This window comes from Syngnathus floridae, chromosome 17 (assembly GCF_059516105.1).
Source record: "Syngnathus floridae isolate MCC-2025c chromosome 17, RoL_Sflo_1.0, whole genome shotgun sequence".
NCBI lineage: Eukaryota > Metazoa > Chordata > Actinopteri > Syngnathiformes > Syngnathidae > Syngnathus > Syngnathus floridae.
In genome coordinates, this window is record NC_142429.1 from 1,794 (window position 1) to 126,473 (window position 124,680).

Below are 124,680 nucleotides of genomic sequence, written 5' to 3' on the forward strand. Positions count from 1 at the left end.
TTGCGCTACGTTTGATGCGCGCCATCCAGCGAGGCACCCATTGCGCTTGCTTATTAGTTGAGCGGCGCGGCGAGTCGGTTGCCTGGTAGATGTCTTTTATTGGGAGCCAAAGCCACGATTCCGTTCAAACCGATGCAAAAGGAATGGATACGTTCTGGCCCGCGTGTTGTGCGTCTTTCACATCCCGCACTTCATGCTTGCAGCTAAAGCGACTGAGAGAAACAGAAAGCCAGTTTCTGCCACTCCTGTACAAAAACAAACGCCTGAGCAGGAAGAATGAAGAACTCTCGCTGGTGCTGTGTCGCCTTGAAAACAAAGTGCGCTTTGTCACCCAGGAGAACGAGGAGATGGCAAGCTTGGTAAGTCGACGCGGACAACGGCGGCGTGCCAACAGAGTCCACTGCATTTGTGTTCCACAGAGAAGGCCTAGTTCGCTCAATGACCTGGACCGCGGTTGCGGCCAGCAGGACGGTGAAATGGAGTTCCTTCAAGTTGTGGAGCAGCGGCACATCATCGACGACTTGTCCAAGGTCTTCAGGCAGGCGACTCGGTGCACGTACGGCAGCGCCGCGCTCGCTCGCTGTCGCCAGGAAACCTTTTCCGTCCAAAGCTTGGCCGGCGGCCGCCATCCAAAAAATTGGCCCCTTAAATTCCGACCTTTCAAGCAGGAGCATTGTGCGCACGCGTTTGAACACGCTTTAGACTTGTTTTGCCGTTTTCAGCAGCTCAAAGCTCCCGTTTTGTCAGCGCCTTTGCCACTCGCTGTGCGCTGAAAACGACGGACTTGCCCGGCTGCTCAGCCCGTCAACCATGAGCCGCGAGCGCGACGTCATTGTCCGTAGGCAGCTAGTGGCAAAATGCACCCTGTTAGAGTTGCGCTCGCTCCAACTTATTTTGCAAGAACCACACGGGAGACAAGTAAGTTCTTTTGGACACCTGCAGGTGGAGAGTCCATCCGTTGTACGAATGAAGTCTGACTCTCGGCTCCTGCACGAGCATTTTAATTAAGAGAAACAGGGTGGGTGTAAGAGTGGATTGAATAGAGGAAGCCCTTGACCTCTAGTCAAAACATAGCAAGGGGTGTTTTACGACTTTGTGTAGGAAGGGATAAGCGATAGGGATAAATAAGGGATAAATAATATTATTTATTACAGGTCGCAGTCAAAGTCAAAGCAACACAATGATACGATAAAGATAATCTGGAAAACCCTGACACACCCTGTAGTTGTCACTTTTGGAAAAGACGAGCGTCCCTCCAATCATCGCCTGGTGACGTGTTTTTCAGGCTCTGGAGACAGGAGCTCATGTCAGAAATGTCATTGTGAGTCGCGTTTGTTTCTGCGCCGGAGCCGTTCGTTCCCTTTGCATCCAAAGAATCTCAAAGGCGGATTATTTGTGTCGACAGGAGAGAGATTTGCTGCTACGATACCGACGTCGAGAATCTCTGAGGAGGAACAAAGCGTGAGGTCCTGCAAGGTGAGTCTGTTTGTTTGCGGCTGCTTGGTGTTGCGCAAGATGAAATGGCCTTTTTCTCGCTATCGTTCCTCTCGTCGATTCATCGTGAGGTGTCGCTTCAGTTTGTTCAGAGAGATGTTTGCTTCCGCGCCCGCAGGTCATCGAAACATTTTACGGCTACGACGAAGACGTGTTGGTGGACTCGGACGGATCGTCCTTGTCTTTTCACACCGACAGAACCCCCGACACGGAACCCGAAGAGGTAGCCCGCCATTTCTGCCAGCGTATTGGCACCAAACATTCCTCTTCAGCCTGGAATCGGACTCGTCTTTGCGTCGCGGGTGCTTTGTCGCCGGTCTGACTGATTCTGGTACTAGTGCTGTGTTGCATTGGTGTGTGCATGAAGAGGCGGAGCTTCGCTACCGCCAGCTGACGCAAGAATATCAAGCGCTGCAACGAGCCTACGCTCTGCTAGCCCAGACCAGCGAAAGGGGACTACGACGCCGAGAAGGAGATCAAGGTGGCGCCCCTTCCCGCAACCCCCGGCCGGGTCGCAGCCTCCCCGTTCTCACCCAGCCTCGGGTGTTCTCTGGTCTGAAAGGAGGAGGAGGAGCCTCCCTCCTCCTCCTTTCAGACCAGAGAAAAGCTGATGGTAGAAATGGGTCACTATCAAAGCAGAGTAGCAGATCTGGAGTCAGCGCTGAAGCAACAAGGACAGGTAAGCTCATCAATGAGCACACCTTTTTCTCAGACAAAATAGCTACATTCTTCAGTCACTCATCCGTCTGGCATTACTGGACCAACCCCCCCCCCCCCCCCCCCCCGAACGTGGCTGGGAAAATGCGGAGAAAAGCAAATGTCATTTTCCAGTCAACCAAAGAATTTGTGGATGAAAATGACACAACATTCCAAAGCTGTCCACGCGTTTGTCTCTTCTAGAATGTCAAGTGGGTGGAGGAGAAGCAGCTGCTGCGTCAGAGCAATCAGCAGTTGGCCGAAAAGGTGACGGAAAGAAAGGCGCTGGGCGGAGTCGCTTGGCGTCACACCTGTCGGGAAGCCCCGCAGATGAGGTCTGACTGTCTTTTCAGGTCAGGCGGATGGAGGCGGAAGAAGCGCGTCTGAAAGAGCACATCCAGGATATCCGAGACCAAAACGAACTGCTTGAGTTCCGCATCCTGGAGCTGGAGGTGGGAAGACTCGCACAAGCGTGTTGAGGCCAGAGATGTGACGGACGGACGGACGGACGGACGGACGGATGCATGCCTCTGCCTTTCAGGAGAGGGAGTGGCGCTCCCCCGTCTTGAAGTTTCTGCAAGTCCGTTTCCCAGACGGCCTCAGCCCTTTGCAGATCTACTGCGAGGCCGAGGGCGTGAGCGTACGTAAGGCGTCCCTCGCAACCCTAACCTTAACCCGAGGTCCCAGAACACCTTACATTGCTCCTTGCGCCTTTCCCCCGGACATCGTCATCAGTGATCTGATGAAGAAGCTGGACATCCTGGGCTATAACGCCGTAAGTGTATGTCGAACTCCTTATGTTCGCACTCCACGAGACTCGGCGGCTCAAATGTGACTTTTGGAAGGCTTTGCGCTGAAAGAAGCTTGTTGACGCTGTGCCTTTGGGCTCTTGCAGAATCTCACCAACGAGGAGCAGGTGGTCGTGATTCACGCCAGGACCCTTCTCACCCTAGCCGAGAAGGTAACGCGCACGTCCACGCACGCTCTCGTCTGCTTATGTGACAGCAGCCTTTCCTCAGTGGTTAGAATACATCAAAGTGACCAAGTCAGCACTTCAACAGAAGATGTTGGACATTGAAAGTGAGAAGGTAGACAGACACGCGACATCAGCCAAGGGGAACTCCGGCAATGTGCCCCAACAATTCTGACCTTGAGCTGTGCTAGGATATGTTCTGCAAGCAGAAGGGCTACCTGGATGAAGAGTTGGACTTCAGGAAGTGTTCCATGGACCAGGCTCATAAGGTAAGCCGCCCTCAAATCTCCCGCCGGACCACTGATGGACGAGGATTGCGGCCCAGAGGATCCTGGAGCTGGAGGCCATGTTGTACGAGGCGCTACCGCAGCGGGACTGCCCCGCCACGGACGGCGAAAAAGCCAGCCACGCTGGCGTGAATGACGTGCTGACGGCGGATCAGAGAGAAGAGCTTAGGAGCGCCGTGGACCAATGGAAGCGAGCCCTGATGTGCGAGTTGAGGGAGCGCGACGCTTGCATCCTCCAAGAGAGAATGGATCTGCTGCACAGCGCGCAACAGGTAAGGGCCCAAAGCCAGCCCGGCACTTACTTGCACGCTTACTGGCTTTTGAATGCCACTTTCCATTTGTCCGTCCTAGAGGAACAAAGAGCTGAAAGAATTCATCGAAGCTCAGAAGAGACAAATCAAACAATTGGAGGAGAAGTTTCTGTTTCTCTTTCTATTCTTCTCCTTGGCCTTCATTCTGTGGCCCTAACACCAGCTGGTGAGTGAGCTCCAGCGGCACCGCACTCGACACCTCCGATACACTGCCAGCCGGTCTCAGACGTTGGCAGACGCTCCGATGCCAACGTATACCCCCCGCCACGGTGACAGAGGCACCGCGTCACACCGGCGCTCATCCAATCAGAAGGCAGGAAAAGCAAATTCACATGCAGGGCACTTTTGAACCAGAAGAGAGCGCCACAAAAAACGGTTGTTGCCCCAAACGCGCACTAAAAAGGGTCAGAATAACAAGAGTCCCACTGGCCAGCCGGGGCCACCCGTCCAGCTGTTTCTTCAGGGGGGAAAAAAATTGGAGTCACCGGTGAGTACATTTTGCATTTAGCTCTGCTTTTCTGCTTCTGTCTTCAAGTGTGTGGCATCCTGCGATCAAAGAGTCAGCCAACCCCAAAGCGGTTGACCTCAACGTCCCACCACCATGCCTACCAGAGCAGGTGACGTGATGCTTTGGACATCCTTCCGTCTCAGATGCCCAAAAGTACTCTTTGCCACATCTGCGGCAATACGGTGTCTTTTCAAAGGTGCAAATAAATCCAGCGTGGGCGGAACACGCACGTCTTCGGTTTTTCCCGCTTTGTTTGTGTGACAGCTGTTGTGAAAATTTTATACAAATAAAGTTGTATAGTACAGGTTTGGCCAAGCCGCAACTCCCGAACCGCATGCGGCTCTTTTATGTTCATATCAACATTTGTGTGTGTGTGTGTGTGTGTGTGGGGGGGGGGGGGGGGTTGTGCGTGTTGGCTTCACTTGAGTTCAATTTGGTATTTTGGTCAAAAGCGCATGTGGTGAAATTCCACAAAGTAGGATGGGCAAACACATTTCTTTAAACTATGAGTGTCAATTGGGCTCTCGAAATGGCAGGGAAAAGATGCACAGCAAAACGAAAATACGTAGATGAACACAGGACGTTTTAATCAGAGTGGGAAAGTTTCTATTTTTTGTTGAACGTGATGGCAAACCATTCTGCCTGATATGTCAGACCTCAGCGCATTTCAAAGATTCAAATCTTCAGCGCCATGCACTTCAGCTCACTCCATGCTAACATTGATCAGGCGTCGAACCCGCATCATCATGCTTAAGAGGTGGCCATGCTAACCAGTGCGCCATTATGTCAACGCATAATAACTAAGTCTACTGGTCAAAACAGCGGTTACTATATGACGTCGCTACGTCGTGGTCACGTGACGCAGACAAGACGTCAATGGACGTGGGCAGAGTTAACTTGTTTAAAAGGGAGTAGGCAGAAGAAATATTTAATTTATTTAAATCTATTTTGAGTGCACACCATTATGCCAATGCATAACAACTGTAAATCTACTAAACAAAACAGCGGTTGCTATATGACATCTGCCACGTCGTGGTCACGTGACATACGTGACGTCGATGGGCGTAACTTTCGCCGGAATTCAAATCCGCGGGGAGAGTTAACTTGTTTAAAAGAGAGTGGGCAGAAGAATTATTTAATTTATTTAAATCTATTTGGTGTGTGCGCCATTATGTCAATGCATAACAACTGTAAGTCTACTAAACAAAACAGCGGTTGCTATTTGACGTCTGCCACGTCGTGGTCACGTGACGCGGACGTGACGTCGACGCCTACTTTACATCCCACCGATCACAGGACTCCTCGGCTGCATAACCGTGCCCCCTTCCCAACCAATCGGATTTGCTATACGCGAAAACGACGCCAATGGAAAGAGCTTCCGCCCAAATTTAAATCCGTGGGCGTGGCTCGCAGCAGGAAGTAGGAAAATGGCGGCGATGTTGACAAAGACACAGCGGATGGTAACATACGACTAACAAGAGAAATATTTTTATTTTCTGCTTGCAACTGACCGTCCAGAGCGTACACGGTAAGTAAAATCTCATCGTTTTTAAAAAGAAGTACTTTTGTTGCCCTGAAAAGCGAGTGAGCGTGGCGTTTGTGGGGGACGTCGAATTTCGACGATTCTTTCTGGTCAACGGTTGTAAATGATTGTGTTGATTAAAAAAGAAACTGATGTAACTCTACTTTTAACTGCCGTTTCAGATAGATTAGAATTGCATCACATCCAATTTTGCTAGAGCGTACACGGTAAGTAACACTCGTTGTGTTTAAGGAGATTTACGTTTGTAATAGCAGAAGTGTAGCCGCGTTGCGTTGTACGTGTGAATGTTGGTCCGGGCGAAATGTTAATGTTTAATTTCATTCCTTTAGGTTCCACGGTGTTTGTTGGCTGCAAGTTTTCCACTGCAAGAAGAGGCTCATATCCATTGACCAGGAGCGAGCTACAATGGTGAGTAGCCATAACATTTATGTTAAACACTTCCTATTTCATGTCTAACAGTACTTGATTTAACAAATAACCATAAATAAATACAGTGTGGGCACTGAAGTTAACATATGTGATTATACTGCCTAATCTGTCACCGAGTAGATTGTTGCAAAGTAATATAAGATCCAAAGTTGTAATTCAGAATAGTTTTCAAAAGAAGGCCATTAGAATTATATACAAGTCTGATTACCCCGAACAAGCTATTAATTAAATCACAAATTCTTCAATTCAAAGATTTGGTAGGATTATCAGACAAATAATGTCTAACAGTAATTGATTTAACACATCACGATAAGTAGATTGAGTGTGGGCACTCTCAAGTTAACATATGTGATTATACTGCCTAATCTGTTACAGAGTATGTTGTTGCCAAGTAATGTAGAATAGATCCAAAGTAGTAATCCAGAATCGTTTTGAAGAGGCCATTAGAATGATAAACAAATCTGATTACCTTGAACATAATAACAAGCTAAGTGTTTAATATGTCCTATGAAGTCAAAATTGGGCACCATCATGTGGTGAAATTTGGAATTGCATCACATCCAATTTTGCCTGGGAACAAACAGATTACATAAATCTTAGTTTTGAATAAGCCACTCCTTCTCAAACAAGTAAACTCTGCCCATTTTGCGCAGTAGATGTTCTGTTAATATCTAGTATTTATACAAAGTCATAATTTAAATTGCTTTCAACCTTCATTCCATCGGTTCAACCAACATTACTCGCTCTTCTTACCAACTTGTATTGATTTAACTAAGCGTTTAATACTTCCTATCAGGTCTCAAATCGAGATTTGGCAAAATACAATTTCAGCAAATCCATTTTGCCAGGGAACAAAAATAGATTAAATAAACAAATAAGTCCTCTTCCCATTAAATAAATCAGAAAAGTCTGTCTTGTAACCAGTCCTCTTCAAACAAGTAAAGTCTGCCCATTTTGTGCCGTAGATTTTGTGTCTATGCCTAGTATTTAAACAAAATCATAATTTAAACGACTTCTTTCCTTCATTCACTTGGAAATTTGGAATTGCAGCAAATCGAATTTTGGCAGGGAACAAAATAGATCAATTAAACTAAATAAGTCTTCTTCCCATTAAATAAATTAAAAAAGTCTGTCTTGTAACCAGTCCTTTTCAAACAAGTAAAGTCTGCCCATTTTGTGCCGTCGATTTTGTGTTAATGCCTAGTATTTATACAAAATCATAATTTAAAGGACTTCATTCCTTCATTCACTTTGGAAATTTGGAATTGCAGCACATCAAATTTTGCCTGGGAAGAAAAGTAGATTAAATAAATTTAATAAGTCTTACTACTTCCCATTAAATAAATTAAATACGTCTTACTTGTTCCCACTCCTTTTCAAAACAGTAGTTTAAAACGAGGGCCCTTCACTCAATCTTTAACCTCAACCCCGCACGTTGTGTTGTATCTGTGAATGTTGGTTGTGGCCAAATGATAGTTTTCTTTCATTCGTTTAGGTTCCAAGAAAACTTGATGTAACTCTACTTTTAACTGCCGTTTCAGATAAGCGGGTATTACGTCGCAGTCAAATGCCGCGGATATGACGTAATTGCCCGAACCTCCGCCAAAATTCAAATCTGTTGGCGCGATGGCCGTGAGCCACTGAGCAGCGACGATTATCAACAGAAATATCTTTATTTTCTGCTTGCAACTGGACCGTCTAGAGCGTACACGGTAAGTAACACTCATTGTGTTTAAGGAGATTTACGTTTGTAATAGCAGAAGTGTAGCCGCGTTGCGTTGTACGTGTGAAAATTGGTCGAGGCGAAATGTTAATGTTTAATTTCATTCCTTTAGGTTCCACGGTGTTTGTTGGCTGCAAGTTTTCCACTGCAAGAAGAGGCTCGTATCATTGACCAGGAGCGAGCTACAATGGTGAGTAGCCATAACATTTATGTTAAACACTTCCTATTTCATGTCTAACAGTACTTGATTTAACAAATAACCATAAATAAATACAGTGTGGGCACTGAAGTTAACATATGTGATTATACTGCCTAATCTGTCACGGAGTAGATTGTTGCAAAGTAATATAAGATCCAAAGTTGTAATTCAGAATAGTTTTCAAAAGAAGGCCATTAGAATTATATACAAGTCTGATTACCCTGAACAAGCTATTAATTAAATCACAAATTCTTCAATTCAAAGATTTGGTAGATTATCAGACAAATAATGTCTAACAGTAATTGATTTAACACATCACGATAAGTAGATTGAGTGTGGGCACTCTCAAGTTAACATATGTGATTATACTGCCTAATCTGTTACAGAGTATGTTGTTGCCAAGTAATGTAGAATAGATCCAAAGTAGTAATCCAGAATAGTTTTGAAGAGGCCATTAGAATGATAAACAAATCTGATTACCTTGAACATAATAACAAGCTAAGTGTTTAATATGTCCTATGAAGTCAAAATTGGGCACCATCATGTGGTGAAATTTGGAATTGCATCACATCCAATTTTGCCTGGGAACAAACAGATTACATAAATCTTAGTTTTGAATAAGCCACTCCTTCTCAAACAAGTAAACTCTGCCCATTTTGCGCAGTAGATGTTCTGTTAATATCTAGTATTTATACAAAGTCATAATTTAAATTGCTTTCAACCTTCATTCATCGGTTCAACCAACATTACTCGCTCTTCTTACCAACTTGTATTGATTTAACTAAGCGTTTAATACTTCCTATCAGGTCTCAAATCGAGATTTGGCAAAATACAATTTCAGCAAATCCAATTTTGCCAGGGAACAAAAATAGATTAAATAAACTAAATAAGTCCTCTTCCCATTAAATAAATCAGAAAAGTCTGTCTTGTAACCAGTCCTCTTCAAACAAGTAAAGTCTGCCCATTTTGTGCCGTAGATTTTGTGTCTATGCCTAGTATTTAAACAAAATCATAATTTAAACGACTTCTTTCCTTCATTCACTTTGGAAATTTGGAATTGCAGCAAATCGAATTTTGGCAGGGAACAAAAATAGATCAATTAAACTAAATAAGTCTTCTTCCCATTAAATAAATTAAAAAAGTCTGTCTTGTAACCAGTCCTTTTCAAACAAGTAAAGTCTGCCCATTTTGTGCCGTCGATTTTGTGTTAATGCCTAGTATTTATACAAAATCATAATTTAAAGGACTTCATTCCTTCATTCACTTTGGAAATTTGGAATTGCAGCACATCAAATTTTGCCTGGGAAGAAAAGTAGATTAAATAAATTTAATAAGTCTTACTACTTCCCATTAAATAAATTAAATACGTCTTACTTGTTCCCACTCCTTTTCAAAACAGTAGTTTAAAACGAGGGCCCTTCACTCAATCTTTAACCTCAACCCCGCACGTTGTGTTGTATCTGTGAATGTTGGTTGTGGCCAAATGATAGTTTTCTTTCATTCGTTTAGGTTCCAAGAAAACTTGATGTAACTCTACTTTTAACTGCCGTTTCAGATAAGCGGGTATTACGTCGCAGTCAAATGCCGCGGATATGACGTAATTGCCCGAACCTCCGCCAAAATTCAAATCTGTTGGCGCGATGGCCGTGAGCCACTGAGCAGCGACGATTATCAACAGAAATATCTTTATTTTCTGCTTGCAACTGGACCGTCTAGAGCGTACACGGTAAGTAACACTCATTGTGTTTAAGGAGATTTACGTTTGTAATAGCAGAAGTGTAGCCGCGTTGCGTTGTACGTGTGAAAATTGGTCGAGGCGAAATGTTAATGTTTAATTTCATTCCTTTAGGTTCCACGGTGTTTGTTGGCTGCAAGTTTTCCACTGCAAGAAGAGGCTCGTATCATTGACCAGGAGCGAGCTACAATGGTGAGTAGCCATAACATTTATGTTAAACACTTCCTATTTCATGTCTAACAGTACTTGATTTAACAAATAACCATAAATAAATACAGTGTGGGCACTGAAGTTAACATATGTGATTATACTGCCTAATCTGTCACGGAGTAGATTGTTGCAAAGTAATATAAGATCCAAAGTTGTAATTCAGAATAGTTTTCAAAAGAAGGCCATTAGAATTATATACAAGTCTGATTACCCTGAACAAGCTATTAATTAAATCACAAATTCTTCAATTCAAAGATTTGGTAGATTATCAGACAAATAATGTCTAACAGTAATTGATTTAACACATCACGATAAGTAGATTGAGTGTGGGCACTCTCAAGTTAACATATGTGATTATACTGCCTAATCTGTTACAGAGTATGTTGTTGCCAAGTAATGTAGAATAGATCCAAAGTAGTAATCCAGAATAGTTTTGAAGAGGCCATTAGAATGATAAACAAATCTGATTACCTTGAACATAATAACAAGCTAAGTGTTTAATATGTCCTATGAAGTCAAAATTGGGCACCATCATGTGGTGAAATTTGGAATTGCATCACATCCAATTTTGCCTGGGAACAAACAGATTACATAAATCTTAGTTTTGAATAAGCCACTCCTTCTCAAACAAGTAAACTCTGCCCATTTTGCGCAGTAGATGTTCTGTTAATATCTAGTATTTATACAAAGTCATAATTTAAATTGCTTTCAACCTTCATTCATCGGTTCAACCAACATTACTCGCTCTTATTACCAACTTGTATTGATTTAACTAAGCGTTTAATACTTCCTATCAGGTCTCAAATCGAGATTTGGCAAAATACAATTTCAGCAAATCCAATTTTGCCAGGGAACAAAAATAGATTAAATAACTAAATAAGTCCTCTTCCCATTAAATAAATCAGAAAAGTCTGTCTTGTAACCAGTCCTCTTCAAACAAGTAAAGTCTGCCCATTTTGTGCCGTAGATTTTGTGTCTATGCCTAGTATTTAAACAAAATCATAATTTAAACGACTTCTTTCCTTCATTCACTTTGGAAATTTGGAATTGCAGCAAATCGAATTTTGGCAGGGAACAAAAATAGATCAATTAAACTAAATAAGTCTTCTTCCCATTAAATAAATTAAAAAAGTCTGTCTTGTAACCAGTCCTTTTCAAACAAGTAAAGTCTGCCCATTTTGTGCCGTCGATTTTGTGTTAATGCCTAGTATTTATACAAAATCATAATTTAAAGGACTTCATTCCTTCATTCACTTTGGAAATTTGGAATTGCAGCACATCAAATTTTGCCTGGGAAGAAAAGTAGATTAAATAAATTTAATAAGTCTTACTACTTCCCATTAAATAAATTAAATACGTCTTACTTGTTCCCACTCCTTTTCAAAACAGTAGTTTAAAACGAGGGCCCTTCACTCAATCTTTAACCCCAACCCCGCACGTTGTGTTGTATCTGTGAATGTTGGTTGTGGCCAAATGATAGTTTTCTTTCATTCGTTTAGGTTCCAAGAAAACTTGATGTAACTCTACTTTTAACTGGCGTTTCAGATAAGCGGGTATTACGTCGCAGTCATGTGCCGTGGATATGACGTAATTGCCCGAACCTCCGCCAAAATTCAAATCTGTTGGCGCGATGGCCGTGAGCCACTGAGCAGCGACGATTATCAACAGAAATATCTTTATTTTCTGCTTGCAACTGGACCGTCTAGAGCGTACACGGTAAGTAACACTCATTGTGTTTAAGGAGATTTACGTTTGTAATAGCAGAAGTGTAGCCGCGTTGCGTTGTACGTGTGAAAATTGGTCGAGGCGAAATGTTAATGTTTAATTTCATTCCTTTAGGTTCCACGGTGTTTGTTGGCTGCAAGTTTTCCACTGCAAGAAGAGGCTCGTATCATTGACCAGGAGCGAGCTACAATGGTGAGTAGCCATAACATTTATGTTAAACACTTCCTATTTCATGTCTAACAGTACTTGATTTAACAAATAACCATAAATAAATACAGTGTGGGCACTGAAGTTAACATATGTGATTATACTGCCTAATCTGTCACGGAGTAGATTGTTGCAAAGTAATATAAGATCCAAAGTTGTAATTCAGAATAGTTTTCAAAAGAAGGCCATTAGAATTATATACAAGTCTGATTACCCTTAACATAACAACAAGCTATTAATTAAATCACAAATTCTTCAATTCAAAGATTTGGTAGATTATCAGACAAATAATGTCTAACAGTAATTGATTTAACACATCACGATAAGTAGATTGAGTGTGGGCACTCTCAAGTTAACAGATATGATTATACTGCCTAATCTGTTACAGAGTATGTTGTTGCCAAGTAATGTAGAATAGATCCAAAGTAGTAATCCAGAATAGTTTTGAAGAGGCCATTAGAATAATAAACAAATCTGATTACCTTGAACATAATAACAAGCTAAGTGTTTAATATGTCCTATGAAGTCAAAATTGGGCACCATCATGTGGTGAAATTTGGAATTGCATCACATCCAATTTTGCCTGGGAACAAACAGATTAAATAAATCTTAGTTTTGAATAAGCCACTCCTTCTCAAACAAGTAAACTCTGCCCATTTCGCGCAGTAGATGTTCTGTTAATATCTAGTATTTATACAAAGTCATAATTTAAATTGCTTTCAACCTTCATTCATCGGTTCAACCAACATTACTCGCTCTTATTACCAACTTGTATTGATTTAACTAAGCGTTTAATACTTCCTATCAGGTCTCAAGGCAAGATTTGGCAAAATACAATTTCAGCAAATCCAATTTTGCCAGGGAACAAAAATAGATTAAATAAACTAAATAAGTCTTCTTCCCATTAAATAAATCAGAAAAGTCTGTCTTGTAACCAGTCCTCTTCAAACAAGTAAAGTCTGCCCATTTTGTGCCGTAGATTTTGTGTCTATGCCTAGTATTTAAACAAAATCATAATTTAAACGACTTCTTTCCTTCATTCACTTTGGAAATTTGGAATTGCAGCAAATCGAATTTTGCCAGGGAACAAAAATAGATCAATTAAACTAAATAAGTCTTCTTCCCATTAAATAAATTAAAAAAGTCTGTCTTGTAACCAGTCCTTTTCAAACAAGTAAAGTCTGCCCATTTTGTGCCGTCGATTTTGTGTTAATGCCTAGTATTTATACAAAATCATAATTTAAAGGACTTCATTCCTTCATTCACTTTGGAAATTTGGAATTGCAGCACATCAAATTTTGCCTGGGAAGAAAAGTAGATTAAATAAATTTAATAAGTCTTACTACTTCCCATTAAATAAATTAAATACGTCTTACTTGTTCCCACTCCTTTACAAAAAAGTAGTTTAAAACGAGGTCCCTTCACTCAACCTTTAACCCTATTTATTCACCTTCTAGGCTAAGTGTTAAAGGCTAAGTGTTAAAGGCTAAGTGTTAAAGGCTAAGTGTTAGAGGCTAAGTGTTAGAGGCTAAGTGCCAGAGGCTAGGCGCCAGAGGCGAGTTTTTGTGGGCTGAAGTTTTAGTGGGGTTAGTGTGAATACAATCCAAAAGAATACAACAGAATACAATACAATAGAATATAATACATAGATTAAATTCAATAGCTCTTACTACTTCCCATTAAATAAATTAAATACGTCTTACTTGTTCCCAATCCTTTTCAAAAAAGTAGTTTAAAACGAGGGCCCTTCACTCAACCTTTAACCTCAACCCCGCACGTCACATTGTGTTGTATCTGTGAATGTTGGTTGTGGCCAAATGATAGTTTTCTTTCATTCGTTTAGGTTCCACGGTGTTTGTTGGCTATGTTTTCCACTGTCAGAAGGATGAAAATACAAAGTACAACGCTTGGACGTGGGCGAAGACGTCACCGGTGAGTCCTTCCTTCCTATTTATTTACCTTCTAGATGCTAGAGGCTAAGTGTTAGAGGCTAAGTGTTAGAGGCTAAGTGTTAAACACAATACGAACAACACAACGATACTGCACTGAACAACACGATACCGCACTGAGAAACACGATACCGCACTGAACAACACGATACCGCACTGAACAACACCATGCCGCACTGAACACCATGCCACACTGAACAACACCATCCCGCACTGAACAACACCATGCCGCACTAAACAACACCATGCCGCACTGAACAACACCATGCCTCACTGAACGACACCATGCCGCACTGAAAGACACCATGCCGCACTGAACGACACCATGCCGCACTGAAAGACACCATCCCGCACTGAACACCATGCCGCACTGAACAACACCATCCTGCACTGAACAACACCATCCCGCACTGAACAACACCATGCCGCACTGAACAACATTATGCCGCACTGAACATTATGCCGCACTGAACAACACCATGCCGCACTGAACAACACCATGCCGCACTGAACAACATTATGCCGCACTGAACAACACCATGCCGCACTGAACAACACCATGCCGCACTGAACAACACCATGCCGCACTGAACAACATTATGCCGCACTGAACAACACCATGCCGCACTGAACAACACCATCCTGCACTGAACAACACCATTCCGCATTGAACACCATGCCGCACTGAACAACACCATCCCGCACTGAACAACACCATCCCGCACTGAACAACACCATGCCGCACTGAACAACATTATGCCGCACTGAACAACATTATGCCGCACTGAACAACACCATGCCGCACTGAACAACACCATGCCGCACTGAACAACACCATGCCGCACTGAACAACATTATAACGCACTGAACAACACCATCCCGCACTGAACAACACCATGCCGCACTAAACAACATTATGCCGCACTGAACAACATTATGCCGAAATGAACAACACCATGCCGCACTGAACAACACCATGCCGCACTGAACAACACCATCCTGCACTGAACAACACCATCCCGCACTGAACAACACCATGCCGCACTGAACAACACCATGCCGCACTGAACAACACCATGCCGCAATGAACAACACCATCCCGCACTGAACAACACCATGCCGCACTGAACAACACCATGCCGCAATGAACAACACCATCCCGCACTGAACAACACCATGCCGCACTGAGCAACACCATGCCGCACTGAACAACACCATCCTGCACTGAACAACACCATGCCGCACTGAACAACACCATTCCGCACTGAACAACACCATGCCGCACTGAACAACATTACGCTGCACTGAACAACACCATGCCGCACTGAACAACACCATGCCGCACTGAACAACACCATGCCGCATTGAACAACACCATGCCGCATTGAACAACACCATGCCGCACTGAACAACACCATCCTGCACTGAACAACACCATGCCGCATTGAACAACACCATGCCGCACTGAACAACACCATCCTGCACTGAACAACACCATCCCGCACTGAACAACACCATTCCGCATTGAACAACACCATCCTGCACTGAACAACACCATGCCGCACTGAACAACACCATGCCGCACTGAACAACACCATTCCGCACTGAACAACACCATGCCGCACTGAACAACACCATCCTGCACTGAACAACACCATCCCGCACTGAACAACACCATGCCGCATTGAACAACACCATCCTGCACTGAACAACACCATCCTGCACTGAACAACACCATGCCGCACTGAACAACACCATGCCGCACTGAACAACACCATGCCGCACTGAACAACACCATGCCGCACTGAACAACATTATGCCGCACTGAACAACATTATGTCGCACTGAACAACACCATGCCGCACTGAACAACACCATGCCGCACTGAACAACATTATGCCGCACTGAAAAACACCATGCCGCACTGAACAACACCATCCCGCACTGAACAACACCATGCCGCATTGAACAACACCATGCCGCACTGAACAACACCATGCTGCACTGAACAACATTATGCTGCACTGAACAACACGATCCTGCATTGAACAACACCATGCCGCACTGAACAACACCATCCTGCACTGAACAACACCATCCTGCACTGAACAACACCACCCCGCACTGAACAACACGATCCCGCATTGAACACCATCCCGCACTGAACAACACCATGCCGCACTGAACAACACCATTCCGCACTGAACAACACCATGCCGCACTGAACAACACCATGCCGCACTGAACAACACCATGCCGCACTGAACAACACCATGCCGCACTGAACAACATTATGCCGCACTGAACAACACCATGCCGCACTGAACAACACCATCCCGCACTGAACAACACCATGCCGCATTGAACAACACCATGCCGCACTGAACAACACCATCCTGCACTGAACAACACCATCCCGCACTAAACAACACCATGCCGCACTAAACAACATTATGGCGCACTGGACAACATTATGCCGCACTGAACAACACCATGCCGCACTGAACAACACCATGCCGCACTGAACAACACCATGCCGCACTGAACAACACCATGCCGCACTGAACAACATTATGCCGCACTGAACAACACCATGCCGCACTGAACAACACCATGCCGCACTGAACAACACGATCCCGCATTGAACAACACCATCCTGCACTGAACAACACCATGCCGCACTGAACAACACCATGCCGCACTGAACAACACCATTCCGCACTGAACAACACCATGCCGCACTGAACGACACCATCCTGCACTGAACGACACCATCCCGCACTGAACAACACCATGCCGCATTAAACAACACCATGCCGCACTGAACAACACCATCCTGCACTGAACAACACCATGCCGCACTGAACAACACCATGCCGCACTGAACAACACCATGCCGCACTGAACAACATTATGCCGCACTGAACAACATTATGCCGCACTGAACAACATTATGTCGCACTGAACAACACCATGCCGCACTGAACAACACCATGCTGCACTGAACAACATTATGCCGCACTGAACAACACGATCCCGCATTGAACAACACCATCCCGCAGTGAACAACACCATGCCGCATTGAACAACACCATGCCGCACTGAACAACACCATGCTGCACTGAACAACACCATGCTGCACTGAACAACACGATCCTGCATTGAACAACACCATGCCGCACTGAACAACACCATCCTGCACTGAACAACACCATGCCGCACTGAACAACACCATGCCGCACTGAACAACATTATGCCGCACTGAAAAACACCATGCCGCACTGAACAACACCATCCCGCACTGAACAACACCATGCCGCATTGAACAACACCATGCCGCACTGAACAACACCATGCTGCACTGAACAACATTATGCTGCACTGAACAACACGATCCTGCATTGAACAACACCATGCCGCACTGAACAACACCATCCTGCACTGAACAACACCATCCTGCACTGAACAACACCACCCCGCACTGAACAACACGATCCCGCATTGAACAACACCATCCCGCACTGAACAACACCATGCCGCACTGAACAACACCATTCCGCACTGAACAACACCATGCCGCACTGAACAACACCATGCCGCACTGAACAACATTATGCCGCACTGAACAACACCATGCCGCACTGAACAACACCATGCCGCACTGAACAACACGATCCCGCACTGAACAACACCATGCCGCACTGAACAACACGATCCCGCATTGAACAACACCATCCTGCACTGAACAACACCATGCCGCACTGAACAACACCATGCCGCACTGAACAACACCATTCCGCACTGAACAACACCATGCCGCACTGAACAACACCATCCTGCACTGAACAACACCATCCCGCACTGAACAACACCATGCCGCATTGAACAACACCATGCCGCACTGAACAACACCATCCTGCACTGAACAACACCATGCCGCACTGAACAACACCATGCCGCACTGAACAACACCATGCCGCACTGAACAACATTATGCCGCACTGAACAACATTATGCCGCACTGAACAACATTATGTCGCACTGAACAACACCATGCCGCACTGAACAACACCATGCTGCACTGAACAACATTATGCCGCACTGAACAACACGATCCCGCATTGAACAACACCATGCCGCACTGAACAACACGATCCCGCATTGAACAACACCATCCTGCACTGAACAACACCATGCCGCACTGAACAACACCATGCCGCACTGAACAACACCATTCCGCACTGAACAACACCATGCCGCACTGAACAACACCATCCTGCACTGAACAACACCATCCCGCACTGAACAACACCATGCCGCATTGAACAACACCATGCCGCACTGAACAACACCATCCTGCACTGAACAACACCATGCCGCACTGAACAACACCATGCCGCACTGAACAACACCATGCCGCACTGAACAACATTATGCCGCACTGAACAACATTATGCCGCACTAAACAACATTATGTCGCACTGAACAACACCATGCCGCACTGAACAACACCATGCTGCACTGAACAACATTATGCCGCACTGAACAACACGATCCCGCATTGAACAACACCATCCCGCAGTGAACAACACCATGCCGCATTGAACAACACCATGCCGCACTGAACAACACCATGCTGCACTGAACAACATTATGCTGCACTGAACAACACGATCCTGCATTGAACAACACCATGCCGCACTGAACAACACCATCCTGCACTGAACAACACCTTTCCACACTGAACAACACCATGCCGCACTGAACAACATTATGCCGCACTGAACAACACCATGCCGCACTGAACAACACCATGCCGCACTGAACAACACCATGCCGCACTGAACAACACCATGCCGCAATGAACAACACCATCCCGCACTGAACAACACCATGCCGCATTGAACAACACCATGCCGCACTGAACAACACCATCCCGCACTGAACAACACCACCCCGCACTGAACAACACGATCCCGCATTGAACAACACCATCCCGGACTGAACAACACCATGCCGCACTGAACAACACCATTCCGCACTGAACAACACCATGCCGCACTGAACAACACCATGCCGCACTGAACAACACCATGCCGCACTGAACAACACCATGCCGCACTGAACAACATTATGCCGCACTGAACAACACCATGCCGCACTGAACAACACCATCCCGCACTGAACAACACCATGCCGCATTGAACAACACCGTGCCGCACTGAACAACACCATCCTGCACTGAACAACACCATCCCGCACTGAACAACACCATGCCGCACTGAACAACATTATGGCGCACTGAACAACATTATGCCGCACTGAACAACACCATGCCGCACTGAACAACACCATGCCGCACTGAACAACACCATGCCGCACTGAACAACATTATGCCGCACTGAACAACATTATGCCGCACTGAACAACACCATGCCGCACTGAACAACACCATGCCGCACTGAACAACACCATGCCGCACTGAACAACACGACGTCGCACTGAACAACACGACGCCGCACAGAACAACACGACGCCGCACAGAATAACACAATACCGCACAGAACAACACAATACCGCACAAACAGTTTTCGATAATATTACGTCGCAGTCATGTGACGCGGACATGACGTCAATAGGCGGAACTCACGGCAAAATTATAATCCGTGGGCGTGGCTTGCAACAGGAAGTAGGAAAGCGGCAGTTCTGGCAAACAAGACACAGCTGTTAGTAACACGATGACTAACAAGGCAAATATTTTTGTTTTCAGCTTGCAACTTGACCGTCTAGAGCGTACAAGGTAATTCCAACTGTTTTTTTTTAGCCCTGAAAAGCGAGGGAGTGTGGCGTTTGGGAGGAATGTCGAACTCGGCGTCTGCTTCCAGCCACAGACGCCAAATTTCGACGATTATTTCGACTGGTCAACGGTTGTAAATTATTGCGTTGACTAAAAACTTTATTTAACTCTACTCTTAACTTTGCCGTTTCAGATATGCGGGTATTACACCGCGGAAATGACGTCAATAGGCTGAACTCTCGCCAAAATTCAAATCTGTGGGCGCAATGGCCTTGAGCGAGACACAGGATACAAACACGACGATTATCAACAGAAATATCTTTATTTTCCGCTTGCAAGTGGACCGTCTAGAGCGTACACGGTAAGTACAACTCATTGTGTTTATAAAGATTTACGTTTGTGTAGTTTGCGTTGCGTTGTATCTGTGAATGTTGGTTGAGGCTAAATGTTAATGTTTAATTTCATTCCTTTAGGTTCCACGGTGTTTGTTGGCTGTATGTTTTCCACTGCAAGAAGAGGCTCGTATCATTGACCAGCAGGAGCTACAATGGTGAGTACCCCTTTCGTCTTCCATTTATGTTAAACACTTCCTATTTCATGTCTAACAGTACTCGATTTAACAAATAACCATAAATAAATACAGTGTGGGCAGTCACGTTAACATATGTGATTATCCTGCCTAATATGTTTATCACAAATATGTCACTAATCACTAATATGTTTATTTGTTTATCACAACACCTTTGGACCTTCAGCAATCGATTATTTACCTTCATCTACATAGAGACAGAACGATGGTGTCTTAAACATCTCATTCATTTCACCAAATAACTTCACGCAGGTGGATAACGGCCGTCTCGGTCACGCTATGTTGCGTGATGCAGTTTTGAAGAACCAAATGCATTTATTCAATGAATAAGTCAAGCTAGTTCTATGTTTATGATGTTGTAAGTTACGGTACCGATTGAAGTTGAGTTCGAAGCCAGTGGAAAACAGCGCTGCGTTTGTGCTCTCCAGGTACAAATGTTGTGATCTCTGACTGACGACCGGGCGAGACTCGAGTAAGAGATGTCCAAACGAGCTCCGGCAGGGCGGGCCAAGGCGGAGCGAACGGACGCCCTTCAGGCCGCCAATGACGAGCTGAGAACCAAACTGATGGACGTCCAGTTAGAACTTCAGCAGGAGAAGAACAAGGTGAAAACCTCAACAGACAGACACTGCCTGCCTCCCTGCCTGCCTCCCTGCCTGCCTCCCTGCCTGCCTCCCTCCCTCCCAGTTTTCCCGATGTAGATTAGACATGCGTGTGCCATGACTGTGTCAGCCTACATCAACAAATGCACCGAGGACGTCAGCACCACTAAGAATATCATCACCCGGGGCAACCAACGACCCTGGATGACTGAGGAGGTACGTCAAACGCTACGAGCGCGGAACTCTGCCTTCAAGTCTGGCGACAAGGAGACACTGAGGACAGCGAGAGCCAACTTGAACCGTGCCATCAGGATAGCGAAGCGAGACCGCAGTCGAAAATTTCAGGATCGTTTCCACGACGTCAAAAACATCAGGAGTATGTGGCAAGGCATACGGGCGATTACAGACTACAACTCACCCTCCCCCCCCCCCGGTGGGTGTAGTTGATGCTGACTTTCTAAATGGTCTAAATAACTTCTTTGGGAGGTTCGAGGCACTAAACGGCACTCCAGCAGTTAAAACTGTCCCCCATCAGGAAGAGGAGGTACTCTGCCTTGACTCCGCCGATGTGTTGAAGACCCTGAGGAGAGTCAACCCCTGTAAGGCCCCTGGCCCCGACAACATTCCTGGGCGTGTGTTCAGGGAATGTGCAAGTCATCTGGCTGGGGTCATCACAGACATTTTTAACACCTCGCTGGGCCAAGCCACAGTGCCGGCGTGCTTTAAGACTGCCTCCATCATTCCGGTGCCAAAGAAACCTCAAATCACCTCATTTAATGATTACCGGCCTGTTGCACTGACTCCGGTTATGATGAAGTGCTTCGAAAGGCTGCTTAAAGGTCACATCGTTTCCAGACTCCCCCTATTATTTGACCCGTTCCAGTTTGCCGACCGGCAAAACCGCTCCACTCAGGACGCCATCTCCTCCGTTCTTCACCTGAGCCTGGCTCACCTGGAGGAGAAGAACACCCATGTGCGGAGGCTGTTCCTGGACTTCAGCTCAGCGTTTAACACCATCATCCCACAGCATCTGGTAGGAAAATTGGAACACCTGGGCTTCAACACCCCCCTTCGCAACTGGCTGCTAGACTTCCTCACCAACAGACCTCAGTCAGTCCGGGTCGGACAGAACACCTCTGATGTCATCACCCTCAGCACAGGCTCCCTTCAGGGCTGCGTCCTGAGCCCCCTGCTGTGCACCCTGATGACACACGACTGCGTCCTCAGGTTCACCACCAATCACATCGTGAAGTCAGCAGACGACACAACGGTGGTGGGGCTCATCAGAGACAACAACGACCTGGACTACAGAGAGGAGGTGGAGCAGCTGGTGGGCTGGTGCAGAGAAAACAGCCTGATCCTGAATGAGGAGAAGATGAAGGAGATCATCGTCGACTTCAGGAAAAAACAGCCTCACCACGCTCCACTGATCATCAACAGCTCAGCTGTGGAGGTGGTCAGCACCACCAAATTCCTGGGGGTCCACATCACAGAAGACCTCACCTGGACTATGAACACTACGGCACTGGTCAAGAGGGCACAGAAGCGCTTGTACTTCCTGCGGAGGATGAGGAGAGCCCACCTGCCCCCACCCATCATGAGGACGTTCTACAGGAGCACCATAGAGAGCATTCTGACAAGCTGTCTCTCTGTGTGGTGTGGAGGCTGCACCGCCTCCGATTGGAAGAACGTGAGGAGAGTGGTGAGGACAGCAGAGAGGATCATAGGGGCTCCTCTTCCCTCCATTCAGGACATTTCATCTCAGCGCTGCATGTCCCGTGCCCGTAACATCATCAATGACCCATCACACCCCCACCATGGACTGTTCTCCCTGCTGCCCTCTGGGAAGAGGTTTGCAGCATCCGCTGCAGGTCCACCAGGTTCTGCAACAGCTTTTTCCCTGCTGTCATCAGACTGTTGAACACTAGAACTGTTGAGCTCTAAACTGAACTCTGCATCACACATTCACAGAACTGTACTTTATGACACTACGGACCTCTATCTTGCACTATCTCGCACTACCAACTTTACTGAACTTGTATAAACCCTTTAAATAGAAGTTTAATACATGGTTTAGCATTCCTCTGCACACTCTTGAATACTGTTTTGCCTACTTGCACTATTGCATAATTATCACTGCTGCACTTTATACTTATTTTTAATATATATATATATATATATATATATATATAGTATATATGTATATATATATATTTTCATAGGATATGTTACTTCTATTCAACTGCAATATCACTACTTTGTTGTAAGACGTATGCAACGGAATTTCGTTTTGTATGCACCATGTGCAGACAAGATGACAATAAAGTTTGTCTAAGTCTAAGTCATGTCAGGTCAGCTGTCTGGAGAGAGAGAGAAGTCAGGACCTGCGGGCGGAGCACCACCGTGCCACCGCCGCCATGACGGAACTCAAAAGCAAACTCCATGAGGAGAAGCAGAAAGAGTTAGCCATTACCAGGGAGACATTACTGCGGCAGCATGAAATGGAGCTGATGAGAGTGATCAAAATCAAAGATGGAGAGATCCAGCGACTGAATGCCTTGGTCCTCAGCCTGAGGGACGGCTCCATGGACAAGGTGATCCGCTCTATCCGTGTCTGACTATCCGCACGCCACGTCGGGCTTCGATGCGGCCGCTACCGTATTGTGTAGCTTGTCCCCAGTAAGCGTCGCGGCGCTCCGTTGCGGTCTCAACGGCCCGGTGTGGCGCAATGTCTGCTCAGGTGAGGAGGGGGGGCGCTTTGCTGGCGGAGGTGGAGGAGACGCGGCGGTGTCGGGAGACCGAGCGGTGTCGCCTCCACCAGGAGCGCGGAAGAAGCCCTGGCAGCGGCCCAGCAGGCCTGGCAGTCCCGAGCGGCCGAGCTCCGATCGGCTCATCACCAGCATCGGGAGGAGCTGAGCCGAACCAAGAGAGACTGCGAGAGGGAGATCCGCCGACTGGTAGGACTGATCAGATGCGCGGTGCGTGGCTATGTTCCCAATTTCGTTGTATACCTGCAGTGCAATGACACCTAAGGCATTCTATTCTATTCTATTTCACAAGAAGAAAATGTCCGGTTGCTCGCTTCGCTTTTGTCACAGCAAAGGTGTTCTAGTCGATTCCAGAAAAAAATTGGCCGGTTGCTCTCTTTGTTTTTGTCACAATTCTGGCAAATGAGTTTGCCCGCCTGCCTGAGCGCTCCCCGTTTGTACATCCAGACGGATGAGATCAAGCTGAAAGACAGAGCGGTTAGTGTTTTGGATGAAGCCCTGGGGCCGGCCACGTCCACCGCCTTCAGCTGCAGACTCAGGCTGCCGAGCAGCAGATCGCTGCCCTGAGGGATTCCCAAAGGGCGGGCCTAAACTACCCTGGAAGTGGGGTCAACGCCGCTACTAGCAATCCTCTTCATTGCGTAAGCCACCTCATCACACACTTGCAGTACGCATGACTTAGTTCGTTGCTGGAGGAAGGTAGCACAAAAACAGTTTTGAACTTTGAACGAGTGCTTGTGTGTGTGTGTTGCGGGGCGTTTTCAGTCTCAGGAGGATCGGGACACGCGACGGTTTCATCTGAAAATCGCTGAGCTCAGCGCAGTCATCAGGAAACTGGAGGATCGAAACGCCCTGCTTTCTGAAGAGCGCAATGAACTGGTAATTTATTGACGGCACGCTTGAAGGTTTGCGCTACGTTTGATGCGCGCCATCCAGCGAGGCACCCATTGCGCTTGCTTATTAGTTGAGCGGCGCGGCGAGTCGGTTGCCTGGTAGATGTCTTTTATTGGGAGCCAAAGCCACGATTCCGTTCAAACCGATGCAAAAGGAATGGATACGTTCTGGCCCGCGTGTTGTGCGTCTTTCACATCCCGCACTTCATGCTTGCAGCTAAAGCGACTGAGAGAAACAGAAAGCCAGTTTCTGCCACTCCTGTACAAAAACAAACGCCTGAGCAGGAAGAATGAAGAACTCTCGCTGGTGCTGTGTCGCCTTGAAAACAAAGTGCGCTTTGTCACCCAGGAGAACGAGGAGATGGCAAGCTTGGTAAGTCGACGCGGACAACGGCGGCGTGCCAACAGAGTCCACTGCATTTGTGTTCCACAGAGAAGGCCTAGTTCGCTCAATGACCTGGACCGCGGTTGCGGCCAGCAGGACGGTGAAATGGAGTTCCTTCAAGTTGTGGAGCAGCGGCACATCATCGACGACTTGTCCAAGGTCTTCAGGCAGGCGACTCGGTGCACGTACGGCAGCGCCGCGCTCGCTCGCTGTCGCCAGGAAACCTTTTCCGTCCAAAGCTTGGCCGGCGGCCGCCATCCAAAAAATTGGCCCCTTAAATTCCGACCTTTCAAGCAGGAGCATTGTGCGCACGCGTTTGAACACGCTTTAGACTTGTTTTGCCGTTTTCAGCAGCTCAAAGCTCCCGTTTTGTCAGCGCCTTTGCCACTCGCTGTGCGCTGAAAACGACGGACTTGCCCGGCTGCTCAGCCCGTCAACCATGAGCCGCGAGCGCGACGTCATTGTCCGTAGGCAGCTAGTGGCAAAATGCACCCTGTTAGAGTTGCGCTCGCTCCAACTTATTTTGCAAGAACCACACGGGAGACAAGTAAGTTCTTTTGGACACCTGCAGGTGGAGAGTCCATCCGTTGTACGAATGAAGTCTGACTCTCGGCTCCTGCACGAGCATTTTAATTAAGAGAAACAGGGTGGGTGTAAGAGTGGATTGAATAGAGGAAGCCCTTGACCTCTAGTCAAAACATAGCAAGGGGTGTTTTACGACTTTGTGTAGGAAGGGATAAGCGATAGGGATAAATAAGGGATAAATAATATTATTTATTACAGGTCGCAGTCAAAGTCAAAGCAACACAATGATACGATAAAGATAATCTGGAAAACCCTGACACACCCTGTAGTTGTCACTTTTGGAAAAGACGAGCGTCCCTCCAATCATCGCCGGTGACGTGTTTTTCAGGCTCTGGAGACAGGAGCTCATGTCAGAAATGTCATTGTGAGTCGCGTTTGTTTCTGCGCCGGAGCCGTTCGTTCCCTTTGCATCCAAAGAATCTCAAAGGCGGATTATTTGTGTCGACAGGAGAGAGATTTGCTGCTACGATACCGACGTCGAGAATCTCTGAGGAGGAACAAAGCGTGAGGTCCTGCAAGGTGAGTCTGTTTGTTTGCGGCTGCTTGGTGTTGCGCAAGATGAAATGGCCTTTTTCTCGCTATCGTTCCTCTCGTCGATTCATCGTGAGGTGTCGCTTCAGTTTGTTCAGAGAGATGTTTGCTTCCGCGCCCGCAGGTCATCGAAACATTTTACGGCTACGACGAAGACGTGTTGGTGGACTCGGACGGATCGTCCTTGTCTTTTCACACCGACAGAACCCCCGACACGGAACCCGAAGAGGTAGCCCGCCATTTCTGCCAGCGTATTGGCACCAAACATTCCTCTTCAGCCTGGAATCGGACTCGTCTTTGCGTCGCGGGTGCTTTGTCGCCGGTCTGACTGATTCTGGTACTAGTGCTGTGTTGCATTGGTGTGTGCATGAAGAGGCGGAGCTTCGCTACCGCCAGCTGACGCAAGAATATCAAGCGCTGCAACGAGCCTACGCTCTGCTAGCCCAGACCAGCGAAAGGGGACTACGACGCCGAGAAGGAGATCAAGGTGGCGCCCCTTCCCGCAACCCCCGGCCGGGTCGCAGCCTCCCCGTTCTCACCCAGCCTCGGGTGTTCTCTGGTCTGAAAGGAGGAGGAGGAGCCTCCCTCCTCCTCCTTTCAGACCAGAGAAAAGCTGATGGTAGAAATGGGTCACTATCAAAGCAGAGTAGCAGATCTGGAGTCAGCGCTGAAGCAACAAGGACAGGTAAGCTCATCAATGAGCACACCTTTTTCTCAGACAAAATAGCTACATTCTTCAGTCACTCATCCGTCTGGCATTACTGGACCAACCCCCCCCCCCCCCCCCCCCCGAACGTGGCTGGGAAAATGCGGAGAAAAGCAAATGTCATTTTCCAGTCAACCAAAGAATTTGTGGATGAAAATGACACAACATTCCAAAGCTGTCCACGCGTTTGTCTCTTCTAGAATGTCAAGTGGGTGGAGGAGAAGCAGCTGCTGCGTCAGAGCAATCAGCAGTTGGCCGAAAAGGTGACGGAAAGAAAGGCGCTGGGCGGAGTCGCTTGGCGTCACACCTGTCGGGAAGCCCCGCAGATGAGGTCTGACTGTCTTTTCAGGTCAGGCGGATGGAGGCGGAAGAAGCGCGTCTGAAAGAGCACATCCAGGATATCCGAGACCAAAACGAACTGCTTGAGTTCCGCATCCTGGAGCTGGAGGTGGGAAGACTCGCACAAGCGTGTTGAGGCCAGAGATGTGACGGACGGACGGACGGACGGACGGACGGATGCATGCCTCTGCCTTTCAGGAGAGGGAGTGGCGCTCCCCCGTCTTGAAGTTTCTGCAAGTCCGTTTCCCAGACGGCCTCAGCCCTTTGCAGATCTACTGCGAGGCCGAGGGCGTGAGCGTACGTAAGGCGTCCCTCGCAACCCTAACCTTAACCCGAGGTCCCAGAACACCTTACATTGCTCCTTGCGCCTTTCCCCCGGACATCGTCATCAGTGATCTGATGAAGAAGCTGGACATCCTGGGCTATAACGCCGTAAGTGTATGTCGAACTCCTTATGTTCGCACTCCACGAGACTCGGCGGCTCAAATGTGACTTTTGGAAGGCTTTGCGCTGAAAGAAGCTTGTTGACGCTGTGCCTTTGGGCTCTTGCAGAATCTCACCAACGAGGAGCAGGTGGTCGTGATTCACGCCAGGACCCTTCTCACCCTAGCCGAGAAGGTAACGCGCACGTCCACGCACGCTCTCGCATTCTGCTTATGTGACAGCAGCCTTTCCTCAGTGGTTAGAATACATCAAAGTGACCAAGTCAGCACTTCAACAGAAGATGTTGGACATTGAAAGTGAGAAGGTAGACAGACACGCGACATCAGCCAAGGGGAACTCCGGCAATGTGCCCCAACAATTCTGACCTTGAGCTGTGCTAGGATATGTTCTGCAAGCAGAAGGGCTACCTGGATGAAGAGTTGGACTTCAGGAAGTGTTCCATGGACCAGGCTCATAAGGTAAGCCGCCCTCAAATCTCCCGCCGGACCACTGATGGACGAGGATTGCGGCCCAGAGGATCCTGGAGCTGGAGGCCATGTTGTACGAGGCGCTACCGCAGCGGGACTGCCCCGCCACGGACGGCGAAAAAGCCAGCCACGCTGGCGTGAATGACGTGCTGACGGCGGATCAGAGAGAAGAGCTTAGGAGCGCCGTGGACCAATGGAAGCGAGCCCTGATGTGCGAGTTGAGGGAGCGCGACGCTTGCATCCTCCAAGAGAGAATGGATCTGCTGCACAGCGCGCAACAGGTAAGGGCCCAAAGCCAGCCCGGCACTTACTTGCACGCTTACTGGCTTTTGAATGCCACTTTCCATTTGTCCGTCCTAGAGGAACAAAGAGCTGAAAGAATTCATCGAAGCTCAGAAGAGACAAATCAAACAATTGGAGGAGAAGTTTCTGTTTCTCTTTCTATTCTTCTCCTTGGCCTTCATTCTGTGGCCCTAACACCAGCTGGTGAGTGAGCTCCAGCGGCACCGCACTCGACACCTCCGATACACTGCCAGCCGGTCTCAGACGTTGGCAGACGCTCCGATGCCAACGTATACCCCCCGCCACGGTGACAGAGGCACCGCGTCACACCGGCGCTCATCCAATCAGAAGGCAGGAAAAGCAAATTCACATGCAGGGCACTTTTGAACCAGAAGAGAGCGCCACAAAAAACGGTTGTTGCCCCAAACGCGCACTAAAAAGGGTCAGAATAACAAGAGTCCCACTGGCCAGCCGGGGCCACCCGTCCAGCTGTTTCTTCAGGGGGGAAAAAAATTGGAGTCACCGGTGAGTACATTTTGCATTTAGCTCTGCTTTTCTGCTTCTGTCTTCAAGTGTGTGGCATCCTGCGATCAAAGAGTCAGCCAACCCCAAAGCGGTTGACCTCAACGTCCCACCACCATGCCTACCAGAGCAGGTGACGTGATGCTTTGGACATCCTTCCGTCTCAGATGCCCAAAAGTACTCTTTGCCACATCTGCGGCAATACGGTGTCTTTTCAAAGGTGCAAATAAATCCAGCGTGGGCGGAACACGCACGTCTTCGGTTTTTCCCGCTTTGTTTGTGTGACAGCTGTTGTGAAAATTTTATACAAATAAAGTTGTATAGTACAGGTTTGGCCAAGCCGCAACTCCCGAACCGCATGCGGCTCTTTTATGTTCATATCAACATTTGTGTGTGTGTGTGTGGGGGGGGGGTTGTGCGTGTTGGCTTCACTTGAGTTCAATTTGGTATTTTGGTCAAAAGCGCATGTGGTGAAATTCCACAAAGTAGGATGGGCAAACACATTTCTTTAAACTATGAGTGTCAATTGGGCTCTCGAAATGGCAGGGAAAAGATGCACAGCAAAACGAAAATACGTAGATGAACACAGGACGTTTTAATCAGAGTGGGAAAGTTTCTATTTTTTGTTGAACGTGATGGCAAACCATTCTGCCTGATATGTCAGACCTCAGCGCATTTCAAAGATTCAAATCTTCAGCGCCATGCACTTCAGCTCACTCCATGCTAACATTGATCAGGCGTCGAACCCGCATCATCATGCTTAAGAGGTGGCCATGCTAACCAGTGCGCCATTATGTCAACGCATAATAACTAAGTCTACTGGTCAAAACAGCGGTTACTATATGACGTCGCTACGTCGTGGTCACGTGACGCAGACAAGACGTCAATGGACGTGGGCAGAGTTAACTTGTTTAAAAGGGAGTAGGCAGAAGAAATATTTAATTTATTTAAATCTATTTTGAGTGCACACCATTATGCCAATGCATAACAACTGTAAATCTACTAAACAAAACAGCGGTTGCTATATGACATCTGCCACGTCGTGGTCACGTGACATACGTGACGTCGATGGGCGTAACTTTCGCCGGAATTCAAATCCGCGGGGAGAGTTAACTTGTTTAAAAGAGAGTGGGCAGAAGAATTATTTAATTTATTTAAATCTATTTGGTGTGTGCGCCATTATGTCAATGCATAACAACTGTAAGTCTACTAAACAAAACAGCGGTTGCTATTTGACGTCTGCCACGTCGTGGTCACGTGACGCGGACGTGACGTCGACGCCTACTTTACATCCCACCGATCACAGGACTCCTCGGCTGCATAACCGTGCCCCCTTCCCAACCAATCGGATTTGCTATACGCGAAAACGACGCCAATGGAAAGAGCTTCCGCCCAAATTTAAATCCGTGGGCGTGGCTCGCAGCAGGAAGTAGGAAAATGGCGGCGATGTTGACAAAGACACAGCGGATGGTAACATACGACTAACAAGAGAAATATTTTTATTTTCTGCTTGCAACTGGACCGTCCAGAGCGTACACGGTAAGTACAACTCATCGTTTTTAAAAAGAAGTACTTTTGTTGCCCTGAAAAGCGAGTGAGCGTGGCGTTTGTGGGGGACGTCGAATTTCGACGATTCTTTCTGGTCAACGGTTGTAAATGATTGTGTTGATTAAAAAAGAAAACTTGATGTAACTCTACTTTTAACTGCCGTTTCAGATAGATTTGGAATTGCATCACATCCAATTTTGCCTAGAGCGTACACGGTAAGTAACACTCGTTGTGTTTAAGGAGATTTACGTTTGTAATAGCAGAAGTGTAGCCGCGTTGCGTTGTACGTGTGAATGTTGGTCCGGGCGAAATGTTAATGTTTAATTTCATTCCTTTAGGTTCCACGGTGTTTGTTGGCTGCAAGTTTTCCACTGCAAGAAGAGGCTCATATCATTGACCAGGAGCGAGCTACAATGGTGAGTAGCCATAACATTTATGTTAAACACTTCCTATTTCATGTCTAACAGTACTTGATTTAACAAATAACCATAAATAAATACAGTGTGGGCACTGAAGTTAACATATGTGATTATACTGCCTAATCTGTCACCGAGTAGATTGTTGCAAAGTAATATAAGATCCAAAGTTGTAATTCAGAATAGTTTTCAAAAGAAGGCCATTAGAATTATATACAAGTCTGATTACCCCGAACAAGCTATTAATTAAATCACAAATTCTTCAATTCAAAGATTTGGTAGATTATCAGACAAATAATGTCTAACAGTAATTGATTTAACACATCACGATAAGTAGATTGAGTGTGGGCACTCTCAAGTTAACATATGTGATTATACTGCCTAATCTGTTACAGAGTATGTTGTTGCCAAGTAATGTAGAATAGATCCAAAGTAGTAATCCAGAATAGTTTTGAAGAGGCCATTAGAATGATAAACAAATCTGATTACCTTGAACATAATAACAAGCTAAGTGTTTAATATGTCCTATGAAGTCAAAATTGGGCACCATCATGTGGTGAAATTTGGAATTGCATCACATCCAATTTTGCCTGGGAACAAACAGATTACATAAATCTTAGTTTTGAATAAGCCACTCCTTCTCAAACAAGTAAACTCTGCCCATTTTGCGCAGTAGATGTTCTGTTAATATCTAGTATTTATACAAAGTCATAATTTAAATTGCTTTCAACCTTCATTCATCGGTTCAACCAACATTACTCGCTCTTATTACCAACTTGTATTGATTTAACTAAGCGTTTAATACTTCCTATCAGGTCTCAAATCGAGATTTGGCAAAATACAATTTCAGCAAATCCAATTTTGCCAGGGAACAAAAATAGATTAAATAAACTAAATAAGTCCTCTTCCCATTAAATAAATCAGAAAAGTCTGTCTTGTAACCAGTCCTCTTCAAACAAGTAAAGTCTGCCCATTTTGTGCCGTAGATTTTGTGTCTATGCCTAGTATTTAAACAAAATCATAATTTAAACGACTTCTTTCCTTCATTCACTTTGGAAATTTGGAATTGCAGCAAATCGAATTTTGGCAGGGAACAAAAATAGATCAATTAAACTAAATAAGTCTTCTTCCCATTAAATAAATTAAAAAAGTCTGTCTTGTAACCAGTCCTTTTCAAACAAGTAAAGTCTGCCCATTTTGTGCCGTCGATTTTGTGTTAATGCCTAGTATTTATACAAAATCATAATTTAAAGGACTTCATTCCTTCATTCACTTTGGAAATTTGGAATTGCAGCACATCAAATTTTGCCTGGGAAGAAAAGTAGATTAAATAAATTTAATAAGTCTTACTACTTCCCATTAAATAAATTAAATACGTCTTACTTGTTCCCACTCCTTTTCAAAACAGTAGTTTAAAACGAGGGCCCTTCACTCAATCTTTAACCTCAACCCCGCACGTTGTGTTGTATCTGTGAATGTTGGTTGTGGCCAAATGATAGTTTTCTTTCATTCGTTTAGGTTCCAAGAAAACTTGATGTAACTCTACTTTTAACTGCCGTTTCAGATAAGCGGGTATTACGTCGCAGTCAAATGCCGCGGATATGACGTAATTGCCCGAACCTCCGCCAAAATTCAAATCTGTTGGCGCGATGGCCGTGAGCCACTGAGCAGCGACGATTATCAACAGAAATATCTTTATTTTCTGCTTGCAACTGGACCGTCTAGAGCGTACACGGTAAGTAACACTCATTGTGTTTAAGGAGATTTACGTTTGTAATAGCAGAAGTGTAGCGGCGTTGCGTTGTACGTGTGAAAATTGGTCGAGGCGAAATGTTAATGTTTAATTTCATTCCTTTAGGTTCCACGGTGTTTGTTGGCTGCAAGTTTTCCACTGCAAGAAGAGGCTTGTATCATTGACCAGGAGCGAGCTACAATGGTGAGTAGCCATAACATTTATGTTAAACACTTCCTATTTCATGTCTAACAGTACTTGATTTAACAAATAACCATAAATAAATACAGTGTGGGCACTGAAGTTAACATATGTGATTATACTGCCTAATCTGTCACGGAGTAGATTGTTGCAAAGTAATATAAGATCCAAAGTTGTAATTCAGAATAGTTTTCAAAAGAAGGCCATTAGAATTATATACAAGTCTGATTACCCTGAACAAGCTATTAATTAAATCACAAATTCTTCAATTCAAAGATTTGGTAGATTATCAGACAAATAATGTCTAACAGTAATTGATTTAACACATCACGATAAGTAGATTGAGTGTGGGCACTCTCAAGTTAACATATGTGATTATACTGCCTAATCTGTTACAGAGTTGTTGCCAAGTAATGTAGAATAGATCCAAAGTAGTAATCCAGAATAGTTTTGAAGAGGCCATTAGAATGATAAACAAATCTGATTACCTTGAACATAATAACAAGCTAAGTGTTTAATATGTCCTATGAAGTCAAAATTGGGCACCATCATGTGGTGAAATTTGGAATTGCATCACATCCAATTTTGCCTGGGAACAAACAGATTACATAAATCTTAGTTTTGAATAAGCCACTCCTTCTCAAACAAGTAAACTCTGCCCATTTTGCGCAGTAGATGTTCTGTTAATATCTAGTATTTATACAAAGTCATAATTTAAATTGCTTTCAACCTTCATTCATCGGTTCAACCAACATTACTCGCTCTTATTACCAACTTGTATTGATTTAACTAAGCGTTTAATACTTCCTATCAGGTCTCAAATCGAGATTTGGCAAAATACAATTTCAGCAAATCCAATTTTGCCAGGGAACAAAAATAGATTAAATAAACTAAATAAGTCCTCTTCCCATTAAATAAATCAGAAAAGTCTGTCTTGTAACCAGTCCTCTTCAAACAAGTAAAGTCTGCCCATTTTGTGCCGTAGATTTTGTGTCTATGCCTAGTATTTAAACAAAATCATAATTTAAACGACTTCTTTCCTTCATTCACTTTGGAAATTTGGAATTGCAGCAAATCGAATTTTGGCAGGGAACAAAAATAGATCAATTAAACTAAATAAGTCTTCTTCCCATTAAATAAATTAAAAAAGTCTGTCTTGTAACCAGTCCTTTTCAAACAAGTAAAGTCTGCCCATTTTGTGCCGTCGATTTTGTGTTAATGCCTAGTATTTATACAAAATCATAATTTAAAGGACTTCATTCCTTCATTCACTTTGGAAATTTGGAATTGCAGCACATCAAATTTTGCCTGGGAAGAAAAGTAGATTAAATAAATTTAATAAGTCTTACTACTTCCCATTAAATAAATTAAATACGTCTTACTTGTTCCCACTCCTTTTCAAAACAGTAGTTTAAAACGAGGGCCCTTCACTCAATCTTTAACCCCAACCCCGCACGTTGTGTTGTATCTGTGAATGTTGGTTGTGGCCAAATGATAGTTTTCTTTCATTCGTTTAGGTTCCAAGAAAACTTGATGTAACTCTACTTTTAACTGCCGTTTCAGATAAGCGGGTATTACGTCGCAGTCATGTGCCGTGGATATGACGTAATTGCCTGAACCTCCGCCAAAATTCAAATCTGTTGGCGCGATGGCCGTGAGCCACTGAGCAGCGACGATTATCAACAGAAATATCTTTATTTTCTGCTTGCAACTGGACCGTCTAGAGCGTACACGGTAAGTAACACTCATTGTGTTTAAGGAGATTTACGTTTGTAATAGCAGAAGTGTAGCCGCGTTGCGTTGTACGTGTGAAAATTGGTCGAGGCGAAATGTTAATGTTTAATTTCATTCCTTTAGGTTCCACGGTGTTTGTTGGCTGCAAGTTTTCCACTGCAAGAAGAGGCTCGTATCATTGACCAGGAGCGAGCTACAATGGTGAGTAGCCATAACATTTATGTTAAACACTTCCTATTTCATGTCTAACAGTACTTGATTTAACAAATAACCATAAATAAATACAGTGTGGGCACTGAAGTTAACATATGTGATTATACTGCCTAATCTGTCACGGAGTAGATTGTTGCAAAGTAATATAAGATCCAAAGTTGTAATTCAGAATAGTTTTCAAAAGAAGGCCATTAGAATTATATACAAGTCTGATTACCCTTAACATAACAACAAGCTATTAATTAAATCACAAATTCTTCAATTCAAAGATTTGGTAGATTATCAGACAAATAATGTCTAACAGTAATTGATTTAACACATCACGATAAGTAGATTGAGTGTGGGCACTCTCAAGTTAACAGATATGATTATACTGCCTAATCTGTTACAGAGTATGTTGTTGCCAAGTAATGTAGAATAGATCCAAAGTAGTAATCCAGAATAGTTTTGAAGAGGCCATTAGAATAATAAACAAATCTGATTACCTTGAACATAATAACAAGCTAAGTGTTTAATATGTCCTATGAAGTCAAAATTGGGCACCATCATGTGGTGAAATTTGGAATTGCATCACATCCAATTTTGCCTGGGAACAAACAGATTAAATAAATCTTAGTTTTGAATAAGCCACTCCTTCTCAAACAAGTAAACTCTGCCCATTTCGCGCAGTAGATGTTCTGTTAATATCTAGTATTTATACAAAGTCATAATTTAAATTGCTTTCAACCTTCATTCATCGGTTCAACCAACATTACTCGCTCTTATTACCAACTTGTATTGATTTAACTAAGCGTTTAATACTTCCTATCAGGTCTCAAGGCAAGATTTGGCAAAATACAATTTCAGCAAATCCAATTTTGCCAGGGAACAAAAATAGATTAAATAAACTAAATAAGTCTTCTTCCCATTAAATAAATCAGAAAAGTCTGTCTTGTAACCAGTCCTCTTCAAACAAGTAAAGTCTGCCCATTTTGTGCCGTAGATTTTGTGTCTATGCCTAGTATTTAAACAAAATCATAATTTAAACGACTTCTTTCCTTCATTCACTTTGGAAATTTGGAATTGCAGCAAATCGAATTTTGCCAGGGAACAAAAATAGATCAATTAAACTAAATAAGTCTTCTTCCCATTAAATAAATTAAAAAAGTCTGTCTTGTAACCAGTCCTTTTCAAACAAGTAAAGTCTGCCCATTTTGTGCCGTCGATTTTGTGTTAATGCCTAGTATTTATACAAAATCATAATTTAAAGGACTTCATTCCTTCATTCACTTTGGAAATTTGGAATTGCAGCACATCAAATTTTGCCTGGGAAGAAAAGTAGATTAAATAAATTTAATAAGTCTTACTACTTCCCATTAAATAAATTAAATACGTCTTACTTGTTCCCACTCCTTTACAAAAAAGTAGTTTAAAACGAGGTCCCTTCACTCAACCTTTAACCCTATTTATTCACCTTCTAGGCTAAGTGTTAAAGGCTAAGTGTTAAAGGCTAAGTGTTAAAGGCTAAGTGTTAGAGGCTAAGTGCCAGAGGCTAGGCGCCAGAGGCGAGTTTTTGTGGGCTGAAGTTTTAGTGGGGTTAGTGTGAATACAATCCAAAAGAATACAACAGAATACAATACAATAGAATATAATACATAGATTAAATTCAATAGCTCTTACTACTTCCCATTAAATAAATTAAATACGTCTTACTTGTTCCCAATCCTTTTCAAAAAAGTAGTTTAAAACGAGGGCCCTTCACTCAACCTTTAACCTCAACCCCGCACGTCACATTGTGTTGTATCTGTGAATGTTGGTTGTGGCCAAATGATAGTTTTCTTTCATTCGTTTAGGTTCCACGGTGTTTGTTGGCTATGTTTTCCACTGTCAGAAGGATGAAAATACAAAGTACAACGCTTGGACGTGGGCGAAGACGTCACCGGTGAGTCCTTCCTTCCTATTTATTTACCTTCTAGATGCTAGAGGCTAAGTGTTAGAGGCTAAGTGTTAGAGGCTAAGTGTTAAACACAATACGAACAACACAATGATACTGCACTGAACAACACGATACCGCACTGAGAAACACGATACCGCACTGAACAACACCATGCCGCACTGAACACCATGCCACACTGAACAACACCATCCCGCACTGAACAACACCATGCCGCACTAAACAACACCATGCCGCACTGAACAACACCATGCCTCACTGAACGACACCATGCCGCACTGAAAGACACCATGCCGCACTGAACGACACCATGCCGCACTGAAAGACACCATCCCGCACTGAACACCATGCCGCACTGAACAACACCATCCTGCACTGAACAACACCATCCTGCACTGAACAACACCATTCCGCATTGAACACCATGCCGCACTGAACAACACCATCCCGCACTGAACAACACCATTCCGCACTGAACAACACCATGCCGCACTGAACAACACCATGCCGCACTGAACAACATTATGCCGCACTGAACAACATTATGCCGCACTGAACAACACCATGCCGCACTGAACAACACCATGCCGCACTGAACAACACCATGCCGCACTGAACAACATTATAACGCACTGAACAACACCATGCCGCACTAAACAACATTATGCCGCACTGAACAACATTATGCCGAAATGAACAACACCATGCCGCACTGAACAACACCATGCCGCACTGAACAACACCATCCTGCACTGAACAACACCATCCCGCACTGAACAACACCATGCCGCACTGAACAACACCATGCCGCACTGAACAACACCATGCCGCAATGAACAACACCATCCCGCACTGAACAACATTATGCCGCACTGAACAACATTATGCCGCACTGAACAACACCATGCCGCACTGAACAACACCATGCCGCACTGAACAACACCATGCCGCACTGAACAACACCATCCTGCACTGAACAACACCATCCCGCACTGAACAACACCATGCCGCACTGAACAACATTATGGCGCACTGAACAACATTATGCCGCACTGAACAACACCATGCCGCACTGAACAACACCATGCCGCACTGAACAACACCATGCCGCAATGAACAACACCATCCCGCACTGAACAACACCATGCCGCACTGAGCAACACCATGCCGCACTGAACAACACCATCCTTCACTGAACAACACCATGCCGCACTGAACAACACCATTCCGCACTGAACAACACCATGCCGCACTGAACAACATTACGCTGCACTGAACAACACTATGCCGCACTGAACAACACCATGCCGCACTGAACAACACCATGCCGCATTGAACAACACCATGCCGCATTGAACAACACCATGCCGCACTGAACAACACCATCCTGCACTGAACAACACCATCCTGCACTGAACAACACCATGCCGCATTGAACAACACCATGCCGCACTGAACAACACCATCCTGCACTGAACAACACCATCCCGCACTGAACAACACCATCCCGCATTGAACAACACCATCCTGCACTGAACAACACCATGCCGCACTGAACAACACCATGCCGCACTGAACAACACCATTCCGCACTGAACAACACCATGCCGCACTGAACAACATTATGCCGCACTGAAAAACACCATGCCGCACTGAACAACACCATCCCGCACTGAACAACACCATGCCGCATTGAACAACACCATGCCGCACTGAACAACACCATGCTGCACTGAACAACATTATGCTGCACTGAACAACACGATCCTGCATTGAACAACACCATGCCGCACAGAACAACACCATCCTGCACTGAACAACACCATCCTGCACTGAACAACACCACCCCGCACTGAACAACACGATCCCGCACTGAACAACACCATGCCGCACTGAACAACACCATGCCGCACTGAACAACACCATTCCGCACTGAACAACACCATGCCGCACTGAACAACACCATGCCGCACTGAACAACACCATGCCGCACTGAACAACATTATGCCGCACTGAACAACACCATGCCGCACTGAACAACACCATGCCGCACTGAACAACACCATCCCGCATTGAACAACACCATGCCGCATTGAACAACACCATGCCGCACTGAACAACACCATCCTGCACTGAACAACACCATCCCGCACTAAACAACACCATGCCGCACTGAACAACATTATGGCGCACTGGACAACATTATGCCGCACTGAACAACACCATGCCGCACTGAACAACACCATGCCGCACTGAACAACACCATGCCGCACTGAACAACACCATGCCGCACTGAACAACATTATGCCGCACTGAACAACACCATGCCGCACTGAACAACACCATGCCGCACTGAACAACACGATCCCGCATTGAACAACACCATCCTGCACTGAACAACACCATGCCGCACTGAACAACACCATGCCGCACTGAACAACACCATGCCGCACTGAACACCATGCCGCACTGAACAACACCATGCTGCACTGAACAACATTATGCTGCACTGAACAACACGATCCTGCATTGAACAACACCATGCCGCACTGAACAACACCATCCTGCACTGAACAACACCATGCCGCACTGAACAACACCATGCCGCACTGAACAACACCATGCCGCACTGAACAACATTATGCCGCACTGAACAACATTATGCCGCACTAAACAACATTATGTCGCACTGAACAACACCATGCCGCACTGAACAACACCATGCTGCACTGAACAACATTATGCCGCACTGAACAACACGATCCCGCATTGAACAACACCATCCCGCAGTGAACAACACCATGCCGCATTGAACAACACCATGCCGCACTGAACAACACCATGCTGCACTGAACAACATTATGCTGCACTGAACACGATCCTGCATTGAACAACACCATGCCGCACTGAACAACACCATCCTGCACTGAACAACACCATGCCGCACTGAACAACACCATGCCGCACTGAACAACATTATGCCGCACTGAAAAACACCATGCCGCACTGAACAACACCATCCCGCACTGAACAACACCATGCTGCACTGAACAACATTATGCTGCACTGAACAACACGATCCTGCATTGAACAACATCATGCCGCACTGAACAACACCATCCTGCACTGAACAACACCATCCTGCACTGAACAACACCACCCCTTACTGAACAACACGATCCCGCATTGAACAACACCATCCCGCACTGAACAACACCATGCCGCACTGAACAACACCATTCCGCACTGAACAACACCATGCCGCACTGAACAACACCATGCCGCACTGAACAACACCATTCCGCACTGAACAACACCATGCCGCACTGAACAACATTATGCCGCACTGAACAACACCATGCCGCACTGAACAACACCATCCCGCACTGAACAACACCATGCCGCATTGAACAACACCATGCCGCACTGAACAACACCATCCTGCACTGAACAACACCATCCCGCACTAAACAACACCATGCCGCACTGAACAACATTATGGCGCACTGGACAACATTATGCCGCACTGAACAACACCATGCCGCACTGAACAACACCATGCCGCACTGAACAACACCATGCCGCACTGAACAACACCATGCCGCACTGAACAACATTATGCCGCACTGAACAACACCATGCCGCACTGAACAACACCATGCCGCACTGAACAACACGATCCCGCATTGAACAACACCATCCTGCACTGAACAACACCATGCCGCACTGAACAACACCATGCCGCACTGAACAACACCATTCCGCACTGAACAACACCATGCCGCACTGAACAACACCATCCTGCACTGAACAACACCATTCCGCACTTAACAACACCATGCCGCATTGAACAACACCATGCCGCACTGAACAACACCATCCTGCACTGAACAACACCATGCCGCACTGAACAACACCATGCCGCACTGAACAACACCATGCCGCACTGAACAACATTATGCCGCACTGAACAACATTATGCCGCACTAAACAACATTATGTCGCACTGAACAACACCATGCCGCACTGAACAACACCATGCTGCACTGAACAACATTATGCCGCACTGAACAACACGATCCCGCATTGAACAACACCATCCCGCAGTGAACAACACCATGCCGCATTGAACAACACCATGCCGCACTGAACAACACCATGCTGCACTGAACAACATTATGCTGCACTGAACAACACGATCCTGCATTGAACAACACCATGCCGCACTGAACAACACCATCCTGCACTGAACAACACCTTTCCACACTGAACAACACCATGCCGCACTGAACAACATTATGGCGCACTGGACAACATTATGCCGCACTGAACAACACCATGCCGCACTGAACAACACCATGCCGCACTGAACAACACCATGCCGCACTGAACAACACCATGCCGCACTGAACAACATTATGCCGCACTGAACAACATTATGCCGCACTGAACAACACCATGCCGCACTGAACAACACCATGCCGCACTGAACAACACAATCCCGCATTGAACAACACCATCCTGCACTGAACAACACCATGCCGCACTGAACAACACCATGCCGCACTGAACAACACCATTCCGCACTGAACAACACCATGCCGCACTGAACAACACCATCCTGCACTGAACAACACCATTCCGCACTGAACAACACCATGCCGCATTGAACAACACCATGCCGCACTGAACAACACCATCCTGCACTGAACAACACCATGCCGCACTGAACAACACCATGCCACACTGAACAACACCATGCCGCACTGAACAACATTATGCCGCACTGAACAACATTATGCCGCACTAAACAACATTATGTCGCACTGAACAACACCATGCCGCACTGAACAACACCATGCTGCACTGAACAACATTATGCCGCACTGAACAACACGATCCCGCATTGAACAACACCATCCCGCAGTGAACAACACCATGCCGCATTGAACAACACCATGCCGCACTGAACAACACCATGCTGCACTGAACAACATTATGCTGCACTGAACAACACCATGCCGCACTGAACAACACCATGCCGCATTGAACAACACCATGCCGCACTGAACAACACCATGCCGCACTGAACAACATTATGCCGCACTGAACAACATTATGCCGCACTGAACAACACCATGCCGCACTGAACAACACCATGCCGCACTGAACAACACGATCCCGCATTGAACAACACCATCCTGCACTGAACAACACCATGCCGCACTGAACAACACCATGCCGCACTGAACAACACCATTCCGCACTGAACAACACCATGCCGCACTGAACAACACCATCCTGCACTGAACAACACCATTCCGCACTGAACAACACCATGCCGCATTGAACAACACCATGCCGCACTGAACAACACCATCCTGCACTGAACAACACCATGCCGCACTGAACAACACCATGCCACACTGAACAACACCATGCCGCACTGAACAACATTATGCCGCACTGAACAACATTATGCCGCACTAAACAACATTATGTCGCACTGAACAACACCATGCCGCACTGAACAACACCATGCTGCACTGAACAACATTATGCCGCACTGAACAACACGATCCCGCATTGAACAACACCATCCCGCAGTGAACAACACCATGCCGCATTGAACAACACCATGCCGCACTGAACAACACCATGCTGCACTGAACAACATTATGCTGCACTGAACAACACGATCCTGCATTGAACAACACCATGCCGCACTGAACAACACCATCCTGCACTGAACAACACCTTTCCACACTGAACAACACCATGCCGCACTGAACAACATTATGCCGCACTGAACAACACCATGCCGCACTGAACAACACCATGCCGCACTGAACAACACCATGCCGCACTGAACAACACCATGCCGCAATGAACAACACCATCCCGCACTGAACAACACCATGCCGCATTGAACAACACCATGCCGCACTGAACAACACCATCCCGCACTGAACAACACCACCCCGCACTGAACAACACGATCCCGCATTGAACAACACCATCCCGGACTGAACAACACCATGCCGCACTGAACAACACCATTCCGCACTGAACAACACCATGCCGCACTGAACAACACCATGCCGCACTGAACAACACCATGCCGCACTGAACAACACCATGCCGCATTGAACAACACCATGCCGCACTGAACAACACCATCCTGCACTGAACAACACCATGCCGCACTGAACAACACCATGCCACACTGAACAACACCATGCCGCACTGAACAACATTATGCGGCACTGAACAACATTATGCCGCACTAAACAACATTATGTCGCACTGAACAACACCATGCCGCACTGAACAACACCATGCCGCACTGAACAACATTATGCCGCACTGAACAACACCATGCCGCACTGAACAACACCATCCCGCACAGAACAACACCATGCCGCATTGAACAACACCATGCCGCACTGAACAACACCATCCTGCACTGAACAACACCATCCCGCACTGAACAACACCATGCCGCACTGAACAACATTATGGCGCACTGAACAACATTATGCCGCACTGAACAACACCATGCCGCACTGAACAACACCATGCCGCACTGAACAACACCATGCCGCACTGAACAACATTATGCCGCACTGAACAACATTATGCCGCACTGAACAACACCATGCCGCACTGAACAACACCATGCCGCACTGAACAACACCATGCCGCACTGAACAACACGACGTCGCACTGAACAACACGACGCCGCACAGAACAACACGACGCCGCACAGAATAACACAATACCGCACAGAACAACACAATACCGCACAAACAGTTTTAGATAATATTACGTCGCAGTCATGTGACGCGGACATGACGTCAATAGGCGGAACTCACGGCAAAATTATAATCCGTGGGCGTGGCTTGCAACAGGAAGTAGGAAAGCGGCAGTTCTGGCAAACAAGACACAGCTGTTAGTAACACGATGACTAACAAGGCAAATATTTTTGTTTTCAGCTTGCAACTTGACCGTCTAGAGCGTACAAGGTAATTACAACTGTTTTTTTTTAGCCCTGAAAAGCAAGGGAGTGTGGCGTTTGGGAGGAATGTCGAACTCGGCGTCTGCTTCCAGCCACAGACGCCAAATTTCGACGATTATTTCGACTGGTCAACGGTTGTAAATTATTGCGTTGACTAAAAACTTTATTTAACTCTACTCTTAACTTTGCCGTTTCAGATATGCGGGTATTACACCGCGGAAATGACGTCAATAGGCTGAACTCTCGCCAAAATTCAAATCTGTGGGCGCAATGGCCTTGAGCGAGACACCGGATACAAACACGACGATTATCAACAGAAATATCTTTATTTTCCGCTTGCAAGTGGACCGTCTAGAGCGTACACGGTAAGTACAACTCATTGTGTTTAAAAAGATTTACGTTTGTGTAGTTTGCGTTGCGTTGTATCTGTGAATGTTGGTTGAGGCTAAATGTTAATGTTTAATTTCATTCCTTTAGGTTCCACGGTGTTTGTTGGCTGTATGTTTTCCACTGCAAGAAGAGGCTCGTATCATTGACCAGCAGGAGCTACAATGGTGAGTACCCCTTTCGTCTTCCATTTATGTTAAACACTTCCTATTTCATGTCTAACAGTACTCGATTTAACAAATAACCATAAATAAATACAGTGTGGGCAGTCACGTTAACATATGTGATTATCCTGCCTAATATGTTTATCACAAATATGTCACTAATCACTAATATGTTTATTTGTTTATCACAACACCTTTGGACCTTCAGCAATCGATTATTTACCTTCATCTACATAGAGACAGAACGATGGTGTCTTAAACATCTCATTCATTTCACCAAATAACTTCACGCAGGTGGATAACGGCCGTCTCGGTCACGCTATGTTGCGTGATGCAGTTTTGAAGAACCAAATGCATTTATTCAATGAATAAGTCAAGCTAGTTCTATGTTTATGATGTTGTAAGTTACGGTACCGATTGAAGTTGAGTTCGAAGCCAGTGGAAAACAGCGCTGCGTTTGTGCTCTCCAGGTACAAATGTTGTGATCTCTGACTGACGACCGGGCGAGACTCGAGTAAGAGATGTCCAAACGAGCTCCGGCAGGGCGGGCCAAGGCGGAGCGAACGGACGCCCTTCAGGCCGCCAATGACGAGCTGAGAACCAAACTGATGGACGTCCAGTTAGAACTTCAGCAGGAGAAGAACAAGGTGAAAACCTCAACAGACAGACACTGCCTGCCTCCCTGCCTGCCTCCCTGCCTGCCTCCCTGCCTGCCTCCCTCCCTCCCAGTTTTCCCGATGTAGATTAGACATGCGTGTGCCATGACTGTGTCAGCCTACATCAACAAATGCACCGAGGACGTCAGCACCACTAAGAATATCATCACCCGGGGCAACCAACGACCCTGGATGACTGAGGAGGTACGTCAAACGCTACGAGCGCGGAACTCTGCCTTCAAGTCTGGCGACAAGGAGACACTGAGGACAGCGAGAGCCAACTTGAACCGTGCCATCAGGATAGCGAAGCGAGACCGCAGTCGAAAATTTCAGGATCGTTTCCACGACGTCAAAAACATCAGGAGTATGTGGCAAGGCATACGGGCGATTACAGACTACAACTCACCCTCCCCCCCCCGGTGGGTGTAGTTGATGCTGACTTTCTAAATGGTCTAAATAACTTCTTTGGGAGGTTCGAGGCACTAAACGGCACTCCAGCAGTTAAAACTGTCCCCCATCAGGAAGAGGAGGTACTCTGCCTTGACTCCGCCGATGTGTTGAAGACCCTGAGGAGAGTCAACCCCTGTAAGGCCCCTGGCCCCGACAACATTCCTGGGCGTGTGTTCAGGGAATGTGCAAGTCATCTGGCTGGGGTCATCACAGACATTTTTAACACCTCGCTGGGCCAAGCCACAGTGCCGGCGTGCTTTAAGACTGCCTCCATCATTCCGGTGCCGAAGAAACCTCAAATCACCTCATTTAATGATTACCGGCCTGTTGCACTGACTCCGGTTATGATGAAGTGCTTCGAAAGGCTGCTTAAAGGTCACATCGTTTCCAGACTCCCCCTATTATTTGACCCGTTCCAGTTTGCCGACCGGCAAAACCGCTCCACTCAGGACGCCATCTCCTCCGTTCTTCACCTGAGCCTGGCTCACCTGGAGGAGAAGAACACCCATGTGCGGAGGCTGTTCCTGGACTTCAGCTCAGCGTTTAACACCATCATCCCACAGCATCTGGTAGGAAAATTGGAACACCTGGGCTTCAACACCCCCCTTCGCAACTGGCTGCTAGACTTCCTCACCAACAGACCTCAGTCAGTCCGGGTCGGACAGAACACCTCTGATGTCATCACCCTCAGCACAGGCTCCCTTCAGGGCTGCGTCCTGAGCCCCCTGCTGTGCACCCTGATGACACACGACTGCGTCCTCAGGTTCACCACCAATCACATCGTGAAGTCAGCAGACGACACAACGGTGGTGGGGCTCATCAGAGACAACAACGACCTGGACTACAGAGAGGAGGTGGAGCAGCTGGTGGGCTGGTGCAGAGAAAACAGCCTGATCCTGAATGAGGAGAAGATGAAGGAGATCATCGTCGACTTCAGGAAAAAACAGCCTCATCACGCTCCACTGATCATCAACAGCTCAGCTGTGGAGGTGGTCAGCACCACCAAATTCCTGGGGGTCCACATCACAGAAGACCTCACCTGGACTATGAACACTACGGCACTGGTCAAGAGGGCACAGAAGCGCTTGTACTTCCTGCGGAGGATGAGGAGAGCCCACCTGCCCCCACCCATCATGAGGACGTTCTACAGGAGCACCATAGAGAGCATTCTGACAAGCTGTCTCTCTGTGTGGTGTGGAGGCTGCACCGCCTCCGATTGGAAGAACGTGAGGAGAGTGGTGAGGACAGCAGAGAGGATCATAGGGGCTCCTCTTCCCTCCATTCAGGACATTTCATCTCAGCGCTGCATGTCCCGTGCCCGTAACATCATCAATGACCCATCACACCCCCACCATGGACTGTTCTCCCTGCTGCCCTCTGGGAAGAGGTTTGCAGCATCCGCTGCAGGTCCACCAGGTTCTGCAACAGCTTTTTCCCTGCTGTCATCAGACTGTTGAACACTAGAACTGTTGAGCTCTAAACTGAACTCTGCATCACACATTCACAGAACTGTACTTTATGACACTACGGACCTCTATCTTGCACTATCTCGCACTACCAACTTTACTGAACTTGTATAAACCCTTTAAATAGAAGTTTAATACATGGTTTAGCATTCCTCTGCACACTCTTGAATACTGTTTTGCCTACTTGCACTATTGCATAATTATCACTGCTGCACTTTATACTTATTTTTAATATATATATATATATATATATATATATATATAGTATATATGTATATATATATATTTTCATAGGATATGTTACTTCTATTCAACTGCAATATCACTACTTTGTTGTAAGACGTATGCAACGGAATTTCGTTTTGTATGCACCATGTGCAGACAAGATGACAATAAAGTTTGTCTAAGTCTAAGTCTAAGTCATGTCAGGTCAGCTGTCTGGAGAGAGAGAGAAGTCAGGACCTGCGGGCGGAGCACCACCGTGCCACCGCCGCCATGACGGAACTCAAAAGCAAACTCCATGAGGAGAAGCAGAAAGAGTTAGCCATTACCAGGGAGACATTACTGCGGCAGCATGAAATGGAGCTGATGAGAGTGATCAAAATCAAAGATGGAGAGATCCAGCGACTGAATGCCTTGGTCCTCAGCCTGAGGGACGGCTCCATGGACAAGGTGATCCGCTCTATCCGTGTCTGACTATCCGCACGCCACGTCGGGCTTCGATGCGGCCGCTACCGTATTGTGTAGCTTGTCCCCAGTAAGCGTCGCGGCGCTCCGTTGCGGTCTCAACGGCCCGGTGTGGCGCAATGTCTGCTCAGGTGAGGAGGGGGGGCGCTTTGCTGGCGGAGGTGGAGGAGACGCGGCGGTGTCGGGAGACCGAGCGGTGTCGCCTCCACCAGGAGCGCGGAAGAAGCCCTGGCAGCGGCCCAGCAGGCCTGGCAGTCCCGAGCGGCCGAGCTCCGATCGGCTCATCACCAGCATCGGGAGGAGCTGAGCCGAACCAAGAGAGACTGCGAGAGGGAGATCCGCCGACTGGTAGGACTGATCAGATGCGCGGTGCGTGGCTATGTTCCCAATTTCGTTGTATACCTGCAGTGCAATGACACCTAAGGCATTCTATTCTATTCTATTTCACAAGAAGAAAATGTCCGGTTGCTCGCTTCGCTTTTGTCACAGCAAAGGTGTTCTAGTCGATTCCAGAAAAAAATTGGCCGGTTGCTCTCTTTGTTTTTGTCACAATTCTGGCAAATGAGTTTGCCCGCCTGCCTGAGCGCTCCCCGTTTGTACATCCAGACGGATGAGATCAAGCTGAAAGACAGAGCGGTTAGTGTTTTGGATGAAGCCCTGGGGCCGGCCACGTCCACCGCCTTCAGCTGCAGACTCAGGCTGCCGAGCAGCAGATCGCTGCCCTGAGGGATTCCCAAAGGGCGGGCCTAAACTACCCTGGAAGTGGGGTCAACGCCGCTACTAGCAATCCTCTTCATTGCGTAAGCCACCTCATCACACACTTGCAGTACGCATGACTTAGTTCGTTGCTGGAGGAAGGTAGCACAAAAACAGTTTTGAACTTTGAACGAGTGCTTGTGTGTGTGTGTTGCGGGGCGTTTTCAGTCTCAGGAGGATCGGGACACGCGACGGTTTCATCTGAAAATCGCTGAGCTCAGCGCAGTCATCAGGAAACTGGAGGATCGAAACGCCCTGCTTTCTGAAGAGCGCAATGAACTGGTAATTTATTGACGGCACGCTTGAAGGTTTGCGCTACGTTTGATGCGCGCCATCCAGCGAGGCACCCATTGCGCTTGCTTATTAGTTGAGCGGCGCGGCGAGTCGGTTGCCTGGTAGATGTCTTTTATTGGGAGCCAAAGCCACGATTCCGTTCAAACCGATGCAAAAGGAATGGATACGTTCTGGCCCGCGTGTTGTGCGTCTTTCACATCCCGCACTTCATGCTTGCAGCTAAAGCGACTGAGAGAAACAGAAAGCCAGTTTCTGCCACTCCTGTACAAAAACAAACGCCTGAGCAGGAAGAATGAAGAACTCTCGCTGGTGCTGTGTCGCCTTGAAAACAAAGTGCGCTTTGTCACCCAGGAGAACGAGGAGATGGCAAGCTTGGTAAGTCGACGCGGACAACGGCGGCGTGCCAACAGAGTCCACTGCATTTGTGTTCCACAGAGAAGGCCTAGTTCGCTCAATGACCTGGACCGCGGTTGCGGCCAGCAGGACGGTGAAATGGAGTTCCTTCAAGTTGTGGAGCAGCGGCACATCATCGACGACTTGTCCAAGGTCTTCAGGCAGGCGACTCGGTGCACGTACGGCAGCGCCGCGCTCGCTCGCTGTCGCCAGGAAACCTTTTCCGTCCAAAGCTTGGCCGGCGGCCGCCATCCAAAAAATTGGCCCCTTAAATTCCGACCTTTCAAGCAGGAGCATTGTGCGCACGCGTTTGAACACGCTTTAGACTTGTTTTGCCGTTTTCAGCAGCTCAAAGCTCCCGTTTTGTCAGCGCCTTTGCCACTCGCTGTGCGCTGAAAACGACGGACTTGCCCGGCTGCTCAGCCCGTCAACCATGAGCCGCGAGCGCGACGTCATTGTCCGTAGGCAGCTAGTGGCAAAATGCACCCTGTTAGAGTTGCGCTCGCTCCAACTTATTTTGCAAGAACCACACGGGAGACAAGTAAGTTCTTTTGGACACCTGCAGGTGGAGAGTCCATCCGTTGTACGAATGAAGTCTGACTCTCGGCTCCTGCACGAGCATTTTAATTAAGAGAAACAGGGTGGGTGTAAGAGTGGATTGAATAGAGGAAGCCCTTGACCTCTAGTCAAAACATAGCAAGGGGTGTTTTACGACTTTGTGTAGGAAGGGATAAGCGATAGGGATAAATAAGGGATAAATAATATTATTTATTACAGGTCGCAGTCAAAGTCAAAGCAACACAATGATACGATAAAGATAATCTGGAAAACCCTGACACACCCTGTAGTTGTCACTTTTGGAAAAGACGAGCGTCCCTCCAATCATCGCCGGTGACGTGTTTTTCAGGCTCTGGAGACAGGAGCTCATGTCAGAAATGTCATTGTGAGTCGCGTTTGTTTCTGCGCCGGAGCCGTTCGTTCCCTTTGCATCCAAAGAATCTCAAAGGCGGATTATTTGTGTCGACAGGAGAGAGATTTGCTGCTACGATACCGACGTCGAGAATCTCTGAGGAGGAACAAAGCGTGAGGTCCTGCAAGGTGAGTCTGTTTGTTTGCGGCTGCTTGGTGTTGCGCAAGATGAAATGGCCTTTTTCTCGCTATCGTTCCTCTCGTCGATTCATCGTGAGGTGTCGCTTCAGTTTGTTCAGAGAGATGTTTGCTTCCGCGCCCGCAGGTCATCGAAACATTTTACGGCTACGACGAAGACGTGTTGGTGGACTCGGACGGATCGTCCTTGTCTTTTCACACCGACAGAACCCCCGACACGGAACCCGAAGAGGTAGCCCGCCATTTCTGCCAGCGTATTGGCACCAAACATTCCTCTTCAGCCTGGAATCGGACTCGTCTTTGCGTCGCGGGTGCTTTGTCGCCGGTCTGACTGATTCTGGTACTAGTGCTGTGTTGCATTGGTGTGTGCATGAAGAGGCGGAGCTTCGCTACCGCCAGCTGACGCAAGAATATCAAGCGCTGCAACGAGCCTACGCTCTGCTAGCCCAGACCAGCGAAAGGGGACTACGACGCCGAGAAGGAGATCAAGGTGGCGCCCCTTCCCGCAACCCCCGGCCGGGTCGCAGCCTCCCCGTTCTCACCCAGCCTCGGGTGTTCTCTGGTCTGAAAGGAGGAGGAGGAGCCTCCCTCCTCCTCCTTTCAGACCAGAGAAAAGCTGATGGTAGAAATGGGTCACTATCAAAGCAGAGTAGCAGATCTGGAGTCAGCGCTGAAGCAACAAGGACAGGTAAGCTCATCAATGAGCACACCTTTTTCTCAGACAAAATAGCTACATTCTTCAGTCACTCATCCGTCTGGCATTACTGGACCAACCCCCCCCCCCCCCCGAACGTGGCTGGGAAAATGCGGAGAAAAGCAAATGTCATTTTCCAGTCAACCAAAGAATTTGTGGATGAAAATGACACAACATTCCAAAGCTGTCCACGCGTTTGTCTCTTCTAGAATGTCAAGTGGGTGGAGGAGAAGCAGCTGCTGCGTCAGAGCAATCAGCAGTTGGCCGAAAAGGTGACGGAAAGAAAGGCGCTGGGCGGAGTCGCTTGGCGTCACACCTGTCGGGAAGCCCCGCAGATGAGGTCTGACTGTCTTTTCAGGTCAGGCGGATGGAGGCGGAAGAAGCGCGTCTGAAAGAGCACATCCAGGATATCCGAGACCAAAACGAACTGCTTGAGTTCCGCATCCTGGAGCTGGAGGTGGGAAGACTCGCACAAGCGTGTTGAGGCCAGAGATGTGACGGACGGACGGACGGACGGACGGACGGACGGACGGATGCATGCCTCTGCCTTTCAGGAGAGGGAGTGGCGCTCCCCCGTCTTGAAGTTTCTGCAAGTCCGTTTCCCAGACGGCCTCAGCCCTTTGCAGATCTACTGCGAGGCCGAGGGCGTGAGCGTACGTAAGGCGTCCCTCGCAACCCTAACCTTAACCCGAGGTCCCAGAACACCTTACATTGCTCCTTGCGCCTTTCCCCCGGACATCGTCATCAGTGATCTGATGAAGAAGCTGGACATCCTGGGCTATAACGCCGTAAGTGTATGTCGAACTCCTTATGTTCGCACTCCACGAGACTCGGCGGCTCAAATGTGACTTTTGGAAGGCTTTGCGCTGAAAGAAGCTTGTTGACGCTGTGCCTTTGGGCTCTTGCAGAATCTCACCAACGAGGAGCAGGTGGTCGTGATTCACGCCAGGACCCTTCTCACCCTAGCCGAGAAGGTAACGCGCACGTCCACGCACGCTCTCGCATTCTGCTTATGTGACAGCAGCCTTTCCTCAGTGGTTAGAATACATCAAAGTGACCAAGTCAGCACTTCAACAGAAGATGTTGGACATTGAAAGTGAGAAGGTAGACAGACACGCGACATCAGCCAAGGGGAACTCCGGCAATGTGCCCCAACAATTCTGACCTTGAGCTGTGCTAGGATATGTTCTGCAAGCAGAAGGGCTACCTGGATGAAGAGTTGGACTTCAGGAAGTGTTCCATGGACCAGGCTCATAAGGTAAGCCGCCCTCAAATCTCCCGCCGGACCACTGATGGACGAGGATTGCGGCCCAGAGGATCCTGGAGCTGGAGGCCATGTTGTACGAGGCGCTACCGCAGCGGGACTGCCCCGCCACGGACGGCGAAAAAGCCAGCCACGCTGGCGTGAATGACGTGCTGACGGCGGATCAGAGAGAAGAGCTTAGGAGCGCCGTGGACCAATGGAAGCGAGCCCTGATGTGCGAGTTGAGGGAGCGCGACGCTTGCATCCTCCAAGAGAGAATGGATCTGCTGCACAGCGCGCAACAGGTAAGGGCCCAAAGCCAGCCCGGCACTTACTTGCACGCTTACTGGCTTTTGAATGCCACTTTCCATTTGTCCGTCCTAGAGGAACAAAGAGCTGAAAGAATTCATCGAAGCTCAGAAGAGACAAATCAAACAATTGGAGGAGAAGTTTCTGTTTCTCTTTCTATTCTTCTCCTTGGCCTTCATTCTGTGGCCCTAACACCAGCTGGTGAGTGAGCTCCAGCGGCACCGCACTCGACACCTCCGATACACTGCCAGCCGGTCTCAGACGTTGGCAGACGCTCCGATGCCAACGTATACCCCCCGCCACGGTGACAGAGGCACCGCGTCACACCGGCGCTCATCCAATCAGAAGGCAGGAAAAGCAAATTCACATGCAGGGCACTTTTGAACCAGAAGAGAGCGCCACAAAAAACGGTTGTTGCCCCAAACGCGCACTAAAAAGGGTCAGAATAACAAGAGTCCCACTGGCCAGCCGGGGCCACCCGTCCAGCTGTTTCTTCAGGGGGGAAAAAAATTGGAGTCACCGGTGAGTACATTTTGCATTTAGCTCTGCTTTTCTGCTTCTGTCTTCAAGTGTGTGGCATCCTGCGATCAAAGAGTCAGCCAACCCCAAAGCGGTTGACCTCAACGTCCCACCACCATGCCTACCAGAGCAGGTGACGTGATGCTTTGGACATCCTTCCGTCTCAGATGCCCAAAAGTACTCTTTGCCACATCTGCGGCAATACGGTGTCTTTTCAAAGGTGCAAATAAATCCAGCGTGGGCGGAACACGCACGTCTTCGGTTTTTCCCGCTTTGTTTGTGTGACAGCTGTTGTGAAAATTTTATACAAATAAAGTTGTATAGTACAGGTTTGGCCAAGCCGCAACTCCCGAACCGCATGCGGCTCTTTTATGTTCATATCAACATTTGTGTGTGTGTGTGTGGGGGGGGGGTTGTGCGTGTTGGCTTCACTTGAGTTCAATTTGGTATTTTGGTCAAAAGCGCATGTGGTGAAATTCCACAAAGTAGGATGGGCAAACACATTTCTTTAAACTATGAGTGTCAATTGGGCTCTCGAAATGGCAGGGAAAAGATGCACAGCAAAACGAAAATACGTAGATGAACACAGGACGTTTTAATCAGAGTGGGAAAGTTTCTATTTTTTGTTGAACGTGATGGCAAACCATTCTGCCTGATATGTCAGACCTCAGCGCATTTCAAAGATTCAAATCTTCAGCGCCATGCACTTCAGCTCACTCCATGCTAACATTGATCAGGCGTCGAACCCGCATCATCATGCTTAAGAGGTGGCCATGCTAACCAGTGCGCCATTATGTCAACGCATAATAACTAAGTCTACTGGTCAAAACAGCGGTTACTATATGACGTCGCTACGTCGTGGTCACGTGACGCAGACAAGACGTCAATGGACGTGGGCAGAGTTAACTTGTTTAAAAGGGAGTAGGCAGAAGAAATATTTAATTTATTTAAATCTATTTTGAGTGCACACCATTATGCCAATGCATAACAACTGTAAATCTACTAAACAAAACAGCGGTTGCTATATGACATCTGCCACGTCGTGGTCACGTGACATACGTGACGTCGATGGGCGTAACTTTCGCCGGAATTCAAATCCGCGGGGAGAGTTAACTTGTTTAAAAGAGAGTGGGCAGAAGAATTATTTAATTTATTTAAATCTATTTGGTGTGTGCGCCATTATGTCAATGCATAACAACTGTAAGTCTACTAAACAAAACAGCGGTTGCTATTTGACGTCTGCCACGTCGTGGTCACGTGACGCGGACGTGACGTCGACGCCTACTTTACATCCCACCGATCACAGGACTCCTCGGCTGCATAACCGTGCCCCCTTCCCAACCAATCGGATTTGCTATACGCGAAAACGACGCCAATGGAAAGAGCTTCCGCCCAAATTTAAATCCGTGGGCGTGGCTCGCAGCAGGAAGTAGGAAAATGGCGGCGATGTTGACAAAGACACAGCGGATGGTAACATACGACTAACAAGAGAAATATTTTTATTTTCTGCTTGCAACTGGACCGTCCAGAGCGTACACGGTAAGTACAACTCATCGTTTTTAAAAAGAAGTACTTTTGTTGCCCTGAAAAGCGAGTGAGCGTGGCGTTTGTGGGGGACGTCGAATTTCGACGATTCTTTCTGGTCAACGGTTGTAAATGATTGTGTTGATTAAAAAAGAAAACTTGATGTAACTCTACTTTTAACTGCCGTTTCAGATAGATTTGGAATTGCATCACATCCAATTTTGCCTAGAGCGTACACGGTAAGTAACACTCGTTGTGTTTAAGGAGATTTACGTTTGTAATAGCAGAAGTGTAGCCGCGTTGCGTTGTACGTGTGAATGTTGGTCCGGGCGAAATGTTAATGTTTAATTTCATTCCTTTAGGTTCCACGGTGTTTGTTGGCTGCAAGTTTTCCACTGCAAGAAGAGGCTCATATCATTGACCAGGAGCGAGCTACAATGGTGAGTAGCCATAACATTTATGTTAAACACTTCCTATTTCATGTCTAACAGTACTTGATTTAACAAATAACCATAAATAAATACAGTGTGGGCACTGAAGTTAACATATGTGATTATACTGCCTAATCTGTCACCGAGTAGATTGTTGCAAAGTAATATAAGATCCAAAGTTGTAATTCAGAATAGTTTTCAAAAGAAGGCCATTAGAATTATATACAAGTCTGATTACCCCGAACAAGCTATTAATTAAATCACAAATTCTTCAATTCAAAGATTTGGTAGATTATCAGACAAATAATGTCTAACAGTAATTGATTTAACACATCACGATAAGTAGATTGAGTGTGGGCACTCTCAAGTTAACATATGTGATTATACTGCCTAATCTGTTACAGAGTATGTTGTTGCCAAGTAATGTAGAATAGATCCAAAGTAGTAATCCAGAATAGTTTTGAAGAGGCCATTAGAATGATAAACAAATCTGATTACCTTGAACATAATAACAAGCTAAGTGTTTAATATGTCCTATGAAGTCAAAATTGGGCACCATCATGTGGTGAAATTTGGAATTGCATCACATCCAATTTTGCCTGGGAACAAACAGATTACATAAATCTTAGTTTTGAATAAGCCACTCCTTCTCAAACAAGTAAACTCTGCCCATTTTGCGCAGTAGATGTTCTGTTAATATCTAGTATTTATACAAAGTCATAATTTAAATTGCTTTCAACCTTCATTCATCGGTTCAACCAACATTACTCGCTCTTCTTACCAACTTGTATTGATTTAACTAAGCGTTTAATACTTCCTATCAGGTCTCAAATCGAGATTTGGCAAAATACAATTTCAGCAAATCCAATTTTGCCAGGGAACAAAAATAGATTAAATAAACTAAATAAGTCCTCTTCCCATTAAATAAATCAGAAAAGTCTGTCTTGTAACCAGTCCTCTTCAAACAAGTAAAGTCTGCCCATTTTGTGCCGTAGATTTTGTGTCTATGCCTAGTATTTAAACAAAATCATAATTTAAACGACTTCTTTCCTTCATTCACTTTGGAAATTTGGAATTGCAGCAAATCGAATTTTGGCAGGGAACAAAAATAGATCAATTAAACTAAATAAGTCTTCTTCCCATTAAATAAATTAAAAAAGTCTGTCTTGTAACCAGTCCTTTTCAAACAAGTAAAGTCTGCCCATTTTGTGCCGTCGATTTTGTGTTAATGCCTAGTATTTATACAAAATCATAATTTAAAGGACTTCATTCCTTCATTCACTTTGGAAATTTGGAATTGCAGCACATCAAATTTTGCCTGGGAAGAAAAGTAGATTAAATAAATTTAATAAGTCTTACTACTTCCCATTAAATAAATTAAATACGTCTTACTTGTTCCCACTCCTTTTCAAAACAGTAGTTTAAAACGAGGGCCCTTCACTCAATCTTTAACCTCAACCCCGCACGTTGTGTTGTATCTGTGAATGTTGGTTGTGGCCAAATGATAGTTTTCTTTCATTCGTTTAGGTTCCAAGAAAACTTGATGTAACTCTACTTTTAACTGCCGTTTCAGATAAGCGGGTATTACGTCGCAGTCAAATGCCGCGGATATGACGTAATTGCCCGAACCTCCGCCAAAATTCAAATCTGTTGGCGCGATGGCCGTGAGCCACTGAGCAGCGACGATTATCAACAGAAATATCTTTATTTTCTGCTTGCAACTGGACCGTCTAGAGCGTACACGGTAAGTAACACTCATTGTGTTTAAGGAGATTTACGTTTGTAATAGCAGAAGTGTAGCCGCGTTGCGTTGTACGTGTGAAAATTGGTCGAGGCGAAATGTTAATGTTTAATTTCATTCCTTTAGGTTCCACGGTGTTTGTTGGCTGCAAGTTTTCCACTGCAAGAAGAGGCTCGTATCATTGACCAGGAGCGAGCTACAATGGTGAGTAGCCATAACATTTATGTTAAACACTTCCTATTTCATGTCTAACAGTACTTGATTTAACAAATAACCATAAATAAATACAGTGTGGGCACTGAAGTTAACATATGTGATTATACTGCCTAATCTGTCACGGAGTAGATTGTTGCAAAGTAATATAAGATCCAAAGTTGTAATTCAGAATAGTTTTCAAAAGAAGGCCATTAGAATTATATACAAGTCTGATTACCCTGAACAAGCTATTAATTAAATCACAAATTCTTCAATTCAAAGATTTGGTAGATTATCAGACAAATAATGTCTAACAGTAATTGATTTAACACATCACGATAAGTAGATTGAGTGTGGGCACTCTCAAGTTAACATATGTGATTATACTGCCTAATCTGTTACAGAGTATGTTGTTGCCAAGTAATGTAGAATAGATCCAAAGTAGTAATCCAGAATAGTTTTGAAGAGGCCATTAGAATGATAAACAAATCTGATTACCTTGAACATAATAACAAGCTAAGTGTTTAATATGTCCTATGAAGTCAAAATTGGGCACCATCATGTGGTGAAATTTGGAATTGCATCACATCCAATTTTGCCTGGGAACAAACAGATTACATAAATCTTAGTTTTGAATAAGCCACTCCTTCTCAAACAAGTAAACTCTGCCCATTTTGCGCAGTAGATGTTCTGTTAATATCTAGTATTTATACAAAGTCATAATTTAAATTGCTTTCAACCTTCATTCATCGGTTCAACCAACATTACTCGCTCTTCTTACCAACTTGTATTGATTTAACTAAGCGTTTAATACTTCCTATCAGGTCTCAAATCGAGATTTGGCAAAATACAATTTCAGCAAATCCAATTTTGCCAGGGAACAAAAATAGATTAAATAAACTAAATAAGTCCTCTTCCCATTAAATAAATCAGAAAAGTCTGTCTTGTAACCAGTCCTCTTCAAACAAGTAAAGTCTGCCCATTTTGTGCCGTAGATTTTGTGTCTATGCCTAGTATTTAAACAAAATCATAATTTAAACGACTTCTTTCCTTCATTCACTTTGGAAATTTGGAATTGCAGCAAATCGAATTTTGGCAGGGAACAAAAATAGATCAATTAAACTAAATAAGTCTTCTTCCCATTAAATAAATTAAAAAAGTCTGTCTTGTAACCAGTCCTTTTCAAACAAGTAAAGTCTGCCCATTTTGTGCCGTCGATTTTGTGTTAATGCCTAGTATTTATACAAAATCATAATTTAAAGGACTTCATTCCTTCATTCACTTTGGAAATTTGGAATTGCAGCACATCAAATTTTGCCTGGGAAGAAAAGTAGATTAAATAAATTTAATAAGTCTTACTACTTCCCATTAAATAAATTAAATACGTCTTACTTGTTCCCACTCCTTTTCAAAACAGTAGTTTAAAACGAGGGCCCTTCACTCAATCTTTAACCTCAACCCCGCACGTTGTGTTGTATCTGTGAATGTTGGTTGTGGCCAAATGATAGTTTTCTTTCATTCGTTTAGGTTCCAAGAAAACTTGATGTAACTCTACTTTTAACTGCCGTTTCAGATAAGCGGGTATTACGTCGCAGTCAAATGCCGCGGATATGACGTAATTGCCCGAACCTCCGCCAAAATTCAAATCTGTTGGCGCGATGGCCGTGAGCCACTGAGCAGCGACGATTATCAACAGAAATATCTTTATTTTCTGCTTGCAACTGGACCGTCTAGAGCGTACACGGTAAGTAACACTCATTGTGTTTAAGGAGATTTACGTTTGTAATAGCAGAAGTGTAGCCGCGTTGCGTTGTACGTGTGAAAATTGGTCGAGGCGAAATGTTAATGTTTAATTTCATTCCTTTAGGTTCCACGGTGTTTGTTGGCTGCAAGTTTTCCACTGCAAGAAGAGGCTCGTATCATTGACCAGGAGCGAGCTACAATGGTGAGTAGCCATAACATTTATGTTAAACACTTCCTATTTCATGTCTAACAGTACTTGATTTAACAAATAACCATAAATAAATACAGTGTGGGCACTGAAGTTAACATATGTGATTATACTGCCTAATCTGTCACGGAGTAGATTGTTGCAAAGTAATATAAGATCCAAAGTTGTAATTCAGAATAGTTTTCAAAAGAAGGCCATTAGAATTATATACAAGTCTGATTACCCTGAACAAGCTATTAATTAAATCACAAATTCTTCAATTCAAAGATTTGGTAGATTATCAGACAAATAATGTCTAACAGTAATTGATTTAACACATCACGATAAGTAGATTGAGTGTGGGCACTCTCAAGTTAACATATGTGATTATACTGCCTAATCTGTTACAGAGTATGTTGTTGCCAAGTAATGTAGAATAGATCCAAAGTAGTAATCCAGAATAGTTTTGAAGAGGCCATTAGAATGATAAACAAATCTGATTACCTTGAACATAATAACAAGCTAAGTGTTTAATATGTCCTATGAAGTCAAAATTGGGCACCATCATGTGGTGAAATTTGGAATTGCATCACATCCAATTTTGCCTGGGAACAAACAGATTACATAAATCTTAGTTTTGAATAAGCCACTCCTTCTCAAACAAGTAAACTCTGCCCATTTTGCGCAGTAGATGTTCTGTTAATATCTAGTATTTATACAAAGTCATAATTTAAATTGCTTTCAACCTTCATTCATCGGTTCAACCAACATTACTCGCTCTTATTACCAACTTGTATTGATTTAACTAAGCGTTTAATACTTCCTATCAGGTCTCAAATCGAGATTTGGCAAAATACAATTTCAGCAAATCCAATTTTGCCAGGGAACAAAAATAGATTAAATAAACTAAATAAGTCCTCTTCCCATTAAATAAATCAGAAAAGTCTGTCTTGTAACCAGTCCTCTTCAAACAAGTAAAGTCTGCCCATTTTGTGCCGTAGATTTTGTGTCTATGCCTAGTATTTAAACAAAATCATAATTTAAACGACTTCTTTCCTTCATTCACTTTGGAAATTTGGAATTGCAGCAAATCGAATTTTGGCAGGGAACAAAAATAGATCAATTAAACTAAATAAGTCTTCTTCCCATTAAATAAATTAAAAAAGTCTGTCTTGTAACCAGTCCTTTTCAAACAAGTAAAGTCTGCCCATTTTGTGCCGTCGATTTTGTGTTAATGCCTAGTATTTATACAAAATCATAATTTAAAGGACTTCATTCCTTCATTCACTTTGGAAATTTGGAATTGCAGCACATCAAATTTTGCCTGGGAAGAAAAGTAGATTAAATAAATTTAATAAGTCTTACTACTTCCCATTAAATAAATTAAATACGTCTTACTTGTTCCCACTCCTTTTCAAAACAGTAGTTTAAAACGAGGGCCCTTCACTCAATCTTTAACCCCAACCCCGCACGTTGTGTTGTATCTGTGAATGTTGGTTGTGGCCAAATGATAGTTTTCTTTCATTCGTTTAGGTTCCAAGAAAACTTGATGTAACTCTACTTTTAACTGGCGTTTCAGATAAGCGGGTATTACGTCGCAGTCATGTGCCGTGGATATGACGTAATTGCCCGAACCTCCGCCAAAATTCAAATCTGTTGGCGCGATGGCCGTGAGCCACTGAGCAGCGACGATTATCAACAGAAATATCTTTATTTTCTGCTTGCAACTGGACCGTCTAGAGCGTACACGGTAAGTAACACTCATTGTGTTTAAGGAGATTTACGTTTGTAATAGCAGAAGTGTAGCCGCGTTGCGTTGTACGTGTGAAAATTGGTCGAGGCGAAATGTTAATGTTTAATTTCATTCCTTTAGGTTCCACGGTGTTTGTTGGCTGCAAGTTTTCCACTGCAAGAAGAGGCTCGTATCATTGACCAGGAGCGAGCTACAATGGTGAGTAGCCATAACATTTATGTTAAACACTTCCTATTTCATGTCTAACAGTACTTGATTTAACAAATAACCATAAATAAATACAGTGTGGGCACTGAAGTTAACATATGTGATTATACTGCCTAATCTGTCACGGAGTAGATTGTTGCAAAGTAATATAAGATCCAAAGTTGTAATTCAGAATAGTTTTCAAAAGAAGGCCATTAGAATTATATACAAGTCTGATTACCCTTAACATAACAACAAGCTATTAATTAAATCACAAATTCTTCAATTCAAAGATTTGGTAGATTATCAGACAAATAATGTCTAACAGTAATTGATTTAACACATCACGATAAGTAGATTGAGTGTGGGCACTCTCAAGTTAACAGATATGATTATACTGCCTAATCTGTTACAGAGTATGTTGTTGCCAAGTAATGTAGAATAGATCCAAAGTAGTAATCCAGAATAGTTTTGAAGAGGCCATTAGAATAATAAACAAATCTGATTACCTTGAACATAATAACAAGCTAAGTGTTTAATATGTCCTATGAAGTCAAAATTGGGCACCATCATGTGGTGAAATTTGGAATTGCATCACATCCAATTTTGCCTGGGAACAAACAGATTAAATAAATCTTAGTTTTGAATAAGCCACTCCTTCTCAAACAAGTAAACTCTGCCCATTTCGCGCAGTAGATGTTCTGTTAATATCTAGTATTTATACAAAGTCATAATTTAAATTGCTTTCAACCTTCATTCATCGGTTCAACCAACATTACTCGCTCTTATTACCAACTTGTATTGATTTAACTAAGCGTTTAATACTTCCTATCAGGTCTCAAGGCAAGATTTGGCAAAATACAATTTCAGCAAATCCAATTTTGCCAGGGAACAAAAATAGATTAAATAAACTAAATAAGTCTTCTTCCCATTAAATAAATCAGAAAAGTCTGTCTTGTAACCAGTCCTCTTCAAACAAGTAAAGTCTGCCCATTTTGTGCCGTAGATTTTGTGTCTATGCCTAGTATTTAAACAAAATCATAATTTAAACGACTTCTTTCCTTCATTCACTTTGGAAATTTGGAATTGCAGCAAATCGAATTTTGCCAGGGAACAAAAATAGATCAATTAAACTAAATAAGTCTTCTTCCCATTAAATAAATTAAAAAAGTCTGTCTTGTAACCAGTCCTTTTCAAACAAGTAAAGTCTGCCCATTTTGTGCCGTCGATTTTGTGTTAATGCCTAGTATTTATACAAAATCATAATTTAAAGGACTTCATTCCTTCATTCACTTTGGAAATTTGGAATTGCAGCACATCAAATTTTGCCTGGGAAGAAAAGTAGATTAAATAAATTTAATAAGTCTTACTACTTCCCATTAAATAAATTAAATACGTCTTACTTGTTCCCACTCCTTTACAAAAAAGTAGTTTAAAACGAGGTCCCTTCACTCAACCTTTAACCCTATTTATTCACCTTCTAGGCTAAGTGTTAAAGGCTAAGTGTTAAAGGCTAAGTGTTAAAGGCTAAGTGTTAGAGGCTAAGTGTTAGAGGCTAAGTGCCAGAGGCTAGGCGCCAGAGGCGAGTTTTTGTGGGCTGAAGTTTTAGTGGGGTTAGTGTGAATACAATCCAAAAGAATACAACAGAATACAATACAATAGAATATAATACATAGATTAAATTCAATAGCTCTTACTACTTCCCATTAAATAAATTAAATACGTCTTACTTGTTCCCAATCCTTTTCAAAAAAGTAGTTTAAAACGAGGGCCCTTCACTCAACCTTTAACCTCAACCCCGCACGTCACATTGTGTTGTATCTGTGAATGTTGGTTGTGGCCAAATGATAGTTTTCTTTCATTCGTTTAGGTTCCACGGTGTTTGTTGGCTATGTTTTCCACTGTCAGAAGGATGAAAATACAAAGTACAACGCTTGGACGTGGGCGAAGACGTCACCGGTGAGTCCTTCCTTCCTATTTATTTACCTTCTAGATGCTAGAGGCTAAGTGTTAGAGGCTAAGTGTTAGAGGCTAAGTGTTAAACACAATACGAACAACACAACGATACTGCACTGAACAACACGATACCGCACTGAGAAACACGATACCGCACTGAACAACACGATACCGCACTGAACAACACCATGCCGCACTGAACACCATGCCACACTGAACAACACCATCCCGCACTGAACAACACCATGCCGCACTAAACAACACCATGCCGCACTGAACAACACCATGCCTCACTGAACGACACCATGCCGCACTGAAAGACACCATGCCGCACTGAACGACACCATGCCGCACTGAAAGACACCATCCCGCACTGAACACCATGCCGCACTGAACAACACCATCCTGCACTGAACAACACCATCCCGCACTGAACAACACCATGCCGCACTGAACAACATTATGCCGCACTGAACATTATGCCGCACTGAACAACACCATGCCGCACTGAACAACACCATGCCGCACTGAACAACATTATGCCGCACTGAACAACACCATGCCGCACTGAACAACACCATGCCGCACTGAACAACACCATGCCGCACTGAACAACATTATGCCGCACTGAACAACACCATGCCGCACTGAACAACACCATCCTGCACTGAACAACACCATTCCGCATTGAACACCATGCCGCACTGAACAACACCATCCCGCACTGAACAACACCATCCCGCACTGAACAACACCATGCCGCACTGAACAACATTATGCCGCACTGAACAACATTATGCCGCACTGAACAACACCATGCCGCACTGAACAACACCATGCCGCACTGAACAACACCATGCCGCACTGAACAACATTATAACGCACTGAACAACACCATCCCGCACTGAACAACACCATGCCGCACTAAACAACATTATGCCGCACTGAACAACATTATGCCGAAATGAACAACACCATGCCGCACTGAACAACACCATGCCGCACTGAACAACACCATCCTGCACTGAACAACACCATCCCGCACTGAACAACACCATGCCGCACTGAACAACACCATGCCGCACTGAACAACACCATGCCGCAATGAACAACACCATCCCGCACTGAACAACACCATGCCGCACTGAACAACACCATGCCGCAATGAACAACACCATCCCGCACTGAACAACACCATGCCGCACTGAGCAACACCATGCCGCACTGAACAACACCATCCTGCACTGAACAACACCATGCCGCACTGAACAACACCATTCCGCACTGAACAACACCATGCCGCACTGAACAACATTACGCTGCACTGAACAACACCATGCCGCACTGAACAACACCATGCCGCACTGAACAACACCATGCCGCATTGAACAACACCATGCCGCATTGAACAACACCATGCCGCACTGAACAACACCATCCTGCACTGAACAACACCATGCCGCATTGAACAACACCATGCCGCACTGAACAACACCATCCTGCACTGAACAACACCATCCCGCACTGAACAACACCATTCCGCATTGAACAACACCATCCTGCACTGAACAACACCATGCCGCACTGAACAACACCATGCCGCACTGAACAACACCATTCCGCACTGAACAACACCATGCCGCACTGAACAACACCATCCTGCACTGAACAACACCATCCCGCACTGAACAACACCATGCCGCACTGAACATTATGCCGCACTGAACAACACCATGCCGCACTGAACAACACCATGCCGCACTGAACAACACGACGTCGCACTGAACAACACGACGCCGCACAGAACAACACGACGCCGCACAGAATAACACAATACCGCACAGAACAACACAATACCGCACAAACAGTTTTCGATAATATTACGTCGCAGTCATGTGACGCGGACATGACGTCAATAGGCGGAACTCACGGCAAAATTATAATCCGTGGGCGTGGCTTGCAACAGGAAGTAGGAAAGCGGCAGTTCTGGCAAACAAGACACAGCTGTTAGTAACACGATGACTAACAAGGCAAATATTTTTGTTTTCAGCTTGCAACTTGACCGTCTAGAGCGTACAAGGTAATTCCAACTGTTTTTTTTTAGCCCTGAAAAGCGAGGGAGTGTGGCGTTTGGGAGGAATGTCGAACTCGGCGTCTGCTTCCAGCCACAGACGCCAAATTTCGACGATTATTTCGACTGGTCAACGGTTGTAAATTATTGCGTTGACTAAAAACTTTATTTAACTCTACTCTTAACTTTGCCGTTTCAGATATGCGGGTATTACACCGCGGAAATGACGTCAATAGGCTGAACTCTCGCCAAAATTCAAATCTGTGGGCGCAATGGCCTTGAGCGAGACACCGGATTATCAACAGAAATATCTTTATTTTCCGCTTGCAAGTGGACCGTCTAGAGCGTACACGGTAAGTACAACTCATTGTGTTTAAAAAGATTTACGTTTGTGTAGTTTGCGTTGCGTTGTATCTGTGAATGTTGGTTGAGGCTAAATGTTAATGTTTAATTTCATTCCTTTAGGTTCCACGGTGTTTGTTGGCTGTATGTTTTCCACTGCAAGAAGAGGCTCGTATCATTGACCAGCAGGAGCTACAATGGTGAGTACCCCTTTCGTCTTCCATTTATGTTAAACACTTCCTATTTCATGTCTAACAGTACTCGATTTAACAAATAACCATAAATAAATACAGTGTGGGCAGTCACGTTAACATATGTGATTATCCTGCCTAATATGTTTATCACAAATATGTCACTAATCACTAATATGTTTATTTGTTTATCACAACACCTTTGGACCTTCAGCAATCGATTATTTACCTTCATCTACATAGAGACAGAACGATGGTGTCTTAAACATCTCATTCATTTCACCAAATAACTTCACGCAGGTGGATAACGGCCGTCTCGGTCACGCTATGTTGCGTGATGCAGTTTTGAAGAACCAAATGCATTTATTCAATGAATAAGTCAAGCTAGTTCTATGTTTATGATGTTGTAAGTTACGGTACCGATTGAAGTTGAGTTCGAAGCCAGTGGAAAACAGCGCTGCGTTTGTGCTCTCCAGGTACAAATGTTGTGATCTCTGACTGACGACCGGGCGAGACTCGAGTAAGAGATGTCCAAACGAGCTCCGGCAGGGCGGGCCAAGGCGGAGCGAACGGACGCCCTTCAGGCCGCCAATGACGAGCTGAGAACCAAACTGATGGACGTCCAGTTAGAACTTCAGCAGGAGAAGAACAAGGTGAAAACCTCAACAGACAGACACTGCCTGCCTCCCTGCCTGCCTCCCTGCCTGCCTCCCTGCCTGCCTCCCTCCCTCCCAGTTTTCCCGATGTAGATTAGACATGCGTGTGCCATGACTGTGTCAGCCTACATCAACAAATGCACCGAGGACGTCAGCACCACTAAGAATATCATCACCCGGGGCAACCAACGACCCTGGATGACTGAGGAGGTACGTCAAACGCTACGAGCGCGGAACTCTGCCTTCAAGTCTGGCGACAAGGAGACACTGAGGACAGCGAGAGCCAACTTGAACCGTGCCATCAGGATAGCGAAGCGAGACCGCAGTCGAAAATTTCAGGATCGTTTCCACGACGTCAAAAACATCAGGAGTATGTGGCAAGGCATACGGGCGATTACAGACTACAACTCACCCTCCCCCCCCCCCCGGTGGGTGTAGTTGATGCTGACTTTCTAAATGGTCTAAATAACTTCTTTGGGAGGTTCGAGGCACTAAACGGCACTCCAGCAGTTAAAACTGTCCCCCATCAGGAAGAGGAGGTACTCTGCCTTGACTCCGCCGATGTGTTGAAGACCCTGAGGAGAGTCAACCCCTGTAAGGCCCCTGGCCCCGACAACATTCCTGGGCGTGTGTTCAGGGAATGTGCAAGTCATCTGGCTGGGGTCATCACAGACATTTTTAACACCTCGCTGGGCCAAGCCACAGTGCCGGCGTGCTTTAAGACTGCCTCCATCATTCCGGTGCCGAAGAAACCTCAAATCACCTCATTTAATGATTACCGGCCTGTTGCACTGACTCCGGTTATGATGAAGTGCTTCGAAAGGCTGCTTAAAGGTCACATCGTTTCCAGACTCCCCCTATTATTTGACCCGTTCCAGTTTGCCGACCGGCAAAACCGCTCCACTCAGGACGCCATCTCCTCCGTTCTTCACCTGAGCCTGGCTCACCTGGAGGAGAAGAACACCCATGTGCGGAGGCTGTTCCTGGACTTCAGCTCAGCGTTTAACACCATCATCCCACAGCATCTGGTAGGAAAATTGGAACACCTGGGCTTCAACACCCCCCTTCGCAACTGGCTGCTAGACTTCCTCACCAACAGACCTCAGTCAGTCCGGGTCGGACAGAACACCTCTGATGTCATCACCCTCAGCACAGGCTCCCTTCAGGGCTGCGTCCTGAGCCCCCTGCTGTGCACCCTGATGACACACGACTGCGTCCTCAGGTTCACCACCAATCACATCGTGAAGTCAGCAGACGACACAACGGTGGTGGGGCTCATCAGAGACAACAACGACCTGGACTACAGAGAGGAGGTGGAGCAGCTGGTGGGCTGGTGCAGAGAAAACAGCCTGATCCTGAATGAGGAGAAGATGAAGGAGATCATCGTCGACTTCAGGAAAAAACAGCCTCACCACGCTCCACTGATCATCAACAGCTCAGCTGTGGAGGTGGTCAGCACCACCAAATTCCTGGGGGTCCACATCACAGAAGACCTCACCTGGACTATGAACACTACGGCACTGGTCAAGAGGGCACAGAAGCGCTTGTACTTCCTGCGGAGGATGAGGAGAGCCCACCTGCCCCCACCCATCATGAGGACGTTCTACAGGAGCACCATAGAGAGCATTCTGACAAGCTGTCTCTCTGTGTGGTGTGGAGGCTGCACCGCCTCCGATTGAAAGAATATATATATGTATATATATATATTTTCATAGGATATGTTACTTCTATTCAACTGCAATATCACTACTTTGTTGTAAGACGTATGCAACGGAATTTCGTTTTGTATGCACCATGTGCAGACAAGATGACAATAAAGTTTGTCTAAGTCTAAGTCATGTCAGGTCAGCTGTCTGGAGAGAGAGAGAAGTCAGGACCTGCGGGCGGAGCACCACCGTGCCACCGCCGCCATGACGGAACTCAAAAGCAAACTCCATGAGGAGAAGCAGAAAGAGTTAGCCATTACCAGGGAGACATTACTGCGGCAGCATGAAATGGAGCTGATGAGAGTGATCAAAATCAAAGATGGAGAGATCCAGCGACTGAATGCCTTGGTCCTCAGCCTGAGGGACGGCTCCATGGACAAGGTGATCCGCTCTATCCGTGTCTGACTATCCGCACGCCACGTCGGGCTTCGATGCGGCCGCTACCGTATTGTGTAGCTTGTCCCCAGTAAGCGTCGCGGCGCTCCGTTGCGGTCTCAACGGCCCGGTGTGGCGCAATGTCTGCTCAGGTGAGGAGGGGGGGCGCTTTGCTGGCGGAGGTGGAGGAGACGCGGCGGTGTCGGGAGACCGAGCGGTGTCGCCTCCACCAGGAGCGCGGAAGAAGCCCTGGCAGCGGCCCAGCAGGCCTGGCAGTCCCGAGCGGCCGAGCTCCGATCGGCTCATCACCAGCATCGGGAGGAGCTGAGCCGAACCAAGAGAGACTGCGAGAGGGAGATCCGCCGACTGGTAGGACTGATCAGATGCGCGGTGCGTGGCTATGTTCCCAATTTCGTTGTATACCTGCAGTGCAATGACACCTAAGGCATTCTATTCTATTCTATTTCACAAGAAGAAAATGTCCGGTTGCTCGCTTCGCTTTTGTCACAGCAAAGGTGTTCTAGTCGATTCCAGAAAAAAATTGGCCGGTTGCTCTCTTTGTTTTTGTCACAATTCTGGCAAATGAGTTTGCCCGCCTGCCTGAGCGCTCCCCGTTTGTACATCCAGACGGATGAGATCAAGCTGAAAGACAGAGCGGTTAGTGTTTTGGATGAAGCCCTGGGGCCGGCCACGTCCACCGCCTTCAGCTGCAGACTCAGGCTGCCGAGCAGCAGATCGCTGCCCTGAGGGATTCCCAAAGGGCGGGCCTAAACTACCCTGGAAGTGGGGTCAACGCCGCTACTAGCAATCCTCTTCATTGCGTAAGCCACCTCATCACACACTTGCAGTACGCATGACTTAGTTCGTTGCTGGAGGAAGGTAGCACAAAAACAGTTTTGAACTTTGAACGAGTGCTTGTGTGTGTGTGTTGCGGGGCGTTTTCAGTCTCAGGAGGATCGGGACACGCGACGGTTTCATCTGAAAATCGCTGAGCTCAGCGCAGTCATCAGGAAACTGGAGGATCGAAACGCCCTGCTTTCTGAAGAGCGCAATGAACTGGTAATTTATTGACGGCACGCTTGAAGGTTTGCGCTACGTTTGATGCGCGCCATCCAGCGAGGCACCCATTGCGCTTGCTTATTAGTTGAGCGGCGCGGCGAGTCGGTTGCCTGGTAGATGTCTTTTATTGGGAGCCAAAGCCACGATTCCGTTCAAACCGATGCAAAAGGAATGGATACGTTCTGGCCCGCGTGTTGTGCGTCTTTCACATCCCGCACTTCATGCTTGCAGCTAAAGCGACTGAGAGAAACAGAAAGCCAGTTTCTGCCACTCCTGTACAAAAACAAACGCCTGAGCAGGAAGAATGAAGAACTCTCGCTGGTGCTGTGTCGCCTTGAAAACAAAGTGCGCTTTGTCACCCAGGAGAACGAGGAGATGGCAAGCTTGGTAAGTCGACGCGGACAACGGCGGCGTGCCAACAGAGTCCACTGCATTTGTGTTCCACAGAGAAGGCCTAGTTCGCTCAATGACCTGGACCGCGGTTGCGGCCAGCAGGACGGTGAAATGGAGTTCCTTCAAGTTGTGGAGCAGCGGCACATCATCGACGACTTGTCCAAGGTCTTCAGGCAGGCGACTCGGTGCACGTACGGCAGCGCCGCGCTCGCTCGCTGTCGCCAGGAAACCTTTTCCGTCCAAAGCTTGGCCGGCGGCCGCCATCCAAAAAATTGGCCCCTTAAATTCCGACCTTTCAAGCAGGAGCATTGTGCGCACGCGTTTGAACACGCTTTAGACTTGTTTTGCCGTTTTCAGCAGCTCAAAGCTCCCGTTTTGTCAGCGCCTTTGCCACTCGCTGTGCGCTGAAAACGACGGACTTGCCCGGCTGCTCAGCCCGTCAACCATGAGCCGCGAGCGCGACGTCATTGTCCGTAGGCAGCTAGTGGCAAAATGCACCCTGTTAGAGTTGCGCTCGCTCCAACTTATTTTGCAAGAACCACACGGGAGACAAGTAAGTTCTTTTGGACACCTGCAGGTGGAGAGTCCATCCGTTGTACGAATGAAGTCTGACTCTCGGCTCCTGCACGAGCATTTTAATTAAGAGAAACAGGGTGGGTGTAAGAGTGGATTGAATAGAGGAAGCCCTTGACCTCTAGTCAAAACATAGCAAGGGGTGTTTTACGACTTTGTGTAGGAAGGGATAAGCGATAGGGATAAATAAGGGATAAATAATATTATTTATTACAGGTCGCAGTCAAAGTCAAAGCAACACAATGATACGATAAAGATAATCTGGAAAACCCTGACACACCCTGTAGTTGTCACTTTTGGAAAAGACGAGCGTCCCTCCAATCATCGCCGGTGACGTGTTTTTCAGGCTCTGGAGACAGGAGCTCATGTCAGAAATGTCATTGTGAGTCGCGTTTGTTTCTGCGCCGGAGCCGTTCGTTCCCTTTGCATCCAAAGAATCTCAAAGGCGGATTATTTGTGTCGACAGGAGAGAGATTTGCTGCTACGATACCGACGTCGAGAATCTCTGAGGAGGAACAAAGCGTGAGGTCCTGCAAGGTGAGTCTGTTTGTTTGCGGCTGCTTGGTGTTGCGCAAGATGAAATGGCCTTTTTCTCGCTATCGTTCCTCTCGTCGATTCATCGTGAGGTGTCGCTTCAGTTTGTTCAGAGAGATGTTTGCTTCCGCGCCCGCAGGTCATCGAAACATTTTACGGCTACGACGAAGACGTGTTGGTGGACTCGGACGGATCGTCCTTGTCTTTTCACACCGACAGAACCCCCGACACGGAACCCGAAGAGGTAGCCCGCCATTTCTGCCAGCGTATTGGCACCAAACATTCCTCTTCAGCCTGGAATCGGACTCGTCTTTGCGTCGCGGGTGCTTTGTCGCCGGTCTGACTGATTCTGGTACTAGTGCTGTGTTGCATTGGTGTGTGCATGAAGAGGCGGAGCTTCGCTACCGCCAGCTGACGCAAGAATATCAAGCGCTGCAACGAGCCTACGCTCTGCTAGCCCAGACCAGCGAAAGGGGACTACGACGCCGAGAAGGAGATCAAGGTGGCGCCCCTTCCCGCAACCCCCGGCCGGGTCGCAGCCTCCCCGTTCTCACCCAGCCTCGGGTGTTCTCTGGTCTGAAAGGAGGAGGAGGAGCCTCCCTCCTCCTCCTTTCAGACCAGAGAAAAGCTGATGGTAGAAATGGGTCACTATCAAAGCAGAGTAGCAGATCTGGAGTCAGCGCTGAAGCAACAAGGACAGGTAAGCTCATCAATGAGCACACCTTTTTCTCAGACAAAATAGCTACATTCTTCAGTCACTCATCCGTCTGGCATTACTGGACCAACCCCCCCCCCCCCCCCCCCCGAACGTGGCTGGGAAAATGCGGAGAAAAGCAAATGTCATTTTCCAGTCAACCAAAGAATTTGTGGATGAAAATGACACAACATTCCAAAGCTGTCCACGCGTTTGTCTCTTCTAGAATGTCAAGTGGGTGGAGGAGAAGCAGCTGCTGCGTCAGAGCAATCAGCAGTTGGCCGAAAAGGTGACGGAAAGAAAGGCGCTGGGCGGAGTCGCTTGGCGTCACACCTGTCGGGAAGCCCCGCAGATGAGGTCTGACTGTCTTTTCAGGTCAGGTGGATGGAGGCGGAAGAAGCGCGTCTGAAAGAGCACATCCAGGATATCCGAGACCAAAACGAACTGCTTGAGTTCCGCATCCTGGAGCTGGAGGTGGGAAGACTCGCACAAGCGTGTTGAGGCCAGAGATGTGACGGACGGACGGACGGACGGACGGACGGATGCATGCCTCTGCCTTTCAGGAGAGGGAGTGGCGCTCCCCCGTCTTGAAGTTTCTGCAAGTCCGTTTCCCAGACGGCCTCAGCCCTTTGCAGATCTACTGCGAGGCCGAGGGCGTGAGCGTACGTAAGGCGTCCCTCGCAACCCTAACCTTAACCCGAGGTCCCAGAACACCTTACATTGCTCCTTGCGCCTTTCCCCCGGACATCGTCATCAGTGATCTGATGAAGAAGCTGGACATCCTGGGCTATAACGCCGTAAGTGTATGTCGAACTCCTTATGTTCGCACTCCACGAGACTCGGCGGCTCAAATGTGACTTTTGGAAGGCTTTGCGCTGAAAGAAGCTTGTTGACGCTGTGCCTTTGGGCTCTTGCAGAATCTCACCAACGAGGAGCAGGTGGTCGTGATTCACGCCAGGACCCTTCTCACCCTAGCCGAGAAGGTAACGCGCACGTCCACGCACGCTCTCGCATTCTGCTTATGTGACAGCAGCCTTTCCTCAGTGGTTAGAATACATCAAAGTGACCAAGTCAGCACTTCAACAGAAGATGTTGGACATTGAAAGTGAGAAGGTAGACAGACACGCGACATCAGCCAAGGGGAACTCCGGCAATGTGCCCCAACAATTCTGACCTTGAGCTGTGCTAGGATATGTTCTGCAAGCAGAAGGGCTACCTGGATGAAGAGTTGGACTTCAGGAAGTGTTCCATGGACCAGGCTCATAAGGTAAGCCGCCCTCAAATCTCCCGCCGGACCACTGATGGACGAGGATTGCGGCCCAGAGGATCCTGGAGCTGGAGGCCATGTTGTACGAGGCGCTACCGCAGCGGGACTGCCCCGCCACGGACGGCGAAAAAGCCAGCCACGCTGGCGTGAATGACGTGCTGACGGCGGATCAGAGAGAAGAGCTTAGGAGCGCCGTGGACCAATGGAAGCGAGCCCTGATGTGCGAGTTGAGGGAGCGCGACGCTTGCATCCTCCAAGAGAGAATGGATCTGCTGCACAGCGCGCAACAGGTAAGGGCCCAAAGCCAGCCCGGCACTTACTTGCACGCTTACTGGCTTTTGAATGCCACTTTCCATTTGTCCGTCCTAGAGGAACAAAGAGCTGAAAGAATTCATCGAAGCTCAGAAGAGACAAATCAAACAATTGGAGGAGAAGTTTCTGTTTCTCTTTCTATTCTTCTCCTTGGCCTTCATTCTGTGGCCCTAACACCAGCTGGTGAGTGAGCTCCAGCGGCACCGCACTCGACACCTCCGATACACTGCCAGCCGGTCTCAGACGTTGGCAGACGCTCCGATGCCAACGTATACCCCCCGCCACGGTGACAGAGGCACCGCGTCACACCGGCGCTCATCCAATCAGAAGGCAGGAAAAGCAAATTCACATGCAGGGCACTTTTGAACCAGAAGAGAGCGCCACAAAAAACGGTTGTTGCCCCAAACGCGCACTAAAAAGGGTCAGAATAACAAGAGTCCCACTGGCCAGCCGGGGCCACCCGTCCAGCTGTTTCTTCAGGGGGGAAAAAAATTGGAGTCACCGGTGAGTACATTTTGCATTTAGCTCTGCTTTTCTGCTTCTGTCTTCAAGTGTGTGGCATCCTGCGATCAAAGAGTCAGCCAACCCCAAAGCGGTTGACCTCAACGTCCCACCACCATGCCTACCAGAGCAGGTGACGTGATGCTTTGGACATCCTTCCGTCTCAGATGCCCAAAAGTACTCTTTGCCACATCTGCGGCAATACGGTGTCTTTTCAAAGGTGCAAATAAATCCAGCGTGGGCGGAACACGCACGTCTTCGGTTTTTCCCGCTTTGTTTGTGTGACAGCTGTTGTGAAAATTTTATACAAATAAAGTTGTATAGTACAGGTTTGGCCAAGCCGCAACTCCCGAACCGCATGCGGCTCTTTTATGTTCATATCAACATTTGTGTGTGTGTGTGTGGGGGGGGGGGGGGGGGGGGGGTTGTGCGTGTTGGCTTCACTTGAGTTCAATTTGGTATTTTGGTCAAAAGCGCATGTGGTGAAATTCCACAAAGTAGGATGGGCAAACACATTTCTTTAAACTATGAGTGTCAATTGGGCTCTCGAAATGGCAGGGAAAAGATGCACAGCAAAACAAAAATACGTAGATGAACACAGGACGTTTTAATCAGAGTGGGAAAGTTTCTATTTTTTGTTGAACGTGATGGCAAACCATTCTGCCTGATATGTCAGACCTCAGCGCATTTCAAAGATTCAAATCTTCAGCGCCATGCACTTCAGCTCACTCCATGCTAACATTGATCAGGCGTCGAACCCGCATCATCATGCTTAAGAGGTGGCCATGCTAACCAGTGCGCCATTATGTCAACGCATAATAACTAAGTCTACTGGTCAAAACAGCGGTTACTATATGACGTCGCTACGTCGTGGTCACGTGACGCAGACAAGACGTCAATGGACGTGGGCAGAGTTAACTTGTTTAAAAGGGAGTAGGCAGAAGAAATATTTAATTTATTTAAATCTATTTTGAGTGCACACCATTATGCCAATGCATAACAACTGTAAATCTACTAAACAAAACAGCGGTTGCTATATGACATCTGCCACGTCGTGGTCACGTGACATACGTGACGTCGATGGGCGTAACTTTCGCCGGAATTCAAATCCGCGGGGAGAGTTAACTTGTTTAAAAGAGAGTGGGCAGAAGAATTATTTAATTTATTTAAATCTATTTGGTGTGTGCGCCATTATGTCAATGCATAACAACTGTAAGTCTACTAAACAAAACAGCGGTTGCTATTTGACGTCTGCCACGTCGTGGTCACGTGACGCGGACGTGACGTCGACGCCTACTTTACATCCCACCGATCACAGGACTCCTCGGCTGCATAACCGTGCCCCCTTCCCAACCAATCGGATTTGCTATACGCGAAAACGACGCCAATGGAAAGAGCTTCCGCCCAAATTTAAATCCGTGGGCGTGGCTCGCAGCAGGAAGTAGGAAAATGGCGGCGATGTTGACAAAGACACAGCGGATGGTAACATACGACTAACAAGAGAAATATTTTTATTTTCTGCTTGCAACTGGACCGTCCAGAGCGTACACGGTAAGTACAACTCATCGTTTTTAAAAAGAAGTACTTTTGTTGCCCTGAAAAGCGAGTGAGCGTGGCGTTTGTGGGGGACGTCGAATTTCGACGATTCTTTCTGGTCAACGGTTGTAAATGATTGTGTTGATTAAAAAAGAAAACTTGATGTAACTCTACTTTTAACTGCCGTTTCAGATAGATTTGGAATTGCATCACATCCAATTTTGCCTAGAGCGTACACGGTAAGTAACACTCGTTGTGTTTAAGGAGATTTACGTTTGTAATAGCAGAAGTGTAGCCGCGTTGCGTTGTACGTGTGAATGTTGGTCCGGGCGAAATGTTAATGTTTAATTTCATTCCTTTAGGTTCCACGGTGTTTGTTGGCTGCAAGTTTTCCACTGCAAGAAGAGGCTCATATCATTGACCAGGAGCGAGCTACAATGGTGAGTAGCCATAACATTTATGTTAAACACTTCCTATTTCATGTCTAACAGTACTTGATTTAACAAATAACCATAAATAAATACAGTGTGGGCACTGAAGTTAACATATGTGATTATACTGCCTAATCTGTCACCGAGTAGATTGTTGCAAAGTAATATAAGATCCAAAGTTGTAATTCAGAATAGTTTTCAAAAGAAGGCCATTAGAATTATATACAAGTCTGATTACCCCGAACAAGCTATTAATTAAATCACAAATTCTTCAATTCAAAGATTTGGTAGATTATCAGACAAATAATGTCTAACAGTAATTGATTTAACACATCACGATAAGTAGATTGAGTGTGGGCACTCTCAAGTTAACATATGTGATTATACTGCCTAATCTGTTACAGAGTATGTTGTTGCCAAGTAATGTAGAATAGATCCAAAGTAGTAATCCAGAATAGTTTTGAAGAGGCCATTAGAATGATAAACAAATCTGATTACCTTGAACATAATAACAAGCTAAGTGTTTAATATGTCCTATGAAGTCAAAATTGGGCACCATCATGTGGTGAAATTTGGAATTGCATCACATCCAATTTTGCCTGGGAACAAACAGATTACATAAATCTTAGTTTTGAATAAGCCACTCCTTCTCAAACAAGTAAACTCTGCCCATTTTGCGCAGTAGATGTTCTGTTAATATCTAGTATTTATACAAAGTCATAATTTAAATTGCTTTCAACCTTCATTCATCGGTTCAACCAACATTACTCGCTCTTCTTACCAACTTGTATTGATTTAACTAAGCGTTTAATACTTCCTATCAGGTCTCAAATCGAGATTTGGCAAAATACAATTTCAGCAAATCCAATTTTGCCAGGGAACAAAAATAGATTAAATAAACTAAATAAGTCCTCTTCCCATTAAATAAATCAGAAAAGTCTGTCTTGTAACCAGTCCTCTTCAAACAAGTAAAGTCTGCCCATTTTGTGCCGTAGATTTTGTGTCTATGCCTAGTATTTAAACAAAATCATAATTTAAACGACTTCTTTCCTTCATTCACTTTGGAAATTTGGAATTGCAGCAAATCGAATTTTGGCAGGGAACAAAAATAGATCAATTAAACTAAATAAGTCTTCTTCCCATTAAATAAATTAAAAAAGTCTGTCTTGTAACCAGTCCTTTTCAAACAAGTAAAGTCTGCCCATTTTGTGCCGTCGATTTTGTGTTAATGCCTAGTATTTATACAAAATCATAATTTAAAGGACTTCATTCCTTCATTCACTTTGGAAATTTGGAATTGCAGCACATCAAATTTTGCCTGGGAAGAAAAGTAGATTAAATAAATTTAATAAGTCTTACTACTTCCCATTAAATAAATTAAATACGTCTTACTTGTTCCCACTCCTTTTCAAAACAGTAGTTTAAAACGAGGGCCCTTCACTCAATCTTTAACCTCAACCCCGCACGTTGTGTTGTATCTGTGAATGTTGGTTGTGGCCAAATGATAGTTTTCTTTCATTCGTTTAGGTTCCAAGAAAACTTGATGTAACTCTACTTTTAACTGCCGTTTCAGATAAGCGGGTATTACGTCGCAGTCAAATGCCGCGGATATGACGTAATTGCCCGAACCTCCGCCAAAATTCAAATCTGTTGGCGCGATGGCCGTGAGCCACTGAGCAGCGACGATTATCAACAGAAATATCTTTATTTTCTGCTTGCAACTGGACCGTCTAGAGCGTACACAGTAAGTAACACTCATTGTGTTTAAGGAGATTTACGTTTGTAATAGCAGAAGTGTAGCCGCGTTGCGTTGTACGTGTGAAAATTGGTCGAGGCGAAATGTTAATGTTTAATTTCATTCCTTTAGGTTCCACGGTGTTTGTTGGCTGCAAGTTTTCCACTGCAAGAAGAGGCTCGTATCATTGACCAGGAGCGAGCTACAATGGTGAGTAGCCATAACATTTATGTTAAACACTTCCTATTTCATGTCTAACAGTACTTGATTTAACAAATAACCATAAATAAATACAGTGTGGGCACTGAAGTTAACATATGTGATTATACTGCCTAATCTGTCACGGAGTAGATTGTTGCAAAGTAATATAAGATCCAAAGTTGTAATTCAGAATAGTTTTCAAAAGAAGGCCATTAGAATTATATACAAGTCTGATTACCCTGAACAAGCTATTAATTAAATCACAAATTCTTCAATTCAAAGATTTGGTAGATTATCAGACAAATAATGTCTAACAGTAATTGATTTAACACATCACGATAAGTAGATTGAGTGTGGGCACTCTCAAGTTAACATATGTGATTATACTGCCTAATCTGTTACAGAGTATGTTGTTGCCAAGTAATGTAGAATAGATCCAAAGTAGTAATCCAGAATAGTTTTGAAGAGGCCATTAGAATGATAAACAAATCTGATTACCTTGAACATAATAACAAGCTAAGTGTTTAATATGTCCTATGAAGTCAAAATTGGGCACCATCATGTGGTGAAATTTGGAATTGCATCACATCCAATTTTGCCTGGGAACAAACAGATTACATAAATCTTAGTTTTGAATAAGCCACTCCTTCTCAAACAAGTAAACTCTGCCCATTTTGCGCAGTAGATGTTCTGTTAATATCTAGTATTTATACAAAGTCATAATTTAAATTGCTTTCAACCTTCATTCATCGGTTCAACCAACATTACTCGCTCTTCTTACCAACTTGTATTGATTTAACTAAGCGTTTAATACTTCCTATCAGGTCTCAAATCGAGATTTGGCAAAATACAATTTCAGCAAATCCAATTTTGCCAGGGAACAAAAATAGATTAAATAAACTAAATAAGTCCTCTTCCCATTAAATAAATCAGAAAAGTCTGTCTTGTAACCAGTCCTCTTCAAACAAGTAAAGTCTGCCCATTTTGTGCCGTAGATTTTGTGTCTATGCCTAGTATTTAAACAAAATCATAATTTAAACGACTTCTTTCCTTCATTCACTTTGGAAATTTGGAATTGCAGCAAATCGAATTTTGGCAGGGAACAAAAATAGATCAATTAAACTAAATAAGTCTTCTTCCCATTAAATAAATTAAAAAAGTCTGTCTTGTAACCAGTCCTTTTCAAACAAGTAAAGTCTGCCCATTTTGTGCCGTCGATTTTGTGTTAATGCCTAGTATTTATACAAAATCATAATTTAAAGGACTTCATTCCTTCATTCACTTTGGAAATTTGGAATTGCAGCACATCAAATTTTGCCTGGGAAGAAAAGTAGATTAAATAAATTTAATAAGTCTTACTACTTCCCATTAAATAAATTAAATACGTCTTACTTGTTCCCACTCCTTTTCAAAACAGTAGTTTAAAACGAGGGCCCTTCACTCAATCTTTAACCTCAACCCCGCACGTTGTGTTGTATCTGTGAATGTTGGTTGTGGCCAAATGATAGTTTTCTTTCATTCGTTTAGGTTCCAAGAAAACTTGATGTAACTCTACTTTTAACTGCCGTTTCAGATAAGCGGGTATTACGTCGCAGTCAAATGCCGCGGATATGACGTAATTGCCCGAACCTCCGCCAAAATTCAAATCTGTTGGCGCGATGGCCGTGAGCCACTGAGCAGCGACGATTATCAACAGAAATATCTTTATTTTCTGCTTGCAACTGGACCGTCTAGAGCGTACACGGTAAGTAACACTCATTGTGTTTAAGGAGATTTACGTTTGTAATAGCAGAAGTGTAGCCGCGTTGCGTTGTACGTGTGAAAATTGGTCGAGGCGAAATGTTAATGTTTAATTTCATTCCTTTAGGTTCCACGGTGTTTGTTGGCTGCAAGTTTTCCACTGCAAGAAGAGGCTCGTATCATTGACCAGGAGCGAGCTACAATGGTGAGTAGCCATAACATTTATGTTAAACACTTCCTATTTCATGTCTAACAGTACTTGATTTAACAAATAACCATAAATAAATACAGTGTGGGCACTGAAGTTAACATATGTGATTATACTGCCTAATCTGTCACGGAGTAGATTGTTGCAAAGTAATATAAGATCCAAAGTTGTAATTCAGAATAGTTTTCAAAAGAAGGCCATTAGAATTATATACAAGTCTGATTACCCTGAACAAGCTATTAATTAAATCACAAATTCTTCAATTCAAAGATTTGGTAGATTATCAGACAAATAATGTCTAACAGTAATTGATTTAACACATCACGATAAGTAGATTGAGTGTGGGCACTCTCAAGTTAACATATGTGATTATACTGCCTAATCTGTTACAGAGTATGTTGTTGCCAAGTAATGTAGAATAGATCCAAAGTAGTAATCCAGAATAGTTTTGAAGAGGCCATTAGAATGATAAACAAATCTGATTACCTTGAACATAATAACAAGCTAAGTGTTTAATATGTCCTATGAAGTCAAAATTGGGCACCATCATGTGGTGAAATTTGGAATTGCATCACATCCAATTTTGCCTGGGAACAAACAGATTACATAAATCTTAGTTTTGAATAAGCCACTCCTTCTCAAACAAGTAAACTCTGCCCATTTTGCGCAGTAGATGTTCTGTTAATATCTAGTATTTATACAAAGTCATAATTTAAATTGCTTTCAACCTTCATTCATCGGTTCAACCAACATTACTCGCTCTTATTACCAACTTGTATTGATTTAACTAAGCGTTTAATACTTCCTATCAGGTCTCAAATCGAGATTTGGCAAAATACAATTTCAGCAAATCCAATTTTGCCAGGGAACAAAAATAGATTAAATAAACTAAATAAGTCCTCTTCCCATTAAATAAATCAGAAAAGTCTGTCTTGTAACCAGTCCTCTTCAAACAAGTAAAGTCTGCCCATTTTGTGCCGTAGATTTTGTGTCTATGCCTAGTATTTAAACAAAATCATAATTTAAACGACTTCTTTCCTTCATTCACTTTGGAAATTTGGAATTGCAGCAAATCGAATTTTGGCAGGGAACAAAAATAGATCAATTAAACTAAATAAGTCTTCTTCCCATTAAATAAATTAAAAAAGTCTGTCTTGTAACCAGTCCTTTTCAAACAAGTAAAGTCTGCCCATTTTGTGCCGTCGATTTTGTGTTAATGCCTAGTATTTATACAAAATCATAATTTAAAGGACTTCATTCCTTCATTCACTTTGGAAATTTGGAATTGCAGCACATCAAATTTTGCCTGGGAAGAAAAGTAGATTAAATAAATTTAATAAGTCTTACTACTTCCCATTAAATAAATTAAATACGTCTTACTTGTTCCCACTCCTTTTCAAAACAGTAGTTTAAAACGAGGGCCCTTCACTCAATCTTTAACCCCAACCCCGCACGTTGTGTTGTATCTGTGAATGTTGGTTGTGGCCAAATGATAGTTTTCTTTCATTCGTTTAGGTTCCAAGAAAACTTGATGTAACTCTACTTTTAACTGGCGTTTCAGATAAGCGGGTATTACGTCGCAGTCATGTGCCGTGGATATGACGTAATTGCCCGAACCTCCGCCAAAATTCAAATCTGTTGGCGCGATGGCCGTGAGCCACTGAGCAGCGACGATTATCAACAGAAATATCTTTATTTTCTGCTTGCAACTGGACCGTCTAGAGCGTACACGGTAAGTAACACTCATTGTGTTTAAGGAGATTTACGTTTGTAATAGCAGAAGTGTAGCCGCGTTGCGTTGTACGTGTGAAAATTGGTCGAGGCGAAATGTTAATGTTTAATTTCATTCCTTTAGGTTCCACGGTGTTTGTTGGCTGCAAGTTTTCCACTGCAAGAAGAGGCTCGTATCATTGACCAGGAGCGAGCTACAATGGTGAGTAGCCATAACATTTATGTTAAACACTTCCTATTTCATGTCTAACAGTACTTGATTTAACAAATAACCATAAATAAATACAGTGTGGGCACTGAAGTTAACATATGTGATTATACTGCCTAATCTGTCACGGAGTAGATTGTTGCAAAGTAATATAAGATCCAAAGTTGTAATTCAGAATAGTTTTCAAAAGAAGGCCATTAGAATTATATACAAGTCTGATTACCCTTAACATAACAACAAGCTATTAATTAAATCACAAATTCTTCAATTCAAAGATTTGGTAGATTATCAGACAAATAATGTCTAACAGTAATTGATTTAACACATCACGATAAGTAGATTGAGTGTGGGCACTCTCAAGTTAACAGATATGATTATACTGCCTAATCTGTTACAGAGTATGTTGTTGCCAAGTAATGTAGAATAGATCCAAAGTAGTAATCCAGAATAGTTTTGAAGAGGCCATTAGAATAATAAACAAATCTGATTACCTTGAACATAATAACAAGCTAAGTGTTTAATATGTCCTATGAAGTCAAAATTGGGCACCATCATGTGGTGAAATTTGGAATTGCATCACATCCAATTTTGCCTGGGAACAAACAGATTAAATAAATCTTAGTTTTGAATAAGCCACTCCTTCTCAAACAAGTAAACTCTGCCCATTTCGCGCAGTAGATGTTCTGTTAATATCTAGTATTTATACAAAGTCATAATTTAAATTGCTTTCAACCTTCATTCATCGGTTCAACCAACATTACTCGCTCTTATTACCAACTTGTATTGATTTAACTAAGCGTTTAATACTTCCTATCAGGTCTCAAGGCAAGATTTGGCAAAATACAATTTCAGCAAATCCAATTTTGCCAGGGAACAAAAATAGATTAAATAAACTAAATAAGTCTTCTTCCCATTAAATAAATCAGAAAAGTCTGTCTTGTAACCAGTCCTCTTCAAACAAGTAAAGTCTGCCCATTTTGTGCCGTAGATTTTGTGTCTATGCCTAGTATTTAAACAAAATCATAATTTAAACGACTTCTTTCCTTCATTCACTTTGGAAATTTGGAATTGCAGCAAATCGAATTTTGCCAGGGAACAAAAATAGATCAATTAAACTAAATAAGTCTTCTTCCCATTAAATAAATTAAAAAAGTCTGTCTTGTAACCAGTCCTTTTCAAACAAGTAAAGTCTGCCCATTTTGTGCCGTCGATTTTGTGTTAATGCCTAGTATTTATACAAAATCATAATTTAAAGGACTTCATTCCTTCATTCACTTTGGAAATTTGGAATTGCAGCACATCAAATTTTGCCTGGGAAGAAAAGTAGATTAAATAAATTTAATAAGTCTTACTACTTCCCATTAAATAAATTAAATACGTCTTACTTGTTCCCACTCCTTTACAAAAAAGTAGTTTAAAACGAGGTCCCTTCACTCAACCTTTAACCCTATTTATTCACCTTCTAGGCTAAGTGTTAAAGGCTAAGTGTTAAAGGCTAAGTGTTAAAGGCTAAGTGTTAGAGGCTAAGTGTTAGAGGCTAAGTGCCAGAGGCTAGGCGCCAGAGGCGAGTTTTTGTGGGCTGAAGTTTTAGTGGGGTTAGTGTGAATACAATCCAAAAGAATACAACAGAATACAATACAATAGAATATAATACATAGATTAAATTCAATAGCTCTTACTACTTCCCATTAAATAAATTAAATACGTCTTACTTGTTCCCAATCCTTTTCAAAAAAGTAGTTTAAAACGAGGGCCCTTCACTCAACCTTTAACCTCAACCCCGCACGTCACATTGTGTTGTATCTGTGAATGTTGGTTGTGGCCAAATGATAGTTTTCTTTCATTCGTTTAGGTTCCACGGTGTTTGTTGGCTATGTTTTCCACTGTCAGAAGGATGAAAATACAAAGTACAACGCTTGGACGTGGGCGAAGACGTCACCGGTGAGTCCTTCCTTCCTATTTATTTACCTTCTAGATGCTAGAGGCTAAGTGTTAGAGGCTAAGTGTTAGAGGCTAAGTGTTAAACACAATACGAACAACACAACGATACTGCACTGAACAACACGATACCGCACTGAGAAACACGATACCGCACTGAACAACACGATACCGCACTGAACAACACCATGCCGCACTGAACACCATGCCACACTGAACAACACCATCCCGCACTGAACAACACCATGCCGCACTAAACAACACCATGCCGCACTGAACAACACCATGCCTCACTGAACGACACCATGCCGCACTGAAAGACACCATGCCGCACTGAACGACACCATGCCGCACTGAAAGACACCATCCCGCACTGAACACCATGCCGCACTGAACAACACCATCCTGCACTGAACAACACCATCCCGCACTGAACAACACCATGCCGCACTGAACAACATTATGCCGCACTGAACATTATGCCGCACTGAACAACACCATGCCGCACTGAACAACACCATGCCGCACTGAACAACATTATGCCGCACTGAACAACACCATGCCGCACTGAACAACACCATGCCGCACTGAACAACACCATGCCGCACTGAACAACATTATGCCGCACTGAACAACACCATGCCGCACTGAACAACACCATCCTGCACTGAACAACACCATTCCGCATTGAACACCATGCCGCACTGAACAACACCATCCCGCACTGAACAACACCATCCCGCACTGAACAACACCATGCCGCACTGAACAACATTATGCCGCACTGAACAACATTATGCCGCACTGAACAACACCATGCCGCACTGAACAACACCATGCCGCACTGAACAACACCATGCCGCACTGAACAACATTATAACGCACTGAACAACACCATCCCGCACTGAACAACACCATGCCGCACTAAACAACATTATGCCGCACTGAACAACATTATGCCGAAATGAACAACACCATGCCGCACTGAACAACACCATGCCGCACTGAACAACACCATCCTGCACTGAACAACACCATCCCGCACTGAACAACACCATGCCGCACTGAACAACACCATGCCGCACTGAACAACACCATGCCGCAATGAACAACACCATCCCGCACTGAACAACACCATGCCGCACTGAACAACACCATGCCGCAATGAACAACACCATCCCGCACTGAACAACACCATGCCGCACTGAGCAACACCATGCCGCACTGAACAACACCATCCTGCACTGAACAACACCATGCCGCACTGAACAACACCATTCCGCACTGAACAACACCATGCCGCACTGAACAACATTACGCTGCACTGAACAACACCATGCCGCACTGAACAACACCATGCCGCACTGAACAACACCATGCCGCATTGAACAACACCATGCCGCATTGAACAACACCATGCCGCACTGAACAACACCATCCTGCACTGAACAACACCATGCCGCATTGAACAACACCATGCCGCACTGAACAACACCATCCTGCACTGAACAACACCATCCCGCACTGAACAACACCATTCCGCATTGAACAACACCATCCTGCACTGAACAACACCATGCCGCACTGAACAACACCATGCCGCACTGAACAACACCATTCCGCACTGAACAACACCATGCCGCACTGAACAACACCATCCTGCACTGAACAACACCATCCCGCACTGAACAACACCATGCCGCACTGAACATTATGCCGCACTGAACAACACCATGCCGCACTGAACAACACCATGCCGCACTGAACAACACGACGTCGCACTGAACAACACGACGCCGCACAGAACAACACGACGCCGCACAGAATAACACAATACCGCACAGAACAACACAATACCGCACAAACAGTTTTCGATAATATTACGTCGCAGTCATGTGACGCGGACATGACGTCAATAGGCGGAACTCACGGCAAAATTATAATCCGTGGGCGTGGCTTGCAACAGGAAGTAGGAAAGCGGCAGTTCTGGCAAACAAGACACAGCTGTTAGTAACACGATGACTAACAAGGCAAATATTTTTGTTTTCAGCTTGCAACTTGACCGTCTAGAGCGTACAAGGTAATTCCAACTGTTTTTTTTTAGCCCTGAAAAGCGAGGGAGTGTGGCGTTTGGGAGGAATGTCGAACTCGGCGTCTGCTTCCAGCCACAGACGCCAAATTTCGACGATTATTTCGACTGGTCAACGGTTGTAAATTATTGCGTTGACTAAAAACTTTATTTAACTCTACTCTTAACTTTGCCGTTTCAGATATGCGGGTATTACACCGCGGAAATGACGTCAATAGGCTGAACTCTCGCCAAAATTCAAATCTGTGGGCGCAATGGCCTTGAGCGAGACACAGGATACAAACACGACGATTATCAACAGAAATATCTTTATTTTCCGCTTGCAAGTGGACCGTCTAGAGCGTACACGGTAAGTACAACTCATTGTGTTTATAAAGATTTACGTTTGTGTAGTTTGCGTTGCGTTGTATCTGTGAATGTTGGTTGAGGCTAAATGTTAATGTTTAATTTCATTCCTTTAGGTTCCACGGTGTTTGTTGGCTGTATGTTTTCCACTGCAAGAAGAGGCTCGTATCATTGACCAGCAGGAGCTACAATGGTGAGTACCCCTTTCGTCTTCCATTTATGTTAAACACTTCCTATTTCATGTCTAACAGTACTCGATTTAACAAATAACCATAAATAAATACAGTGTGGGCAGTCACGTTAACATATGTGATTATCCTGCCTAATATGTTTATCACAAATATGTCACTAATCACTAATATGTTTATTTGTTTATCACAACACCTTTGGACCTTCAGCAATCGATTATTTACCTTCATCTACATAGAGACAGAACGATGGTGTCTTAAACATCTCATTCATTTCACCAAATAACTTCACGCAGGTGGATAACGGCCGTCTCGGTCACGCTATGTTGCGTGATGCAGTTTTGAAGAACCAAATGCATTTATTCAATGAATAAGTCAAGCTAGTTCTATGTTTATGATGTTGTAAGTTACGGTACCGATTGAAGTTGAGTTCGAAGCCAGTGGAAAACAGCGCTGCGTTTGTGCTCTCCAGGTACAAATGTTGTGATCTCTGACTGACGACCGGGCGAGACTCGAGTAAGAGATGTCCAAACGAGCTCCGGCAGGGCGGGCCAAGGCGGAGCGAACGGACGCCCTTCAGGCCGCCAATGACGAGCTGAGAACCAAACTGATGGACGTCCAGTTAGAACTTCAGCAGGAGAAGAACAAGGTGAAAACCTCAACAGACAGACACTGCCTGCCTCCCTGCCTGCCTCCCTGCCTGCCTCCCTGCCTGCCTCCCTCCCTCCCAGTTTTCCCGATGTAGATTAGACATGCGTGTGCCATGACTGTGTCAGCCTACATCAACAAATGCACCGAGGACGTCAGCACCACTAAGAATATCATCACCCGGGGCAACCAACGACCCTGGATGACTGAGGAGGTACGTCAAACGCTACGAGCGCGGAACTCTGCCTTCAAGTCTGGCGACAAGGAGACACTGAGGACAGCGAGAGCCAACTTGAACCGTGCCATCAGGATAGCGAAGCGAGACCGCAGTCGAAAATTTCAGGATCGTTTCCACGACGTCAAAAACATCAGGAGTATGTGGCAAGGCATACGGGCGATTACAGACTACAACTCACCCTCCCCCCCCCCCGGTGGGTGTAGTTGATGCTGACTTTCTAAATGGTCTAAATAACTTCTTTGGGAGGTTCGAGGCACTAAACGGCACTCCAGCAGTTAAAACTGTCCCCCATCAGGAAGAGGAGGTACTCTGCCTTGACTCCGCCGATGTGTTGAAGACCCTGAGGAGAGTCAACCCCTGTAAGGCCCCTGGCCCCGACAACATTCCTGGGCGTGTGTTCAGGGAATGTGCAAGTCATCTGGCTGGGGTCATCACAGACATTTTTAACACCTCGCTGGGCCAAGCCACAGTGCCGGCGTGCTTTAAGACTGCCTCCATCATTCCGGTGCCAAAGAAACCTCAAATCACCTCATTTAATGATTACCGGCCTGTTGCACTGACTCCGGTTATGATGAAGTGCTTCGAAAGGCTGCTTAAAGGTCACATCGTTTCCAGACTCCCCCTATTATTTGACCCGTTCCAGTTTGCCGACCGGCAAAACCGCTCCACTCAGGACGCCATCTCCTCCGTTCTTCACCTGAGCCTGGCTCACCTGGAGGAGAAGAACACCCATGTGCGGAGGCTGTTCCTGGACTTCAGCTCAGCGTTTAACACCATCATCCCACAGCATCTGGTAGGAAAATTGGAACACCTGGGCTTCAACACCCCCCTTCGCAACTGGCTGCTAGACTTCCTCACCAACAGACCTCAGTCAGTCCGGGTCGGACAGAACACCTCTGATGTCATCACCCTCAGCACAGGCTCCCTTCAGGGCTGCGTCCTGAGCCCCCTGCTGTGCACCCTGATGACACACGACTGCGTCCTCAGGTTCACCACCAATCACATCGTGAAGTCAGCAGACGACACAACGGTGGTGGGGCTCATCAGAGACAACAACGACCTGGACTACAGAGAGGAGGTGGAGCAGCTGGTGGGCTGGTGCAGAGAAAACAGCCTGATCCTGAATGAGGAGAAGATGAAGGAGATCATCGTCGACTTCAGGAAAAAACAGCCTCACCACGCTCCACTGATCATCAACAGCTCAGCTGTGGAGGTGGTCAGCACCACCAAATTCCTGGGGGTCCACATCACAGAAGACCTCACCTGGACTATGAACACTACGGCACTGGTCAAGAGGGCACAGAAGCGCTTGTACTTCCTGCGGAGGATGAGGAGAGCCCACCTGCCCCCACCCATCATGAGGACGTTCTACAGGAGCACCATAGAGAGCATTCTGACAAGCTGTCTCTCTGTGTGGTGTGGAGGCTGCACCGCCTCCGATTGGAAGAATGTGAGGAGAGTGGTGAGGACAGCAGAGAGGATCATAGGGGCTCCTCTTCCCTCCATTCAGGACATTTCATCTCAGCGCTGCATGTCCCGTGCCCGTAACATCATCAATGACCCATCACACCCCCACCATGGACTGTTCTCCCTGCTGCCCTCTGGGAAGAGGTTTGCAGCATCCGCTGCAGGTCCACCAGGTTCTGCAACAGCTTTTTCCCTGCTGTCATCAGACTGTTGAACACTAGAACTGTTGAGCTCTAAACTGAACTCTGCATCACACATTCACAGAACTGTACTTTATGACACTACGGACCTCTATCTTGCACTATCTCGCACTACCAACTTTACTGAACTTGTATAAACCCTTTAAATAGAAGTTTAATACATGGTTTAGCATTCCTCTGCACACTCTTGAATACTGTTTTGCCTACTTGCACTATTGCATAATTATCACTGCTGCACTTTATACTTATTTTTAATATATATATATATATATATATATATATATAGTATATATGTATATATATATATTTTCATAGGATATGTTACTTCTATTCAACTGCAATATCACTACTTTGTTGTAAGACGTATGCAACGGAATTTCGTTTTGTATGCACCATGTGCAGACAAGATGACAATAAAGTTTGTCTAAGTCTAAGTCATGTCAGGTCAGCTGTCTGGAGAGAGAGAGAAGTCAGGACCTGCGGGCGGAGCACCACCGTGCCACCGCCGCCATGACGGAACTCAAAAGCAAACTCCATGAGGAGAAGCAGAAAGAGTTAGCCATTACCAGGGAGACATTACTGCGGCAGCATGAAATGGAGCTGATGAGAGTGATCAAAATCAAAGATGGAGAGATCCAGCGACTGAATGCCTTGGTCCTCAGCCTGAGGGACGGCTCCATGGACAAGGTGATCCGCTCTATCCGTGTCTGACTATCCGCACGCCACGTCGGGCTTCGATGCGGCCGCTACCGTATTGTGTAGCTTGTCCCCAGTAAGCGTCGCGGCGCTCCGTTGCGGTCTCAACGGCCCGGTGTGGCGCAATGTCTGCTCAGGTGAGGAGGGGGGGCGCTTTGCTGGCGGAGGTGGAGGAGACGCGGCGGTGTCGGGAGACCGAGCGGTGTCGCCTCCACCAGGAGCGCGGAAGAAGCCCTGGCAGCGGCCCAGCAGGCCTGGCAGTCCCGAGCGGCCGAGCTCCGATCGGCTCATCACCAGCATCGGGAGGAGCTGAGCCGAACCAAGAGAGACTGCGAGAGGGAGATCCGCCGACTGGTAGGACTGATCAGATGCGCGGTGCGTGGCTATGTTCCCAATTTCGTTGTATACCTGCAGTGCAATGACACCTAAGGCATTCTATTCTATTCTATTTCACAAGAAGAAAATGTCCGGTTGCTCGCTTCGCTTTTGTCACAGCAAAGGTGTTCTAGTCGATTCCAGAAAAAAATTGGCCGGTTGCTCTCTTTGTTTTTGTCACAATTCTGGCAAATGAGTTTGCCCGCCTGCCTGAGCGCTCCCCGTTTGTACATCCAGACGGATGAGATCAAGCTGAAAGACAGAGCGGTTAGTGTTTTGGATGAAGCCCTGGGGCCGGCCACGTCCACCGCCTTCAGCTGCAGACTCAGGCTGCCGAGCAGCAGATCGCTGCCCTGAGGGATTCCCAAAGGGCGGGCCTAAACTACCCTGGAAGTGGGGTCAACGCCGCTACTAGCAATCCTCTTCATTGCGTAAGCCACCTCATCACACACTTGCAGTACGCATGACTTAGTTCGTTGCTGGAGGAAGGTAGCACAAAAACAGTTTTGAACTTTGAACGAGTGCTTGTGTGTGTGTGTTGCGGGGCGTTTTCAGTCTCAGGAGGATCGGGACACGCGACGGTTTCATCTGAAAATCGCTGAGCTCAGCGCAGTCATCAGGAAACTGGAGGATCGAAACGCCCTGCTTTCTGAAGAGCGCAATGAACTGGTAATTTATTGACGGCACGCTTGAAGGTTTGCGCTACGTTTGATGCGCGCCATCCAGCGAGGCACCCATTGCGCTTGCTTATTAGTTGAGCGGCGCGGCGAGTCGGTTGCCTGGTAGATGTCTTTTATTGGGAGCCAAAGCCACGATTCCGTTCAAACCGATGCAAAAGGAATGGATACGTTCTGGCCCGCGTGTTGTGCGTCTTTCACATCCCGCACTTCATGCTTGCAGCTAAAGCGACTGAGAGAAACAGAAAGCCAGTTTCTGCCACTCCTGTACAAAAACAAACGCCTGAGCAGGAAGAATGAAGAACTCTCGCTGGTGCTGTGTCGCCTTGAAAACAAAGTGCGCTTTGTCACCCAGGAGAACGAGGAGATGGCAAGCTTGGTAAGTCGACGCGGACAACGGCGGCGTGCCAACAGAGTCCACTGCATTTGTGTTCCACAGAGAAGGCCTAGTTCGCTCAATGACCTGGACCGCGGTTGCGGCCAGCAGGACGGTGAAATGGAGTTCCTTCAAGTTGTGGAGCAGCGGCACATCATCGACGACTTGTCCAAGGTCTTCAGGCAGGCGACTCGGTGCACGTACGGCAGCGCCGCGCTCGCTCGCTGTCGCCAGGAAACCTTTTCCGTCCAAAGCTTGGCCGGCGGCCGCCATCCAAAAAATTGGCCCCTTAAATTCCGACCTTTCAAGCAGGAGCATTGTGCGCACGCGTTTGAACACGCTTTAGACTTGTTTTGCCGTTTTCAGCAGCTCAAAGCTCCCGTTTTGTCAGCGCCTTTGCCACTCGCTGTGCGCTGAAAACGACGGACTTGCCCGGCTGCTCAGCCCGTCAACCATGAGCCGCGAGCGCGACGTCATTGTCCGTAGGCAGCTAGTGGCAAAATGCACCCTGTTAGAGTTGCGCTCGCTCCAACTTATTTTGCAAGAACCACACGGGAGACAAGTAAGTTCTTTTGGACACCTGCAGGTGGAGAGTCCATCCGTTGTACGAATGAAGTCTGACTCTCGGCTCCTGCACGAGCATTTTAATTAAGAGAAACAGGGTGGGTGTAAGAGTGGATTGAATAGAGGAAGCCCTTGACCTCTAGTCAAAACATAGCAAGGGGTGTTTTACGACTTTGTGTAGGAAGGGATAAGCGATAGGGATAAATAAGGGATAAATAATATTATTTATTACAGGTCGCAGTCAAAGTCAAAGCAACACAATGATACGATAAAGATAATCTGGAAAACCCTGACACACCCTGTAGTTGTCACTTTTGGAAAAGACGAGCGTCCCTCCAATCATCGCCGGTGACGTGTTTTTCAGGCTCTGGAGACAGGAGCTCATGTCAGAAATGTCATTGTGAGTCGCGTTTGTTTCTGCGCCGGAGCCGTTCGTTCCCTTTGCATCCAAAGAATCTCAAAGGCGGATTATTTGTGTCGACAGGAGAGAGATTTGCTGCTACGATACCGACGTCGAGAATCTCTGAGGAGGAACAAAGCGTGAGGTCCTGCAAGGTGAGTCTGTTTGTTTGCGGCTGCTTGGTGTTGCGCAAGATGAAATGGCCTTTTTCTCGCTATCGTTCCTCTCGTCGATTCATCGTGAGGTGTCGCTTCAGTTTGTTCAGAGAGATGTTTGCTTCCGCGCCCGCAGGTCATCGAAACATTTTACGGCTACGACGAAGACGTGTTGGTGGACTCGGACGGATCGTCCTTGTCTTTTCACACCGACAGAACCCCCGACACGGAACCCGAAGAGGTAGCCCGCCATTTCTGCCAGCGTATTGGCACCAAACATTCCTCTTCAGCCTGGAATCGGACTCGTCTTTGCGTCGCGGGTGCTTTGTCGCCGGTCTGACTGATTCTGGTACTAGTGCTGTGTTGCATTGGTGTGTGCATGAAGAGGCGGAGCTTCGCTACCGCCAGCTGACGCAAGAATATCAAGCGCTGCAACGAGCCTACGCTCTGCTAGCCCAGACCAGCGAAAGGGGACTACGACGCCGAGAAGGAGATCAAGGTGGCGCCCCTTCCCGCAACCCCCGGCCGGGTCGCAGCCTCCCCGTTCTCACCCAGCCTCGGGTGTTCTCTGGTCTGAAAGGAGGAGGAGGAGCCTCCCTCCTCCTCCTTTCAGACCAGAGAAAAGCTGATGGTAGAAATGGGTCACTATCAAAGCAGAGTAGCAGATCTGGAGTCAGCGCTGAAGCAACAAGGACAGGTAAGCTCATCAATGAGCACACCTTTTTCTCAGACAAAATAGCTACATTCTTCAGTCACTCATCCGTCTGGCATTACTGGACCAACCCCCCCCCCCCCCCCCCCCGAACGTGGCTGGGAAAATGCGGAGAAAAGCAAATGTCATTTTCCAGTCAACCAAAGAATTTGTGGATGAAAATGACACAACATTCCAAAGCTGTCCACGCGTTTGTCTCTTCTAGAATGTCAAGTGGGTGGAGGAGAAGCAGCTGCTGCGTCAGAGCAATCAGCAGTTGGCCGAAAAGGTGACGGAAAGAAAGGCGCTGGGCGGAGTCGCTTGGCGTCACACCTGTCGGGAAGCCCCGCAGATGAGGTCTGACTGTCTTTTCAGGTCAGGTGGATGGAGGCGGAAGAAGCGCGTCTGAAAGAGCACATCCAGGATATCCGAGACCAAAACGAACTGCTTGAGTTCCGCATCCTGGAGCTGGAGGTGGGAAGACTCGCACAAGCGTGTTGAGGCCAGAGATGTGACGGACGGACGGACGGACGGACGGACGGATGCATGCCTCTGCCTTTCAGGAGAGGGAGTGGCGCTCCCCCGTCTTGAAGTTTCTGCAAGTCCGTTTCCCAGACGGCCTCAGCCCTTTGCAGATCTACTGCGAGGCCGAGGGCGTGAGCGTACGTAAGGCGTCCCTCGCAACCCTAACCTTAACCCGAGGTCCCAGAACACCTTACATTGCTCCTTGCGCCTTTCCCCCGGACATCGTCATCAGTGATCTGATGAAGAAGCTGGACATCCTGGGCTATAACGCCGTAAGTGTATGTCGAACTCCTTATGTTCGCACTCCACGAGACTCGGCGGCTCAAATGTGACTTTTGGAAGGCTTTGCGCTGAAAGAAGCTTGTTGACGCTGTGCCTTTGGGCTCTTGCAGAATCTCACCAACGAGGAGCAGGTGGTCGTGATTCACGCCAGGACCCTTCTCACCCTAGCCGAGAAGGTAACGCGCACGTCCACGCACGCTCTCGCATTCTGCTTATGTGACAGCAGCCTTTCCTCAGTGGTTAGAATACATCAAAGTGACCAAGTCAGCACTTCAACAGAAGATGTTGGACATTGAAAGTGAGAAGGTAGACAGACACGCGACATCAGCCAAGGGGAACTCCGGCAATGTGCCCCAACAATTCTGACCTTGAGCTGTGCTAGGATATGTTCTGCAAGCAGAAGGGCTACCTGGATGAAGAGTTGGACTTCAGGAAGTGTTCCATGGACCAGGCTCATAAGGTAAGCCGCCCTCAAATCTCCCGCCGGACCACTGATGGACGAGGATTGCGGCCCAGAGGATCCTGGAGCTGGAGGCCATGTTGTACGAGGCGCTACCGCAGCGGGACTGCCCCGCCACGGACGGCGAAAAAGCCAGCCACGCTGGCGTGAATGACGTGCTGACGGCGGATCAGAGAGAAGAGCTTAGGAGCGCCGTGGACCAATGGAAGCGAGCCCTGATGTGCGAGTTGAGGGAGCGCGACGCTTGCATCCTCCAAGAGAGAATGGATCTGCTGCACAGCGCGCAACAGGTAAGGGCCCAAAGCCAGCCCGGCACTTACTTGCACGCTTACTGGCTTTTGAATGCCACTTTCCATTTGTCCGTCCTAGAGGAACAAAGAGCTGAAAGAATTCATCGAAGCTCAGAAGAGACAAATCAAACAATTGGAGGAGAAGTTTCTGTTTCTCTTTCTATTCTTCTCCTTGGCCTTCATTCTGTGGCCCTAACACCAGCTGGTGAGTGAGCTCCAGCGGCACCGCACTCGACACCTCCGATACACTGCCAGCCGGTCTCAGACGTTGGCAGACGCTCCGATGCCAACGTATACCCCCCGCCACGGTGACAGAGGCACCGCGTCACACCGGCGCTCATCCAATCAGAAGGCAGGAAAAGCAAATTCACATGCAGGGCACTTTTGAACCAGAAGAGAGCGCCACAAAAAACGGTTGTTGCCCCAAACGCGCACTAAAAAGGGTCAGAATAACAAGAGTCCCACTGGCCAGCCGGGGCCACCCGTCCAGCTGTTTCTTCAGGGGGGAAAAAAATTGGAGTCACCGGTGAGTACATTTTGCATTTAGCTCTGCTTTTCTGCTTCTGTCTTCAAGTGTGTGGCATCCTGCGATCAAAGAGTCAGCCAACCCCAAAGCGGTTGACCTCAACGTCCCACCACCATGCCTACCAGAGCAGGTGACGTGATGCTTTGGACATCCTTCCGTCTCAGATGCCCAAAAGTACTCTTTGCCACATCTGCGGCAATACGGTGTCTTTTCAAAGGTGCAAATAAATCCAGCGTGGGCGGAACACGCACGTCTTCGGTTTTTCCCGCTTTGTTTGTGTGACAGCTGTTGTGAAAATTTTATACAAATAAAGTTGTATAGTACAGGTTTGGCCAAGCCGCAACTCCCGAACCGCATGCGGCTCTTTTATGTTCATATCAACATTTGTGTGTGTGTGTGTGGGGGGGGGGGGGGGGGGGGGGGTTGTGCGTGTTGGCTTCACTTGAGTTCAATTTGGTATTTTGGTCAAAAGCGCATGTGGTGAAATTCCACAAAGTAGGATGGGCAAACACATTTCTTTAAACTATGAGTGTCAATTGGGCTCTCGAAATGGCAGGGAAAAGATGCACAGCAAAACAAAAATACGTAGATGAACACAGGACGTTTTAATCAGAGTGGGAAAGTTTCTATTTTTTGTTGAACGTGATGGCAAACCATTCTGCCTGATATGTCAGACCTCAGCGCATTTCAAAGATTCAAATCTTCAGCGCCATGCACTTCAGCTCACTCCATGCTAACATTGATCAGGCGTCGAACCCGCATCATCATGCTTAAGAGGTGGCCATGCTAACCAGTGCGCCATTATGTCAACGCATAATAACTAAGTCTACTGGTCAAAACAGCGGTTACTATATGACGTCGCTACGTCGTGGTCACGTGACGCAGACAAGACGTCAATGGACGTGGGCAGAGTTAACTTGTTTAAAAGGGAGTAGGCAGAAGAAATATTTAATTTATTTAAATCTATTTTGAGTGCACACCATTATGCCAATGCATAACAACTGTAAATCTACTAAACAAAACAGCGGTTGCTATATGACATCTGCCACGTCGTGGTCACGTGACATACGTGACGTCGATGGGCGTAACTTTCGCCGGAATTCAAATCCGCGGGGAGAGTTAACTTGTTTAAAAGAGAGTGGGCAGAAGAATTATTTAATTTATTTAAATCTATTTGGTGTGTGCGCCATTATGTCAATGCATAACAACTGTAAGTCTACTAAACAAAACAGCGGTTGCTATTTGACGTCTGCCACGTCGTGGTCACGTGACGCGGACGTGACGTCGACGCCTACTTTACATCCCACCGATCACAGGACTCCTCGGCTGCATAACCGTGCCCCCTTCCCAACCAATCGGATTTGCTATACGCGAAAACGACGCCAATGGAAAGAGCTTCCGCCCAAATTTAAATCCGTGGGCGTGGCTCGCAGCAGGAAGTAGGAAAATGGCGGCGATGTTGACAAAGACACAGCGGATGGTAACATACGACTAACAAGAGAAATATTTTTATTTTCTGCTTGCAACTGGACCGTCCAGAGCGTACACGGTAAGTACAACTCATCGTTTTTAAAAAGAAGTACTTTTGTTGCCCTGAAAAGCGAGTGAGCGTGGCGTTTGTGGGGGACGTCGAATTTCGACGATTCTTTCTGGTCAACGGTTGTAAATGATTGTGTTGATTAAAAAAGAAAACTTGATGTAACTCTACTTTTAACTGCCGTTTCAGATAGATTTGGAATTGCATCACATCCAATTTTGCCTAGAGCGTACACGGTAAGTAACACTCGTTGTGTTTAAGGAGATTTACGTTTGTAATAGCAGAAGTGTAGCCGCGTTGCGTTGTACGTGTGAATGTTGGTCCGGGCGAAATGTTAATGTTTAATTTCATTCCTTTAGGTTCCACGGTGTTTGTTGGCTGCAAGTTTTCCACTGCAAGAAGAGGCTCATATCATTGACCAGGAGCGAGCTACAATGGTGAGTAGCCATAACATTTATGTTAAACACTTCCTATTTCATGTCTAACAGTACTTGATTTAACAAATAACCATAAATAAATACAGTGTGGGCACTGAAGTTAACATATGTGATTATACTGCCTAATCTGTCACCGAGTAGATTGTTGCAAAGTAATATAAGATCCAAAGTTGTAATTCAGAATAGTTTTCAAAAGAAGGCCATTAGAATTATATACAAGTCTGATTACCCCGAACAAGCTATTAATTAAATCACAAATTCTTCAATTCAAAGATTTGGTAGATTATCAGACAAATAATGTCTAACAGTAATTGATTTAACACATCACGATAAGTAGATTGAGTGTGGGCACTCTCAAGTTAACATATGTGATTATACTGCCTAATCTGTTACAGAGTATGTTGTTGCCAAGTAATGTAGAATAGATCCAAAGTAGTAATCCAGAATAGTTTTGAAGAGGCCATTAGAATGATAAACAAATCTGATTACCTTGAACATAATAACAAGCTAAGTGTTTAATATGTCCTATGAAGTCAAAATTGGGCACCATCATGTGGTGAAATTTGGAATTGCATCACATCCAATTTTGCCTGGGAACAAACAGATTACATAAATCTTAGTTTTGAATAAGCCACTCCTTCTCAAACAAGTAAACTCTGCCCATTTTGCGCAGTAGATGTTCTGTTAATATCTAGTATTTATACAAAGTCATAATTTAAATTGCTTTCAACCTTCATTCATCGGTTCAACCAACATTACTCGCTCTTCTTACCAACTTGTATTGATTTAACTAAGCGTTTAATACTTCCTATCAGGTCTCAAATCGAGATTTGGCAAAATACAATTTCAGCAAATCCAATTTTGCCAGGGAACAAAAATAGATTAAATAAACTAAATAAGTCCTCTTCCCATTAAATAAATCAGAAAAGTCTGTCTTGTAACCAGTCCTCTTCAAACAAGTAAAGTCTGCCCATTTTGTGCCGTAGATTTTGTGTCTATGCCTAGTATTTAAACAAAATCATAATTTAAACGACTTCTTTCCTTCATTCACTTTGGAAATTTGGAATTGCAGCAAATCGAATTTTGGCAGGGAACAAAAATAGATCAATTAAACTAAATAAGTCTTCTTCCCATTAAATAAATTAAAAAAGTCTGTCTTGTAACCAGTCCTTTTCAAACAAGTAAAGTCTGCCCATTTTGTGCCGTCGATTTTGTGTTAATGCCTAGTATTTATACAAAATCATAATTTAAAGGACTTCATTCCTTCATTCACTTTGGAAATTTGGAATTGCAGCACATCAAATTTTGCCTGGGAAGAAAAGTAGATTAAATAAATTTAATAAGTCTTACTACTTCCCATTAAATAAATTAAATACGTCTTACTTGTTCCCACTCCTTTTCAAAACAGTAGTTTAAAACGAGGGCCCTTCACTCAATCTTTAACCTCAACCCCGCACGTTGTGTTGTATCTGTGAATGTTGGTTGTGGCCAAATGATAGTTTTCTTTCATTCGTTTAGGTTCCAAGAAAACTTGATGTAACTCTACTTTTAACTGCCGTTTCAGATAAGCGGGTATTACGTCGCAGTCAAATGCCGCGGATATGACGTAATTGCCCGAACCTCCGCCAAAATTCAAATCTGTTGGCGCGATGGCCGTGAGCCACTGAGCAGCGACGATTATCAACAGAAATATCTTTATTTTCTGCTTGCAACTGGACCGTCTAGAGCGTACACAGTAAGTAACACTCATTGTGTTTAAGGAGATTTACGTTTGTAATAGCAGAAGTGTAGCCGCGTTGCGTTGTACGTGTGAAAATTGGTCGAGGCGAAATGTTAATGTTTAATTTCATTCCTTTAGGTTCCACGGTGTTTGTTGGCTGCAAGTTTTCCACTGCAAGAAGAGGCTCGTATCATTGACCAGGAGCGAGCTACAATGGTGAGTAGCCATAACATTTATGTTAAACACTTCCTATTTCATGTCTAACAGTACTTGATTTAACAAATAACCATAAATAAATACAGTGTGGGCACTGAAGTTAACATATGTGATTATACTGCCTAATCTGTCACGGAGTAGATTGTTGCAAAGTAATATAAGATCCAAAGTTGTAATTCAGAATAGTTTTCAAAAGAAGGCCATTAGAATTATATACAAGTCTGATTACCCTGAACAAGCTATTAATTAAATCACAAATTCTTCAATTCAAAGATTTGGTAGATTATCAGACAAATAATGTCTAACAGTAATTGATTTAACACATCACGATAAGTAGATTGAGTGTGGGCACTCTCAAGTTAACATATGTGATTATACTGCCTAATCTGTTACAGAGTATGTTGTTGCCAAGTAATGTAGAATAGATCCAAAGTAGTAATCCAGAATAGTTTTGAAGAGGCCATTAGAATGATAAACAAATCTGATTACCTTGAACATAATAACAAGCTAAGTGTTTAATATGTCCTATGAAGTCAAAATTGGGCACCATCATGTGGTGAAATTTGGAATTGCATCACATCCAATTTTGCCTGGGAACAAACAGATTACATAAATCTTAGTTTTGAATAAGCCACTCCTTCTCAAACAAGTAAACTCTGCCCATTTTGCGCAGTAGATGTTCTGTTAATATCTAGTATTTATACAAAGTCATAATTTAAATTGCTTTCAACCTTCATTCATCGGTTCAACCAACATTACTCGCTCTTCTTACCAACTTGTATTGATTTAACTAAGCGTTTAATACTTCCTATCAGGTCTCAAATCGAGATTTGGCAAAATACAATTTCAGCAAATCCAATTTTGCCAGGGAACAAAAATAGATTAAATAAACTAAATAAGTCCTCTTCCCATTAAATAAATCAGAAAAGTCTGTCTTGTAACCAGTCCTCTTCAAACAAGTAAAGTCTGCCCATTTTGTGCCGTAGATTTTGTGTCTATGCCTAGTATTTAAACAAAATCATAATTTAAACGACTTCTTTCCTTCATTCACTTTGGAAATTTGGAATTGCAGCAAATCGAATTTTGGCAGGGAACAAAAATAGATCAATTAAACTAAATAAGTCTTCTTCCCATTAAATAAATTAAAAAAGTCTGTCTTGTAACCAGTCCTTTTCAAACAAGTAAAGTCTGCCCATTTTGTGCCGTCGATTTTGTGTTAATGCCTAGTATTTATACAAAATCATAATTTAAAGGACTTCATTCCTTCATTCACTTTGGAAATTTGGAATTGCAGCACATCAAATTTTGCCTGGGAAGAAAAGTAGATTAAATAAATTTAATAAGTCTTACTACTTCCCATTAAATAAATTAAATACGTCTTACTTGTTCCCACTCCTTTTCAAAACAGTAGTTTAAAACGAGGGCCCTTCACTCAATCTTTAACCTCAACCCCGCACGTTGTGTTGTATCTGTGAATGTTGGTTGTGGCCAAATGATAGTTTTCTTTCATTCGTTTAGGTTCCAAGAAAACTTGATGTAACTCTACTTTTAACTGCCGTTTCAGATAAGCGGGTATTACGTCGCAGTCAAATGCCGCGGATATGACGTAATTGCCCGAACCTCCGCCAAAATTCAAATCTGTTGGCGCGATGGCCGTGAGCCACTGAGCAGCGACGATTATCAACAGAAATATCTTTATTTTCTGCTTGCAACTGGACCGTCTAGAGCGTACACGGTAAGTAACACTCATTGTGTTTAAGGAGATTTACGTTTGTAATAGCAGAAGTGTAGCCGCGTTGCGTTGTACGTGTGAAAATTGGTCGAGGCGAAATGTTAATGTTTAATTTCATTCCTTTAGGTTCCACGGTGTTTGTTGGCTGCAAGTTTTCCACTGCAAGAAGAGGCTCGTATCATTGACCAGGAGCGAGCTACAATGGTGAGTAGCCATAACATTTATGTTAAACACTTCCTATTTCATGTCTAACAGTACTTGATTTAACAAATAACCATAAATAAATACAGTGTGGGCACTGAAGTTAACATATGTGATTATACTGCCTAATCTGTCACGGAGTAGATTGTTGCAAAGTAATATAAGATCCAAAGTTGTAATTCAGAATAGTTTTCAAAAGAAGGCCATTAGAATTATATACAAGTCTGATTACCCTGAACAAGCTATTAATTAAATCACAAATTCTTCAATTCAAAGATTTGGTAGATTATCAGACAAATAATGTCTAACAGTAATTGATTTAACACATCACGATAAGTAGATTGAGTGTGGGCACTCTCAAGTTAACATATGTGATTATACTGCCTAATCTGTTACAGAGTATGTTGTTGCCAAGTAATGTAGAATAGATCCAAAGTAGTAATCCAGAATAGTTTTGAAGAGGCCATTAGAATGATAAACAAATCTGATTACCTTGAACATAATAACAAGCTAAGTGTTTAATATGTCCTATGAAGTCAAAATTGGGCACCATCATGTGGTGAAATTTGGAATTGCATCACATCCAATTTTGCCTGGGAACAAACAGATTACATAAATCTTAGTTTTGAATAAGCCACTCCTTCTCAAACAAGTAAACTCTGCCCATTTTGCGCAGTAGATGTTCTGTTAATATCTAGTATTTATACAAAGTCATAATTTAAATTGCTTTCAACCTTCATTCATCGGTTCAACCAACATTACTCGCTCTTATTACCAACTTGTATTGATTTAACTAAGCGTTTAATACTTCCTATCAGGTCTCAAATCGAGATTTGGCAAAATACAATTTCAGCAAATCCAATTTTGCCAGGGAACAAAAATAGATTAAATAAACTAAATAAGTCCTCTTCCCATTAAATAAATCAGAAAAGTCTGTCTTGTAACCAGTCCTCTTCAAACAAGTAAAGTCTGCCCATTTTGTGCCGTAGATTTTGTGTCTATGCCTAGTATTTAAACAAAATCATAATTTAAACGACTTCTTTCCTTCATTCACTTTGGAAATTTGGAATTGCAGCAAATCGAATTTTGGCAGGGAACAAAAATAGATCAATTAAACTAAATAAGTCTTCTTCCCATTAAATAAATTAAAAAAGTCTGTCTTGTAACCAGTCCTTTTCAAACAAGTAAAGTCTGCCCATTTTGTGCCGTCGATTTTGTGTTAATGCCTAGTATTTATACAAAATCATAATTTAAAGGACTTCATTCCTTCATTCACTTTGGAAATTTGGAATTGCAGCACATCAAATTTTGCCTGGGAAGAAAAGTAGATTAAATAAATTTAATAAGTCTTACTACTTCCCATTAAATAAATTAAATACGTCTTACTTGTTCCCACTCCTTTTCAAAACAGTAGTTTAAAACGAGGGCCCTTCACTCAATCTTTAACCCCAACCCCGCACGTTGTGTTGTATCTGTGAATGTTGGTTGTGGCCAAATGATAGTTTTCTTTCATTCGTTTAGGTTCCAAGAAAACTTGATGTAACTCTACTTTTAACTGGCGTTTCAGATAAGCGGGTATTACGTCGCAGTCATGTGCCGTGGATATGACGTAATTGCCCGAACCTCCGCCAAAATTCAAATCTGTTGGCGCGATGGCCGTGAGCCACTGAGCAGCGACGATTATCAACAGAAATATCTTTATTTTCTGCTTGCAACTGGACCGTCTAGAGCGTACACGGTAAGTAACACTCATTGTGTTTAAGGAGATTTACGTTTGTAATAGCAGAAGTGTAGCCGCGTTGCGTTGTACGTGTGAAAATTGGTCGAGGCGAAATGTTAATGTTTAATTTCATTCCTTTAGGTTCCACGGTGTTTGTTGGCTGCAAGTTTTCCACTGCAAGAAGAGGCTCGTATCATTGACCAGGAGCGAGCTACAATGGTGAGTAGCCATAACATTTATGTTAAACACTTCCTATTTCATGTCTAACAGTACTTGATTTAACAAATAACCATAAATAAATACAGTGTGGGCACTGAAGTTAACATATGTGATTATACTGCCTAATCTGTCACGGAGTAGATTGTTGCAAAGTAATATAAGATCCAAAGTTGTAATTCAGAATAGTTTTCAAAAGAAGGCCATTAGAATTATATACAAGTCTGATTACCCTTAACATAACAACAAGCTATTAATTAAATCACAAATTCTTCAATTCAAAGATTTGGTAGATTATCAGACAAATAATGTCTAACAGTAATTGATTTAACACATCACGATAAGTAGATTGAGTGTGGGCACTCTCAAGTTAACAGATATGATTATACTGCCTAATCTGTTACAGAGTATGTTGTTGCCAAGTAATGTAGAATAGATCCAAAGTAGTAATCCAGAATAGTTTTGAAGAGGCCATTAGAATAATAAACAAATCTGATTACCTTGAACATAATAACAAGCTAAGTGTTTAATATGTCCTATGAAGTCAAAATTGGGCACCATCATGTGGTGAAATTTGGAATTGCATCACATCCAATTTTGCCTGGGAACAAACAGATTAAATAAATCTTAGTTTTGAATAAGCCACTCCTTCTCAAACAAGTAAACTCTGCCCATTTCGCGCAGTAGATGTTCTGTTAATATCTAGTATTTATACAAAGTCATAATTTAAATTGCTTTCAACCTTCATTCATCGGTTCAACCAACATTACTCGCTCTTATTACCAACTTGTATTGATTTAACTAAGCGTTTAATACTTCCTATCAGGTCTCAAGGCAAGATTTGGCAAAATACAATTTCAGCAAATCCAATTTTGCCAGGGAACAAAAATAGATTAAATAAACTAAATAAGTCTTCTTCCCATTAAATAAATCAGAAAAGTCTGTCTTGTAACCAGTCCTCTTCAAACAAGTAAAGTCTGCCCATTTTGTGCCGTAGATTTTGTGTCTATGCCTAGTATTTAAACAAAATCATAATTTAAACGACTTCTTTCCTTCATTCACTTTGGAAATTTGGAATTGCAGCAAATCGAATTTTGCCAGGGAACAAAAATAGATCAATTAAACTAAATAAGTCTTCTTCCCATTAAATAAATTAAAAAAGTCTGTCTTGTAACCAGTCCTTTTCAAACAAGTAAAGTCTGCCCATTTTGTGCCGTCGATTTTGTGTTAATGCCTAGTATTTATACAAAATCATAATTTAAAGGACTTCATTCCTTCATTCACTTTGGAAATTTGGAATTGCAGCACATCAAATTTTGCCTGGGAAGAAAAGTAGATTAAATAAATTTAATAAGTCTTACTACTTCCCATTAAATAAATTAAATACGTCTTACTTGTTCCCACTCCTTTACAAAAAAGTAGTTTAAAACGAGGTCCCTTCACTCAACCTTTAACCCTATTTATTCACCTTCTAGGCTAAGTGTTAAAGGCTAAGTGTTAAAGGCTAAGTGTTAAAGGCTAAGTGTTAGAGGCTAAGTGTTAGAGGCTAAGTGCCAGAGGCTAGGCGCCAGAGGCGAGTTTTTGTGGGCTGAAGTTTTAGTGGGGTTAGTGTGAATACAATCCAAAAGAATACAACAGAATACAATACAATAGAATATAATACATAGATTAAATTCAATAGCTCTTACTACTTCCCATTAAATAAATTAAATACGTCTTACTTGTTCCCAATCCTTTTCAAAAAAGTAGTTTAAAACGAGGGCCCTTCACTCAACCTTTAACCTCAACCCCGCACGTCACATTGTGTTGTATCTGTGAATGTTGGTTGTGGCCAAATGATAGTTTTCTTTCATTCGTTTAGGTTCCACGGTGTTTGTTGGCTATGTTTTCCACTGTCAGAAGGATGAAAATACAAAGTACAACGCTTGGACGTGGGCGAAGACGTCACCGGTGAGTCCTTCCTTCCTATTTATTTACCTTCTAGATGCTAGAGGCTAAGTGTTAGAGGCTAAGTGTTAGAGGCTAAGTGTTAAACACAATACGAACAACACAACGATACTGCACTGAACAACACGATACCGCACTGAGAAACACGATACCGCACTGAACAACACGATACCGCACTGAACAACACCATGCCGCACTGAACACCATGCCACACTGAACAACACCATCCCGCACTGAACAACACCATGCCGCACTAAACAACACCATGCCGCACTGAACAACACCATGCCTCACTGAACGACACCATGCCGCACTGAAAGACACCATGCCGCACTGAACGACACCATGCCGCACTGAAAGACACCATCCCGCACTGAACACCATGCCGCACTGAACAACACCATCCTGCACTGAACAACACCATCCCGCACTGAACAACACCATGCCGCACTGAACAACATTATGCCGCACTGAACATTATGCCGCACTGAACAACACCATGCCGCACTGAACAACACCATGCCGCACTGAACAACATTATGCCGCACTGAACAACACCATGCCGCACTGAACAACACCATGCCGCACTGAACAACACCATGCCGCACTGAACAACATTATGCCGCACTGAACAACACCATGCCGCACTGAACAACACCATCCTGCACTGAACAACACCATTCCGCATTGAACACCATGCCGCACTGAACAACACCATCCCGCACTGAACAACACCATCCCGCACTGAACAACACCATGCCGCACTGAACAACATTATGCCGCACTGAACAACATTATGCCGCACTGAACAACACCATGCCGCACTGAACAACACCATGCCGCACTGAACAACACCATGCCGCACTGAACAACATTATAACGCACTGAACAACACCATCCCGCACTGAACAACACCATGCCGCACTAAACAACATTATGCCGCACTGAACAACATTATGCCGAAATGAACAACACCATGCCGCACTGAACAACACCATGCCGCACTGAACAACACCATCCTGCACTGAACAACACCATCCCGCACTGAACAACACCATGCCGCACTGAACAACACCATGCCGCACTGAACAACACCATGCCGCAATGAACAACACCATCCCGCACTGAACAACACCATGCCGCACTGAACAACACCATGCCGCAATGAACAACACCATCCCGCACTGAACAACACCATGCCGCACTGAGCAACACCATGCCGCACTGAACAACACCATCCTGCACTGAACAACACCATGCCGCACTGAACAACACCATTCCGCACTGAACAACACCATGCCGCACTGAACAACATTACGCTGCACTGAACAACACCATGCCGCACTGAACAACACCATGCCGCACTGAACAACACCATGCCGCATTGAACAACACCATGCCGCATTGAACAACACCATGCCGCACTGAACAACACCATCCTGCACTGAACAACACCATGCCGCATTGAACAACACCATGCCGCACTGAACAACACCATCCTGCACTGAACAACACCATCCCGCACTGAACAACACCATTCCGCATTGAACAACACCATCCTGCACTGAACAACACCATGCCGCACTGAACAACACCATGCCGCACTGAACAACACCATTCCGCACTGAACAACACCATGCCGCACTGAACAACACCATCCTGCACTGAACAACACCATCCCGCACTGAACAACACCATGCCGCATTGAACAACACCATCCTGCACTGAACAACACCATCCTGCACTGAACAACACCATGCCGCACTGAACAACACCATGCCGCACTGAACAACACCATGCCGCACTGAACAACACCATGCCGCACTGAACAACATTATGCCGCACTGAACAACATTATGTCGCACTGAACAACACCATGCCGCACTGAACAACACCATGCCGCACTGAACAACATTATGCCGCACTGAAAAACACCATGCCGCACTGAACAACACCATCCCGCACTGAACAACACCATGCCGCATTGAACAACACCATGCCGCACTGAACAACACCATGCTGCACTGAACAACATTATGCTGCACTGAACAACACGATCCTGCATTGAACAACACCATGCCGCACTGAACAACACCATCCTGCACTGAACAACACCATCCTGCACTGAACAACACCACCCCGCACTGAACAACACGATCCCGCATTGAACACCATCCCGCACTGAACAACACCATGCCGCACTGAACAACACCATTCCGCACTGAACAACACCATGCCGCACTGAACAACACCATGCCGCACTGAACAACACCATGCCGCACTGAACAACACCATGCCGCACTGAACAACATTATGCCGCACTGAACAACACCATGCCGCACTGAACAACACCATCCCGCACTGAACAACACCATGCCGCATTGAACAACACCATGCCGCACTGAACAACACCATCCTGCACTGAACAACACCATCCCGCACTAAACAACACCATGCCGCACTAAACAACATTATGGCGCACTGGACAACATTATGCCGCACTGAACAACACCATGCCGCACTGAACAACACCATGCCGCACTGAACAACACCATGCCGCACTGAACAACACCATGCCGCACTGAACAACATTATGCCGCACTGAACAACACCATGCCGCACTGAACAACACCATGCCGCACTGAACAACACGATCCCGCATTGAACAACACCATCCTGCACTGAACAACACCATGCCGCACTGAACAACACCATGCCGCACTGAACAACACCATTCCGCACTGAACAACACCATGCCGCACTGAACGACACCATCCTGCACTGAACGACACCATCCCGCACTGAACAACACCATGCCGCATTAAACAACACCATGCCGCACTGAACAACACCATCCTGCACTGAACAACACCATGCCGCACTGAACAACACCATGCCGCACTGAACAACACCATGCCGCACTGAACAACATTATGCCGCACTGAACAACATTATGCCGCACTGAACAACATTATGTCGCACTGAACAACACCATGCCGCACTGAACAACACCATGCTGCACTGAACAACATTATGCCGCACTGAACAACACGATCCCGCATTGAACAACACCATCCCGCAGTGAACAACACCATGCCGCATTGAACAACACCATGCCGCACTGAACAACACCATGCTGCACTGAACAACACCATGCTGCACTGAACAACACGATCCTGCATTGAACAACACCATGCCGCACTGAACAACACCATCCTGCACTGAACAACACCATGCCGCACTGAACAACACCATGCCGCACTGAACAACATTATGCCGCACTGAAAAACACCATGCCGCACTGAACAACACCATCCCGCACTGAACAACACCATGCCGCATTGAACAACACCATGCCGCACTGAACAACACCATGCTGCACTGAACAACATTATGCTGCACTGAACAACACGATCCTGCATTGAACAACACCATGCCGCACTGAACAACACCATCCTGCACTGAACAACACCATCCTGCACTGAACAACACCACCCCGCACTGAACAACACGATCCCGCATTGAACAACACCATCCCGCACTGAACAACACCATGCCGCACTGAACAACACCATTCCGCACTGAACAACACCATGCCGCACTGAACAACACCATGCCGCACTGAACAACATTATGCCGCACTGAACAACACCATGCCGCACTGAACAACACCATGCCGCACTGAACAACACGATCCCGCACTGAACAACACCATGCCGCACTGAACAACACGATCCCGCATTGAACAACACCATCCTGCACTGAACAACACCATGCCGCACTGAACAACACCATGCCGCACTGAACAACACCATTCCGCACTGAACAACACCATGCCGCACTGAACAACACCATCCTGCACTGAACAACACCATCCCGCACTGAACAACACCATGCCGCATTGAACAACACCATGCCGCACTGAACAACACCATCCTGCACTGAACAACACCATGCCGCACTGAACAACACCATGCCGCACTGAACAACACCATGCCGCACTGAACAACATTATGCCGCACTGAACAACATTATGCCGCACTGAACAACATTATGTCGCACTGAACAACACCATGCCGCACTGAACAACACCATGCTGCACTGAACAACATTATGCCGCACTGAACAACACGATCCCGCATTGAACAACACCATCCCGCAGTGAACAACACCATGCCGCATTGAACAACACCATGCCGCACTGAACAACACCATGCTGCACTGAACAACATTATGCTGCACTGAACAACACGATCCTGCATTGAACAACACCATGCCGCACTGAACAACACCATCCTGCACTGAACAACACACCATCCCGCACTGAACAACACCATGCCGCATTGAACAACACCATGCCGCACTGAACAACACCATCCCGCACTGAACAACACCACCCCGCACTGAACAACACGATCCCGCATTGAACAACACCATCCCGGACTGAACAACACCATGCCGCACTGAACAACACCATTCCGCACTGAACAACACCATGCCGCACTGAACAACACCATGCCGCACTGAACAACACCATGCCGCACTGAACAACACCATGCCGCACTGAACAACATTATGCCGCACTGAACAACACCATGCCGCACTGAACAACACCATCCCGCACTGAACAACACCATGCCGCATTGAACAACACCGTGCCGCACTGAACAACACCATCCTGCACTGAACAACACCATCCCGCACTGAACAACACCATGCCGCACTGAACAACATTATGGCGCACTGAACAACATTATGCCGCACTGAACAACACCATGCCGCACTGAACAACACCATGCCGCACTGAACAACACCATGCCGCACTGAACAACATTATGCCGCACTGAACAACATTATGCCGCACTGAACAACACCATGCCGCACTGAACAACACCATGCCGCACTGAACAACACCATGCCGCACTGAACAACACGACGTCGCACTGAACAACACGACGCCGCACAGAACAACACGACGCCGCACAGAATAACACAATACCGCACAGAACAACACAATACCGCACAAACAGTTTTAGATAATATTACGTCGCAGTCATGTGACGCGGACATGACGTCAATAGGCGGAACTCACGGCAAAATTATAATCCGTGGGCGTGGCTTGCAACAGGAAGTAGGAAAGCGGCAGTTCTGGCAAACAAGACACAGCTGTTAGTAACACGATGACTAACAAGGCAAATATTTTTGTTTTCAGCTTGCAACTTGACCGTCTAGAGCGTACAAGGTAATTACAACTGTTTTTTTTTAGCCCTGAAAAGCAAGGGAGTGTGGCGTTTGGGAGGAATGTCGAACTCGGCGTCTGCTTCCAGCCACAGACGCCAAATTTCGACGATTATTTCGACTGGTCAACGGTTGTAAATTATTGCGTTGACTAAAAACTTTATTTAACTCTACTCTTAACTTTGCCGTTTCAGATATGCGGGTATTACACCGCGGAAATGACGTCAATAGGCTGAACTCTCGCCAAAATTCAAATCTGTGGGCGCAATGGCCTTGAGCGAGACACCGGATTATCAACAGAAATATCTTTATTTTCCGCTTGCAAGTGGACCGTCTAGAGCGTACACGGTAAGTACAACTCATTGTGTTTAAAAAGATTTACGTTTGTGTAGTTTGCGTTGCGTTGTATCTGTGAATGTTGGTTGAGGCTAAATGTTAATGTTTAATTTCATTCCTTTAGGTTCCACGGTGTTTGTTGGCTGTATGTTTTCCACTGCAAGAAGAGGCTCGTATCATTGACCAGCAGGAGCTACAATGGTGAGTACCCCTTTCGTCTTCCATTTATGTTAAACACTTCCTATTTCATGTCTAACAGTACTCGATTTAACAAATAACCATAAATAAATACAGTGTGGGCAGTCACGTTAACATATGTGATTATCCTGCCTAATATGTTTATCACAAATATGTCACTAATCACTAATATGTTTATTTGTTTATCACAACACCTTTGGACCTTCAGCAATCGATTATTTACCTTCATCTACATAGAGACAGAACGATGGTGTCTTAAACATCTCATTCATTTCACCAAATAACTTCACGCAGGTGGATAACGGCCGTCTCGGTCACGCTATGTTGCGTGATGCAGTTTTGAAGAACCAAATGCATTTATTCAATGAATAAGTCAAGCTAGTTCTATGTTTATGATGTTGTAAGTTACGGTACCGATTGAAGTTGAGTTCGAAGCCAGTGGAAAACAGCGCTGCGTTTGTGCTCTCCAGGTACAAATGTTGTGATCTCTGACTGACGACCGGGCGAGACTCGAGTAAGAGATGTCCAAACGAGCTCCGGCAGGGCGGGCCAAGGCGGAGCGAACGGACGCCCTTCAGGCCGCCAATGACGAGCTGAGAACCAAACTGATGGACGTCCAGTTAGAACTTCAGCAGGAGAAGAACAAGGTGAAAACCTCAACAGACAGACACTGCCTGCCTCCCTGCCTGCCTCCCTGCCTGCCTCCCTGCCTGCCTCCCTCCCTCCCAGTTTTCCCGATGTAGATTAGACATGCGTGTGCCATGACTGTGTCAGCCTACATCAACAAATGCACCGAGGACGTCAGCACCACTAAGAATATCATCACCCGGGGCAACCAACGACCCTGGATGACTGAGGAGGTACGTCAAACGCTACGAGCGCGGAACTCTGCCTTCAAGTCTGGCGACAAGGAGACACTGAGGACAGCGAGAGCCAACTTGAACCGTGCCATCAGGATAGCGAAGCGAGACCGCAGTCGAAAATTTCAGGATCGTTTCCACGACGTCAAAAACATCAGGAGTATGTGGCAAGGCATACGGGCGATTACAGACTACAACTCACCCTCCCCCCCCCCCCGGTGGGTGTAGTTGATGCTGACTTTCTAAATGGTCTAAATAACTTCTTTGGGAGGTTCGAGGCACTAAACGGCACTCCAGCAGTTAAAACTGTCCCCCATCAGGAAGAGGAGGTACTCTGCCTTGACTCCGCCGATGTGTTGAAGACCCTGAGGAGAGTCAACCCCTGTAAGGCCCCTGGCCCCGACAACATTCCTGGGCGTGTGTTCAGGGAATGTGCAAGTCATCTGGCTGGGGTCATCACAGACATTTTTAACACCTCGCTGGGCCAAGCCACAGTGCCGGCGTGCTTTAAGACTGCCTCCATCATTCCGGTGCCGAAGAAACCTCAAATCACCTCATTTAATGATTACCGGCCTGTTGCACTGACTCCGGTTATGATGAAGTGCTTCGAAAGGCTGCTTAAAGGTCACATCGTTTCCAGACTCCCCCTATTATTTGACCCGTTCCAGTTTGCCGACCGGCAAAACCGCTCCACTCAGGACGCCATCTCCTCCGTTCTTCACCTGAGCCTGGCTCACCTGGAGGAGAAGAACACCCATGTGCGGAGGCTGTTCCTGGACTTCAGCTCAGCGTTTAACACCATCATCCCACAGCATCTGGTAGGAAAATTGGAACACCTGGGCTTCAACACCCCCCTTCGCAACTGGCTGCTAGACTTCCTCACCAACAGACCTCAGTCAGTCCGGGTCGGACAGAACACCTCTGATGTCATCACCCTCAGCACAGGCTCCCTTCAGGGCTGCGTCCTGAGCCCCCTGCTGTGCACCCTGATGACACACGACTGCGTCCTCAGGTTCACCACCAATCACATCGTGAAGTCAGCAGACGACACAACGGTGGTGGGGCTCATCAGAGACAACAACGACCTGGACTACAGAGAGGAGGTGGAGCAGCTGGTGGGCTGGTGCAGAGAAAACAGCCTGATCCTGAATGAGGAGAAGATGAAGGAGATCATCGTCGACTTCAGGAAAAAACAGCCTCACCACGCTCCACTGATCATCAACAGCTCAGCTGTGGAGGTGGTCAGCACCACCAAATTCCTGGGGGTCCACATCACAGAAGACCTCACCTGGACTATGAACACTACGGCACTGGTCAAGAGGGCACAGAAGCGCTTGTACTTCCTGCGGAGGATGAGGAGAGCCCACCTGCCCCCACCCATCATGAGGACGTTCTACAGGAGCACCATAGAGAGCATTCTGACAAGCTGTCTCTCTGTGTGGTGTGGAGGCTGCACCGCCTCCGATTGAAAGAATATATATATGTATATATATATATTTTCATAGGATATGTTACTTCTATTCAACTGCAATATCACTACTTTGTTGTAAGACGTATGCAACGGAATTTCGTTTTGTATGCACCATGTGCAGACAAGATGACAATAAAGTTTGTCTAAGTCTAAGTCATGTCAGGTCAGCTGTCTGGAGAGAGAGAGAAGTCAGGACCTGCGGGCGGAGCACCACCGTGCCACCGCCGCCATGACGGAACTCAAAAGCAAACTCCATGAGGAGAAGCAGAAAGAGTTAGCCATTACCAGGGAGACATTACTGCGGCAGCATGAAATGGAGCTGATGAGAGTGATCAAAATCAAAGATGGAGAGATCCAGCGACTGAATGCCTTGGTCCTCAGCCTGAGGGACGGCTCCATGGACAAGGTGATCCGCTCTATCCGTGTCTGACTATCCGCACGCCACGTCGGGCTTCGATGCGGCCGCTACCGTATTGTGTAGCTTGTCCCCAGTAAGCGTCGCGGCGCTCCGTTGCGGTCTCAACGGCCCGGTGTGGCGCAATGTCTGCTCAGGTGAGGAGGGGGGGCGCTTTGCTGGCGGAGGTGGAGGAGACGCGGCGGTGTCGGGAGACCGAGCGGTGTCGCCTCCACCAGGAGCGCGGAAGAAGCCCTGGCAGCGGCCCAGCAGGCCTGGCAGTCCCGAGCGGCCGAGCTCCGATCGGCTCATCACCAGCATCGGGAGGAGCTGAGCCGAACCAAGAGAGACTGCGAGAGGGAGATCCGCCGACTGGTAGGACTGATCAGATGCGCGGTGCGTGGCTATGTTCCCAATTTCGTTGTATACCTGCAGTGCAATGACACCTAAGGCATTCTATTCTATTCTATTTCACAAGAAGAAAATGTCCGGTTGCTCGCTTCGCTTTTGTCACAGCAAAGGTGTTCTAGTCGATTCCAGAAAAAAATTGGCCGGTTGCTCTCTTTGTTTTTGTCACAATTCTGGCAAATGAGTTTGCCCGCCTGCCTGAGCGCTCCCCGTTTGTACATCCAGACGGATGAGATCAAGCTGAAAGACAGAGCGGTTAGTGTTTTGGATGAAGCCCTGGGGCCGGCCACGTCCACCGCCTTCAGCTGCAGACTCAGGCTGCCGAGCAGCAGATCGCTGCCCTGAGGGATTCCCAAAGGGCGGGCCTAAACTACCCTGGAAGTGGGGTCAACGCCGCTACTAGCAATCCTCTTCATTGCGTAAGCCACCTCATCACACACTTGCAGTACGCATGACTTAGTTCGTTGCTGGAGGAAGGTAGCACAAAAACAGTTTTGAACTTTGAACGAGTGCTTGTGTGTGTGTGTTGCGGGGCGTTTTCAGTCTCAGGAGGATCGGGACACGCGACGGTTTCATCTGAAAATCGCTGAGCTCAGCGCAGTCATCAGGAAACTGGAGGATCGAAACGCCCTGCTTTCTGAAGAGCGCAATGAACTGGTAATTTATTGACGGCACGCTTGAAGGTTTGCGCTACGTTTGATGCGCGCCATCCAGCGAGGCACCCATTGCGCTTGCTTATTAGTTGAGCGGCGCGGCGAGTCGGTTGCCTGGTAGATGTCTTTTATTGGGAGCCAAAGCCACGATTCCGTTCAAACCGATGCAAAAGGAATGGATACGTTCTGGCCCGCGTGTTGTGCGTCTTTCACATCCCGCACTTCATGCTTGCAGCTAAAGCGACTGAGAGAAACAGAAAGCCAGTTTCTGCCACTCCTGTACAAAAACAAACGCCTGAGCAGGAAGAATGAAGAACTCTCGCTGGTGCTGTGTCGCCTTGAAAACAAAGTGCGCTTTGTCACCCAGGAGAACGAGGAGATGGCAAGCTTGGTAAGTCGACGCGGACAACGGCGGCGTGCCAACAGAGTCCACTGCATTTGTGTTCCACAGAGAAGGCCTAGTTCGCTCAATGACCTGGACCGCGGTTGCGGCCAGCAGGACGGTGAAATGGAGTTCCTTCAAGTTGTGGAGCAGCGGCACATCATCGACGACTTGTCCAAGGTCTTCAGGCAGGCGACTCGGTGCACGTACGGCAGCGCCGCGCTCGCTCGCTGTCGCCAGGAAACCTTTTGCGTCCAAAGCTTGGCCGGCGGCCGCCATCCAAAAAATTGGCCCCTTAAATTCCGACCTTTCAAGCAGGAGCATTGTGCGCACGCGTTTGAACACGCTTTAGACTTGTTTTGCCGTTTTCAGCAGCTCAAAGCTCCCGTTTTGTCAGCGCCTTTGCCACTCGCTGTGCGCTGAAAACGACGGACTTGCCCGGCTGCTCAGCCCGTCAACCATGAGCCGCGAGCGCGACGTCATTGTCCGTAGGCAGCTAGTGGCAAAATGCACCCTGTTAGAGTTGCGCTCGCTCCAACTTATTTTGCAAGAACCACACGGGAGACAAGTAAGTTCTTTTGGACACCTGCAGGTGGAGAGTCCATCCGTTGTACGAATGAAGTCTGACTCTCGGCTCCTGCACGAGCATTTTAATTAAGAGAAACAGGGTGGGTGTAAGAGTGGATTGAATAGAGGAAGCCCTTGACCTCTAGTCAAAACATAGCAAGGGGTGTTTTACGACTTTGTGTAGGAAGGGATAAGCGATAGGGATAAATAAGGGATAAATAATATTATTTATTACAGGTCGCAGTCAAAGTCAAAGCAACACAATGATACGATAAAGATAATCTGGAAAACCCTGACACACCCTGTAGTTGTCACTTTTGGAAAAGACGAGCGTCCCTCCAATCATCGCCGGTGACGTGTTTTTCAGGCTCTGGAGACAGGAGCTCATGTCAGAAATGTCATTGTGAGTCGCGTTTGTTTCTGCGCCGGAGCCGTTCGTTCCCTTTGCATCCAAAGAATCTCAAAGGCGGATTATTTGTGTCGACAGGAGAGAGATTTGCTGCTACGATACCGACGTCGAGAATCTCTGAGGAGGAACAAAGCGTGAGGTCCTGCAAGGTGAGTCTGTTTGTTTGCGGCTGCTTGGTGTTGCGCAAGATGAAATGGCCTTTTTCTCGCTATCGTTCCTCTCGTCGATTCATCGTGAGGTGTCGCTTCAGTTTGTTCAGAGAGATGTTTGCTTCCGCGCCCGCAGGTCATCGAAACATTTTACGGCTACGACGAAGACGTGTTGGTGGACTCGGACGGATCGTCCTTGTCTTTTCACACCGACAGAACCCCCGACACGGAACCCGAAGAGGTAGCCCGCCATTTCTGCCAGCGTATTGGCACCAAACATTCCTCTTCAGCCTGGAATCGGACTCGTCTTTGCGTCGCGGGTGCTTTGTCGCCGGTCTGACTGATTCTGGTACTAGTGCTGTGTTGCATTGGTGTGTGCATGAAGAGGCGGAGCTTCGCTACCGCCAGCTGACGCAAGAATATCAAGCGCTGCAACGAGCCTACGCTCTGCTAGCCCAGACCAGCGAAAGGGGACTACGACGCCGAGAAGGAGATCAAGGTGGCGCCCCTTCCCGCAACCCCCGGCCGGGTCGCAGCCTCCCCGTTCTCACCCAGCCTCGGGTGTTCTCTGGTCTGAAAGGAGGAGGAGGAGCCTCCCTCCTCCTCCTTTCAGACCAGAGAAAAGCTGATGGTAGAAATGGGTCACTATCAAAGCAGAGTAGCAGATCTGGAGTCAGCGCTGAAGCAACAAGGACAGGTAAGCTCATCAATGAGCACACCTTTTTCTCAGACAAAATAGCTACATTCTTCAGTCACTCATCCGTCTGGCATTACTGGACCAACCCCCCCCCCCCCGAACGTGGCTGGGAAAATGCGGAGAAAAGCAAATGTCATTTTCCAGTCAACCAAAGAATTTGTGGATGAAAATGACACAACATTCCAAAGCTGTCCACGCGTTTGTCTCTTCTAGAATGTCAAGTGGGTGGAGGAGAAGCAGCTGCTGCGTCAGAGCAATCAGCAGTTGGCCGAAAAGGTGACGGAAAGAAAGGCGCTGGGCGGAGTCGCTTGGCGTCACACCTGTCGGGAAGCCCCGCAGATGAGGTCTGACTGTCTTTTCAGGTCAGGCGGATGGAGGCGGAAGAAGCGCGTCTGAAAGAGCACATCCAGGATATCCGAGACCAAAACGAACTGCTTGAGTTCCGCATCCTGGAGCTGGAGGTGGGAAGACTCGCACAAGCGTGTTGAGGCCAGAGATGTGACGGACGGACGGACGGACGGACGGACGGATGCATGCCTCTGCCTTTCAGGAGAGGGAGTGGCGCTCCCCCGTCTTGAAGTTTCTGCAAGTCCGTTTCCCAGACGGCCTCAGCCCTTTGCAGATCTACTGCGAGGCCGAGGGCGTGAGCGTACGTAAGGCGTCCCTCGCAACCCTAACCTTAACCCGAGGTCCCAGAACACCTTACATTGCTCCTTGCGCCTTTCCCCCGGACATCGTCATCAGTGATCTGATGAAGAAGCTGGACATCCTGGGCTATAACGCCGTAAGTGTATGTCGAACTCCTTATGTTCGCACTCCACGAGACTCGGCGGCTCAAATGTGACTTTTGGAAGGCTTTGCGCTGAAAGAAGCTTGTTGACGCTGTGCCTTTGGGCTCTTGCAGAATCTCACCAACGAGGAGCAGGTGGTCGTGATTCACGCCAGGACCCTTCTCACCCTAGCCGAGAAGGTAACGCGCACGTCCACGCACGCTCTCGCATTCTGCTTATGTGACAGCAGCCTTTCCTCAGTGGTTAGAATACATCAAAGTGACCAAGTCAGCACTTCAACAGAAGATGTTGGACATTGAAAGTGAGAAGGTAGACAGACACGCGACATCAGCCAAGGGGAACTCCGGCAATGTGCCCCAACAATTCTGACCTTGAGCTGTGCTAGGATATGTTCTGCAAGCAGAAGGGCTACCTGGATGAAGAGTTGGACTTCAGGAAGTGTTCCATGGACCAGGCTCATAAGGTAAGCCGCCCTCAAATCTCCCGCCGGACCACTGATGGACGAGGATTGCGGCCCAGAGGATCCTGGAGCTGGAGGCCATGTTGTACGAGGCGCTACCGCAGCGGGACTGCCCCGCCACGGACGGCGAAAAAGCCAGCCACGCTGGCGTGAATGACGTGCTGACGGCGGATCAGAGAGAAGAGCTTAGGAGCGCCGTGGACCAATGGAAGCGAGCCCTGATGTGCGAGTTGAGGGAGCGCGACGCTTGCATCCTCCAAGAGAGAATGGATCTGCTGCACAGCGCGCAACAGGTAAGGGCCCAAAGCCAGCCCGGCACTTACTTGCACGCTTACTGGCTTTTGAATGCCACTTTCCATTTGTCCGTCCTAGAGGAACAAAGAGCTGAAAGAATTCATCGAAGCTCAGAAGAGACAAATCAAACAATTGGAGGAGAAGTTTCTGTTTCTCTTTCTATTCTTCTCCTTGGCCTTCATTCTGTGGCCCTAACACCAGCTGGTGAGTGAGCTCCAGCGGCACCGCACTCGACACCTCCGATACACTGCCAGCCGGTCTCAGACGTTGGCAGACGCTCCGATGCCAACGTATACCCCCCGCCACGGTGACAGAGGCACCGCGTCACACCGGCGCTCATCCAATCAGAAGGCAGGAAAAGCAAATTCACATGCAGGGCACTTTTGAACCAGAAGAGAGCGCCACAAAAAACGGTTGTTGCCCCAAACGCGCACTAAAAAGGGTCAGAATAACAAGAGTCCCACTGGCCAGCCGGGGCCACCCGTCCAGCTGTTTCTTCAGGGGGGAAAAAAATTGGAGTCACCGGTGAGTACATTTTGCATTTAGCTCTGCTTTTCTGCTTCTGTCTTCAAGTGTGTGGCATCCTGCGATCAAAGAGTCAGCCAACCCCAAAGCGGTTGACCTCAACGTCCCACCACCATGCCTACCAGAGCAGGTGACGTGATGCTTTGGACATCCTTCCGTCTCAGATGCCCAAAAGTACTCTTTGCCACATCTGCGGCAATACGGTGTCTTTTCAAAGGTGCAAATAAATCCAGCGTGGGCGGAACACGCACGTCTTCGGTTTTTCCCGCTTTGTTTGTGTGACAGCTGTTGTGAAAATTTTATACAAATAAAGTTGTATAGTACAGGTTTGGCCAAGCCGCAACTCCCGAACCGCATGCGGCTCTTTTATGTTCATATCAACATTTGTGTGTGTGTGTGTGTGTGTGTGGGGGGGGGGGGTTGTGCGTGTTGGCTTCACTTGAGTTCAATTTGGTATTTTGGTCAAAAGCGCATGTGGTGAAATTCCACAAAGTAGGATGGGCAAACACATTTCTTTAAACTATGAGTGTCAATTGGGCTCTCGAAATGGCAGGGAAAAGATGCACAGCAAAACGAAAATACGTAGATGAACACAGGACGTTTTAATCAGAGTGGGAAAGTTTCTATTTTTTGTTGAACGTGATGGCAAACCATTCTGCCTGATATGTCAGACCTCAGCGCATTTCAAAGATTCAAATCTTCAGCGCCATGCACTTCAGCTCACTCCATGCTAACATTGATCAGGCGTCGAACCCGCATCATCATGCTTAAGAGGTGGCCATGCTAACCAGTGCGCCATTATGTCAACGCATAATAACTAAGTCTACTGGTCAAAACAGCGGTTACTATATGACGTCGCTACGTCGTGGTCACGTGACGCAGACAAGACGTCAATGGACGTGGGCAGAGTTAACTTGTTTAAAAGGGAGTAGGCAGAAGAAATATTTAATTTATTTAAATCTATTTTGAGTGCACACCATTATGCCAATGCATAACAACTGTAAATCTACTAAACAAAACAGCGGTTGCTATATGACATCTGCCACGTCGTGGTCACGTGACATACGTGACGTCGATGGGCGTAACTTTCGCCGGAATTCAAATCCGCGGGGAGAGTTAACTTGTTTAAAAGAGAGTGGGCAGAAGAATTATTTAATTTATTTAAATCTATTTGGTGTGTGCGCCATTATGTCAATGCATAACAACTGTAAGTCTACTAAACAAAACAGCGGTTGCTATTTGACGTCTGCCACGTCGTGGTCACGTGACGCGGACGTGACGTCGACGCCTACTTTACATCCCACCGATCACAGGACTCCTCGGCTGCATAACCGTGCCCCCTTCCCAACCAATCGGATTTGCTATACGCGAAAACGACGCCAATGGAAAGAGCTTCCGCCCAAATTTAAATCCGTGGGCGTGGCTCGCAGCAGGAAGTAGGAAAATGGCGGCGATGTTGACAAAGACACAGCGGATGGTAACATACGACTAACAAGAGAAATATTTTTATTTTCTGCTTGCAACTGGACCGTCCAGAGCGTACACGGTAAGTACAACTCATCGTTTTTAAAAAGAAGTACTTTTGTTGCCCTGAAAAGCGAGTGAGCGTGGCGTTTGTGGGGGACGTCGAATTTCGACGATTCTTTCTGGTCAACGGTTGTAAATGATTGTGTTGATTAAAAAAGAAAACTTGATGTAACTCTACTTTTAACTGCCGTTTCAGATAGATTTGGAATTGCATCACATCCAATTTTGCCTAGAGCGTACACGGTAAGTAACACTCGTTGTGTTTAAGGAGATTTACGTTTGTAATAGCAGAAGTGTAGCCGCGTTGCGTTGTACGTGTGAATGTTGGTCCGGGCGAAATGTTAATGTTTAATTTCATTCCTTTAGGTTCCACGGTGTTTGTTGGCTGCAAGTTTTCCACTGCAAGAAGAGGCTCATATCATTGACCAGGAGCGAGCTACAATGGTGAGTAGCCATAACATTTATGTTAAACACTTCCTATTTCATGTCTAACAGTACTTGATTTAACAAATAACCATAAATAAATACAGTGTGGGCACTGAAGTTAACATATGTGATTATACTGCCTAATCTGTCACCGAGTAGATTGTTGCAAAGTAATATAAGATCCAAAGTTGTAATTCAGAATAGTTTTCAAAAGAAGGCCATTAGAATTATATACAAGTCTGATTACCCCGAACAAGCTATTAATTAAATCACAAATTCTTCAATTCAAAGATTTGGTAGATTATCAGACAAATAATGTCTAACAGTAATTGATTTAACACATCACGATAAGTAGATTGAGTGTGGGCACTCTCAAGTTAACATATGTGATTATACTGCCTAATCTGTTACAGAGTATGTTGTTGCCAAGTAATGTAGAATAGATCCAAAGTAGTAATCCAGAATAGTTTTGAAGAGGCCATTAGAATGATAAACAAATCTGATTACCTTGAACATAATAACAAGCTAAGTGTTTAATATGTCCTATGAAGTCAAAATTGGGCACCATCATGTGGTGAAATTTGGAATTGCATCACATCCAATTTTGCCTGGGAACAAACAGATTACATAAATCTTAGTTTTGAATAAGCCACTCCTTCTCAAACAAGTAAACTCTGCCCATTTTGCGCAGTAGATGTTCTGTTAATATCTAGTATTTATACAAAGTCATAATTTAAATTGCTTTCAACCTTCATTCATCGGTTCAACCAACATTACTCGCTCTTCTTACCAACTTGTATTGATTTAACTAAGCGTTTAATACTTCCTATCAGGTCTCAAATCGAGATTTGGCAAAATACAATTTCAGCAAATCCAATTTTGCCAGGGAACAAAAATAGATTAAATAAACTAAATAAGTCCTCTTCCCATTAAATAAATCAGAAAAGTCTGTCTTGTAACCAGTCCTCTTCAAACAAGTAAAGTCTGCCCATTTTGTGCCGTAGATTTTGTGTCTATGCCTAGTATTTAAACAAAATCATAATTTAAACGACTTCTTTCCTTCATTCACTTTGGAAATTTGGAATTGCAGCAAATCGAATTTTGGCAGGGAACAAAAATAGATCAATTAAACTAAATAAGTCTTCTTCCCATTAAATAAATTAAAAAAGTCTGTCTTGTAACCAGTCCTTTTCAAACAAGTAAAGTCTGCCCATTTTGTGCCGTCGATTTTGTGTTAATGCCTAGTATTTATACAAAATCATAATTTAAAGGACTTCATTCCTTCATTCACTTTGGAAATTTGGAATTGCAGCACATCAAATTTTGCCTGGGAAGAAAAGTAGATTAAATAAATTTAATAAGTCTTACTACTTCCCATTAAATAAATTAAATACGTCTTACTTGTTCCCACTCCTTTTCAAAACAGTAGTTTAAAACGAGGGCCCTTCACTCAATCTTTAACCTCAACCCCGCACGTTGTGTTGTATCTGTGAATGTTGGTTGTGGCCAAATGATAGTTTTCTTTCATTCGTTTAGGTTCCAAGAAAACTTGATGTAACTCTACTTTTAACTGCCGTTTCAGATAAGCGGGTATTACGTCGCAGTCAAATGCCGCGGATATGACGTAATTGCCCGAACCTCCGCCAAAATTCAAATCTGTTGGCGCGATGGCCGTGAGCCACTGAGCAGCGACGATTATCAACAGAAATATCTTTATTTTCTGCTTGCAACTGGACCGTCTAGAGCGTACACGGTAAGTAACACTCATTGTGTTTAAGGAGATTTACGTTTGTAATAGCAGAAGTGTAGCCGCGTTGCGTTGTACGTGTGAAAATTGGTCGAGGCGAAATGTTAATGTTTAATTTCATTCCTTTAGGTTCCACGGTGTTTGTTGGCTGCAAGTTTTCCACTGCAAGAAGAGGCTCGTATCATTGACCAGGAGCGAGCTACAATGGTGAGTAGCCATAACATTTATGTTAAACACTTCCTATTTCATGTCTAACAGTACTTGATTTAACAAATAACCATAAATAAATACAGTGTGGGCACTGAAGTTAACATATGTGATTATACTGCCTAATCTGTCACGGAGTAGATTGTTGCAAAGTAATATAAGATCCAAAGTTGTAATTCAGAATAGTTTTCAAAAGAAGGCCATTAGAATTATATACAAGTCTGATTACCCTGAACAAGCTATTAATTAAATCACAAATTCTTCAATTCAAAGATTTGGTAGATTATCAGACAAATAATGTCTAACAGTAATTGATTTAACACATCACGATAAGTAGATTGAGTGTGGGCACTCTCAAGTTAACATATGTGATTATACTGCCTAATCTGTTACAGAGTATGTTGTTGCCAAGTAATGTAGAATAGATCCAAAGTAGTAATCCAGAATAGTTTTGAAGAGGCCATTAGAATGATAAACAAATCTGATTACCTTGAACATAATAACAAGCTAAGTGTTTAATATGTCCTATGAAGTCAAAATTGGGCACCATCATGTGGTGAAATTTGGAATTGCATCACATCCAATTTTGCCTGGGAACAAACAGATTACATAAATCTTAGTTTTGAATAAGCCACTCCTTCTCAAACAAGTAAACTCTGCCCATTTTGCGCAGTAGATGTTCTGTTAATATCTAGTATTTATACAAAGTCATAATTTAAATTGCTTTCAACCTTCATTCATCGGTTCAACCAACATTACTCGCTCTTATTACCAACTTGTATTGATTTAACTAAGCGTTTAATACTTCCTATCAGGTCTCAAATCGAGATTTGGCAAAATACAATTTCAGCAAATCCAATTTTGCCAGGGAACAAAAATAGATTAAATAAACTAAATAAGTCCTCTTCCCATTAAATAAATCAGAAAAGTCTGTCTTGTAACCAGTCCTCTTCAAACAAGTAAAGTCTGCCCATTTTGTGCCGTAGATTTTGTGCCTATGCCTAGTATTTAAACAAAATCATAATTTAAACGACTTCTTTCCTTCATTCACTTTGGAAATTTGGAATTGCAGCAAATCGAATTTTGGCAGGGAACAAAAATAGATCAATTAAACTAAATAAGTCTTCTTCCCATTAAATAAATTAAAAAAGTCTGTCTTGTAACCAGTCCTTTTCAAACAAGTAAAGTCTGCCCATTTTGTGCCGTCGATTTTGTGTTAATGCCTAGTATTTATACAAAATCATAATTTAAAGGACTTCATTCCTTCATTCACTTTGGAAATTTGGAATTGCAGCACATCAAATTTTGCCTGGGAAGAAAAGTAGATTAAATAAATTTAATAAGTCTTACTACTTCCCATTAAATAAATTAAATACGTCTTACTTGTTCCCACTCCTTTTCAAAACAGTAGTTTAAAACGAGGGCCCTTCACTCAATCTTTAACCCCAACCCCGCACGTTGTGTTGTATCTGTGAATGTTGGTTGTGGCCAAATGATAGTTTTCTTTCATTCGTTTAGGTTCCAAGAAAACTTGATGTAACTCTACTTTTAACTGCCGTTTCAGATAAGCGGGTATTACGTCGCAGTCATGTGCCGTGGATATGACGTAATTGCCCGAACCTCCGCCAAAATTCAAATCTGTTGGCGCGATGGCCGTGAGCCACTGAGCAGCGACGATTATCAACAGAAATATCTTTATTTTCTGCTTGCAACTGGACCGTCTAGAGCGTACACGGTAAGTAACACTCATTGTGTTTAAGGAGATTTACGTTTGTAATAGCAGAAGTGTAGCCGCGTTGCGTTGTACGTGTGAAAATTGGTCGAGGCGAAATGTTAATGTTTAATTTCATTCCTTTAGGTTCCACGGTGTTTGTTGGCTGCAAGTTTTCCACTGCAAGAAGAGGCTCGTATCATTGACCAGGAGCGAGCTACAATGGTGAGTAGCCATAACATTTATGTTAAACACTTCCTATTTCATGTCTAACAGTACTTGATTTAACAAATAACCATAAATAAATACAGTGTGGGCACTGAAGTTAACATATGTGATTATACTGCCTAATCTGTCACGGAGTAGATTGTTGCAAAGTAATATAAGATCCAAAGTTGTAATTCAGAATAGTTTTCAAAAGAAGGCCATTAGAATTATATACAAGTCTGATTACCCTTAACATAACAACAAGCTATTAATTAAATCACAAATTCTTCAATTCAAAGATTTGGTAGATTATCAGACAAATAATGTCTAACAGTAATTGATTTAACACATCACGATAAGTAGATTGAGTGTGGGCACTCTCAAGTTAACAGATATGATTATACTGCCTAATCTGTTACAGAGTATGTTGTTGCCAAGTAATGTAGAATAGATCCAAAGTAGTAATCCAGAATAGTTTTGAAGAGGCCATTAGAATAATAAACAAATCTGATTACCTTGAACATAATAACAAGCTAAGTGTTTAATATGTCCTATGAAGTCAAAATTGGGCACCATCATGTGGTGAAATTTGGAATTGCATCACATCCAATTTTGCCTGGGAACAAACAGATTAAATAAATCTTAGTTTTGAATAAGCCACTCCTTCTCAAACAAGTAAACTCTGCCCATTTCGCGCAGTAGATGTTCTGTTAATATCTAGTATTTATACAAAGTCATAATTTAAATTGCTTTCAACCTTCATTCATCGGTTCAACCAACATTACTCGCTCTTATTACCAACTTGTATTGATTTAACTAAGCGTTTAATACTTCCTATCAGGTCTCAAGGCAAGATTTGGCAAAATACAATTTCAGCAAATCCAATTTTGCCAGGGAACAAAAATAGATTAAATAAACTAAATAAGTCTTCTTCCCATTAAATAAATCAGAAAAGTCTGTCTTGTAACCAGTCCTCTTCAAACAAGTAAAGTCTGCCCATTTTGTGCCGTAGATTTTGTGTCTATGCCTAGTATTTAAACAAAATCATAATTTAAACGACTTCTTTCCTTCATTCACTTTGGAAATTTGGAATTGCAGCAAATCGAATTTTGCCAGGGAACAAAAATAGATCAATTAAACTAAATAAGTCTTCTTCCCATTAAATAAA

At 45.5% G+C, this 124,680-nt stretch overlaps 2 protein-coding genes and 7 long non-coding RNA genes across 9 annotated transcripts; all 9 read left to right on the forward strand.

Annotated features, from left to right (window-relative positions):
* Positions 1 to 25,758: 25,758 nt before the first annotated feature.
* Positions 25,759 to 26,386, forward strand: LOC148383076 (uncharacterized). The gene is made up of 3 exons (XR_015853201.1): positions 25,759 to 25,972; positions 26,057 to 26,127; positions 26,264 to 26,386. It is a non-coding gene; the product is annotated as an uncharacterized LOC148383076 (long non-coding RNA).
* Positions 26,387 to 49,676: 23,290 nt separating this feature from the next.
* On the forward strand, positions 49,677 to 50,304 carry LOC148383077 (uncharacterized). Its single transcript, XR_015853217.1, has 3 exons — positions 49,677 to 49,890; positions 49,975 to 50,045; positions 50,182 to 50,304. It is a non-coding gene; the product is annotated as an uncharacterized LOC148383077 (long non-coding RNA).
* A 12,144-nt stretch (positions 50,305 to 62,448) lies between these two features.
* On the forward strand, positions 62,449 to 66,202 carry LOC148383078 (uncharacterized). The gene is made up of 5 exons (XR_015853539.1): positions 62,449 to 62,538; positions 64,586 to 64,615; positions 64,806 to 64,959; positions 65,072 to 65,148; positions 65,616 to 66,202. It is a non-coding gene; the product is annotated as an uncharacterized LOC148383078 (long non-coding RNA).
* Positions 66,203 to 70,069: 3,867 nt separating this feature from the next.
* LOC148383079 (uncharacterized) lies at positions 70,070 to 70,697 on the forward strand. Its single transcript, XR_015853216.1, has 3 exons — positions 70,070 to 70,283; positions 70,368 to 70,438; positions 70,575 to 70,697. It is a non-coding gene; the product is annotated as an uncharacterized LOC148383079 (long non-coding RNA).
* A 370-nt stretch (positions 70,698 to 71,067) lies between these two features.
* On the forward strand, positions 71,068 to 71,679 carry LOC148383080 (janus kinase and microtubule-interacting protein 3-like). Its single transcript, XM_088357002.1, has 3 exons — positions 71,068 to 71,135; positions 71,356 to 71,418; positions 71,505 to 71,679. Exons 1-3 carry the CDS (start codon positions 71,076 to 71,078, stop codon positions 71,628 to 71,630), a joined length of 249 nt encoding a protein of 82 aa, XP_088213128.1. The 5' UTR covers positions 71,068 to 71,075; the 3' UTR covers positions 71,631 to 71,679.
* A 19,307-nt stretch (positions 71,680 to 90,986) lies between these two features.
* Positions 90,987 to 91,614, forward strand: LOC148383081 (uncharacterized). Its single transcript, XR_015853186.1, has 3 exons — positions 90,987 to 91,200; positions 91,285 to 91,355; positions 91,492 to 91,614. It is a non-coding gene; the product is annotated as an uncharacterized LOC148383081 (long non-coding RNA).
* Positions 91,615 to 91,984: 370 nt separating this feature from the next.
* On the forward strand, positions 91,985 to 92,596 carry LOC148383082 (janus kinase and microtubule-interacting protein 3-like). The gene is made up of 3 exons (XM_088357001.1): positions 91,985 to 92,052; positions 92,273 to 92,335; positions 92,422 to 92,596. Exons 1-3 carry the CDS (start codon positions 91,993 to 91,995, stop codon positions 92,545 to 92,547), a joined length of 249 nt encoding a protein of 82 aa, XP_088213127.1. The 5' UTR covers positions 91,985 to 91,992; the 3' UTR covers positions 92,548 to 92,596.
* Positions 92,597 to 103,768: 11,172 nt separating this feature from the next.
* Positions 103,769 to 110,684, forward strand: LOC148383083 (uncharacterized). The gene is made up of 5 exons (XR_015853554.1): positions 103,769 to 103,858; positions 109,068 to 109,097; positions 109,288 to 109,441; positions 109,554 to 109,630; positions 110,098 to 110,684. It is a non-coding gene; the product is annotated as an uncharacterized LOC148383083 (long non-coding RNA).
* Positions 110,685 to 114,551: 3,867 nt separating this feature from the next.
* LOC148383084 (uncharacterized) lies at positions 114,552 to 115,179 on the forward strand. The gene is made up of 3 exons (XR_015853215.1): positions 114,552 to 114,765; positions 114,850 to 114,920; positions 115,057 to 115,179. It is a non-coding gene; the product is annotated as an uncharacterized LOC148383084 (long non-coding RNA).
* The last annotated feature ends 9,501 nt before the right edge of the window (positions 115,180 to 124,680 follow it).

Bases quoted from the DNA above. Each gene is read 5' to 3' on its own strand.
- LOC148383080 (XM_088357002.1), top strand. From the start codon at position 71,076: ATGGGTCACTATCAAAGCAGAGTAGCAGATCTGGAGTCAGCGCTGAAG. The intron at 71,136-71,355 runs GTAAGCTCATCA...TGTCTCTTCTAG, and splicing joins CGCTGAAGCAACAAGGACAG to AATGTCAAGTGGGTGGAGGA. The intron at 71,419-71,504 runs GTGACGGAAAGA...CTGTCTTTTCAG, and splicing joins ATCAGCAGTTGGCCGAAAAG to GTCAGGTGGATGGAGGCGGA.
- LOC148383082 (XM_088357001.1), top strand. From the start codon at position 91,993: ATGGGTCACTATCAAAGCAGAGTAGCAGATCTGGAGTCAGCGCTGAAG. The intron at 92,053-92,272 runs GTAAGCTCATCA...TGTCTCTTCTAG, and splicing joins CGCTGAAGCAACAAGGACAG to AATGTCAAGTGGGTGGAGGA. The intron at 92,336-92,421 runs GTGACGGAAAGA...CTGTCTTTTCAG, and splicing joins ATCAGCAGTTGGCCGAAAAG to GTCAGGTGGATGGAGGCGGA.